Genomic DNA, 144,179 nt, shown 5'->3' on the forward strand with positions numbered 1-144,179 from the left:
TAGTAGATGGATTTGCTAATCTCTCTCAGACTTGCCAAAATGAAGTCATTAAGAATGAAGAGAAAAGTCAAAAGAGTGGACTGCAAACTCAAATAGCTGCATAAAGGAATAAGTGGACTAGGTATAAAGCAACAGGGAATGGTGGGGACTGGGGCAAACCAGAAAGCACAGGCTCTGTGTAAAAGGGGCATATGTACTTAGGCTCAGCTAGTTCTTGCCATGCAGCAATGAAAGCACTCCCCCCAACCCATCTTTAGAGTTTTTAGGAGAAGCTCAAATCCTTGATTTTACAATGTTAGCACCTAATTGAATTTTTTAAAAATATTGAGCAGGCCTAAAAAATTACATTTGTGGGCTAGATTCTAATGGTCTTCACCCTCTGGTCTAAGAATATCACAAGTGGAGGGGACAATAGGGAAGTAACTGAATATCACCTCTGCACTCCACCCTCCCGTTCCCTTTTTCCTTCCCCCTTACGCCATGTTGCCTTCACTGTGCAGTATTCTATACCAGCCAGTTTGGACACCAGCCTTGTGGGAATTGAGTTTAGAACTTAAGGAGAGACAAAGAAGGTCAAGGCTTGAGAAGGCATGTGGACTGGACCCAGATCATACAGGCTTGAGAACTGTCTAGAGAACAGAAACTAAGCTGAGCCATGAATTGACGATGGGCCTACCAGCTTCACCTGCAGTGGTCTGGCCTTGGAACCACGCCAGCCTTTCCTGGCATCATTTGGAGGTGAGCAGTCTCAGATCAGGATGGCTCCCAGGAGTCCACATTCTGGACAGAAACAGCCTCCCACGGTGTCTTTGGTTGGCGTTATGGGCTGAATTATTGAAATCCTAACCCCTAGTACTTCAAAATGTGACTGTATTTGGAGATGGAGCCTTGAAAGAGGTAGTTAAGGTAAAATAAGGTCATATGCATGGGCCCTAATCCAATGACTCATGTCCTTATAAGAAGAGTTAGGACACAGACACACATGGGGGAAGACCATGTGAAGGCACTGGAAGATGACAGCCCTCTACAAGCCAAAGAGAGAGGACTTAGAGAGAACTAACCCTGCTGACACCTTGACCTTGAACTTCCTGCCTCTAGAACTGTGAAGAAATAAATTTCTGTTTAGTCATCCAGTCTGTTGTACTTTGCAAAGTACTCTAGTATACTAATACATTTGGGTTCTTTGGAAACTGAGGTACAGAGTTGGGTGTGAAGGTTTATGAGAATCATAAGGTGTGAGGAAATCCCACAAGGAAGTGGGGAAGGCAGGACTGCGAACAGTGAGGCGCTGGATTGCAATGAGGTGGAGTTCTGGAGCTGGGATGCCCTTCAGGACTTTTCCAAACTGAGGCAAAAGACCTGTTTTCCTACATCAGTCATTCTCAAGGTGAAGAGGAGTGTGATTTTTCTACCAGGGGAACATGTGACAATGTCTAGAGACATTTTTGGTTGTCACACTTGGAGTGGGGGAAAAGAATCTGGCATCTACTGGGTAGAGGCCAGGGATATGCTTAACATCCTACAGTGCAAAAGATAGCCCCCAACAAAGAACCATCTGGCCCAAATGTCAGTAGTGCTGAGATCGAGAAACCCTGCCTATCAACAAGCCGTTGGCCGTGGGCTGCTCTTGCAAGGGCACAACTGTGGGCAGATCCCTGCAGCTAAAGGCAATTACCAGTGAAGAGTGTAGCTGTGAGCTGTCAGAGCCTATGTTCTCAGCAAGTGGGGAATGGGTGTGTTTGCCATGAATAGAGGATCTAGGCAGAGCAGAGTCCACTATCTAGCCCCTCAGATTTCTCTTTCTAATAAAATAACCAACCATGTTCAGGGCACTGTCCTGTGGGCTTTTCATACATTATCTCATTTAAGCCTCAGGAGAAGCAAAGAGGTGGATTTTATTAACCCCATTTATAGCACACGAGTCTGAGACTCAGAGAAGGTTAATCATTCACCCATGGTTACTGAGGTAGTAAGTTACAAAACCAGAATTTGAATCCAGTACTGTCAGAATCCGAAATCTGGCTCTTTTGCAAACAGAAAAGACAACCTTTGCTGAAACGAGCAGCAAGCATACATAGGAGAAAAATGATACACCTCAAGCTTAACCTGGAACTAATATAAAGCCCAGCTTCAGACCAGCAAGAGGCCCTGAAATAATGTCTGATACCGTGAAAACAGCATGGGGGCCAGACCCTGAGCTCAGGATTCTTGGAGAGAAGCTTCCTGCCACATTTAATGTTAATAGGTTACCAGAAATAATCCTTCTCATAAGGAGGGCTTTTTTGGTCTCCTCAAGGAGGATCATAGAGCTTAGGACTTTGTATCATGACAACAGTAACTATGAAAAAGGAAAAAAAGCCACTTTCCAGTAGTTAACTGTATAAAAATAATTTTATTTACTACTGTAAATAACGTAGTGCAAAGAGTAGTTTGGACCCACCATATTGCATTACTGATTTATTTACTACCTTAGCAGCATACGGTATAGAGAAATTCTGTCTTCCTCTCCCTCTTTCCCATTCTCTCTCTCTCTTTCACACACACACACCTATACAGACTCAGGTAGGCATTAGGGGTGGGATGAGACTGAGCTAAAGGCTTATTTTCTGCATATTCCATTGCTGCCAGCCTATTCTAATGGGTAATTCATGGAGAAGACTGCACTTAAATACTAAGAATTTTCTAAATGTTATTTTATGGATTGCAATTGAAATGTAAAAGATAGCCAACAATGTTATGAAATGATTCGGAAGCACTACGACCCTAGAAAAATTCAAGGAGAAAAATGTAAACCAATTTACAAAGCCATGGCCTTCCTTGCATTTCCAGCCATAAGCTGTTTATTTCAAGGTGCTTTAAAACTGCTGGGTCTTGGAAGTCAAAGAGAAATCTGTCAATTAGGCTTTGAGGAGCAGGGCTGTGTCACACACAAGTACCAAAATATTATCTACCTTGTAGAGAAGCCACAATTTTCTCTACTCCAATAAAAGGGAATGAACAAAGGATTAAGACTCTTAAAAGACAGCTCAGTGTCTAAGAATCCGGATATGCCATGGGGCAAACTATGACTCCCAACACACACCATCACCAGGAACAAAAGTCTGCAATGACCCAGTTAATGTCCCCCCATACCCCTGTGATCAAGATGTTCCTTGGATTTGTTTGATAACCTTTGGTATAACCACTGTCTGCTCTGGGTTCTTCCTTGTAATTTGATTAAATAATAATAATAATACCCCAAGTGCAAAATTCGCATCCAGTTAACAAGAAATTTAAGGTCTTTATCAGGATAATGCCCTGGCCCCAGCTTTCCAATACCAGCTGCTGAAAGGATTCACTCTCATCTGAAGACGCCTGGAGTGCGCAGTTCACCCACGTGGCTCTGGGTTATTCATGACTGTGGGCTGGTCCTGGTCAGAGACATCAGCAGTTGGAGTCACAGCTGGATTTGCAGTGGAAGCGGTGGGGTCTAGGGAGGCCTGGGCTGCTATTGGAGGGGAACTGCCGTCTGCAAGACATATGCACACAACAGGTGCTGAACATTCAAAACAGTGCATGCAGGACACCTCACTACGCTTAGACTCTAGCAAACGAGGAGAGATGCTTCTAGACTAGTGGCCCTGACCCTAACTAGACAGGCAACTTTGGACCCATCATCTAGGTTTTTGGACTTGGATGTCCCTTTCTATAAAATGGCAGGTTGGAATGGATGTGCAAAGCTCTCTGATGGTTCTGACATCCTGTGACTTCAAGTTAGTGCATTTATGTCATAACTTCCAGGTAAATATTTTAATTCAAACAAAACTCCTCTTATCTATTTTATTGGGCTGGTTGGTCATATCTGTCTTTTCCCCAGGCATTGAAGTAATGCAAGCCATAAATTATACCAGTCAATTAGAAGTGTTATTCACATTCTTATTCCACTTGATGATGTGCGAAATTTGGTTTAAATTATTTAAGTAAATGTGCATACATTTTGAAAAACATTATTACTAGGTTTAATGGTTTAATTATTTATTAATCTATCTTTAGTAAGAAGGTTGCATCATCAGTAACTTTAGGAAAGCTTACAGTTTTATATTTTATACCAGTTTTCAAATGGGGGTGATTTTGCCTCCCAGGGGACCGTTGGGAATGTCTGGAGCCATTTTTGGTTGTCGCAACCCCAGGGCAGATAGTGCTACTGGCATCTAGTGGGTAGAGGCCAGGGAAGCTGGAAAGCATCCTACATGCACAGGATGGACCCCAATAACGAAGAATGACCCAGCTCCAAAAGTCAGTAGTGTGGAGTCTGACAAACCCTTCTGTATGCACTGAGACCGAGAAGTGTCCTGGTTAAGACTGTGGGCTCTGGAACCTGTCTGCTCTGTCTTTAAAGAGCTGGGTACTCTTGAACAAGTTACCGACCCTCCTTCTGCCTCCAAAAAAATTGAGAAAATAAAATTATCTATACCTCCTTGAGTTGTTATAAGTGCTAGATGAATGAATGCATATAAAGTGCTTCGAACAGTGTCTCGCACTTTATAAGTATTCAACAAATGTTAGCTATTACTACTAGTGACCTGGTTCACCATGGAAATGTGTTAAGATATATTAATTTCAGGTGCATGGCTTAAAAGACTGATAAAAGAAATGGTGCACTTGTTTCTGGAATGCCTACAATTCCCTTTCAGGCCCCTATAATCTATGAAAACTGTACAAACTGAAGTCAGAAAGACCAGAAGTAGAATAGCTCTGATGTTTACCAGCAAGGTGATCTTGGGCAAGTTCCTTAACTTCCCTGAACCACAGTTTTTCATCTGTATAATGGGTGTAGTAATTTGCAGGGTTGAGTGATGTATGGCTAGTTCAGTGGCCATAGATTGTGCAAACAACTGTTAGTTTGCCTTTAAGCAGTGATCTTAATTAAACTCAGTAATATTTTCAACTTTTACAATTTTCAGTGGGTGGGACCATCCTGAAATGTATGGACTTGAAGAAGATGCCACCCCATGCTGACAATCTGACTTCTAGATAAAAACCCTTTAAGCAGGCTGGTTAGTCCAGTGGTTAGAGAGTGGTGTTGTAAAACCAAGGTCAAGGGTTCTTATCCCTGTACCAGCCACCCACCAAAAACAAACAAACCCGTTAAGAGATACATCTCTAAGGGGCCCTTCTAGGAAGTTCAGAAATGGGGCCCAAAGCCTCTGGCTTTTCTGGATATATCCAGGAATTCTCCTTAGGGCCCCCTTCCAATCCTAAAGAAGATGTTGTAGATCCAGATTGTTTGGAAAGAAGAGGACAATGGAGTAGGGGGCAGTGTATTGTAGTATGATGTGACATTTCTAGGGTCATAAACCCATCACTCTGGTGGGTGCTCTAGTGACTAGAGGCCTACCAATGAGGTATGAAGATCATTTCGCTGCAGTCAGGAGACCTGTCTGGGTAAGTCTCATTTATCTGCCGCTAACTAACAGGTGACTTTGGGATAGATACTGAATGGCAGATGTGTCAGTTCTAAACTGCTTGAACCCTGTGGGCCTCAGTTTCATCCCCTGTGAATTGAGGGGCTTGGAGTACATAGTGTCTAAACCTCCTTGGACCTTAAGATTCATCTTTCTGATGATCGCTGAGGAAGTTAATGAAGTTCTAAGACATGTATTTTCAAGCTCAGGGAATGTTTAAATCACCGTGGTAACAAGAGAAATCAGCAATCAGTTTTCTGATTTAAAAAAGTGCCAGTGTGAAGGAATGCATAATTAGCATTGCTACCATTTAAATCTTCTGGTAAGAGTGTAATAAAAATGCTCGCTGTTTCTACAGTAAGTCTGTAATTATCCAGGTGAGAACTCTCCCCCTCCCACCAGGGGTCTACAATCACTGTACGAGCACCCCCACCCCACCCCCACCCCCTCCTCCCAGCCTGTCCTAATTTTAAAGTGGCCTCTCAGTCTCTGCTCACTTGGAATGTGTGCTAATTTTATTACTGGACTAGAATCAAGGTAACCAGGAAAATAAGCATGCTGTTTAAAAAATTACAGAGTATATTCCAGTGCCAAATAGAAGTGATTTGGGGATTACTGGCTGCCTGGGGGACTATTTTCTGTACATTAGTGAGAATAATCAAGAGCTGGCCCAAGTAGCAGCCCATGGGCCAAACACAGCACTGCCTGTTTTTATATGGCTCATGATCTAAGAATAGTTTTTACATTTTTATCTTTTTTTATGTTTTCTTGTTTATATTTTATTTTTTGCTTCTTGGTTTTTCCATTTTAAATGGCTGAACAAAAATCAAAGAACAGTATAATATATGAGATGCAAATTTTGCATCCGTAGTAAAGTCTTATTAGAAACTCAACCACAATGGCTGCTTTTGGGCTAAGACGGCAGAGTTGAGTAGTTGAAAGCTGAAAATATTTATTGTCTGTCCCTTTATAGAAAACGTTTGCTGACTCCTGCTGTGGACCATTGTAGGAAAAACATCTACTTGCCAAATGGCCGGATGGGAGCATAAAAGAAACAAGAATACGGGGGAATATACTGGGTTAATCCTGGCACGGTAGAATGTTTACAAAGATGGGGCACAAGGAGGAAGTCCCAGAAATTGTATGCTACAAATAAGACCTAGCATACTTTACCTGGGCCTCTGGATCTAGCAGAGCCCAGTGCAGGTAGAAGATTCATGTCTCTGAAGCATTTCTCATGAGTGGAGATGCTGGTAGGGCGCACAGGGTAATGAGACAGGACACGAGTATTAAACCTTTCCCCATTAAATCTCTCTGACATTAAGGCTACTGCCCTTTTCATCAGTACCACTTTGTGATGTTTTACTGTAATTTTAGTAGAAACCTCATTAACTAGAAATGGAGAAGACAGGAAAGAGTAGGGAAAGGTTTAATTAATCTTGTTCATCTCATCTTCCTCTTTTGAAAAGAATACCAAGCTAACCACTTAGCTGGAAGAGATGAGTTGGCTTAAACTAGGAATGTATTGAATAGGCTGCCATTGATTTAAAAGGTTACCTAGTTGTACCCAGGAGCTCGTTGTTCTGCAGATCTTGCTCTATGCTGTGTATTCTATTTAGACATACAGTTTGCACTAATCCTAGTAAGGCTGGAGTCTTTCTCTGAGATGGTTATTTCAATTTTCTCCTTTTATTCCTTCCCCTTACCTCCCTGCAGGCAGTCAGCCAGTCTCCATGCAGTTTTTGTGTCTGGGGAGGTTTGTGGCAGGGCAGAGTGGAGATGTCTCTAGACATACTTTATGTGGGGAATTTTTGTTTTTCAAAACCCTGATCCATTAAAGCAATTATGCTTGGTGTCTTTGACAGGGAGGGAAGAGGGAGAGTGCTTTTGAGATGCAACCAGGCAGGGAAAGGAGCTTTTTGGAGTCTGGGAAAGAGGCTGAGCCAGCCTGTGGGTTGTGCCCGCAGCAGGGGGGCACTTACCTGCCCCTTCGGTGAGCTGAGAAAGGAAGACTTGGGAGAGAAAAAGCTATGGTGCTTAGCTTTGGCAAAGATGATGGAGCTCCTAGGTGACCCAGAAGCTGCAAAACCCATGGACCTAAAGGGACAGCATAGGCCCAGGGTGATGTGTGTTCTGCTTTCAGACCAGTGACTATCCCAGTGACCCAAGGGCTTTCCAAGACCCAGGGACTGTTGTTCTTCCTCGGGAGGCGCTATCCTCAGGAAGGACTGAACTGCCTAGCAGAACGCGAGCTAGGTGAGCTGAAGGAAATGAAAGAGACATGTAATATTTTTTGTGCACTATCTTGATACTTTTGATAATTAGGCAATCTCTTCGTTTAGATGCTTTAAAAAAGAGTTTTATGTTTTAGAAAGAGTCTAACGGCATAGAAAAGCATGCTGGGCTCTGGTAATTATGTCTGTTACTTACTGAGGTAAATCAAGCTATTTAAGCGCTATCTGGTGTCAGCACGTTTTAATTGCAGGTAAAATGCCCTGGAGGACATCACTCCTTGGGATCTACCAGCTAACATTTGTAGAGTTCTAAGCATTTTACACTGTGTTATCTCATTTGGTTCTCTCAACTACAATAGGCGGTACATGTACTCCTAGTTCTGCTATTTTACAGAAGAGGAAACCAAGACACAGATAGGCTCCCTCCCTTGCCCAAGGTCACAGAGCTAGTGGCAGGGCCAGAATCTTAGTGGCCTGACTCCTGCACTGGTGCTGTTAGCTACTGTCCTGCACTGCTGGCCTCCTGAACACAGGACAATTTAATGTGGCAAACGCCATGCCATGCTGACTGTCTATCACAGAGCATATAAAAAGGGAGGAAAATGAAGGTAGTTGGAGCTGAATGAAAAATGGATGGATAGCTCAGTTGGAAGGCTTGACTATAAATCGTTAATTTAGAAAAAGAACTGACTGGAGAAGGATGCAAATCACAGAACGAGGAAGCTCCCTAACTTGCAGCAACAGTCCTCACCCAAAGCTGCTTACAGGGAAGGCTCCTAATTCTCCAGTCTATGTCCTATTTTACGCTGTTGGTCAGCATCCAGAGTTCATTACTGCTCTTGCTTCACAACGCCATGGCTACCTCAGGCACCTGCCCCTGCCTCTTCCCGGGGCAGGTCAGGGACTTTGCGCACCAGTTCATCCGGGAGACACCGGTGGCAGAAACGTTGGCCTCTGAGCAGCGCCCTCGAGCTGCTTCTCCCCTGGGCTTCTGTGCCTCTGTGACCCCACCCATCAGTCACCTGCTCCACTGTGCTGACTGACATCAGTGACTTCCAAATTACTGGCACATTTGCACTTACGATGAGGACTTTAAAAAACATGAAAGTAATTTACTACATATTTTAACACTTAGCATTAGTTCTAACAGGGCTGGTAGGTACCACTGTGGCAGCACAGTTTGGGTATGTGTGGAGACTTGTTTTTTTTACTTCTAGGCCTATCCTACTTTATGTCTGCATATGTATGCATGTATTCGTGTCTACATATGTATGTATGTCTGTGCATGTATACATGCATGCACGTCTAAATATGTATGCCTACATATATATGCATGTCTACGTATGCATGTGTCTGTGTATGTATGCATGTATGAATGTCTACATATGTATTATGTCTGTGTATATATGTATGTCTATGTACATATGTATGTGTATTATGTTTGTCTACGTATGAATGTACATATGTATGTCTATGTATGTCATTTGTAGTATGGTCTATGGCACAGCAGTGTAGGCATCACCTGGAAGCTTCTTAGAAATGCCAAATCCTTGACTCTACTCAGACCTACTGAATCAGAATCTGAATTTAATAAGATCCCTGAGTGACTGGTGTGCACATTACAGTTAAGAACCACTGGGCTAGAATTTACATATTGAAATTGATATTCTTTTATTACAATTAGTTTCTTTTTATTTCTCCTTTATATTGCAGTTAGGTCAATATATTGATTTAAAAAATATGTGTATAGGTAAGATTAATGATCATGAATTTCATTTCAAGGTACTAAAAAATGTATCACAAAGTATTTCTCAAGTGAGGGGGCAATGGGTTTAAGACAGATGACAACCACTGTTTAAAAGTATTGTGATTCTGAAAAGTTTGAAATTCTGCCTTACATTCATTCTTGGCCTTTATTTCCTTATTTGGGCAAGCTACTTCACCTCTCTGGCCTCAGTTTCCTCATCTTTAAAATGAAGGGCATAGAATTAAATTATTTTAAAAATCCTATCCAGACATAGCCTTCTCTAGGTGAGTCAAGAGGGAAGAAGGTGTGTGCTGGAAGAAACAAATGAAAAACGTGAAAAAAAAAATGTGTGAAAGAACCAAGGGGACATAGGAAAGGAAAAATACATCAAAGAACAGGAGGAACAGAGAGACAAGGATGTGGACGGACTAATAATGAAGACACGAAGACAGGAAACAGAGCCGACTTCTGATAAAAGCAATTCCACCCGCCCATGAATTTTCATGGCTACCAGCTGGCATAAAGTCATAAAGACAATTTTCAGCTCCTCTAACGGAGTTGCATTTGTAATAATCATAACAATATTTCTACAGAGTAAAAATGACAAAGATGATTTGAAATGAAAAACACTGGCAAGATGCAAAATAAATGTCTGTACCTGGCAACAGATTTAGGGATGGGACAGAATTTGCATGAGGGAAATTTATTAATCAGCTGAAACTATGGGGCGTCAAACCTGGAAAGGCTTTTGATGGTTCCTGGTTCATCTCCTCAGGTAAATCAGAGAGAAATGATTCTGGATTAGCCTCTTGCAACAGTGACTTCCCTCTCACCATGGAAAAGAAGGTGACACGTACTCTTTTCCTTTTTCACTATCTGCCGCCCAAATCACAGCTCCATGAATGCTCGAATGCCACATCCATTTGTAAATGTCTCTGTTGGCCTTTGTGTGTTATTGGATCCTTCTGAAGCCAACCAACATGGTGGAAACTATAATGTTTCACCAAGAGACATTTGTGGGTTTGAGCACCTACTAAGCATGAGTTATCATAAATGACGGGACTAAGACCTTCCTCTGACTCAGCTTACAGTCTAATAGGGGAGATAAACATAACAGCTAATATTTATTGAGAGGGTTCTGCATACCAGAGAAATGTAACAGCTAACACTTAAATATAGTTGTCATTTTGGTAAGTGTCCTATGTGCAATTTTTTCCACTTAACATTTTTTTTGATTTCATATCCCTTGGAAGTATCTACTATTATAACCTCATTTTATCCGCGAGAAATTGGGGAATCAGGAAGGTTAAATAACTCACCATAAGTTACGCAGCTAATGAGTAGCCAAGCCTGGATTCTAAGCCCAAATAGAAGTGACTGGGGTCCCTGTCTCCTCAACTACTGCCCTACGCTAGCTCAGAAAAATAATCATGATCAGTGGAAACCACATTAGACTAAATGCTCACTTTATGTTCCTCCTGGTTCCCCCCTCTGAGTCTAGGTGGCTGGGCATTTTTATTTATCATAAGTATTTGTTTATCCTCTCACACATCTGATTGCTTGACTGAAATGAATAGGAAGACTCCATGTTGGAGGGTGCTTTGGAGCTGAATTTTCAGGCACACAGCGGTAGAATTTTGACAGAGGATGTATTTTCAATGGGAGAAGACACTTTAGTTCAGTTTCTTACGCTTTTTTTAAAAAAATCATTACTTCAAAAAATATAATAATTTTTAGACCTCCTGCCAACCCGGGATTATGATATACCCCTGGAGTTCCCCTACCCTGTGAATGTCTGTCCTAACGAAAGGAAATAGCATGACTAAGGGCACGAGGAGGGAGAGTGTCATTTTTCTCATAGGCAAAAAGAACCCCTACTTTTTTACATTGCCTTGGCTTTTTATCAATCTTTACCTGAGACAGACTGGAAATGCTGCACAGTCCAGGCGATCAATACAGACAGGAGAAAGGTTCCCAGAAAGTAGATCTGCAAACATCCGAAGCACGTATCAGATAACTGACAAAGGGCGGGGACCACAAGGGCGGGCTGGGTGGGATGATACCTACCAGGGCTGAGTGCAGGACGGCGCCCCAGATAAGCCGCAGGTGGAGGTAAAGCCAGGCCAAGGAGCAGGGGCTGAAGGACTCCTCGTTACTGTGGCTCCAGCACCTGCAGACAAAGCCCAGGTGGCTAATTTTGGTGGCACTACACATGATGAGCATTTTCAGATCCTCAAATCTACACTCTGCTTTTGGACAAACTAGCACACTTGAGATGAGAGACATAGAAGGAAAGCCAGTTCTAAGTGGTTGGGGCCTGACCTGAAATTCTAAGATCCTAGCAGAAATCTCAGAAAAAGGTCAATTGTGTCCTTAATGAAAAGCCAACAGGTCAAGAATGACCCTGAAGCACTGGGCCTGCCAAACAATATTTCCGTCTGAGTGTCTGTCCGAAGTCCAGATGCAAGAATGACTCTCTATCTTTCAGAAAAGCATGGGCTAATCAGATGTGTTATTTTTTCCACTCTCATAGAAAACCTTGGTCAGCACTTGAACTTCAGGTCAAGCACATTCTATATCTTAAGCCTCAGATAATAGAAAGGAAAATACATTTGAGTCTGGCTGAGTGTTCTCAAACAGAAGCAAATCCTGGGCCATTTTTATAATAATTGACATTTTAAAATAAGAGTAAGGCTAAGAACTAAAACCAAACAAACAAAAAGGAAAACAAAACAAAACTAAATAAACAGAAATAAAATAAGGGTAAGGCTAACTTTAACCAGGAAGCAAACACCACCCACTTGGGTTTTCCCAGATTTCACAGTGGTTGACAGGCTGTGAACTCACCTTTCATACAGTTCCCGGAGAATGGAGATGTTATTAGAATGGATAGTTGGGTCAATTTCCAAGAAATCCAAAATATGATGTGGGATTATAGCACCTTCCTCAATTAGTAGGGCCAGGTTAAAAAATCCCTAAAAATAAGTCACAAACCAAGCTCATCACCTCTTAATAATAAAATTCAGACATACACCCTTCATCAGAATGTAAACTTTTACAACCTCTAAACATTTTTTTTTTCAGTCCCTAGAGCCAGATGGTTTTGTCATCTTCATTGATGAATTGTTTCCCTAAATACATGCATTTGAGAAATTTATTTGCAGAAGAACCAGGAGGCTTTCAGAGGAAGCTGTGTCCCATCTGCTCAGAAGCCAGTCAACCAGGAGATCTGTCCTTTCCTGCTCATTCTCTCAAAACAGAACTTGCTAGAAAACATGCCCTTGTTTCATCAACAAAATCAGAACACCGAGTCGAAGACAATGTCCATCACTTATACACTATGCCCTAGGTCGCCAACAGCCTTTCAGAAATCTGGCAAAATGTACAGAGTAATGCATGGACATTTCTCTCAGCTTTGCTAGGCCAGTGTGGAAAACCTTCTCTCATGATTCCTCTTGGCATAGATCTTCACTATGGTACATTTTCCTACCTCGTCTTCCTGAATCTTGTTCTTGACCCTCAGAGGTAGAACCTACCTTATTGTGCTTTGCAGGTCCAATAAAATAACACAGTTAAAGAGCCTGACTGTAGTGATGCTTCATAAAGGATGGATTCTACCATATTACCTGGAGGAAATACACCTTCCATCATGAGCTGAGCATGTGGCCAGACCAAGAAGCAAGACAAAAATGATGTACTTACCATTAGAGCTTTACACATTAAATGGCGTTGTTGCCATTCAAAGAATTCATGGTCATGTTTTAATGGCTTATATCCTCCCTCAGACCTTGCCTTTCAGTTGTCACTGACAACAATCTAAATGAAAATCACCATCCACCAGTTTGTAGACACCAGGATTCTCACAACCATCCTATGTAGCAATCCTGATCAAAACAACAAGAGCTAACATTTTCTGAGCACTTGCTATATGCAAGGCACTGTTTTCACTTGTTCCTCACAACAACAAATTGAGATAGGCACTATTATCTCCCGTTTTTACAGATGAGAAAACTAAGGCACAGAGGGGTTAAGGGACTTGCCCAAGGTCAAAAAGCTGGAAAGTGGCAGAGCTCGGATTCAAATGCAAGCAGACAGGGTCCAGAGTCTCACATCTTAACCTCCACCATGCTGCCAAATAACCTCTAAGTAGATTAAAGTGTTAAGTATCTTTAAGATGTGCACACACATGCACACACAAACAGCAGAAAATAGGCTACTTCTCTATTCTTTGAAAGGAAGATATCTTAAAACTTGAAGTATTAGAAGAAAAGAAAAAAAATGACTTTATAAATTAAAGTCTGATCGATAAACATAACAAAATTAAAATAAGTGGGAAAATAGATTAAGAGAATATTTGTATGCAGTGTAATAGCTTAAGGTTCATTACCTACAAGGCAAATATATAAAGAATTAATTATGATTTACTTAAATTAAAAATATATCAAAATTTAAATAAACAAACAGGCAAAGAATAAGAATAGAGAATTCACACAAAAGAAAATACAAAGAGTAAATTATAATCAAGCATATATAAAAGTGTCCATCCTCAGTGGTAATTAAATAAATGTCATTTAAGACAATAGGAAGTATCAACTTATAGTTATCCAATTAGCAGAATTAAATGATGAAAACATCCAGTGCTGATAGATTTCAGTCATCTTTTACTTAACCATTGCTCAGTGAGGTATTAATTGGAAAACCCATTCAGAAAGCAAATTAGCAATATACTACCATGTAGTCATAAAATCATTTAGACTGTTTGACTCAGTAGTGCTATCTCTCAGATGAGAAGCAAATTATTCAAATGAAGAGAAAAGATGGATATGTGAAAGTGTTCATTACAGCACTAGCTATAATTGCAACAAAATAGGAAACAACCTCCAAGTCTTCCCTGGTGGACCATAAATCCCATGAAAGCAAGAATATTGTCTATCTTTTCATCTTATGTCCCCACACTAAGCATTGTCTAAGACGTGGTAGGATTGGATAAATATGTGCTGAATCAATGAATCAGTTAGCAAATAAAAGAATAAGCATCCACCAATAAGGTAAAGCTTAAGAAATTACAGTCCATCAACTCATCAAAATATGGGCCAGCCATTAAGAGTAAAAAGGAGACTATGTAATAAGATGCTCATGGTCCTACAATTAGTGATTAGACACATTTTAACAGTGGCACGAGCACTGCAGATAACATTACAGATAACACATTCGCCTGTGGACAGGGGCTGCAGGGGAATGTGAAGACACGAAGAAGTAAAAGCCCCTGTCTTGCAATTCTCGGTGCATTCTTTGATTTTTTTTTCTTTTAAAATTATCCTTTATTGTTTTTGTATCATTGCCTTTCCAAAAACTAAAAATTGAAATTGAAAAAAAATTATCCAGGCCTAATTATAAACAACAACAGATATCATCTAAGGGACTTCGTTTCTTCAGCAAATCCCTCTAGCAGCAATTCCTGCTTCATTTTGGAAGAAACAGTAAGAGAACAGATCATGTGCTTTGAGTTTACTCAGTGTTGGGTTCAGAGCTTTACACCAAACCTCACAACATATGAGGTAGATGCCATCGACAGATAAGAAAATAGAGATTCAAATTTAGTGACTTGCTATGTACAAACAGCTGTGAAGTGAGAGACATGTGGAATTTTAACCCAGGTACATAACCACTTCGATGCAGTTCCTCCATTAAGAAAAAAAGAAAAAAAAAAAAAGACAGGCAGGGAAGAGTCTCCAACATTTTTCTGTGATCAGATTCTAAAGCTCAACGCCTGAAACCTGCTGCACAGGAGGGTAACAACTATCCCAACTTCCATCATGAAAACAACCCTGAGATCTCACAGAAGAATTCCAATTAGCAAATGCATAAGAAATGAGAAGAGTAGAGAATCATCATTCCAACACCACAGTAATAATTGTTGCAGGCAAGATCTATTAAAATTCACGGGCAAAACTAAGGAGAAACAAGATATTTGCAGAGTCTCAAACTATCTCCCCAAGATATCTACAAGTTAGAAAAGGAAAAATACTAATTTTTCAGTGGAGAAACCACATTAACCAAGTGATTAAGATTAACCTCACCAGTAATAAGATGTATTGTCATGCACTCCTGATACGATGCACTCATAAGGACATATCATTTCTGTGGATTTCTTGCCCCCAAATCCATAATCTCAACATATTCATGAAAAAAAGGAGACAGACCCATATGAAGGGACATTCTACAAAATACCCAACCAGTATTCTTCAAAAGTATCGAGGTCAGGAAGATAAGGAAAGACTGAGGAACTGTCACAGATTGCAGATTAGAAAGAAATATGACACCTAATGTGGGATCCTGAATTGATTCCTGAAATGGAAAAAGGATAGTAGTGGAAAAAAAATTGTGAAATCCAAATAAAGCCTGAAGTGTAGTTAATAATACTGTCCCAATAATCTTTTCTTCATCTGACAATGGCATGGTGGTTATGCAAGACACTCACATTAGGGGAAACCAAGTGAAGGGTATACAGGAACTCTCCCCACTCTTTTTTGCAACTTTTCTATAAATCTAAAATTATTTCAAAATAAGAAATTTCAAAGAAAGTCATTGACAGAAAAGTCACATCACTGAAGTACTGGCCCAGCTATATGAGCAGCAAACCACTTTCTATTGTGGCCACACTTCTAAATTCTTGAGCTTGTACCTGTTGGGTTAGTTTGATGGGATCTGGTAGAAACACCCTTAAGTCTGGAGTCAGAGACCCAAGTTTCATTTCTGGGCTACTTTGCTTCCTCCCTGATTATCTGGTCTTAAACAATTCATTGCTTTGTCATATCTTGTTATCTTCGACTACAAAATGGGTATAAAAATTCCCACCCCCATGGGATGGCTGTAAGAGTGATGTGGGGAACACAGTAGGTGCCCAATAGAAGTTCGCCATTATGGTTAGTGTCTGCACTGAGTTGTCATGAGGGATGTGTGAAAGTGGATGAACAACGACGTTGTAAACTGTGCAGCAAATATAGACAGAAAGGATTTTTAGGATCCTAGGCCTTGCAAGCTTACAATGGACAGCCCCAAGAGCCAGTTTGGGTTGTTGCTGCTGTAGTTGTTTACCTGGGAGTCTCCATCCAGTGCCGCTTGGGCATACATCTGCACAGACGACTCAAGATCTTGTGACTGGTTTTGGTGACCATAGTAGTAAAGGTCTCCCATTTTCAAATATGCTGCAGGACACAAAGCACAGATCCATTTGTCAAATGGTTTGCTCCCAGACTGCCATTTTAAATTATGGGCCCATTCACAGAACTGAGTTTTTCCTATTAGAATCTGAATACAAAACATCTTCATGTTTCCTTGGTGTGTCGGGAGGGGGAAGAAAAGGCTCTTGCCCCGACCACTCCCATTTCTAGACATATCTTGTTTGGCCAGGTAGCTCTCCTGAATAGCTATGTTTACGAGACTCTCATTCTGCAACCTCACAGGCCAACCAGCCAAGGTTGTTTTGGGCACTTTATTTCACATCCAAAATCTTGCTGCCCATATTTGGTATCTCTTGTGGCGTCTCTTCACTTTGTTTTAGCCATGTATTTTATTTTTCCTCTGACGAAAAACTTTTGTGTAAGAGTCAATGTGTTAGTCAACGTCCAATCAGAAAAACAGAATCGATCTTAGGTAGTTCAGAAGAGGAATTTTATCATGTGGAAGCGGCTACCAGGATGTTGGAAGAGCTGAAAGGCAAATGAGAAGCAATAGGCCACTCGGACATCAGCTCTAGGGAGGCTACTATCATCCTTAGGCTTGGGGCCACAGGGTGGCTGTGACGTTACCAGAGCCCCAGGCCCCCAAGGGAATTGAGACCAAAAGGGTGGAGTCACCAGGCAGGGGCTAGAACCATGGAAATGCAGCCACTGCCGCAGATGTGGCCCAAAGCAGACAGAGAAGATACTTGGGCTCTCGCCTCCTCCTACCCTGCCATCTTTGGCTAGGGCCTCCTATTGGCTGAAACTCATCAGAAGTCTGAGGGTAAAGGAGCCTGGGACCCAGAGGCCAGCCCCTACCATGCAGGGCAGAGCCAAACTGAGGGACCAGGGAATACATCTGAGGGCAAAAGACAAATGACCTGTCCAGGGAATCGCTCCATAACAACTTTCCCTTTTGAATTCTCATTAATTCGGAAGAAACAGTGGCACACAATGAGACAAGTGGCACGAGGCTGCGAGCAGAGTATAGCCACGATTGCAACAGCAGGGATTTTTTACTTTCCTTCCTAAGAGCTTAGAAATATCCCACGTCACATGAAGCCGTTAGGTGTTCCCTGTTACTAAAGATTAAAAGCCTCCAATGCTTCAATTTAGCACCCATTTTTCTGTACATACCAAATGAAGGAGCATCAATTTGGAAAACAGAGAAATTATAGTATCTCCAAACACAGTTAACACCCAAGAATCTCCTGGCCAGGTCCTAAGGGATAAAGGGAAGAAAAAATTAATTCATTAATATTTTGGCCAAGTGACTAATTTTGCCTTTGTAAAACCCAATTCATTAACCTTAACTTTAGAGCTTCTGCTCTGAGAAGAATACATTTACTTACTGGCCTCTCCTCACAGATGTGTGCTAAATTTGTCTGTGACACTTCAATTCCAGTTTCTGCTGCTAAAACATAATACAGCAAAGCTTCATGCCTAAAAATAGATGATTAATAATAAATTTCATATAGTGGCTCTTACTAATATTCACAGAGAGCTTTATATTCATACATAAGAGGGCACAAAATAAGCAGTTTTTTTAAAACCACAAAATCATGATTTTTTTTTTTTCCAAATACTGTTGTTAAAAATACTGCAGGCACTGATTTATTTTCTATCTTAAAGGCTGAACTCACAGATAAGTTGGGGAGCTAGTTGATACAACAGCTACCTCTACTGGCTGAATGCTATGTCGGGTGCTAGCTGGGGAGTTGTCTTATTAGCCTTGGGTCCTTGAATCCTTCCATCCTCACTTAGAGGAGATAAATGGTATTAAGAAAAACCCCTGTGCTTTAGAGTCCTCTGTTTTGTGAAAGGCTTTATAGGGCTTAGGATTCTGAACAAGCTTAATTAAAGCTGAGCTTTTGTTGTGCATTAGAAGTTTGGCAAAGGAGAGGCAGTTTACAAGGGGTTTGATACCAGTGGCAAAAATACATATGAAAAAATAAATGCTCAACACCACGAATGATTGAATAATTGCAAGACAATGAGCGATCACTTTTCATCTGTTGAAAGATTGGCATAAGATTCATATATGGAGTAATGACAAGGGCTTGGGGAAATGCACATACCCCTACAACCACTGCTAGTGGGAGCGCCAATTACCACAATGGTCTGCTGGACGGAAGTGGAAGTCTTAAGAATGCACATACCATTTGACCCTACAGTTCTCCTTTGTGGGGGTCTATTCTAAAGAAACAATCAGAGGTAAGTGCAAAGATTCCATTGCCACAGAGTTCATGGTAGAGCTGTTTATATGAACAACAACAACAAAGCTGAAAACAACGTAACTGTCTGAAAATCGGTGACTAGTTAAATTAACCCACGGTGCAGCCACTTTTAGATGTGGCCATTAAAAATGATGTTGTGGAAGAGTATTCAAAAACCTAGAAAGATGTTTATGCAAAATTTTCCATTCAGTGCAAAATAACATACCAGGGTATATAACAAATGCATATCCCATCTTTACAGAACAAAAATAAAACTGAACACACACATGCATGCACACGCACATGTAGATACATATACGCAGAGAACAAAAAACCCTAAAATTATCCACAAAAATGCTTTGAATACTTATCTCTGGGTGGTGAGAATGCAAGTGATTTTTATTTTCTCAGTTTTCTATGCATTACCCAGTTTATGTGTAAACATCTATTTTAACTCTAAGTAGTTGTTTTGAAAGCTTGTTTTTCGTTTGAAGTAGTTGACATTAATAAATCTTCCTTAACTTTATTTATTTTGGGCAGCTGGCTGGTACAGGGATCTCAATCTTAATTTTAGCTCCACCTAGAAACTGGTTTAGGGAAGGTTGGGTGGGAGAGAATAAGGGAGGCAGATCCTGAAATCATCTTTCCTAAACTGCTGAAAGCAGCTCTGGCAGACCATCGCTTGGAGACAGAGAGAGGTGACTGGGGATCAAATTAGGACAGTCAGACCTTCACTCAGACATGCTGCAGGTCACAGGCCACGTGGCTGCTGAGCAAGCCGATTCTCAGCCTCTGAGATGCCTAAGGCAGCTGACCAATTAGCCATGACTCATGCTAAAGAGAGGCAAGGTCTCGGCTAAGCAGCGTCCCCTGCAGAGGCAAGCAGGATAACAAGCCCAAGACTGCAGCTACAACAACCACACAAAAGATGCCTAGGAATTTTCTTATATAGTTTGCAAAAATCATGTTTGGTTACAAGAATCCTCAAAGCAGACCCCAAACAGAGGGCATGCAAGGGAGGACCAGCAGAAAGTCCCCATCATTCTGCAACAAGGTCCTGTTCCTAAGGTCCTATAATTTCAAGTTTCTTCAGAGACATTCAGGCTTGTACCAATGCACAAGTTTCCACCACAGATGGACAAGGGAAGGAGATGGTGTAGACCTGTCACGCAAGGTCAAATATCAGGCCAGCTCCCTCTGTTGCCATCACTGGCTAGGATGTGGCTCATGTTATTAAAGTGTAATAATATGAGTTTTTCTTGAATAGCAAAAAATCCAATAGGCTGGCTTTAGAATTGGGGGTGAAGGCATGGAGGCTGACAATCCCTGTAAGAATACACACTATGATCAACTTTATAAAGACAATATCTTGTCTCTAAAGTTACCTTGATGATGGGGTAGGGAAGGGAGGAAAAAGTTTTACAGGAAGACTTCTACTATCCGATTATCGTATAAACCAGGAGTAAATTTCATAGAATTCTGAAGCATTTGCAATGAGGAAGCTCTGAAATCCATCAAAAAGAGATGTCTAAAAAAGTACCTGATGCCAATAGAGACACTGAACAGAAATCCACCTCTGCCTCCCACCCTGCAGAAGCAATCACCAGATGCCTGTGCACTCTGGGACCACCAGCACCCATTATCATATATTGAAGAGGGAGCTATAGGTGGGGTTAGACACCCAAGATCAGAATTTCTCAGCTTATTTAAACTTTTGAGACACAACGCCTCTGTAGAAACCCTACTCACATTCAGCCTCCCAGCGCTTTGCTCTTACTTAACTGTGTTTCAAGAGAAACTGTCTGAAGGTATTAATTATAGATATTGCTACACTTACAAGTATATTCAGAGAACAAACATTTAGTCAGCACTGGCTATTTGCAGAAAGCCCAAAGACAAGCTACGAAAGTACTGTCCTTCCATAAATTTCCTCAAGGTTTAGGAAGTCGACCAGAGCTCCAACCTTTATTTCCAGTGACTAAATTAACACTGTCCCCCAGACAGTCATTTTGACAGGGATGGGAGGTGGGTGCAGGAAGGAGGGGACTTAGAGAAAAGAAAGAGTTTTAGGGGCACATTTGCTACCCTCCCCTTTCAGACCCAGCACATACATTTCTAGAAATTTTATAATGATACATCTTAATATTTAATCTTTTGGCTGCTTGCTGTGAATTGTGAATTTGAGTACCTCTGAGCAGTTTTTCAAACAATTATTTTATTTTCTCTGTACTATTTTTCTGCAATGCCTGAAGCAGCTCAGCCTGGAAGGATGAAAAATAACCCAGGGTCTCAGTAGAATTCAGGACCCCTGCTCTATTTCAGAAAGGTGAATTTCTTTCAACTGGAACTTGCATGCCTACTTGTCTTGCCTCAAGCCCACTATAATCCAGGTAACCTCCTGGGTTAAGTATTTTGGGTATATTTAAGACAAAGGACAATAAAACACGTAGCTTGCAAATAAAACACATGTAGGGACAAGCGGGAGAGAAATGAAACATCACAGCCGGCCTTTCCGTTGCTAACTTCTCCTGGTGTCCTAGGACTGCCTCGGGCGTGACAACGTTATCTTCTGTATTACGCTGATACAGCAAAAAACCCTTTTCTCAATCACGCTACTGTTTTAAACTATCCCATATAAATCTTGGAACAACACAGAAAAGCAAAACCTCATCACATTGACACATGTAATTTGAAAATAACGTCCGGAATAAATTCACTCACACAAAAATGAAAAAGGGATGGACTGAGGACATTGATGGATGATTTAGTTCTATCACAGCAAAATAGATGGTACCAAAAAAAGTCACATGGTGGTACGAGAAGGCCAACACACATATATTTCCTACTTAACCCCTCAGAGGGGTTTGGAGACTGGGCGAGCAGGAATAGACAAAAGCACTTTGCCCCAAATATATTGTGGCAAAGATTTTCCCATGTAATGGATGTTAGATGTTCCTTCTTGTTTAAGAAGATGTCTCTTCCTGGATAAGAAGTCTCTAATCCAGACGGAGATTTATCTTTAACAATGCTTAGCATCAGTATGGGGACTGGCAAGGATGTGGAGAAATAGAAATTCATACATGGGAGGCAGGAGAGTAAATGGGTAAAACCATTTTGGAAAACAATTGGCAGTGTCGTGTAAGGTTGAACATGTGCATATCCTGTGACCTAGAGACCTCACTCCTAAGTTCATATTTGAGAGCAACTCTTCCTGTGTGTGCCAAGAGATACACAAAAAATGTTAATGGCTACATTGTACTTAAAAAAAAAAGAAGGGAAACAACCCAAATATGCATTAACTTGAGAACAGGCAAATAAATTGTGATATATTATAGCACCGAATATGAAAAATCATGTGTCCAAATGTATGAACTTTAGAAACATAATGTTAAGTAAAAAAGCAGCTGAAGAATTATATATAATATGATTTTAAGAACATAAAGGTCAGAAATAAGCCAAACTAAATCCATTGCTTAGGAGTATATTTATATAGAGAGAAACTATTAAGAAAGCAAGGGACGGACAACAAGATTCAGGATAATGGTTACTTCTGGGTACTGGGGTTGGGGGTGAGATTTAATCTGGGAGGGACACGCAGGAGGCTTCAGCAGTACTGGCAATGTTCATTTTCTTAAGTAGGGTGGTAGGTTTACATTTTATTATTATTATTATTATTATGCTTTGGAACTTACATAGATATCACATTATTTCATGTGTGTCAATGACTGCATAATAAAAGATGAGAAACCCCACTCAACTGGTTCATGCCTCATGCCACATCTCCGGGTCAAATGCTCACTTCCTTAGACCTAGATTCAGAACTAGTTCCCCTTTCAGGCTCTCCCTTCTCTTCACCATTATTCACAGAAAACAGGCTCTGTCACGTCACTTTCCTCTCCAAAACTGTCAATGGCTTCTCACTACTTCAAAAATTAAATCAGAAGTGTATAACCTGCCATTCAAAATTCTATAAAGTAGCATTTCTTTGGTTTCATTATATAATACTCTCAAGTCTTACTCTCATGGCAAAGTGGATGGCTTAGAATTTTCTAGACTCACCCAGAATTTTCTTATCTTTGCTTTTGTTCTTGCAATTCCCTTTATCATAAATGCTGTTCCCTGTGTAGCTAAGTGAAAAGTCCATTCATCCTTCAAGGCTATATCATCCCAGCCTCCATCATGAAGGCTGTCCCAAGCCTCCCACCCCAGATCGCACCTTTTCTTCCTCAGAATCCCGAATGTTCTTTATATACTGCTCATGGCCCTTTAGTTAGGGTTGTTCTATTTGCTTTAGTTCATTTGTTTAGTAGATTCTGAGCACTTCCTAGGTGCCCCCATGTATGGGGCACTGGGGTACAAGTCACAGTGCAATCCATAAGTAAAGAGCAATCATGATCCAAGGAAGGATAAAAGGGAATAAAGAGATAGGCAGGATTCCAGGTCAGAGGGAACAGCCAGCGCAAAGGCTTAGAGGTCAGACAAAATATGGGCCATGTGAGAATCTACATGTGGAAGAGGAGAGGCTGCAAACTTCCCCAGTCCCTACTTGTGACATCCCCTGAAGCTTATGGCAAGGCAGCCTGAATGAAGTGTATTCAGTAAAATCTGCTAAATTGAATTAAAACTCACAATCAGTAGAGGACACACTTAAATTCTCCTTCTCCCCACCCTAAATCCCATGCTGTGGCTGAATGTATTCTAAAAAAGAGAGCAAGCCACAAATATCTTAATTCATCTAGCCCTTCACAGCAAAATTTTAAGTGTGCTAGCTGAAGTGCTTTGTGATGGTAAATTCAAAAATAGACAAGAAGTCTCAGCTATTAACAAACACTCTTTAAGGGGAAAGCCATGTGAGACATCCTGGGGATGTGTGTGGGGCGGTGCTGTTTACAGGCTTGCTTTCCCTTTGGAAAAACTCCATACATAAACACTTTGATATATGAACATTAATTCACCCTAAGAAGCTATGGGGAACAGAGGGTGAGAGGTTGAGAGGGAAAAAAGTAGAGAATGAGTTAAAGTCAAATTTGGGAATTTTATGAACTGAAGTTCACTTGGGAAACAAGATAAAACATCACAAAAATTGTAAGGTATATTTACAATTGGGAAATAGTAATTTCTCTAAAACAAAAATTTACGGTGGTGCAAAGTGAGGCCACAGATAATAAACTTTCACAGGATGATAATAATAAACATTTGTATTTGGTGCTTTTTTACTGGGCTCATATCCCTGCATTTTCTAATTTAAGATTCTTGCTCACTGAGATGCTAGCTGTTGATTTGGCTGAGGGTGCAGCTATGACCCAATAGAGAAAATGGCGTTCTTTTGTACTTATATTTTAATTTTTAATCAAGGTTCAGATCAGAGTGTGATTGATGGTAGGACTAGTCTAATGTCTTTGAGGCAGGGGACCAAGGGAATATATGCTGATTTGCATATCCTTTTTAGTTATTACCAAAATACCCAGATCATTTAGGCAATAAACCAGCCTAGAAAAATGTGGCCCAAGGGAAAACAAAGATGGGATGCTAGAACTGACAGAAGAAAGCAAAAAAAAGAAGTGAAGTAGAGTTTAGAGAGGTGATTTTTATTTGCAAAATCAATGAATAACAGCAAACGGATGTTTGTAAGTCTTCATATGTGATGTCTCACCCCATATAGGACAGGATGAGATTTGCCAGCTCCATCAGAAAGATAGGAAGGGAAGTATCTACTTAGTTGTGACACTGGACATTGGTGAGTGACTTCCAGCAATCCCAGGTTCCCGGCCATGGCAGATGCAGTAAAATATCTATGGAAGGAGGTAGCGTGAGACTTAAACACACTGATCTCCCTTCTTCCCATGAATGAGGTAGAAATGCTAGACTTCCTGTGGCCTGGAAGTGAAAGGCAGAGGGTCTCACCTAAGTTTTCCTGTGCTGTCTCCAGACTCTAAAACCAAGAGGAAGAAGCTTGAAGGAAAGAGAAGTCAATGTATTTGTGTGTCTCTCAACTTGATGAATGTGGACACTCCCCCTAGAGCACTAATTTTTGTGTATAATTAAACATGGAAATGCTATGTTTTCTAATCAACAGCCAATCAGTCTGTGATACTCTGGATATCATTACTGAGAGGCTGTGATTTCTGTGCAAATTGCTTTTCAGTTGCATTTTAAGACTATACCTCTTAAGACTATACTGACAGATGGAAAGTTAAGGGCTGAGAAAATCCTCTCTAACATGGGTGCCAAGCTTACCATGAACCCTCCAGGTAGGCATTGAGGCCTTTGCGAATGACATGGCCTAAGTAGCCATTTTTCTCAGCTACGTGCTTTGCCCATCTGGAAAGAAAAGGGAAGAGAAAATATGCAAACCATGGCAAATTAAATAATCACTTTTTTCTTCATATGATCTCAATAAATCCCACTTGGGGAATATTTTGCTTGTTAGAATTTTTATAGAGCAACAAACGAGAACTGAATGTTAAGAAGGTAAAAAAATATGCATTTTTGAGAGCTTTTCATTCAGGGCCCTTTCTTATGAATGACTAGGAGTTGTCGTTTATGGAAAGAAAAACATGTAAAGTACATAATGAAAAATATCAACAACTATGGAAAAATATAATCTTCACCAAGAGTTCTAGTGCTCTCTCCATTATGTTAATGATATATTATAAAGTTTCCATATTTGGTTTCTGTCCCCTTATTTATCCTGGAGGGGTTTATTTATAATGAACTAGTCTGTAATCTGTAGACTTATAATCACTTAAAGAATAGTATAAGAATGTATGATTAACAAACTAATGGAAGAGGGAAATAGAATATTTAAAAATACTTGATTGATACAAAGGAAGAGCAAGAGAAGGGAAAAAAAAGACAAAAAAACTAGATGGGACAAATAGGAAATAGTAAAATGGCAAATTTAAAATCAAATATGTCCATAATTATATTAAATATAAATAGATTAAATATACCAATTAAAAAGTAAAATTGTCACACTGAATAAAAAAATATAAAAATCCAATTATATGCTGCTTACAAGAGACATTAAATTTTCAATACATTAAAATTACAGAGAAAGATTAAAATTAAAAGGTTGAAAATAAATATAACATACAAAGATATAACCCTAATACTAAAACTTTGTGTCACTATATGAACATCAGAAAAAATAGACTTTAAGGCAAGGACCAGCAACAGAGGTAGAGGACATTGTAAAATGATAAAGAGGTCAACCGGAAATGCAAAACAATTCTAAATCTGTATGAACCAATATCATAGATTTAAGATACATAACGCAAAACTGACAGAAGTAAAAGAAGAGATGGATAAGTCTACACACATGAGAGATTTTAACACACTTCTTTCAATGACTGATACAAAAAGCAGGAAAAAAAGTCAGAAAGGATATAGATCTGAAAATTATAATTAATGAAATTGATATAATTGATATATATATAGACACTGTATCCAATGAGTTCAGAAAACACACTCTTTTGGAGAGACCATAAAACATATACCAAAATTGACCACATACTGGTCATAAAGCAAGCCTCAATAAATTTCAAAGGATTGAAATCATTCAGAATATGCCTCTGATCACCCTGAAATTAAGCCAGAAATCAATAACAAAAGCATAACAAGAAAATCCATGAAACATGAATATTCACATCAAATATCAATTGTTATCAATAAATAGCAATGATAAAAAACTTCGAGTCAGTCAAAGTCAAGTTTTATCACTGAGTTCAGGTCTGGTTGGATTTGATACCAAATGTCTTATGAAAAATGACACTGTACAGAGCCGGGCTATAGGTGTGAGGGTGTCCTAAAGCAGCTTTTTTTCTATAAAGGGCAAGATAGTAAATATTTCAAGTTTTGTGGGCCACATATGGTCTCTGTTGCATATTTTTCTTGTTTGTTTTACAAGTCTTTGAAAATGTAAAGAGGATTCTTAGCTCTCAGAGCCATACAGAACAGATACCAGGCCATATTTCACCAGTGGGCCATTGTTTGCCAACCCCTGTAAAACACTTTCAGATATGTAAGACATCAAAAATGTGCCTCCTGTTAACCATTCTTTAGAAAGCTACTGTACGGTGTGCTCTACCAAAACGTAGGTGCAGACCAAGAAAGAGGAAGAAAGGGGTCCAACAAAGAGAAGCAAAAAAGACAAAGATGGAAGGAAAAGGAACCAACACAATGATGACAAAGTGAATAGGACGACAGCACTGCCCTGAACAAAGACTCCAGAAGAAATGTCACCAAGAAGATTAAATTAATAGAATACCTGATGGTCTATTACCTGAACATACTGACAGAAGATTTAGACAGGTGGAGGAGAATTTGGAGAACAAGTATATAGAAAATGATAAGAACACAGAGAGCTAAGCAAACAAATAATAACAACAAAAACATTGTGTGAGAAAAGAAAAGTAATCATAGTACACTATATGGCTCAGCTGTGAACAGCTTTTACATGGTCCTAATAATGTAAACCCTGAGACTGATTTAACCAAAGTGATACATGTACTGGGAGGATGAGGGAGGGCAGGAAGTGCAGATGTGTGGGGTCATGGGAGGTGGCTGAGTAAAAGAAAACTGTATCTTCATCTTTCACAGTGTGACATCATCAGACAATGCCTAAAATGAAAATACCAAGAAATAGTGGTATAAGCATGTTATTTAGAGACAGAGGCAAAAGAGAAATAAAAGATTGGAAGTGACTTATTCTAGGGAGCAGGAAATAAAGTGGAAAGTGGGATGGGTAGGCAGGGATTTCCTAATTTTCCTTGTAACATTATTTTTTTAATTAAAAAATTAAAAATCTTTGCCTCATCAAATTATTTGGCTCTTTAAACTACAGGTACATATAACCAATAAAAATAAAAATGCAATTTAAAAAATGCAAAAAGAAGAAAAAGAAAAAGGAATGCCATTTTCTCAGGCATGGTGAATAAAGAACAATTCTTTTCATATGCAACATTTGACAGATTCTTACACAACAGCTTTCTCAGGGTCTCTGGGGAATGTCTCCAGGTTGCCTGTAATGTAGTAGAGAGAACACCACAAGGTTCCTTCTATGTGTCCTCCTTGTGCAGCCTTATGGAAATATTCACCCGCTAAAGTCTGTAAGGAGAGATGAACAAAATGTCACTCTCATTAGTGAAGAGTCCTCCTGGCAGGGCTGGTTTCGTGGGAGCCAAGGTGGTGAGGTACTTTAAGCCTGATATTATTACAGGCTTAAAATTTTGGTACCTTTAAGAAAACCATGTCAAGCAGTAGTTCCAGGGAGACAGCCAGTCACAGAAACTGGCCTCTGGGATGTCTGAGCTCCCTGCAGCTGCTCTGTTGATTATGTTTACCCAATAAATAAGACCACATGTAACTTCGAATACCATTGCCATCTCATTTGATCCTCACATGACCCCTACAAGCTAAATAGAAGACTATATCAGAAGTCACACCAGGTGAAAATTCAGGCATTTGCTTTCCTAACCTTGCTTAATACCTTTCTTCAAACTCATGTGCAAAAACTGCATTTCCAGTAGAAAGGTGAGAATTAGTTTATGACAATAAAAAATCCATGCTTGCAAATGTGTGGGAGGGTTACTAGACATTTGCAATGTCACATACAGGAGCCTATGTCATCAGTGAGAGGTAGAGGGAAAAAAAGTAAAACAAACACTTAGGTGGGTATACTTTCTACCGATTACTATTATTTTTCTGAGGCAGTGAATTATTGTTTTTAACGGCACTGGCTTTGGAGTCAGACAGGCTTGGGTTCAAATCCCAGCTCTACTCCTTACTAGCTGTGTGGCCCTGGGCATGCTAATTAACCACTCTAAACCTCATTTTCTTCAACTAAAAAAACTGGCTTCTGATAGAACCCAGCATGAATGATTGTTGTGAGGATTATATGAGATAACATCCTCTCCAGGTTTAGGATGGTATCTCACAAAGAATAATCTTCCAAGTCTCCCCCCTCCCCAAATCTGCTGTGACCACAGTCTTGCCCATCTCCATAAATGCCACCTCCATTCTTCCATCTCGGTAGATGCCAGACACCCTGGAGTCCTCCCTGACTCCTCTCCACCTCTCACACCCCACATCCAATCCATCAGCAAATCCCATTGCCTCCACCTTCAAAATATATATAGAATCCAATCACATCTCGGTCCCTGCACGGATATTCCCTGGTTTTGTCCACTGTCCTCTCTCACTTGGATTCAATGCATTAACCGCCTGCTCCCACCTCATCTCCCTTCAGGTAGTCTCTACTAGGGTCCAGCAGGAGCCTTTTAAAATACAGCCCTTCACTGCCCCATTTAAGACTGTCCAGTGAGTACCCCGTTCCCTCCTAGCAAAATCTGAATCTCATAATGAGCTGGGCGGCTCCCTCCCTGGTCTTATCACGCCCCCTCCCCATCCCTCTCGCTTCCTGCTCCTGCTACTCTGACCCCTCTGCGGTTCCTCTAGCATGCCAAGCCTGCTTTACCTTCAGGGCCTTTGCCCTGGCTGTCTCCTCCTTCTGGAATGTTCTTCTCCCAGTTATCTGCAAGATTCCTTCTGGAGTAAGTACAGTGTCACCTTATCAGAACGCCTTCCCTGGTCTTTCTTGTTAAATAGCATCCCCAATTTCCTCCCTCCCTGTCTTCCTCATCTGACTTTATTTCTTCCCATAACACTTATCTCCACCTGCCCTTATATTATATATTTATTCATTTATCATCTTTCTCCACCACCAGAATGTAATCTTCACAAGAGCAGGGACTGTTTTTTTCTGCTGATCTATCCCCAGTGACCAGAAAAGCACCTGGCATAGAGTGGGTGTTTAATAAATTTTGACTGTAATGGTGTTTGGGTTATTATTGCCATCGTCAATATTTTTATTAAGAGAGTGGGATTCCATTTCACACTGGGGTCCAGGTCCTAACTCACTAAGTGTATGACTCTAAGTTACTTAACTTCTCAGAGCCTCAGTCTCTTACTCTGTAAAATGGACATAATCATAGTGGTTATTTCAGAGGACAGATAGGATCACATGAGACTGCATATGTGAAGTGCTCTGCACAGACACGAAAGACTGCCATTGTTGTTATTATTGTTAGATCTGGCCTCACACTAGGCAACCCTATCTGGACTCAGCTCTCTTTGCTTCTAGTAAGATCAGGCTCGGCACCATCTCACTCATTCCTACCTTGCATCATCGCCCCTCCCCCCACCTGACCCAATTCAGCCTCCTCCTCCATGAAGTCTTCCCACCGCATGGGCCTTCATTTTTTCCCTTTTCTAAAACTGTCTGGGTCATGCCATTTAGCATACACTTGGCACTTGGCTAAATGCTATCCTTTGATCTTCACTATTTTGTCTTCCTAACTGGACCCCCGAGCTCCTTGAGGACAGGGTCTGTGTCTCAGGTTGTGGCTTTAGCCCCCACAGCACCTGGTCCAGGCTGGGCCCACAGCACACCTTCCACAAACACTCTCTGATCGAGTGATGGGCCAGCTGCAGAGCTGGTCTGAAGTCTTACTCACTTGATTCCTTCCAGGAACTCCAGGGAAAATGCCATCCAAATACAGGACTCCAAGATTATACGATGCATCTGGGTTCCCCATTTCCTCTGCTTTTAACCAGTACTTTGCTGCTTTCGTGTAATTTTTCTTGAATTTGTGATAATACCATCCCAGGCCATTGACTGCCTGATGCAATCCCTGAAATTTCAGAACAAGAAAGAAATTAATTTTTTTTTTTTTTCCCTAATGAAATCTAAAGAGATCTAGAAGCAATTGTAGAAGCATTCCACCTGAGTCTGAGCAAAACCTTTCCTTTCTCTTTTTTGGGGCAGATGGCACTAAAGAAAAGCTAAGTGCTAGGAAACAGGAGCCTGCCTCAGAGTCTTCCCAGGTGGAGTTCACCTGGCTGCTGCTGGGATTTCTGCTTTCTGGCTCAACAGTGACGCTGGCCCCCAAATCATCACTTGGCTCCTGTGGGCTCTTATGCAATGCCCTTGTCTGCAAAAGGCCTCTTATCACCCTGCAGTATTATCAGTGCCTTTGAAATTCATGAGTGCTCACTGCAGCAGGAGGCTTAAAGCCTGCCCTGGCTGGGACAGTTCCTAGGTGACTCGCCTAACCATCTGTTGATTCCTCTGCCCACACCGACAAACCCTCCGAGGGAAGCAGCCATGACATCCTGCATGCAAAGCACAGGTGCTTTGTGACTGCTTGGCATCCCTAGTTCTAACAGGGGGGTCAGAGTCTGGGAGGAGCTGAAGCAGAAGGGAGGGCTGGAAAAGGGAGGAGGGTTTCAGAACCATGTCTAAACCTGGAACTGGCACCGGAGAAGGGCCCATTCATGTCAATCTAGCCTCAAGCCTTCTTGTTCTTGCTGAATTCATTCTAGCAGGTACTGTCATTTGGTTTGCCCAGATGCCTTCACTCGCTTCCAAGTGACAGCCTCCAGCCTGGTTGCTGAAAGCTTAGGAGCCCTGCAGGAGTGCAGCTTGTCCTGACAGAGGCTCCTGCCCAGCCGTGAGACACCTTTGTGCATACCTGTGCACACAGTGCTCTCATTCCTGTCTTCCTGCCAGACCCACAAGACCATGAGCAAACAGGGGAAAAGGGAGTATTAGGGGCAAACAGTGCCCTCACATCTGTAGACTTGTTAAGTCAAAGTGTGGAACCAAATTTCTTTAGCCTCCTCTTTCACCACAGAAGAATGGGTGTCCCTGAACAGATGCCGAGATTCCAGCCTGCAGCCTTTTCAGTCTGCAGTGGCCCCTAAAAGGCTACACCTCCTAGTCTTTATGTTGTCATCTGGAGGCCAGGAAGACTCAGAGAAAGAAACTAGCAAAGTCCATTAGAATAGAAGCTCCGTGAAGGCTGGATCTTGGTTTTTATCCCAGGTACAGAGCAGGCACTCAGTAAATATTTAACAAGTGAATGAAAGCCACTCTTGGAATACTGATGTTGAACAAAGTGAAATCCAAATCCTGCACCCTCAGGATCTAGAGTAGGGCTCACATCCACAGGTCCTCAAGATATTTGACTTTAGAGTGCTACTTGGGGAAGCGTCAGTGCTGCACATCCAGTCATGGACATGTTGTTCTAGAGCCTAGTACAATGTAAGCTCCCAGTGAGTATTGCAGAATGCATTTTGGTGAAGCAATAGACCAGGTCATACTATACAGTGGCAAGAACCAGCTTTGGAAAAAGTCTACGGAAGGTACAAATCAAAATGGCTTTTGCTAGTGCTTGCCTCCAGAGGCCACAACCTCATTCACATGCACCTGTCATCACTCAAAACATTTTCAGAACTCTTCCTTTAGGGCTTGCATTGGGACCTAGTACAGGAGCCCTACAAGGTATTCTATCTTGCTGCTTAATTCTCATAGTTTGTTCTGGATGTTTACCCAGCTCAATCGAACAGATATGCCTCCATCTGACTTTTAGCTAGTCCTAAAAATCAGATTATATGGAACCTTCAGCCCAGTGGCTGACAAAGAGTAGGGGCTATTGGGACCCCGAAAGCGATACCCCAAAGTGAAAGCCTCAGAAGCAGCTTTGAAAGCAAAGTTTTCCTCTGACCTTCTCCTGCCTTCCTGTCTCTCAGCCTCATTCTCCCCTGAGACAAGCCATAGAATCTGGAATCCCTCTTCCCCAAGGCAGGTCATAGATACACTCTAATCTTCCCTCCTGCCTTTTTGACTTGGAGCTGGCCATAAAGAATTTCCCTGATCTACCTTGTCTGATTGCAGTCAGATGACCCCCATTCCAGAAAGGTTTCTGCCCCATGCCCTGGAGGAAGGAATGCTACACAGAGAGGTCAAGAATCTGAACAGACAGGCCTTGATGGATTTCCCCACTCAGTCTATTAGCATTAGGTCATATCTTTCTTGTCTAATCACATTTCTACACAGCTGTTCTTGCCTCACAGAACCTAAGCATAAAAGTGGCCAGTTTTCCTTATATCTCTGGGTCTTCATTCTGAAGGCTCCCACATCACATAAAACTATGATATAATAAAAGATGTTATGCCTTTTCCTCATAATAATCTGTGTTTATCAGTTGATTTTCAGAGAATCTTCAGGAGGTTGAAGGGGATGTCTTCCCTTGGCTCCTACAGGCTTTAATAAGTCCTCGCTGAGTGAATGAATGAGAATCAAACAACACTTTTAACAACATGACTACTTCAGGCCATAAAACTGCATTTCCTCAATACTTACCTAGGCTTTGCTAAAAATGCATTCAAAATAAAGCACATTAGACATCAGTTCACCACCAGGATGGCCAAAGAGATGCAAATTTCACACCTGTGGGGAAACCCCCTCACTGCCCCACCTTAGGGTGCTCTGGAACCAAAGACCTCAATGACCTCCGTTAAGCTGTGTTTCTACTTCTGCCCTATCAGTTGCATTGGGGTCAGGAGCTGGGGCTCACATAATCAGGTGCCCTCTTCCTGGGTTACATGCCCTCTTGACAACACAGAGACAATGAGCAAAAATCAGCACGGTTACTTTACAAGTCTTCATCAATAAGGCGAATATTGGCAGCCTTGGGAATGGAGGAACTCAAGACCCAAAAGGGCTATGAAGTGCCCTGTCAAGGTGGGGAATTACAGTGGCTTCTACAAATCTGTTTATTTGCACATCTGTGTGCATGCATGCGTGTGCATGTGTGAGTGTACATGTGTTGGGCATGTGCATGTGTGTACACGTGTGTGCATGCCCCCCAGCAAAATATTATAATCTCCACTCCAGTGCTGCATAAAAACTAGCTGATTTGAAGATACCACTGAAACATAAATAGTGACGAGAGCAAAATAATCCCTAAATCTAGCAATAAACTTGATAAACAGCCCCTTAGCAAAGCACAAGAAGCAAATGGGAATTGGACATGACAGGGTTAACCTTCAAAGAAACTAGGTTTTCGGTTTTCCTGATTCAATGGCATTTCTACCCATTCAATTTCAAGGAGCCCTGCTGCTTGTTATCAGGGCAGCTCCTGATTATAATTTTAGCCTTCAAACAAAATCAGCCCAAATTCTATTGACTGGAAGGTGAAATTAGCTTTTGAATTTTGCTGTCCCCATTGTGGCAAATTTCTGTATGTATTGTAACTCAGAAATGACTAATCACTGCAAGGCCAGGTGACCCCTCCCCATCCCATTTCCACCTTGGGGCTTTGTAGGAAGAGGCTGTCCATTTCCTCTTCTAGACTTGGGAGCGTGGGTGTAAGAGGTGAAATTGTTTGCTCTGACAATATGCATGCGTTACCTTGGAAGCCGCTTTCTTCATTAGCTCTAAGGCAAGCCGTCTGTTCTTTTTTACTCCTTGACCCTAAACATTGATAAACAGCAATGATTATGAAGAAAATAAACCCAACATGCACTCAAAGGCATCACACAGATACACCAACACTCGATAGCAAATACTTACAAATAAAACCCTAACCTTAATTTAAACCCAATCTTAACAATTTCTGTATGCAGTGTTTTTCCGTTATCATCATCATCATTATTATCGCTTGTGTTTGTGGGAGCAGAGGTGACAGACCTCAACCTCCCAGCTTTACAGAGATCACTGTGTGAATCACATTCCCATCAATCCACAGGTAATGTTGGGGGCCGTGAATCAGGTTAAATGAGCTTGCTCATCCTGGATGCTTTCCTCTGGGGATTATCTCATTTGCCAGCCAGATAAAGCACTTTATCTGTGCTGGACAGTCAAGAGGTAGGCTGTCGTTTGCAGCCATCTCCCATCTTGGCTGGAGTCCCCAGGGTGGAACATTGTGGCTTCAGAATAAGCTCGAGAACTAGCTGTGAAGGAGATAGGTCTCTGTGGAATCAGTTGCCTCAGATGAAACTAACAGAAACTAACAAGTTTCTTCCAGCAAAATCAAGATTTTCCAGAAGAGGCAGTGTGTCCACCACAGAAACGGGCTTTGGGGTTCTTGTAAAAGAAGAGGAACTCTGTGGACCACACTGAGGTGTGCGGAGAACCATGTGAGGAAATAGTGGGTCCGAGGCTGGGACAGAAGGTCTGATAGTGACGATGCCAGGCATGGGGAGCCTGTTGAAAACGGCTGCTGCTTCCAAACTCACTTGGAATTACTGACAGCCCTCATCCACCATGGGCCTCATGGGGTCCTCCTGGACTCAGACACAGCGGTTGACAGGATGACATGTGATATGAATGTGAGAGGGCTCTGCAAATTTGCAATGAACACAGGTATTAACTCTATTTAAATGCTTAGCTCTACAGTGAATGGAGATAGCACTAGCAAACATTCTTGTGTTAACATGGGCCAAGCTCTGTCCTATCCTATCTAATCCTTGCGATAACCCCACCCAAGTTGCTGTGTTATTCCCATCTAAGAAACTTGCTCAGAGTCACATGTGAGAAGTGGAGGCAGGATTTGAAACCACAATCCACGCTTATTTTCTCCTGTATGTTTCAGTTCATAACCTCCTTGAAGGATACAGGAAACACACAGGATATGCTTGATTCTATATTTTTCAGGACTCAAAATAAAATTGTGAATCCAACAAAAGATTAAATTACATCCTACAAGTTTCTACTTTAACTTACCTATTTGATAAAACCACTGAACTGAAGCAAAAGTGGAAGATAAAATATTTTTCAGAAGTGCACTGTGACTTCATTTAATTAGAGAGGAAGAAAGGAGAGAAAAGGACATAGAAGGATACTTGGGATAACTGCATGGAAAAATAAACAACCTTTTTGAACTTCTGGAAGAGCATCAAGAGAGACCAGAATCACAGAATGTTAGAACCTGGTCGAATTCAAAGTTTATCTTCTCTAACTTTTTGTTTTGAAGAAATAAAACCGGGGCCCAGAAAGGCTTACTTATCTATAGCCCCCAGTTAGAACTGCAACTACAATCCAGATATTCTGATTTCTAGGATAGGGATATTTCCAGTATACTTGCTATTTAATCAGAAGTGCAATGATTTCTTGCACAAAGACTGTGCAACTATACACAAATCTGAGTAATACTGGAAGATGTTAAATGAGATAAATGAATGTCCTGGTACATAGTAAGTGCTCAGTAACTATCCACTGGATGAAGTGATGGAGGACAGCTGTTGCAGTCAAAGTCAAAGCTGCATCCTCATGTGGATGCAAGATGGGGTGCACCTGACTGCCTTGGACAAACCACACCATTGTGCTGGTGCCATCCTCGCCTACAATAAGCCAGGTGTCCACACACAGCAAAATTGCTCAGTGCTGTTCTCTACATTTGGAAAGCCCATTTCCTGCATGAGATTCTTTCACATGGAATACACTTGAAGAGATCTCCTAGCTACAGGTAAATCTTTCCTGAGATGCTGCTAAAGAGCTTCCTGCATTGCACCAAGAGATAACTTAGCTGCAATGCAGGAAAGCCCAAAATAGAAACAAAAACCTTTAAGGTTTGGGAATTCGGACCCTAAGGAAACATTACGTAACCTCCAGAGTCTTTTTTTTATGTATTTGCCTCTGTCTGATGGGTACCTTCATCTTCTCCACCCTTTGGACAGTGACCCACCCCAACTCTGTGGACAGGTTCTGCTGCTCTGTTCTATCTGTCCTCTGTCTTCCCCTCCAGTGTAGGAGCCCCTGAGGTCAGGAACGTGGCTCAGGCATCTGTGCATCCCTCCAACTCAAACATTCATTCTGCAGCCCCGAGTGAACGCTTATTGAATAAATACATGAATGCACTAGTATATGGCTAAGATTCAATTTCTATGTTGATTCGACGACTGGAAAGAGAAGATCCAGGCTCTCAATTTGGAAACCATAACAATCAATAGGTTTTCACACTCTGATAGGATTTAGAGGGTTAGAAATGTAGCAAAAGTCATGGTTGTTAATCAGTGAGTGGCCACAGCTGTGGTTCTGGAGATAGGGCTGGCCACATGAGTACAAGTCCCCGTTTAAAGACACTGAGTATTTGGGAGCAGCTGTTTTCTTTGGGAGTGGACATAGGGTCCGAGTGTTTCCTTATCAAAGCCAGAGCTTTTTACTTTTCCAAGAATCATGAATTTATATCTCTGTGTATGGGGATGAAGACCACAGACTGTAAAGCCAGACTGCCTGGATCCCAGTCCCACATCTGAGATGAACCAGCTGGGTGACATTGGGCAAGTTATAAAGCCTTTCTGTGCTTCTGTTTCTATATATAAATGGCAATTTACCTTGTAAGCTGTTGGTGAGAATTAAATATTTTAATACATGTAAAATAGATAACAAGCACTCAATCAGCATGAACTATTATTATCTCGTAGAAGACACACAGCAGTTTACAGTTCTCAAAGCCCATGGGTTACGCTGTCTCATCAAATCTGTGGTCACTCCATCATCCCATGAGAGCAGATGATGCCACGGACATACATGATGGTTACAGAGGTGGGACTTTAATGCCTGTCCTCTGTCTCCTAGGCTCTTCCCACCCCTCCCCCCCATTATCTCATTGTCTTAAAACCAAGTCTTTGCTTTCATCAGCAGGACTGCTGGGATCCAGCCCAAATACATGCTTTGTTTAAGCTGTAACTCAATGAGAACTATGCTTGGTGGCAAACTTGCGGCAACTGTGGGGGCTGGTGGCCGTGTACCAATCCACAAAATATGAGTGTCTCCTCCAGAATGTTACTGTTCTTGCAAAAGCAAAGAGAGCCTAGATGCCAAACATAAGACTAATGATTAAAAATGAGACCAGGGAACTGCTTCTGACTCTGTCTTTTTAGCCAATGTCCCCTTCCATCAAGATTGACGTAAACATACACTAAGTTTATTCAGTTACAGACGCCCTGTTTGCCTGCAGACCCACGGGAAACTGCTCAGGAAGTCTGATAAGAATTGCACAACTGCAGCACGGATTCAGTGACTCTCACCTTGAATAACACAATGGCATAGTCATATATTAACGCGGGGTCCTCGGTCTCCAGGGCACCCTTGGCATACCATTCGATTGCAGCCTCGGGATTCTTGGCCACGCCTTGCTGCCCCCAGAATAGCATCTGGGCCAACCGTTGCTTAAAGACAATAACAATTTAAAGCAATGACTTTCCTGTGTAATGCTTAATATAAGACTTTAAAAGGTGGGAGGACAAACCTAGTTTATAACGTTTTATATCGAGAACCAAGAATTAGCTAGACACACTTTATCTCCCAACTGGGGGCCAGAGTCCTAAAGGTGGATTTGTATAAATAGGAGTCCTTAATACAAGTGGAAAATGGTGTGTGTGTGTGTGTGTATCTACTGCACCCAGGGCCAGAGCTGGAGACAACCTGGAGGAACTTGGTCAATGATCACAACTCTCTCCTGTCCTCATATGCCTGCTCCTCTGGGAGGTATTGCCCATATTTTTGGCCCAGTGATTGGCGAGGAGGTCTCTGCACATCCGTATCACTCAGGGCATCCCTCTATAGCACTTATCTCTTATCATGTCATGTGTGTGCATGGCTGGCTCCACCAGCAGACTTGAGACTGGGAGCTCACAGGAGAAAAAAGGAACCTCAAGATGCAATCTGTCTTTGCCCTCGTCCCCTTGGCCCCCACCCAGCAGAGCTCAGCATAAGCTCACAGAAGCTGCTTAACAAAGACTTGCTGGATGGAGGAAGGAAGATGGGCCCATCCTTAGGAAAGTTAACGCAAGCTCTAGAGCCCCCAGGAAATGGCTCTGGCAGTGGTGTTTCCAGAGCAACACACTGGAATTCCTGCCTGCAGTGGAAAGACTGCAGGCTAGAACGGGTACCAAGAATGGAGCCAGGCGCCACACGTGTTCACATTCTGGCCCCAGGTGGGGCCCTTATTGTCTTTCCTTCTTTCCGGTTCTCTTGTCTCCTTCTCTTCCCTGCCCCCCCAAATACTCATAACTCATAGCAAAATATCTCCTGCAATGTTGGAAAGATCTCTACAGACAGGTGGGAGAACTGTTACAAAAGAGTTTCTGAACCATTTGCTTTGTAAATGCCTTTGGTTTTTTTTCTTTCCCTTTCCCATCCCTGGTCATCTGCCTCCTTAGCAGACCCAGAGGCTCCTCATGACACCATTGTGCTTGCTGGGAGCACTAAGCAAAAGCTAAATCCATCCTTTGGGAAGTAGGTTTCCTCTGGTGCAATTAGCCTTAGCAAGCTCCCATCAAGGGCTCTTCTTCATAGTGAAATCAAAGTCAGGAATCAGACAGAGGATGTTTCCCCAGCCTCTGCCCTTTCTCATGCCTCTTAAAAGTCTATCCAAAAGACAAGGGATGATCAAGAGACAAGGTTGGTCCTAGCACTCTGTGATGATTTTCTATTGGCCTCCTAGCTGAATGCATGGCTTCTTCTCAAGGCCCATCTAATCTCTCCTGCACCTCATGATGCTTCTTGCTTTTCTATTGAATGCACCAAAATATCTGATGGTAGTCTTTAGAGCTGCTCATAAATATTGTGGCACTCTCCTTCTGGATGGGTGGCAGCACTATGCTCTGGCCTACTTGAAGTCACAAGGGGCCATGTGACTCTCTTTGGCCAGGGAAATGTGAGCAGTGACTTGTGCCGCTCCTGAGCCAAAGTGCGAAGAGCCAGCCTGTGACGTGCCACGGCTGTGCCTCTGTCAGGTGGGGCTCCTAGGGGACTGTGTGAGCAGAGTCCCTGCCTACCCCCATGGGAGATGTAGAGTGAGCAGAAAATACACCAGTGGGGTCTGAAGCCAGAGGGAGGTTTGGGATGTTTTGTTACTGCAGCATAGCTTGGCCCATCCTGGCTGACAGAACCTTCAAGGTCAGCCACCGCACTGTACCTGAGCTGCTGCATTGCCACGGGTCGCTTCGTGCTTCAACCACATGAAGACGTCTCCATCTTCTTTGGTTTGTACCTTGAGGATTTCATCATCTTTTAGTCGAATTGTTTCAACATATGCCTAGGAAAGAAGGAAATATCCAAATGATAGGGACACACAAAAGACGTGACATTATTCTTAAATTAGCAACTGCTCAAGCAAAAAGAATCTGAATAATTGAAATATGAAGTGGGCCTGCAATAACAGAAGATAAAATTCACTTAAAATAAATGTACCACATCTCGCATATCTAAACGGGTGTCTGTTCCCATCAAAGTGTTTGCCTTGGAAGGCCAAAATTATTTCCATTTCTACTTCTACTGCTCAACCTTTTCTGAAGTCCACTTTGTGCCACTGATTTTAGAGCCAGATTACACACATACAGCAGCAAAAACGGTGAATCAATATTTTCTAAGTATAACCTTATTTTTTATCCTAGAGTCTTACTGGCCTGCATGAAAACCCCCTTTTATTTTGAAGGCTCAGCTCCAAATACCTTTTGGCTATTTCCAAAAATTAAATCTACTCTGGGAAGAAGAGGATGACTTAACTCTGAGGATGCGAGAAAGAATGTGCTAGAGGCACTAACAATGAACCCAAAGGGAAAGTTCACAAAATGTTTTGAATTTGCACACAGCCTCCCAGGTATCTGACTCCTTTGAAGAAATGATTCATTGTGATGTATAAATTTGGGCTGTTTATTAAAAATCGGGTCCTGTTGTTTCGCAGTCGCCCCTTAGAAATATGAAGTCTATCTAACAGTGCCATGAGGGAGTTAGGAGAGGGTGTTCCATCCCCAGCACAGCCACAGGCAGATGGTGAAAAAATTGGATCTGGACTAATTTGGGAAAGAAGCCTCAGAGAACAAGGAGTCAGGCCTGATTTCCCTTCTGACCCTCTTTGTTAGACAGTTAAGAAAAGTACTTAGAGTCATAAATTCTGTAGCTGTGTCAATCCAGGGGTCCTTTTCAAAAGCCTAGGGGGCTGAGACTTGGAGACTGTGCTAGGCTCAGAACCTAGCAGGTTTCCATTCCTGCTGGATGTGCAACCTTGGGAGGCCACCGAGCTAAGAGCAACAATTAGAATAATAATCGCCACTATCTTTTACTGAAACCAACTATATGTCAGATGTTTAACAAATGTTTTTCATTTAATCCTCACAACAAGGCCGTGACCCAGGTCACTGCCCCGATTTATAGGCAAAGAAACTGAGGCTCAGAAGGTGAAATCATGAACTCAGGTAACATTGTAGAGCTGGCCCTGGAAGCCAGGCTGGCTTGACTCCAAAGAGAGCTCTTCCCGCTCCCACGTGATGTCGCCCTCTAGCAAGAAGACCCTGGAATCCAGTCTGGGCACAAGCTACTCCATCTGGTGTACACTTTGCCAAGTGCATGGTCACCATGTACAGATGGCACCCATGAGCGGGCACTTCAGCTCAAACCCCCGGAGACGCTCTGTCTTTTGTAAAGAGCCTGGAATTGGGCTGATGAGGAATTTGTAAGTGGAGAGTTTTCGTTCGTCTGGGGAGTTGGGGTATTTTGACTTTTGGTTGTTTTTCTTCTCCTTGTTTTATTTCCTCCTCCTGCTCCTTGTCATGGGATTTGAATGAAAGACATAACACATGAAGACACAGTCCCCACCCTGCAGAGATTTACCCTCTTTGGTCTTTCTGCCCCTCTCTGGCAGTGATAATAGAGCACAATAACCATCATGCACAGAGTGCCAGGCACTGTTCTAATTGCTCATCAAATCTCTGTAACCTAATAAGACAGTCACCATCAATGTCCCCATTTCACATATGTAAAAACAGGCCCCGAGAGGTTAAGTCACTTGCTCAAGGTCACAGATGTAGTTGTTCAAACTCAGGAGTCAAATCCAGATGGGCTGATGTGGGGCCCCCACCCCTCACCCAGCCTTGCCCTCCTGCCAAGGACACTTGCATCTGGGAGGAAGCTAATGGTGGACTGTCTCACCATCTCCCCTTACACGTAATGAGCTCTAACAGTTGGAGAAGGGTCCTGGCATGTTTCCAAAGGACCTGTGCATAGCTGTGAAGAAGGGACACATTTGTCTTCTGTATTCCTGTCTGCTGCCCTGGCTGCCTCCCACTCCCCTGGGAGCTGCCACTGAGCCTTGCAGCAGGGTGGGGCCAGTAAGAGCACAACCTCTCATATCAGACTGAGGAAACTTGAGTTCTAACTCACCACTAACTACCCCTGGGCCTTGGCTCAGTGACTTCACTTCTCTGAGACTCAGTTTCTGCCTCCATGAAATGGAGCCTAGCATAGCACCTGCTATATCAAAAGCACTCAACCTTTTAGCCATTACTTTTTACAGTGCAAAGAGTTAGAAAGACCTAAGTTCCAATCTAGGCTCCACTACTCACTTGCTGTGTGACTTTGGGCAAGTTCTTTAGCTTCACCAAATCTCAGTGGCACATCTGTAAAATGAGAGTGACACTCATGCTGACCTCAGGGTTGCATGAGAATTAAATGAGATTGTTTACGAGAGAGTTTAGCGAGTGCCTGGCACTCGGCACTCATCACTTCTTAGGGCCTCCATTCATTCTAATGTGTAAAAGGCTGACAGCAGTTTAGAACGATAGCCCTCCTACTGGTATTTGCAGGCTTGTACAGCTCAAAGCCTTATATGGTGGGGATAAAGATCTACCTAAGAGAATTCTATGCTTTAGAAAATGGAAGGAATAGAATTTGGGGAGCTAGTGCTGGGGCTGAAACACTCTGGAGCGCTCATGGTCCGTGCTGGGCTCTCTTCAGCTCAGGGCATGTGGATGAACTCCTTCATGCTATAACCACCTGGGAGGCGCAGACCATCACGGTGCTCATCTTGCAGGAGAGAAACTGAGACAGAGGAGAGCATATTATCCAACATTTCACGCCCAGTGAAGAGCAGCCTGGAAGCTGAACCCAAGCAAATCTGGCCCCGGAGCCGCACCACACTACCCAGGCCGGGGGCGGGTTGCTCCACCACAGTTCTGGGGTCACCACAGCAGCACTGGGCACTGTGCCGGAGCCACATGTCTGGGGCCTTCTGTAAAAGCTGATCACCTGCAAAGACATCTGAAGAAGCAAAGACCCTTAAGGGGAACAGCTTTCGGTTGTTCACTCATTCAGACTTTGTTTTTGTGACCAAAAAATGATGCTTCGGATGGAAAAGCAGCCAAGCCAGGGAGAAGTGGTTGCCTGGAGGAGTGACAGCCATAGCGGGGTGGGGGAGGGCGTGCGGGGCCAGTGGACGTTGGCAGGAACCAAGAGTCCTGCACTGACCAGTTCTGGGATCATCCATGGTTTCTGTGGGGGTGAGAGGGGGGTCTTTTGTCGTTGCTTTATAAAACCAGCATCTCTAAAAGTTCCTATCTTATGCTGCAGGGTCAAAACCTGCTGAGCAGGTCACAGGAGGCCCAATGTCTGGAGACTCTGCCATCCTCTGACCACCAGGGACCAAGCCCCAGAGAAGGTCCACACCGTCCCAGAGGTGCTGACGCTCCTGTGCTCTGCCCCTTTCCCTGTGGTCAGCCTGCAGCCTACAAAGGGCAGCGTTCATACCGGATCCGCTGTGTGCCATTGATCACAGAGGGCAGAGAAGGGGTTGGGCACAGAGAAAGGAAGGGAGGAAGGGAGAGAAAGGAGAGAGAGAGAAAGGAAGAGAAGAAAGAAAGAGGAACAGAGAGAAAGAAAGAAGGGGAGGGAGCGAGTGGAACAGAGAGAGTGAGTGAGAGAGGAGAAGGAGGAAAAGAGAAAGAACAGAAGAGAAGGAAGAAAGAGGAAGAGAGGACAGAAGAGAGAAAAGGGGGAGGAGGGAGGAGAGGAGGGAGAGAAGGGGAGGAGGGAGAGGAGGGAGAGGAGGGAGAAGAGGGAGAGGAGGGAGAAGAGGGAGAGGAGGGAGAGGAGGGGAGGAGTGAGAGGAGGGAGAGGAGGGAAAGGAAGGAGGGGAGGAGAGGAGGGAGAGGAGGGAGAAGAGGGAGAGGAGGGGAGGAGGGAGAGGAGAGAGAGGAAGGGAGGAGAGAGAGGAGGGGAGGAGGGAGAGGAGGGGAGGAGAAAGAAGAGGGAGAGGAGGGAGAGGAGGGAGAGGAGGGGAGGAGGGAGAGGAGGGAGAGGAGGGAGAGGAGGGGAGGAGAGAGAGGAGGGAGAGGAGGGGAGGAGGGAGAGGAGGGGAGGAGAAAGAAGAGGGAGAGGAGGGAGAGAGGGGAGGAGGGAGAGGAGGGAGAGGAGGGAGAGGAGGGGAGGAGAGAGAGGAGGGAAGGAGGGGAGGAGGGAGAGGAGGGAGTGGAGGGAGAGGAGGGGAGGAGGGAGAGGAGGAGAGGAGGGAGAGGAGGGGAGGGGGGAGAGGAGGGGAGGAGGGAGAGGAGGGGAGGAGGGAGAGGAGGGGAGGAAGGAGAGGAGGGGAGGAGGGAGAGGAGGGGAGGAGGGGAGGGGGGAGAGGAGGGGAGGGGGGAGAGGAGGGGAGGAGGGAGAGGAGGGGAGGAGGGGAGGGGGGAGAGGAGGGGAGGGGGGAGAGGAGGGGAGGAGGGAGAGGAGGGGAGGAAGGAGAGAGAAAGGGAAGGAAAGAAAGAGGGGGAGGGAGAGAAAGAAGGGGACCAAGAAAGGAGACAATGAAAGAAGAGGTCAGGATGGAAAAAATCCTGTATTTTTGCAGCTGTGGAGTGAACATTCTCAGAAGCCTCAGGTTTTCCAGAAGCATCTGTCTTCCCTGGAGCTGTGAACTGTCACGGTTCAGCCAGCCCCCCTGGGAACTGAGGAGCAGGCCTGGCAAGAGCACGGGGCATTTCCATAGCCTGCATTCAAACCACTGTCCTCCACCAGCTTCCTTCAGGGCCTGGCGGGACCGCTAAGAGGAACCTGCCTCTCAGAGAGGTTTAGCACCAGCTATAATGTTTGACTCGCAACGGGAGTGTGTTTTCTTGGTTGAAATTTGACATTTCAGGGATCTTACAGTAAGAATGGGGAAACATCAGCTGTAAGAGTGGAGAGACAGGGAAGCAAGGTTCCCCAAGTGTAGGAAGTCCCCTGTAAAGGTGGCGCTGAGTGCAGGGAGGCAGAGTTTGAGACCGAGTGCTCTGGGGACCTGCTGTCAACCACAAAACACTGCTCGTCTGAAAGCACCAGCATCAACTAGACATCGCGGTCATTTGTGTCCTCTCTGGACAAACTCTGCACTCTCATGCCATTCATCCCTCCACGGGTAAACACTGAGTCCCAACTACAGGTCAAGCACGCTGCTGCGCACTGGGGTCACCGAGGTGAAGAGCCAAGGTCCCTGCTTCAGAGAGCTCACAGTCTCCTGGGGGAGCAGCTTTGTAACCCTGTGCACAACGTCCATCATAGGAGCAATGACAGAGATGTGCCCTGGGGCTACAGTGGCACAGCAACGGGGAGATCCAATGAGGCTTCTGAGGAGTAGGTGATGTCTGAGCAAGCGTTAAAGTAGGAGGAATCTGTGGGAAATGGGGTGTGGAGAAAGCAGACAGGCCGACGAGCCCAAGTCTAGGAGGCATAAATGGCACGCACGGTGTGGCCAAAGGTTTGTGTTGTCGGAGCTGGCAGGCCAAGCAGGAATTGTTACGAGTTGCGGTTGGGAGGTGGAGAGAAACCAGATCAAGGAACACCTCATATGCCCCATGACAGCTGGACTTAGTTCTTCTGGGTCAATACTTCCCAGCCTTGGCCGCACATTACGATCATCTGAGGAGCTTTTAAAATATACATAGGCTGGTTAGCTCAGTGAGTGCTGATAACACCAGGGTCTAGGGTTCAGTCCCTGTACTGGCCAGTCTCAAAAAAAAAAAATATATATATAGAGAGAGAGAGAGAGAGACACACACACACACACACACACACACACACACACACGCACACACGCACACATGCATATACGCATATCATATGCCTGGGCCCCACCCCATGTCGCTTCGATAAGACTCCCTGGGGTGGAGCCTGTGCAGAGGTGTTCTTTAGGACCCAGGTGATTCTGACGCTCAGGTAGGTTGAGAAGGTCTTCTGTTGTCTACTGTTGACAACACACTTGGAGTGAGAAGAGGATGGGAAGAGACAAGACTGGTGACAGAAAGACCAGTGAGGAAGCGTATTAGTTTGTGAGGGCTGCCACAGACCAGAAGGCTCGAGCAACAGAAATTTATTGTATCACAGCTCTGGAGGCTGGAAGTCCAAGATCAAGGTGTTGGCAGGTTTGGTCTCTCCAGAGGCCTCTCTCCTTGGCTTGCAGATGGCCGTCTTCATAACCACCCTGTACTTACACGGTCGTCCCTCTGTATTGTCTGTGTCCTAACCTCCTCTTCCTAAAAGGACACCAGTCCTATTGGATTAGGCCCCACTCTGATGGCTTCGTTTTAACTTAATCACCTCTTTAAAGCCCTTATTTCTAAGTATGATCACAATCGGAGGTACTGGGGATTGGCACTTCAACATACAAATTTTGAGGGGACACAATTCAGCCCTAACAGGAGGCTCCTGCAGCGGCTCAGGGGAGAGAGGAAGGAGGACAAATTTAGGTGGTGGCAGCAGGGAGGGACACAGGGAGGAGAGAGAAATTGGCATGTGAAGCTGTTGGGGGCGGTTAACAGACAGGACAACGGGGGGAATCCCAGATGATGCCCCAGCGTCTAGCAGGGACGGCAGTGTCATGGGCTTTGGTGCTTGCAGGGAGTGGGGAGCAGATGTTGGGTTTCCCTTGTGGTATGTGTAGATGGGAGTTTGTAAGAAAAGTCTCAGCCGAGTTAAGAGTCTGAGTGTCATTGGCAGCGGAGGGCAGCTGGAAGCCGGGGTGAGGATGGGATCCCTGCCCCTCTTCCAGAAGGTGTAGAGAGAGATCAGAAGGCTGGGGCCCAACCTTAAGGAGCAGCAGCTTCTCAAGAGTGGGAGGAATGGGAGGAACTCATTTGCGATGAAGCCACAAGAACATACAGAAACACTACCCGTCTCCCTTCTGCTCAACCCCAAGCAGAGTCCCACTAAATCATGAAGAAGTGATGCGGAGCAAGATTGCTCATGAAGAAGGTGAAACAATGTGAACCACGAGCTACATAAAAGAGAAAATGAAACAAGGATCAAGGAAGGAGTTATCCACGGGTCCCCGGTTTGTTAATTAGAGGTCTGGCTTTCTATATCTCCTCATTTGCTACATTATGCTGGTGAATTAACAGACCTCTCCACAAAAGGACATTTAAATCAACGTAGGAGACCTGCTTAAATTCTCAAGAAGCCATTAATTACACGTTCTTAAGAAAACGAGCACTGACACAGCTCCTGTAACTGTGTAATTCCTATCTGTGATTCTTAATTGTACGACTTTTCAGCTGCAAGACGGATCTTTTCTATCCACCTCCTCTGGTTCTGACCAATTAAACATTTCCTTTCATAATCATAACATTTCGTATGCCAATTCTTCAAAAGAAAAGGAGCTTGTTAGCAACATACCATTTCCCGTTGCCAATTTATGCTGAATTAGAATTCTTAAAAGTATAATACTCATATATACATATAGGACACTATTAACATATTCAGGCTTAGTAGAAAGACAACAGCAGTATTATTTTGTACCTTGAATTTTGTACAATTGGTTTTATTTTGAACAGTTCTTTTTTAAAAAAACTTTATCAAACAGTAAGTTGATCCCTGTCAAACTGTAGTCAAGTGTTGCACGTAGCTTCTATGCACTGAGAGAATACATGTACAAATGATAAGAGTGTATAACTTTATTCAAAAGGAATCATTATTTTCTAAAGGAATTAGAATATCTACAGACAGGTTTTTGGTGCTTTACAGATTGACTCATGAGTCATTTATTTCATAACCATACAGTGGCCACCGTAGATTTTTTTCCAGAAACCGTCTATTCCCAAACATCAGAGCTTAAGTTTTCTGCACTGTGGGTTTCTGAGCACAATCCAGGAGTAGAGCTGGGGACCAGTGGTCTGGTTCCTAGTTGGCTGCTCAGCCTGTGATTTAACAGTCCTGACCTAGCCAGGCCTGTGTCTCAGGCCTGCTCCCCAAGCAGGGGAAAATTAAGTTTATGGTACAGACCAAGGCTAGATCCAGCTGTGGAGCTATACATTGTCTGTGGCCGCACAAATGTAGCTGCCCCATTCATGTATATACTGCCTATGGCAGAGTTGAGTAGTTGCAACAGGAGCTGTGTAGGCAAAGCCTAACATATTCACTACCTGACCCTTTAACAGGAAATAATGGCTGACTGCCAGTATAGACTATTTGCACTTCTCAACCCAACCACCTTAAATGCTATGACCATGAAAACATCTTAAATTGTACCTGGAGAAAGAGAATATATAAAATTATATTCTAAGAAGCCATTCACCTCATTGTCTACTCCCTCTTGATGTAGATCTGCATCCTCAAGAGGCAGCTTTCCTTTTATTCCTGCACTATCACCTCTACTTAGAGCCTTCTATTCCCTGTCCTCAGAGAAGTCTGGAAACACCACCAGCTGGTCTGATGTAACAGGTGATGGTTTTTTGGCAGATATGAGCCACTGGTTTCTTTGCCCAATGAGTCAGTAAGATTTGGGAGCCTGTTGTCAGTCACCCAAGAGCACTGAGCTAGCCCGGGGTGGGGACAAACATTTCTCAAGCTCCCAGCAGCAGGAACACAGCTGAGTATGGAGCTTGCTTCTGTGCATCGTAGACCCTGCTTGCTCATTACATATTGATAGGACCTCAGAGCTAACTGCCTCCTCTCAATTTGACACAATCTGTCCTAGCATCTCAGACCCCTCCATTTTGCATGATATTGAAAGAAAAATAAGATGCCTATGTCTCTGAAATACATTTTTTCCATAATCAAAATCTATTTAGGGCCAAATCTGCCCTTCACATACCAGTCCTCCCACTCATGAGAATCTTTTCATGCCTAGATGTAGGACTGTACCTCCGTCAGCCTGAGAACACAGTCTCCTGATTGTGAGTTGGAGAGTGCAAGAAAGCTTTTCTCTCCATTCGATTATGTTCACCCTCTGAAGGCCACCAGATAAACCGGCCACAGGTACAGACACTTTATAAGATTGCTCAGGAAGCCCTGGTAAACAGGGTCATAACCATTTCCACCCATTCTCTCTCATACCTGATCTCCTTGCAGTGTGTGCTGGTCAAGGGGTGTCTTTGTGGCAATGTTGCTGTAGTAGGCGTACGACAGTTCCCAGTCCAGAGGGTAGTTGTCAACACCCTGGTAGTGTTTGTAACCCAGATTCATCGAAGACAGCCTCTCACTGCCCTGGCCTCCAACCAAACTATACAACATGCCCTGTTAGGAAGAAATTGACAAAGTGTTCACACGATTGTAGCTAGGGTCATCAAATCCCAACACTGAAAGCTCACCCAGCCCAATCCCTATATGTAATCCTAGCCGTTTCAGAAATATGTTAACTTGCCTTTTTAAAAAAAACAAATCTTTAGAAAAGAAGCCAACCTACCTTTCTAATTGTTTATAAGCTCCCAGCTGTCTGTCCTTCCTAATATCTAATAGCTTAAAATGCCCTGACCTTTGTTGTCTTCTCATTGAGAATGGGAGTATTCCCTGACTTTTCTCAAAGCATCTTTTTGTGTATCAGATAAGTGTTCTAAGGATCCCTGTCCTGCTTCATTTACATCATCTATGACTAGATGATCTAAATACTGGGCCCACATCCCAATCTCACACTTTCAGAATGTTAGTGCTGGAAGGGTCTTTACAGAGTGTCTGTTCTAACGACCTCATTTCATATTTGAGGAAATAGAGGCCCAGAAAGATGAAGTCATTTGTCTATGGTCAACCAGCCACTTTGTGGCAGAGACAGAGCTAGAATTTTCTACGTGATTCTACCTTTGAGGGGACTGCTTCAGGGACTCAGGAAAACATGCCATCAATCAGGAGCTTTTACAAACAGGACATCACAAACCAGTCACTGACAAGGAACACGGAGCCACTGGGGCAGGACTGAACAGCCTGAGTCTCCCCAAACCAAGGATAAATAATCACTTGTGCACCTCTGGAAACTAAAAGTGACCAGGTAACATTTGGTAGTACTTATTGTAACCGTTAATTTTATGTGTCAACTTGACCGTGCCATGAGATTAAACATTATTTCTGGTGCACGTATGATTGCGTTTCCAGAAAAGATTAGCATTCTAACTGGTGAACTGAGTAGCGCTATGGCCCTCCCCAATGTGGGTGGGCACTAGCCAATCCCTTGAGGGCCTGAATAGGACAAAAAGCAGAGGAAGAAGGAATTTTGTCCCTTTTTGCTTCCTGCCCGCCTGCTTGAGCTGGGACACGGGTCTTTTCCTCGCCCTGGACTGGGATTTACACCATCAGCTCCCCTTCTTCTCAGGCATTCAGATGTGGACTGAAATTATACCTCCTGCTTTCCTAGGCCTTCAGCTTGCAGATGGCAGATTATGGGACTTCTCAGCCTCCATAATTGTGTGAGCCAATTCTTCATAATTCTCTTCCCATGTATATAATCCTGTTTCTCTGGAGAACCCTGATTAATACACTTATGAAATGTGATTCTCAATGTTAGGCAAGTTGCATAATACATTTGGATTCAAATCCAAAAATAAAACTGTCTGGGATGGCATTTATTTTGATGGTAGACGGCTGGAAGCAACAATACTTTGCTTAGAGGTCCAAATGACTTCACTTAGCTAAAAGGTAATACAGGATAATGGTCTCACAGCCAGAGTACTTTTAAAAATTGGGTAGGCACCTGTTCTTGAAGGACTGGGATTCTGGCAAGCCCTGCCCAAACTGTTCCTTAGGTGGTATACCAATCACACCCCTAAGGCTGTGTCCAGAAATGAATAAAGTGTCATGCCCTTTTTCACTCACTGACAGCAGGGGATCCTGTTTTTCACACAGGCCCAGCAGATTTTTTCTTGAATGTAAAGATTTTTAAAGGACTCCAAGGAACTGCAACTTGTCCAGGTTTACCAGGGCCATGAAAGCATTATTCTGCAAATACAACGCAGGTGACTGATGTTCCTGGAACCCATGAAATACTCTACCTGCAGCTGATCCCGAGGCACATTTAATCCAGTTTCATAAAAGACTGCGAGGTAGTAGGATGCTTTATGGTATCCACAGCAGCTGGAATCCATCAGGAAGGGGACGACAGAGCTAATTTGGTGAAGACCATCAATGCTGGAAAGTCTCTTTACAGCCTTCTCAAATATCCTCCCACCGATTTCTAATACAGATTCATTTTGGTTTCTTGGCACTGTAAATAACACAAATCAGAACACACAAAATTAATTACCATGGGATCGACACGGCATTAGAAAGAAGAGAGAAAAGCCAATTAAATCACCTGAGTTATTGATATGGTTGGTCCTACAGTGCCTTGAAATAAACCACCTTCCAGGGAGGTAAATTAAACCCTTTGGAGATGCCACGGTGTCATTCTGTAAATAGATTTTTCTTTGGCACTAAATGACAGCCTCATATCCTGGGAAAATGATGTGTCTTATATAGCGGAGGGAGTGTCTCAGACAGTAATTTACTCAGTGTAACTCACCACCAAATTGGGACCACTGAAACTTCCAGAGAGGCTTTTTCCCCTCTAAGACTCTCTGAAGAACAATGTATCTCAGAAATAGTTCCTAGGTGCTGTTCTAAAAAGTAAGGCAAAAGAACCTTAATTTGAAATGTTTTCTTATCTTTTGCCTCCAGTTTTTCTCGTGTGTCTCTAAACACAATAAAAAGAATGAGACAACTTTTATTGAGGGTTTACAACATGCTAAATACTGTCTTATGCTGTCTTGTGCAAATAGTGTCTTATGCAAATTATGTCATTTAATTGGTACAGTTTTACAAGGTAGATACCATTATGAGCATCTCCATTTTTCACATGAGAAAACTGAGGCCTGGAGAACTAAATCACATGTGGAAAGTTACAAAGGCTGGCAAGAGGCTGAGCCCAGCTTTGAGCCCCCGTTTGCAAGTCACTAAAGCCAGAGTTCGCTCACCTGCTGCACGTACCTCGGCAAACTGGCAACCAGTTGTCTTAATAAGTACCTTACCACCATGGATAGAGACTTGCTGACAAACAGCTTTAAGTTATATGATGCTTTCTTTTACATAATCCTCCCATAAATCTGTAAGCTGATCAACATTTAAGCCCAAACGAGCAAGTTTTATAACCCTATCATGTAACTATTAGAGTCTTCTAAAGTCTATCTTCATTTTTTACCTCTCTTGCTTATTAATTCAGCCAATGAATGTGTACTTGCTATTTCATGCAAGGCCCTATTCTAGATGCTGTGTTGCAAAATACCATACAGGATTGCACAGATCTTAAGTTCAGACTTAAATGTAAATAATGTCAATTTAAATGTTAAGTTAAATGTCATTTTAAGACTAAAATCCTTACCTGCCTAAAAACCCCTATGTCCAACATTTTTCTTTTATTTTATTCATTCCATCCAAAATAAAAATGTTATTTAAAAAAAAAAAACAAAAACACAAAAAATCTTTCAATAGGCAACAAGAGACTCAATCTTATCAGCACTCCATTAAGGAATGAACAAAGAAAATTTTCCAGGGTGGGAAGGTTTGGGATTGGGTTTACTTAAGGGCCATTTCCTTGCAGACATCCATGCTAAAAAACAGAGGTTGAGATCAGAAAGATCCATGGATGAACCTGTGAAAGCTGACACGTTACTTATGAACTGGTACTGGTCCCTCTGGGTACAGGAGTGGGCTGGGTGTCCCTGAGAGGCGGACACCGTGCTGGCACCTGCAGACCCCTGAGCTGTGAGGTAGGTGCCCGCCCATCACCTGCTCTCATTCTTGTCTATTGGCTCCTGGGCCCCTCTCCCACCAGCTGGGCCTGCTTTTGCTCCCTGGTCCCAAGCACCTAGCACAGTAGGTGCTGGAAAAAATCACCTTACTACACAAGTGAAAGTTTGCTCCTTTTTCCGCATTTTCTTTTATTCCCTAAAGAAATAGCTGCTTTTTGAAAAAACAAAAAATGCAAATTTGTATAAAATAAAAACAGAAGTCCCCCCTTCCCTATCTTTCTTTAATAGTGAAGATAAAATCTGTTAAAAGCTTGGTATGTGTGCTTTGAGACTTTTCCTTTGCATATTCATACACACATCTATTTACATATATACATACATGTTTTCTTCCTCAAAATGGCATATTATGCTACTATAGATTCTGACTCTCAATGGTCTTTTAAAATCAATTACATATTATGAATAGCTCTCTGTGACTTTCAGAAGCTCATTCTTTCTACACTTCAATAGTATTGCATTCTATAGCCGTAATGCTTTCCCAACCAGTTCTCTATTTTTAGAATCTTAGGTTGTTTTCAGTGGTTTTGCTGTTGCCAACAACATGGCAATGAACATCCTTGAACAAATCCCCCTGCTCATCTGTTGGTATATATCTGAATGATAACACCCATTTCCACCAGGAGTCTGGAGATCTCATTTTGAATTTTCCCTTCGTATAGTTGAGAAAAGAATTCCATACTACCCAACCATTAGCCACGATAAGTACCTTCTCTACTGGATTCAGTATGTACTGTAGCCCTCAGACAGAGTTGCAAATAAATTCTACTGCAACTTATTCATATATTTACTTTTAAATATGTGCTCATCTCAGATGCCCCTCTGTGAACTTCCCCAGCAAAACAACATTAACATTTTGTTAACAATTCATTCCTGCCTCACTTGCTCTGCCAAATGCCTAAGATGATAAGTTCTACCTGGGTACCCACGGACCCGAGCTATGTAGGCTCAGAGAAGGGAAGAGGCTCCAGACCAAATGAAACATTTGCTCTGTGGACCCTTGGCATGGAATCCCAGAAATCATTAGCTGGAGCGCCCAGGTAGCTGGGATTGCCAGAGAATAAGGAGCAGCAGGGGATTCCTTCACAAAGCTCAAGTCCTTAGCACAAGAAACTTTGCAGACTGAAATGAAGGCAGGTTGAAAGGGCTTCATTACTTCATGTTAAAATTCTTAATCCCCCCCGAAAGATTACCAGTCAGTATTTTCTCTGCAAAAGAATCTAAATAACTTTCTGCACTAGTGAATATAATAAAAAAAATAATTCTAAGATGAAACTGCTCATCTCTTAGGTTTTTTAAAGTTTGAATTCCAAATGTTGCCCAACTCTTTGGTGATACTGTGAAACTGGCAATTTTAAAGTCAATTTAATGAAACTGTTAATTTCACCCATCTGGTTTAGCATATGCATTTTTTCTAGTTGATCTGTAACTAAAAACATGCCTTGTTTATGGAGATTAATAGTGTAATGAAGAAAACAACAAAATAAAAGAAGCAGCCATTTTCCTATTTTCTTTCTGCACTGGAAGCTAAGGAACAAAAGCTACAGCCACCATTAATTAGCCTTTACTATTTCCCAAGTCCCACAGCATGGTTGATTTTGCTCTTTTTTCATTTTTACAATAATACCATAAGGTCACCATTTGTGTGCTCATTGTTAGAAGAGGCAAAAAGCAGAATATGAGAAGGTAGCCACTTGCCAAAGGCCCCAGAGCTGCAACCACGTCTGACTGAGAATTCAGAAGGAGAAAAGCACGCTCCTTCCTTGTGAGCAGGAGGAAGACAACACGGGAAAGTCATTTTTTGTTTCAAGCTTCCAAAAGGTGTAATGCATCCAAAGTAGAAGTTTGAAAGGGGGAAAAAGTAAAAGGAGAAAATATCATTTAATCATTAAAAGGAATGATCTTCACCAAGTTTACTAGTTTAAAGAAACACAACATGTTCCTTATTTGCATTCTGGTCTGCTGAGCCCCACTGAGCTCCCGAGGCTTAAGGAGACGGCTTATTTCTCTCTCAAAAGTAAACTATTTGTACCTTTCTGTACTGTGTCAATTTCCTGATTTTATATATATCATTTCCCTTCCTTCCCTCCCTCCTTCCTCCATCTCTCTCCCTTCTTTCAGGATTATTATTCTCTGGGCAGGAAAATCACAGCCCATTCGGTTTTCTTTTTCGTGCGTCTGTGTATTTTTTAAAAACTATAAAGTAATGCTTTAAAAAAATAATAAAGATGATGGTTCTTCAATGAACAACAGTGAAAACAGCTCTTAAAAGGAAATAGTATCCTGGTGTTATTTTGTAACACAATTGCATTTCTACCATTTCCATGCTCTGCGTTTTAGGGTCTCCAAATAAACACTGCAATTGTTGGCAAAAATGAGGTTAAAAACCGACTGCAGTGACGCTAGTGCAGCAACCCCTGGGCATACTGTACGGGGACACCTCTTCCCTACACTCCAAAGCCTGGGGCAAGAGGCAGGCAGTGACCTGAAGGAACCACACAGATGGTGTCAGCCCTGGGAAGTGAGCCTGGGCAGACGCTGGACTTCCTCTAGCCACGGGCACCAGCTCCATGGGCTCAGAGGTGCACAGTGCAGGATGAGCAAGGAAGGCACATGCTGGCCAGCTCACCTGTCCCTCCCTACCTCTGTGTCACCTGTTCAGAGCTCTAGACCCTGCCTGCCTGTACCTGAGCCTTCACGTCCTTCCTCACTGTTACCGCTCTGGCCTCGAGCCCAGCCTGCCATTGACATTCCTGCAGCCTCTCACCAGCCGCGTCCCTGTCACCTCTCTTCTCTGGAGGCCAGAACCCCATGCAAAGGGCTTTTGGATTCAAACGGTTCACTTTTGACAAGGAAGTTGCAATAGGAGAGTAAAAGGAAGAAATAGCCAGTAGAACTCTTAAATAATGAAAATACACGCATACTAAAACACCCCTGTAATAGCATAAGAAAAAGCCCAAATGCTAATAGGGCAATTTCTATCCTCTGACAAGAGCCATTTTCCTGGAGAATTGGAGGTTCCCCAGGAATAGAGGTTGACCAACCAGAATGGCCCCCCTGAAATCCTGAATGTGGACTCTCGTGTTGGATGCCACCCAGAACTTGGATGAGGTGGACTTAGGAACAGAGTAGAACAGGACAAGTCCCACACCAAGCAAGGAAATCAGAATGCAAGCGGTGGCTCTGGAACGCCGGGAGGCAGGCAGGTATTCAGCTACATCAACGTGCACAGCAGCTGGGCGTCCGAGGAACCCTGCCACCTTCAATTCAAAGGTGTGTCCTGTTACACATCAGAATGGGAAACACCGGTGGGAACAGCTGCATTTTATATCAGGTTAGCACATCAGCTGTCGGCATTTAATAAGTCTCCCTCCTGTGCAACTCCTGGCACCTGGCAGAGAGTTCTGTGTGGACCCTTTCATGGTGGTCACCCCAGGGCCTAGCACAGGGCTGGGAGGTACCCAATACCTGGGTTGCAGATTGGGTTTTACACCTGGACACCTGTATATGTCAGCAACTAGATTACAGATAATACGAAAGCAAGAACCATGAGGGCTACATCTCTGGAATTCTTTTGTAAATGAGTGTGCATAAACCTGAGGAAGACTCTGGTCTTCTTTTGTTGACAATGGAGAGCAGGTAAACAGGGTCCTGGTTAACCCGGGAAACAGAACAACATTTAAGGAGACAGATCAGCAGCTCCTGAGAGTGAACAGGCTAAGAAAGAGTGGGAGGAAGGAGAAAAATGTAGAAAGAAGGAGACTAAGCCCGCAGAGCTCAATCAGTCTGGAATGGAGCCAAGGCTTGGCCAGTGCAGACCTTGAACTTGTGTCTCTTGAAAGTCAAATTCCTCATTCCTTCAGTGATTCACTGACCCAGGGAAGACGTTTGGGTGCTTATGATGAGATCACTTATTCATGTGGAGTACACTCAGTTACTCAACAAATACTCATCAAGGAGAGGTTCTTCCAAGAAAACCTAGATACTGTTCCTGTCTTTGAGGACTTCGAAGCTCTAGTGGAATCAGACAGGAAAATCAACCACCCTAATGCAGGGAGAATTTACTGGAAAGGGGATACTTACATGATGGCAAGGGAAGCACAGGAGGAGTGACAGTGCCTGGGGAGACAGGAGAGATGTCGTGAGGAGGCAGCACTTGAGTTGGGACATAAGGGCTGTGTGCCAGGCAGGCAAGCAGAGGCGCATGGTGGGTGAGGTCTGAAGCAGAGTACGGAGCACAAAGGTGCTGTGCAGGTTCATGTGGAAAAGGGATAGATTCAAGAAGCAGCTAACACATGCCCAGCACTGCAGCGGCGCTGTTGCGAACTCAAAGTGTGAGGCGGACGCCTTCACTTCTCCCACCACCTCTGCAGGCTCACAAGTGAGTGAGTGATGGAGACAGCAGAGGATCAAACAGCTGTAACTCAAGGCGCCCGTAAGATGAGCTCTGTTCAGGTGAGCCTGTCCCTTGCATCCACGAAGCTCGTTCACAGACCTTATGTCACTTTATAAAAGCTTTACATTCTTAATTCCTACTAAATCAGACTTTCCACAGTATAGAAATTACTGCATAAAAATAAATTACACCTCACACCCATGAGGGTGGCTACTAACAAAAAACCAGAAAGTAACACATGTTGGATGTAGAGAAATTGGAAAGCTTGGGCGCTGTTTCTGGGAATATACAACGTTGCAGCTGCTGTGGAAAACAATATGGCAGTTCCTCAAAACATGAGACGTCGAATGACCATATGATCCAGCAAATCCGCTCCTGGATATATATCCAGAACTATCGGGAGCAGGGTTCTGAAGAGGTATTTATACACCTGTATTCACAGCAGCATTATTATTTGCAATAGCCAAGAGGTGGAAGAAACCCAAGTGTCCATCAACAGATGCACAGATAAACAAATGTAGTACATACACACAGTGGAATATTATGCAGCCCTAAAAAGGTAAGAAATTCTGTCGCATGCTGCTACATGGACGAAGCTTGAGGATATCATGTGCAGTGAAACAAATCAGTCACAAAAAGACAAAGACTGTATGATTCCACTTATGCGAAGTATCTAAGGCGGTCAAGCTCGCAGACACAGAGTAGAATGGTGGATTCCAGGTCTGGGGGAGGGGAAATGTGGAGTCGTTGCTTAAGTATAGAGTTTCAGTTTTGCAAGATGAAAAATTTCCTGAGGATCTGCTGCACAATGAGGCGACGATACTCCACACTATGAACTATAAACACTTAAAAATGGTTAAGATGACATTTTGTTATGTGCATTTTACCATAAATAAAAATTAAAAAAAAATAAAAATTAGTCTTTAAAGAGTAAAGGTGTAAATATTTGACGATTCTCTTTTGTAGCAGAAAAATACAGCACATCCGGGAAGAGCCCAAGGTGGTGAGCTCTGTGGACCTCACTGGACAGGAAGGTAGAGGCCACTGTGCACACACGACCTGATCCTTGTCAGTGAGGCTGAAGCCTCCCCGCTCGCCACCCCCTGCAGTGTTCTCAGCTCTCCTCTGAAGTGTGTTGTTGGCTTAGCTGGGGAGCCCATGATCTGTCTACAATCGCATGGTGTTGGGGGCAAGAAACACTCTCAAGTCTGAAATGTGTGTATGTAGCAGACTGGAAGTGGAGTGTCACCATGTATAGGAAGAGATGCCACCAAAGAAAAAGATGATTCTCTCATAAAAAACAGAAATTACAGACCGGCATCTAATGCCATCTTACTTGTTAAAAATTCCAAGAAAAATCATTCCACAAATTCATTTCCCTTGGGGGAACTATGGGAGCTGACGTTTTTCACTACATGTAGCCTGAATACGTCTCATTCAAAACACAGCCCCAGTTTGTTCTATCCCGGCTCACAGGGGCACTCAGGCAGTACTTGCTGGGTGAATGAGTGAATGAAATTCCTCATTGTCGTTATCACACCTTTGCAGTTTCTAGGCAAGAATTCCAAGCATCAAACATCTGATACTTGAGTCTGTTCTCATAGTGTTTCTCAGTATGAAAAATATAATATGATGAGGATGTTCTAATAAAGTCTATTAATCAACAGGACAGGAGAGGTCAGGGCAGCAGCAGAAAAGAGAGAGTCAACACACGTCGTGTTATCCAGAGTTGTCCAAAGCAGGCCGGAGCCAGCAGGACACCAGGGGCAGGACGAACTTGGACGGAAGGGTAATTGGGGAACCAGAAACAGATAGAGAATCACGCCAGCCTTACTACTATTCTTATAAGAGACCAGAGTACAGATATGTATGTTAAAAATGTAAACTTAGTTTTTTACCCTCAATTGACCAAATCAAATTTTCTGCATTTTTCTCAGCCTTATCAGGAAACTGGATACAATGTATGACAGCAATCTCTCTCCCAGTGTAGCTGGAAGATGCTATTACAGCCCCAAGCAAGGGCACTGTGCCAGGCAGAGATGTGAATTTGAATGAGTGAATGCCCTACCTCTGCAGAAGGCTCTCCAATCCTTCCAATGTAACCTAGAAAAACAGTCACTGAAGGCAGAACGGGGGCTTAGCGTTGGTTCTACAGACTCACCAGCCTTTCCATTTCCCCTTTCCCCATTCCTAGGCCCCCAGGGACAGACAGGCAGAGGAGGAATGCAGGTGGCTGTGTGCGCAGGGTGGCAGGGACACGTGGCAGGCACAGGCCCTCAGAGTATGCTCCTTGGCGCTGTTCTAATTCGGCACCAGATGTGCCTGACTGGCAGGTTTGGCATGAAGAAAAGGTCCTAAAGTGGCAAATCCATCTTTGGGGCTTCCTCTCCCAGCACTGATGGGGTCCCCGGAAGCCAAACAGAGGCAACCCGAGCTTGCTCACTGTGCTGGAATCTAGCAGCTCTATAGCACTGATGCCCAGGAAATCTTAAGGTTCCAAAGCACATGATTTGGTTTTTTAATTAGATTCCATTTCCAGGCCTCTATAGAGAATAAAACAACTCTAAATTCTTATAAAAAAAACTTTTGAGCTATAAAAATAACATAAAAACATTCTTATTGAGAGTATTTACTTTAAAAAGAATGTTTTGTGAAAATGATTCACTCCTGTTCCCAATCAGCAAAACTATGTTTAAATATGATCAGAAATCTCATAAAAACCATTTTGATCTGGATATGATCTTAGCCTCTTTAGCCTAAACTACCCAACAAGCATCTCCCTCTCCTGTTCACCTGTCTTGAAGGGATGGCTTCACTAACTCCCAGATGACCGCCGAAAACCTGGAATTATCTCTGCCCAGTAAAAATAGCAATAACACTGACACAGCAGTGGTTCTCAACTGGGGCCATATGGCAATGTCTGGAGACATTCTGGGGGAGGAGAGTTATGGGGGTGGCGTGGGGAGGTGCTACTGGTATCTAGTGAGTAGAGGCCAGAAATGCAGCTAAACACCCTACAATGCACAAAGAATTCTCCAGTTCAAAATGACAGTAGTGTAGAGGTTGAGAAACCCCACATGCCTAGGGCTTTACTGTGTGCTGATACTGCTGCAAGTATCTTATCTATATATATCAATTCATTGAGTCCAATACTCAGAGATACTATTATCATCTCCATTTTGCAGATGAGAATATGGAGGCTCAGAGAAATTAAGGAGCTTGCAAAAGATCACACAGCTAGTGAGCGTTAAGTTAAAATTGGAACCAGGCCACTTCCAGAGGCTATGCTGTCACAGGACATGCCACAGCCTCCTGGCTCCTTGTCCTCCTTGCCCACATTCAAGCAGTCCTGGAGCCCTTCTGAAGGCCTCTTCAGATCCTTCAGCTCTGTCCCCATCACTCTGTCCTACCCAGGTCTGCATACTCCCCTCCCAGGACCATGGCAATGTACTCCCTGCTTCCGGCTTCACACTCCTCCAGTTCACCTGCTCCCACCCACTGCTGCCAGAGTGACCACCAAAACCCAGATCTGATCATGCCTCTACCGCATGCCTGAAATCCTTCAACAAGTCCCTACCACCTACAAGGCAAAACCAAAACCTTTCAGGAAGTTGTCTGCACTGTAACGGGAATCATTACTCTCCAGGGCTTCTCTTGCCTCTCCAACCCTTCGCACGCCATTCCACATGTTGTGCTGTTCCTGCCTCTCTGCCTCTCCTCTGCCTGTGTTACCCACCCCCACCTCACTTATCTGGCAAATACCCACTCACCCTTCAAGAATCAGTCCCAGTGTCACCTCCTCCAGGAAGCCTTCCCAGAACACCCTGGCCCTCCAGGTAGAACTGACCATTCCCTTCTTTGTGCCTCCACCACTCACTTCCACAGCCTTTATGAAAATGCACTACTATTTTTCTTTGCTTTCAAGTCTGTCCCTCAAGGACAGGGACCTTGTGTTATTTCGCTTATCTCTGAGGTCTAGTCAAGTATCTGAGTAGTCATTCAGTAAATATGGGATGAATGAAAGATGAAATATCCATATGACTTGAATTCTTCCAGGACAGCGTTGGGGGATGGGGGTCACTATCTGCAAAGAAAATCTGTGCTGCTGGACACTGCCATTCTTCGAAAGTTCTTATGTGAAGCGGAAGTCAGTTTCTGCCTTGCTTCACCTCTATGCCTGGGAATACTGCAGTTGCCCCTCACCACTAAGACAGTCAATCATCACCCCCATTAGGACCCTCTTAACCAGGCTGAACATCTCCAGCTTCTTCTCTTCCTACAGGCATGGTTTCAAGATCCCTCATGGCCCTGCAGTATGTATTTCATTTCTAAGCAAACCCAAATTGCAATGGGCATACGGAGAGGCTGGCAGCATTTTGGAAGTATATGCACATTCCTGAGATGATGCTTCAAGAGTACTGCAAATCACGGGTCTCAAGTTCAAATGCCTAAGGGTACAGGCAGTTCAGTTCCATGAATAAAGTAGGCAGGAGGTGAGGAAAACAGGTGCACAGAGTGCACAGGATCACTGCCAGGTAGAAATGGTGGCCCATGGTTGACAGATCTTTGGATTTTTTTTAAGAAAAGCAAGAAATCTGAATTTTTATACAAGCTTTTACATAATGGTAACTAATTTAAAACAATATATGTACAACAAGGTATTTTCCAAACCAACTGCCTATGGGGGCCAGTTCTGGCTGCAGGCTGTTCATTTGTGGCCTTGGCTTTAAATAAAGAATTGCTTGAGCAATCCCTAAATTTAAATTTTTGTGTTTAATGTTGGAAATATGCACAGATATATTGAGGGTTGTGGACATGCAAGGGCAGGATTTAAATCTGAAATTAAGCTAGAACACAAGGGTTAAAATAACTTTGAGGCATAAATCACCAAAGGGGGTGAGTGAAACAGAGAAACAGGGATCCTTTCTAACCACTCCCAAAGGAAGGCAAAGCCTGAATTACCAGTCCACAAATCCATGTCCAGCAATGCCTGGAACAAGCTGGCGTGTTTGTCTCTCAGCTCCTTCTCCCAGGGGAAGGCTCTGCATGTCAAGGGTCTCCCATACCTGCGCTTGAGGTCCAGGTAGGAGTTGTGGAGGTCACCTGCACAGAAGGGTAAGCACAAGACATCACACCCCTCAGGACAGGGAAGGACTCACCTCTCTAAAGCCTTTCTTCCTAACAGGAACTAGAAACAAAACATCAGACTTGATGTTACTGGATGTCGGTTTGAGTCCTTTAGGGATTTGAAATCGGCTATGATGCCTTTGCCTCCAGGTCACAAATTCAAAGCCAAGTCCAAGGGAAATGTGCCAAAGTTGCTGATGGCTGTTGAATAATTCTACAGAATGGGCAGCTGGTCCCTGGGAGGCCAGTATCTAAGCCATTTTGTAGGCACATGAATTGAAGCACAAAGCACAAAGATCTCCAGGGAGGCAGGCAGTCGAAAACGTTAGAAAAATCTTCCTAATGCCACCAAACAGATCAGCACGTGAGGCTGGCCTTCCAACTCCAGGGATCGCTCCTGATATTACGTAAGTTACCAAAATCAGTTTCTCTCCTGTTGAGATATCACTCTTCTGATATGTCTTCCCCCTCTTCTGACAGCATCATATTTTCTGGATGATTCAGCAGCGAGAGTAGCAGCTGGGGACCAGCATAGCCTATTCTTCAACTGAATTGCAAAAGCAGCGTCTTTCCACACTCACCTATTGCCATCTCTCATCCCTACCTGGGACCGTTTTACGTGAACCCTATGAGACTGGGCTATATTTGAAATACATGCATCCCTCCAGGTCCTGGCATGGGAAGTTCCGCTCTGGGGATGAGGAGACATATGGGCAGGACTGAAATACTTGATTCACTTTTGCTGATGGCAAAGGCCCCGCAGGAATTTTGCTTCCAGAATGAGCATATGTGACTAACTGTAGTGCCACCATATCAAACAAGAAGATCGGTAGCACAGAGAAATTTGTAAGTGCAAGGTCCAAGCTGGAACACTGGAAGAGCAGACAGGACCAAGTTCTGTAACTGATAAACACCCTGTATGAGTAAAAGGATGTCCTTGCAAATATGAGCACACAGTCTATTTGAAATTCATCCCTTCTGTTGAAAATTACTGATCTCTTCCAGAATGAGTCAACATCAAGGATTTAAAAAATAAAACCGAGCCCCAAACAACAAAATCATTGCTCAACATTTCTGAAAGCTAATATTAGATATTAATGGTCCAAGACCAAAGTGCATCGATGGGGAAACATTTCTAATGATTAATTTATTTTCCAATTCATTTTTATTTTCTTAGGCGGGCCTTACGGATGGGAATGATGCCAGGACAGGCTCAAAACACTTGCTTTCGTTTGTGTTCTTAAACTCGATTACATATGGTTGAAGCTATGACATGTGCTGGTTCTTCTTTGCTGTCCCCGGTCTTTCTGGAATCCAGGTGGGACGTACACTTTCACTTGCATCCATCTGTGGAGGGCTCACAGTCACATTTGTCCCTTCTGGTATCTGAGCCAAGTCCTGTGTGTTCTATTTTAATCCCATTAGGGAGAAGCCAAATGTGTTAATACAAATGCACAGAGCTTAAAAGAGCTCTCCTGAAGCTCCATACTTACACACTTCTTGTCTCTCATCCCCGGGCTGTATCGTGGATCTGTATACAGATATTATCTCTTGAACCTCAGCACACCTTTTATAATATACCTTGATCTGGTCAGCAAGTTGATTCTCAAGGAGGGGATTAAAAATCTACAAGAAGGCAAGAAAATTTTTTAAAAGCCCAATTGTCATCAAATACCACTGATATTTATGAGGATGTGCTCTGGGTGACTTCATTTTACCGTTGCTACACCAGGTGGCTTGTCTGCACACACATTGTCCACTCTGGATTTGCAAACCCAGGTTGGTGGTATAAATTTAAAGACACACCAGCTCTGGCCACTCTCCTCTAGCTCCTTTGTATGGCATCTTCTCTGTAGTTTCTTAAAGTCAGGATTTCCCAGAGACCAAGCCTCTACCCCTCTTCTTTTCCCTGCTGCATGCTCTCACTAGGAAATCACACTCGTCTCTGTCTTCAGTTCCCACCAAGTGACGCCCAAGTCTACCGATGCTGTGCCTGCTGCCTGGGAGCCTTTGTCCCATTTCCTTCTGCGTGGCAGGCTCCTACTCAACCTGCAAGAGCCCATGCAAAGCCACAGCTGCAGGGCAGGCTTCCTACCAGCCCACCCACCCCCCTTGTGGGCAGATGCACATGCTCCCACCTCAGCATCCTCAAACACTGTGCTCACATCTGAATTAAAGCATGTAGTGCATTCGTCTATCACTTCCCTGTTTAAGATCCAGAAAGGGAACTCTTCAGGAACAGGGGACGTATTTTAAATCACGGTGTTTCAAAGTGTAGGTGAGAGCCCAGTAGAAGGTCATGAAATTATTTCAGTGGATTTTAACCAGCACAGTTTGGTGGTGTTTTTTTGTTTTTATAAAGTAGAACACAAAATATCAGACTGCATTAAACATAGTAAGGGTATGTAATCTTAGCAAAATTTTTGCTTCAGTTTGTGTTTGAATATATATATGCATATATATATGTTCTGTTCATGATATTAAATAGCTTTCTTATTATGGACTATCTTCAAAAAAAAAAAATGTTAAAGCTACCATCTTAATCCATCTTGCTCACCTCAGCTCCTGGCCCAGAGCCTGGCACATGGTAGGTACTCAGTGAGTACTGGTTGCGCAAATGAATAAACAAATTTCATTTTTTTCCTTTGCATAGAGGTCTCTCAATAGGGGCACTAGGACATCACCCCCGGGTGGTAAGCCTCCCTATTTTTCTTCATTATAACTTTGCCTAGTGACTCCTGCTTTTCCCAGAACAAACCCCACGGGATCAAGGGAACGAATGTTCCTCCTTCAGGTGTCAGGTGGGGCTCCTGATCTCCTTACCACAGCCGAGGAAACAACTGCTGGGGAGCCTCCCTCACGAGAAAAGCCCCTTCTCTCCCTACCGGCCCAGCTGGAGTTGGCCTGGAGAGCTGGACAATTCCATTTGTGGGTGGGTTTTGGATGTGAGAGCCACTGTGCAGTAGATTCAGCTCCGAATACAAAGCCCTCTTCGATCTGTACAACCGCAGCCAACCCACCCCAGCGTGAGCCGAGGGCCTGTGCTCCGGGAGAGAGCAGCCATCGGAAGCAAGGCTTTAATTTGCTACAGCATCTCCTCTTCTGATACTTTAAATAATAGCAAATAAAAGAAGCTTTACCAAATAACTAAGATTCTCTCTTTTCATTAGCTTAATCACTGGATAGGCAACAGCCTGATAAAAATCTACTCTATAATTAAGCTAGTAGTTATTAAAACAGAGGAAGCAAATGGTTTCCATTTTATGAGTACTAAATGAGCCAAACGCTCACAGAAATCTATTACCGCATTTGCTGGGGGAAAAGCCTCAATATTAATTATATTTGATGATAGAGCTGCTGCGTGGCCCGGGTTGGGTAAATCTTTTGTTTGCACTGGGTTCACCATCCCTGAGCCTCGCACCCATCTCTTGTGAGCACTACAAACTTCTCCTTGATCCCCTGGACTCACCTGCTCAGGGTGCAGACTACGGAGCCGATAGTACTTCAGGGGTCCAAAAAACCCTTCAATGCCAGCCACATACCTGCTTCCTCCAATAATGAAGTACCCAGCTGTGTCATTATAATGGAAATCCTCCTGGAAGCTAGAGAAGAACACGAAGGATTTAGAGAGCTCTGGCCGGAACCGGGTTATTTAAGAAAAGACTCTTTCATTGACCCTCTTCGACTGAACCCACATTTCCAGAAGCCCTTCCACTCTGGGATTTAGCAGGTGAGACCACTGTGCAATCAGCCTAGAATCCCAGTTCTGCTATTTACCTGCTGTGTAACCGTGGCCTTGTCATTTAACCTCTCTGAGCCTATTTTCTCATCTGTAAAATGATAGTTCCTCACTTACTGGATACTTAAGAGGATTGAGTGAAATGTAATTACATCTTTACATGTGTCTAGCATGAGTGTTCAGCCCACAGTAAATACTTGATATGTGCTGACTATTGATACAGGTGATATTGTTCAGAATCAGTGGAATTATTTGGAATTGTTGGTTGTAATTGGAAATCTTTTGCTTTAAAAGAAAAAAAAAACTTATTGAATGAATAGAAGGTGGCTGTGGGGGAAAACTAAAAACGCAGACTATTAGATAAGGACTGAGTTAAAATTTAGTTAGGTGGAGGAAGCCACATCAAGGTCAAATTGCTAGGCCAAAGACAAGAGGTCAGCACAGGTGATGTGTTAGAAGCCCACGTTGTCCTGAAGGTCTTGAGGCAGCAAGAAAGAAATGGAGGAGAAAATGAGTTGGTGTGTATAAAATGCACAAAGGTGTTCCTTGCAGCATTGTTTATATTCACTAAAGACTGGAAAACCCCAAGTGTCTGTCAGGGAGGACTGGCCCATTCATCAGATGGGCCCTGGATGTAGTAAGCTTTTTTACCATGTGGCTTAAAAAGGAACAGAGGGACCTGCAGAGATCTCCAAAACATATTGTTAAGTGAAAAATTAAAACTGCACAACACAGAGGATACCTTTTATCTAAGAATGAGGAAAATGGATTTTTTTGTATTTGCATAAAGAAATTCTGGAGGTAAATACAAGAAACAAATAAAAGTATTTTCCCATCGGGTAGGGGGTAGGGGGTGGGGTATATGGGGAAAGAGCTGGAAGCAAGACATTTAACTGTTTTTTTATTTTTTTAAGTCATGTGCATTTATTACCTACTTAAAAATTAATATAGGAATGGGTGGACAAGGTGTGATCAGAGCATATGTGAGCAGTGAGGGGGGGTTAAGACAGGTATCAAGTGAGAAGCCAGGCAAAGAGGAAAGAGCCAGGGAGCACAGAGGGCAGATGGAGGCACAAGGAAGAAAACAAAATGCCAAGCAGGCTGCTGGGAGCCCAGGGAGCCGAGAGAGCACACAGCGAGGGAGATGTGGACGGGGACACAGCAGGCTACCCACAATTGGGTCAGGAAAGCCAGGCAACCCAGGGTTATTCCAGGACAGGGGATGGACTGCCTTTGAGCAAAGAGCCCAAGCCCTAGCAGGTGCGCTTCGCTGGAGAGGAAGCACAAAAGAGTCACACTCTGACAACATCCACTCACAGCCGCAAGAGTGAACCTTAGAAATTAGCTTTATACAAACTCAACCCAAATGGAAAAGAAGTGTTTCATCTCCTGGGAGTTTCCTTTTCAGAATCTCAGCCTTGAAGGGCTGTAAGATGATGTTCTCTTCCCTTTTTTTTTTTTTCAGGAGAGACCACAGAGTTATTATCTCTAAGAGCTGTGAATTGACTCTGTTTATCAAGACCTTGGAAAGGCTTCAGCATTCCAAAAACCCTCCCGAGACAGGACCTGGCACTCAATGCACAGTAAGCAATGCCTCTGCAGTAGAAGCTCTGAACTGACCTCCACTTACTAACTCACCTGCTTACCTGACGGTCCCCACTGCTCTGCCAGACCTACTAACTGATGCCTATGACATGCCTATGCTCGCCAACCGGGGGCTACTCTCTGAAGCCTCAGTCTTACCTTTTTAAAAATGGAAATAGCAGTAGTACCTACCTATGTGGTTGTTGTGAGGATTAAATGAACTAATGTATAAACAAAGGATTTAGAACAGTGTCAGGCACCTAGCAGGAACCATAACTGTCAGATATGTTATTATTACCCTAGCTGACCACTGGACTCTCGCTTCCACCTTTAGAGTTGCATATTTAGTAGGAGTAAGATGTGTTTATTCTCAAACCAGTTAATGCCAATTGTATGATCACTGTAACCACAAATGTACTTAAATTTGTAATCCAATAAAATATGAGTGGGGGAGAATTGGTCTTTCCATAAAAACTAAGTTGATTATTTTGGGTAGATTCAGTAAAGAGTGAGTACTAAAAAAATTGTTGTGGAATTAAGACAAGGTTGGGAAAATAAATTGAAGAAATTTAGAAGGATTTTGGGGTCTGATTGTTTCACAAGTGTCTTTGTTTTCTTTTCATTTGGAAGAAAGAGAAATTGGATGTTGTTTATGCAAGAAAGACCACAGGGAACTTCCATCCGCAGATCCATACTCAAAGGAAAGGCCCTATCTAAAAGACTTGCAAATGAATGTACACTTACATATACTGTATTTTTAAATTAAAATAAAAAGCTTAAGCTAAGTACAGTCATCCCTCAGTATCTGTGGGGGATTGATTCCAAAGCCTCCCCTGGATACCAAAATCCAAGGACGCTCAAGTCCGTCTAAAGCGATGTAGTATTTGCATATAACCTATGCACATCCTCTTGTATGCTTTAAATCATCTCTAGATTACTTACGATACTTAATACAATGTAAATGCTATGTAAGTAGTTGTCATACTGTATTGTTTAGGGAATAATGACAAGAAAAAAAGTCCGTACATGTTCAATACAGGTGCAATATTTTTTTCCAAATATTTTCAATCCACAGTTGGTTGAATTGACAGATGCAGAACCCACAGATATAGAGAGCTGACTAGATCATTTTCATGGATCTTTGCTTTAACTGAGTTTTTCAACTAATAATAAATTACTTGGTCCCTATGGCAATGGATTGTAATTTTTATTTTTATTTTATTTTATTATTATTTTTAATATATATATTTTTTACTGGTTATGAATATTCATGTGATACAAAGCTGATCATTATCACTTGGGCCCAAGATGTGAAGGCCAGATTCATGCTGGCAGCATACCCATTACTACAAATAGCATTTGTACTCCATGTCCCCCTCCCAATTAGCCCCAACCTCCCTTCCCCTCCTCTTTTCCCACCCACTCCACTTTGTAGCCCAAATAATTTTCTCTCCCTCTGCAAGTCCAGCACACCACTGTGGTCTTTCTTTCCTTCCTTCTTTCTCTCTTAGCTCCCACTTATAGTGAGCACATTTGGTATTTATCCCTTTGTGCTTTACTTATTTCACTCAACATAAGTTTCTCCAGGCTCATCCATGTTGTTGCAAATGGGAGAATTTCATTCTTTTTTTATGGCTCAGTATTATTCCATGCTGTATATATACCACATTTTCCTTATCCAATCATCCATTGATGGGCATTTAGGTTGGTTCCATGTCTTTGCTATTGTAAGCAGAGCTGCAATGAACATGGGAGTGCAGGTATCCCTTCAATGTGATGATTTCCATTCTTCTGAGTATATACACAGAAGTGGGATTGTCAGATTGTATGGAAGAGCTATCTTTTCTCAAACAACTGTTTGAGAAACCTCCATACTGTTTTCCATAGTGGTTGTACTAATTTACAGTCCCACCAACACTGCAGGAGTGTTCCCTTCTCTCCACACCCTAACCAGCATTTGTTATTCACTGTCTTTTTGATTATAGCGAGTCTAACTGGGGTGAGGTAGTATCTTGATGTAGTTTTAATTTGCATTTTTAAATTGTCATTGTTATCAACCAACAGGAGATCTGTCCAGCTTGGTAAGCCACAATGGTGGGCCTGCATTTTTCACCTCTAAAATTCTTAGTGTCTGCACAAAGATTGCAAGAGATTCTTTGTACTATGTACTGTTTGATGGTCATCCATTTTGGTGACATAAAAGCTGAGCTAGACTCTTCCAAAGCCCAAACCGATCCCTTTTGAAAATCTCAGACACACTGGCAAACTATCCTTACTCTTATCCGGACATAGAAGAGTGCCCTGGTTTATTACTGCAGAGACCAGTAGCCAGAATCACCAGCATTGTCAAATAGACCTCACTAAGAATTAGGAAAGAGCTCTGGCTTGAGGTTTCTTTGGTAGGGGAACTTAGAATCTCCAATTAGGTGCTCTCCCCTCCCCCATTACAGAAATTCTCATCTTAAATGTCACTTCTGCAGGACCTGGTCTAAATTCTAACCCCTTGTTATCCTCTCAAGCTACCCTATCCATTTCCTTCCTAGCATCTGCCACAATTTATGATTTTAAATTTATTTATGAATTTATTTGCTTAATATCTGTCTCCCCCACTAGATTTTTTAGGTCCGTGATGGCAAGGACTAAATTCTTTTTGTTCATCATCTTATTCCCATAGTCTATCATATGGCATGTGATAGACGCTCAATAAATACATGGTGGATGAATGAATGAATGAATGAATGAATGAATGAATGGAGTTAACACTATAGAAGCCTGAAGTTGTTAGCTGTCACTGAGTATTACTGACATCCTCCCATTCATGCAAAGCACTGTGCTCCTGGCCACGTAATTCCTGATCTTCCTATACCACGTTTGTGGGATAACAGCCATCGTTATGTTTACATTACAAGAACAAATAAAAAGGAGAGTTAAGAGTCTTTCCTCTTAACCAGTAACTGTAAATATTTGATGTTTAATTCACTGGCTAGGCCCACTCTGAAAATGAGGTTCCTGGCAGGGATGAGATCCCAAATACCTAACCACAGGAGCCCCAAGTGGGTTCTGGACACCCCCTGCTGGGCCTGGCTTTAATTCTAGTGGTTCTGCTGATGGAGAAGGTCCCAGGAGTACAGAAAGGGCAGCCCAAGTGGTGGTGAGGGGCACTCTCAGCTCTGGCACTGCCACTATTACTAGGTAAGGAATTGTTTCAATGCTTTAACATGTAAAATTGGCATGTGCCAAAAATCAGTCATGATCCCTTGAATCCTATATAATCATATTGATCTTGTCTTTACTTAAAATTTTATTCATCATGGATTCTTAGCATTCATTTTGATTTTTTAAAATATCATATTAGAATGTTATTTATCATGATTGCTGTTGAGTTGAATTGTGTCCTCCCCAAATACATATGTTGAAGTCTGGACCCCCAGTAGCTCAGATGGTGACCTTATTTGGAAATAGGGTCATTGCAGGCGCAATTAGTTAAAATGAGGTCTTATCGGAATACTGTGGGCTTCTAATCCAATATGACTTATAAAAGGAGAAATTTGGACATAGACACATATGTGAAGACTGGAGTTCTGCTGCCATAAACTAAGTAGCCCCCAGAAGCTAAGAGAGAGGCCTGGAACAGATCCTGCCTGGCACCTTCAGAGGGAGCACAGCCCTGCTGATACCATGATCTCAGACCTCTAGCCTCCAAAACTGAGAAGATACATTTCTTTAAGCCACTCAAGTTTTGGTGCTTGGTTCCAGCAGCCCTAGCAAACTAATACAATCACTGAGCTTTATGGTACCCCCTTACATTTTATGTTCAAGGCATGTCCCTCACTTCTCTCACTCTGGTCCTGGCCCTAGATCATACTATGATGTCTCTGTCTACAAGTCACTCATGTCGACCTCTAGATTTCTGGGATTTAAGAGGAAAGGAAGCCCTTACATAGAAAATGAAAAGGAGCCTATGAAATTCAATTAGTTGTCAAAAATGTCCTGGGGTGGGGGGTGGGTGTCAGGGAGAAAGGGGAAGCTATTCTTTTAGACTTCATGTCCTGAAACAAAAACTCTTAATTTCTGGAGCTCACTTCATAGAACATGATGCTAGAAGAGATTTCCAAAGGAGCTATACAGATTATCTGTTTCTCCAAAGAGAACTCTCAGGCTTTTCTATTCTTGAACTTTTCAGAGAAGATCTCACAGCCACCTGTTATAGAACAAAACTCCTATCTGTTGAATTCTTTCTGGCTGATCCAAATCCACCTTGGTGCACTTTAACCCTTTTGCTCTGTTTTCAGGCCTCAGTCTCTATGCTTCAGGATAGCTATCAAGTCACTCCCGATCTTCTCTTTGCAGGCTAAGTAATAACACTTCTTTAGCCTTTATATAAAACTCCAATCTTTTAATCCAGCCATGAAAAAGAATTGTTCTATGTGTTCAGAGCCTTAAAAAAATCAGTTTGACTTACATGTAAACAGGGAGGATTTAAAAAAATCTAGAGTGCATGCTCCTCTATTCCTGTCTCTGCCCCACTTTGGTTTCCTTTTTTAATAATCAGTTTCCAAAAAAAATTGGGTTGTGTGGGACTCTGCGTACCTCGAGCCTGTTTGCAGAGGCAGCATCCTTCCTGCAGTAGTAAAATAAATGATTGAAGACTGGAGGAATAACCCCTTTCAACCTCCCCAGCCAACGTGCCCAGCAGTCCTGATACTTTTTTTTAAGTTATACATACAAAACTGGTAATTTCTGTTTCTGATCTTTATGCTTCTTCTTAAACATTCAATTATATATATGTTATCAAACCCACTATTATATGAGGAAGAAGAAAATTAAAAAATTATGAAACATAAGGCAAGGGACCCAGCTCTCAGTTTCTGTAACTCTTGTAGAGTTATGGTTATATGAGGATGAAAAGTTACACCAATATCAATAGTCGCACACATTTCAAATCTATATTATCAACATAAATATGAAGACTGTCTGCTTTTATGTTTGATACTAGGCCAAAGTTACCAACCATTCTCAGTAAGCAACATTAATACTTTGATTTATTTTTCAGAATCCTTCACAGAAGATAATTTTCAAAGAAAATGAATTATGAAGTGCCATGAAAGGAAGAATTTACAATGAGATCTGGAAAGAGGACTAGTTTCCCTTGCTCAGAAAAAAGGTTGTGGGGGAATTGGAGAGAGTTTGAGCATGGCATAAAAAAAAAGTAGGACGACTAGCTACAGGGCAGAGAAGAGGCCACGCTTGGAAACGGTGCATGAGGAGGTGCAGAAGAACCTTAGGATTAAAGGCTGAAGTATGAACATTCCTTAACCCTTATCTGGCAAAATTTTGAATAAAAAGAAAAATCGCACTTACCTAATGGTCTGATTATGGTAGCTTTTCAAATCCTGTCCAATGCTGGTGGTTACTACTATCTATGTTAGGAGAAATATACAAGGATCGGTTATGTCTCAACACCCCACATTAGAAATACAGTCTTTGGTATAAATTACTCATAAAACGTGCTAGACAGTCTTTCATCCGATAAGTTTCTGTAAAAATAAAATTAACGGTTTACTAGCCCTGTGCATATTTAAGACTTAGTAAATTTAACTTCCCCAAATGACTTGATGTGGTTAAAATATCTACAATACAGTTTCTGCCAGTGGGTTTCGGATACCTCCAAACTCCAAGCCAAAGGTTCATTTGATGTATTTGTGCTTAAAATCTTTTGCATAGAACGGCAGAGAAACATGTACGACACACTACAAGGAGGTTTTGAAATTTCACTCTGATTCCAGGAGAGCCTCAGGGGGACAAACAAGATTGGTGCTGTATGTTCTTCACGCACTACTGTTCCCACCCTGAACACTGAGAATAGTCACTCTCGTTTCAATGGGGACAAAATTTTGTCATGAACGTTGTCAGCTGTCTCACATGGGCTCTCCTCATGTCTTGGACTGCAGGATAAGCCCCTGGACTTAAGGGGCCACTTTTATGCCCCCACTACCACCTAGAACAGAGCAAGTGTATAGGAATCTTGTGCTGGCTTACATAGATTCTCAAAGGCTACAGCACTGTATCTATAAAAGATAAACTACTGATTAAAAACCAATCCAATTCATACAACAGGTTGGTTCAGAAAAGAAAATGACTCAAACCAGTTGTTTCCTTAAATGAGCCATTTACTTTAAATCACTTGTCAATTTAGTCAAAGGAATGAGTATTGTTGCTCCACCATGAAGGTAGATTTGGGGTGGGAAAGCATTAGGTGTTGCTTGGGACCCACGTATATTACAGGGAGACCAGATAGGACAGAAAGAAGGAAGGACAGATGGGCAAAAGTCTATATGCACCAAAAAAAAAAAAAAATCTTTTTCTTTCAACCTGTGTAGACTTCCTAATTCTACTCTCCTGCTTTACTGCACCACATACTCTGCCATTAAATTCAGCTCTTTAATTAAAGGACTACTTTTACTCTTCTTCTGCTCCAAAATCTTCCGTGATACCCTATCACCGTTCAAGTTGATGTCAAATTCCCTGATATTCAAGATTCTCCACATTCTTTCCCTAAAGACATATTTTTTTCTTTTATTAGCTTTCTACAGTCTGCAAATTTCTACTTTAGTCAAACTGGTTTATTTATTAGTTCCCAGTAATGTGCTGAAATGCCCCCTCCTCTCTTCTCTATCTAAATTCTGCCCAACCATAGAAAACTTCTCCGTGAAACCTCCCCCGAGCATGCCAGCATGAAATGCTGTCTTCCTTCTAGGAATCAAAATGAATCATCTGGCATTTAAGCTCACTTTATGACATCCCTTCACCTGTTCAATGCTACTTCCATAAACAGTCTATAAGCAACTAGAGCCTAGTGCCTTGCATACAGCAGGTGCAAAATAAGGTCTGTGAATTGGCTCTGATGATTTCATACCTGTCTCAGTGACACACAGCACTGAGCTGACCTTGGTAGCAGCAACCCCGCTATAATGCCATAATCCTCACATAGATGGGAAGCTAAAACATGGACTGCAACTATGTCACCTAACGTTTTTAAAGAAACAAATAATACACAAAGAATCCCATCTAACATTTTACACAGTCTTCTCAGGAAAGCAGCAAGGACTGACATGATTTCTTCTCTCTTCAGAAAAAGGAAATGTGATAAACCTAAACACCAAGGGAACACTGTGTATCATCTAATGCACAAGACCAACAACACATCTCTTCCAGTTTTCTTAGAGGAAAATCACAAATCAATAAGAAAAGCTGATGAGAAAATAAAGTAACCAGAAAAAGGTAGCAACTGGCATTGTGTCTATCAAGAGATGGAACTGTCTTCAATTATAACAACAGATTTGCCGTAATCCATAAAATCTGTGTTATGAAAGTTTGAAACAGTTATGTGCAGTGTTTTATGGTCCAAAGTAGATAAAGACCCTCCATTCCATCAGCATTTTCATTTATGTTTGTTGGTTATTATGAGTCTGTTTAATGCCGAACATAAGCAATTGTTTCAACTGCCAAAAACAGTCAAGCCATTTCTTGGCTGAACTAACCAATAAATTTCCTTTTAAAAAAGTTGTAGATCTGATAGCACTATACAAACATGGCCAATGCTGTTTTCACATTTATCTTCACAAAGTCTATCTCCCTGGGGTAAATGGACTAAATTGCTCAGATAACTGTTGCCATAGAGCCAGCTATATTATTTACCCATTCCCAATAAGTTGAAGGAAGCACTTTAAAAGTTAATTAAATGGGATAGAATTCTGACAATTTAAACTTCCATCTATAAAAGTTTGATTTAGCAAGTGTATCACTGTAATGAGTCTATCATTTACCACGAATTTGCTTTTGCAGATTTTGTTGCGCCCTGGCTTCACAGCAATGCTTAACTTTTAGTGAAAGTGCTGGTAGGGTTCATGACGGAGTCTGCAGTTACCTGGCCTCCATTGAAACAGATATCCAGCCGAAACCATTCCTTCAAAGGTACGATGAATTTAGTTTTTATGGCAAGGTCTTCTCCTTTCACAAGGTGCATTTGAATATGCAAATGGCCTAAAAGGGAAATGATAGCTCATGGAAATGATAAAAAATACCTAAGAGTGAATGAAGTAGCTACACCTTTTCAACAATGGTCCTTAAGAAGCTACAAGAGTAAATCAGTTTCCTTTTTCCTTTAAACAAAAAGCAAAACTGAAAAATGCATTCCTTCGTAAATAAGACTTTTGTTTTAAGCTTTCATAAAAACAGTTTAATTTGAAGCCTACATTTGGAAACTATCGCTCTTGCTGAGCTGCCACGGTGACAATATCTTTCCGATTCTAAACAGATGTACCTGTCAATAGAGCATAAGAAAATGACAATATCATTTTAAAAGTTCTGTTTCATACTTACCCTCTTCAGTAAGAAATACAGAAGGCGTGCCATACATCTCATTAGAATCAACAAAGTATAGAATCCCACAGAGATTGCTCTTGCAATAATGGAGTAAATAAAGCCACAAGGAAACAGTAAACCTATAAGAGTGAGGGGGAAAAAATTCTGCAGGTTGATATTATCCAAGAACAGGTAATTATAGGTAACAATGGCCAAATAAATTGCTTTCTTTCCAGTGAAGGGATAAATCTCCCTTCATATTCATCATGGGAGATCAGCTTACAAAGCCTGATTTTTGAGACAAAGGAGGTAGTTTTAGTAACTGCAAAATACAGGAGTTAAGCTTCATTGTACAAAGCTAGCAGACATTCTACCTTGCACCAAAACTGTTTCTGTGCCTCCTAGAGAATCTCACATGCCTACCATTTGAATTCTTGATTAAAGCTTATAAAGTCAGGCACAGAATAAAAATCTGGATGTTAACGAGAGGTGATTTGATAAGAAGGTATTTTAATTTCTATGATTTTAAAAAAACCATAATTAGGGCTTTTCAAGCAATTTCATGTCTTTCAAAGATAAAAGCCCTAAGGGAGAAAAATGTAATAATCTGCAAATGGCATCACTATGTGATAATTGGAACACATATATATTATTTTAATGCTTGCGTTAGGCTGTTCGGTATCACAGTTCTGGCTGACCAATACGGAACAACTAATATAAATTATTTCATTCCTGACCTGGAGCTATTTTAGTTGGAAAAAATATTGTACACCTGTGATTTGTGAAGTGAGGATAAAATAACAGTAGCCAACTTAAGCTGGACACATTTAGCCAAGATATGTGATCCATCAATTGTTCAGAAAATATTTGCTGAACACCACCTGCTTGATACAATACATTTTACTAGTGACCAGTAGTTCAAAGATGAGGAGCTAGGACTAACTGCACTTTGCACATGAAACATGGGTCAAGCTCAAAACAAATGCATCAAGTTCTCTCCATTTACCCCAGTAACCTATTTCCAGTTTGGGTTAAAGTGACAGTGGCCCCAGGTTCTTCGGGGATACATCCAAACAAGTCCTTTAGAATATTCTGGGCTTTATAATCTGGCCTCGTAATCATTGGTATGATATGCAAACAGATGGTGCCACACAGCTCCCTCCTGACCCACCCAGCTGAGCAAGCCCATGAAGATAAGTTATTACAAGGGAGCTTAGCAAGAACATAAGCTCAGTAAAGTGACTCAAGATCTTTCTACAGCCAGCAGCATGGGAAGAATTAAATCACTCTGCTAAATCCATCCGGTCTGAGGTGAATCAGAAAGCATTTTCAGCATCTTCAATTCAGCAGAAGGAAAATATATATATCTCAGTTTTGCTGAAATCAGTGGAGGAGATCAGGAGTTGTGAGATTTCATACAGCTCATCCCATCTTTCAGGGCAGGAGAGGCACAGCCAAGGCTACGATCTGTGCTGGCTTTGGCTAGCTACACCTGAAACCTTGAAGGCTGCAGGCTTCATCACCTTGCTGCCTACTCATGTCATCCTTGGATGGACATTTAAGAGCAAAGGCCAACAGAGAACTGCTAAGTGTGAGAATAATTCAAGACTACTTTGACATTTTCAGGTGCACAAATTCTGCCTAAGCATTGTAGGTCTCAATATTTTTACAAAGCACCTTACAAAAGTGTGTCCTTCTAAGGAGTTCTTCCGCTAGCCTGCTCTGGCCCTCAGAGGCAACGAGCACCACCCAACCAGCCCCTGTCCACCACTCATCCTTACACTGGGTAATCCATCCGCTGGTGTCGGGTGGCCTCCAGCTCTCGGTTCTGAAATCGCGGCAACTTCTTTACAATGCCTGTGTTTTCTCCACTGGAGGCATAGAGAAAGCCAAGGAGGGCAAGCACGTCTGCAAACAGCAAAACAACTGCCTCTCAATGATCTCTGGGAAATCATTCCTTCCCAAATCAAATTCTTCCTGGAACCCTCTGCCCAGCTCCAATCAAACATTTAAATAGTCTATAAATATTAGCTAACATCTATTGAACACTGAATATACATCAGGCATTTTACAGAGACTATCTCAATTAATATTCATAGCAACCTTATGAAGCAGATGCTTCTATCAGTCCCATTTTACAGAAGAAGAGCCCAAGGTTAAATTCACAAAGTTAGTAAGTGGTAGTGCCAAATTTCAGGTTTCAAACTCAGGCTTCTGTGTTCTGAACCATTTTTACACACTGTCCTCCTAATGCTAAGGAAAACAGTTTGAGTTTGTATTATAATAGTTAGTCGACACTGCCATAGCACTCACTATGGTCCAGACACTGCTGTAAACATTTTACATATTAGTTAATTTAATTTATTACATATCAGTTAATTTAATTCTCATTAATATGCCCAGTCTACAGATAAGGAAATAAAGGCAAAGTTGCCAAAACAGTAATTGACATTTAGTGTATTCCAGGTAACATGCCAAGCACAATTCAGGGATAACCACTTAATTTCACAACAAACTATGAAGTAGGTACTTTTATTATCTCCACTTAGATGAAAAACTGGGACTTAGATAGGGTTGAAAAATAAGAGGTAGAGCTGGAATTCAAATACAAGCAATTTGGTTTCAGAATCCATGCCCTTAAAACTGCACCATTGTTTTTTCTTTTGTCCAGACTTTCCACACAAACTCAACACATTACCCTACACAGAAAGGAGTCTTCCACTGTATTTCACAAATGTGGAAGACTTCTTTTCTGTCACTCTAGAAAACACAGGGATGTCCCTAACAAACCTTAAACGGAGAACTGAGTTATTTCATCTTTATTTAATATCTACTGCTTTAAACAAAGCTAAGTATGAATTTTCCATATTCCCCCTTGTCAAAGAATTCACTTAACTCAACCTATGAAAAAGGATAGTTTTCTCTTTCTTAAAATGCTCCTTGGTTTAAACATTCATGACCAAATGGTGGAAACAGCCCATTTTCCTGGGCTTCTTGGAGATAGGAGAACTGACTTCTGTGCAAGTCACCAAATACTAATATTGGCACAAATTACGGGGCCTCTCAGCCTAGGACACTGGACATCCCTGGTCTCATCTCCCAAAGGGAAAATAAAAGGTTTTTTATATAGAGAGGTACCTCTGGTTCATTATAATTTGGAAGTCATCAGAGCAGTTTTTAAAATCTCAGGCCCTTATGAATATTATTTAATGGGATTAAATCAGCCAATTTTCCCCCAATGTCCACAAATCTACCTACTTTCTTATAGGTGGGGATGAATTTCGAAACCCAACAGGGTGGACTTACCAATTTGAGCTCAATTTGGGTGCTTTGGACTTGGTCTGTTATGGGACTCCAGAGGGGATTAGAAATGGAATTACTGCAAAGGTGTCTTTAGAATCTGGGGGAAAAATTCTTCAAAGAGGTTGACATCAGCTCCACCTTGGTTTGGCTTCCACCATTTGAACGGAGCATGAGAGACCAGATGGCCATGTCAGACTCCCAGGATGCCTTCTGCTAGTGACTGCTGTGGAGTTATCCAGTATGTAGTACAAACATTTATCAAAACAAACAGAACTTGATTCTCCCCAACCCAAGTCCTGTGAAAAGTCTTCATAAAGAAGGTTTCCGAAGAGAAAAGTCTCCCTTCTCTAAGTACCGAAGTAACACAGGTCAAACGGAGAACTTGAAGGTCTAAAACAATTTTACAAAAACATATACCTTTTGCACTCAACAAAACCGAAGTAATGTAGTTTTCTTGTAAAATCAGTAGCTTCAGTAGTTCCGTAATTTGGAGATCTATGGTAGTTTTCTCTCAGTATAATACTGTCTTCCCATTATAATTAGAAATAGTTAACAAGAATGAATTTGGAGGAGAAAAGAACTTTAGAATTCCTCCAGCCCAGGATAACATACTGGCTTATTGTCTAGACACTGACTGTGGCTAGCTGGAGTGCTAGAATGGATTAGTGATGTCTGTCACAGCACTGGAATGGGGGGTAATAGTATCAGCACCATACACCATTAAAGGATTTAAAGGTAGAAAAAGCTAGATCCAAAGAGGTTTAGTGGCTTGCACAATTCCTTCTAGAATGTAAGTTCCATGAGAGCAGGGACCTTCCTTCATTCGCTCTTCCATCCCCAGGGCCCAGAACAGGGCCTAGTACCTGATAGCAACTCCATAAATATTTGGTGAGTGAATGAATAAATATAGGTATGGCCAAGTCAGAATTTGAACCTGTCGCCCTTTCTCCCAGCACTTTCCACAGTTCTATAATGTGCAGCATGCTGCCTAAGCCAAATAATGGCCTCTCTTCTTTCCAATCCTTCCCCCAAGTCCATTTCTTTGGCTTATCTTGTGGGAGGAGGTGAGGTTGGTGGTGGGGGAGGAGGGAGGAAAGCATCATTAAGACATAAACATAAAATACCAGGAAAACAGTTTGTGTTGGAACCCTCCTCCTCACCCCCGACTGTTTTGTTTGTTTTATTTCCTCAAATTTCAGAGCAGGAAGAGGCATTAAGGATTATATGGTACAAACTCCTTCATTTGGAGAGAAGAAAAATGTTACTATCTTGTTGAAGATTGTATAGTTAATAAGAAGCCCAGCTATGAGTGAAATCTGGTCTCCCCGCTACAAACCAATTCTATGGCTTTTTATTAACCACACAAGTGGTTAATAAATCTCACAAATTTTCCCAGAGAGAACTGCAGCTGATGTCCAGCTAGCATGCCCCTGTGTGGCTATGCTGGTTGCTATAACACTGAAATATTTCTATATTGGTTAGATCATTGATCCTGCCTTGACCCTCCAAGGCCCCACTTCAGGTTAAAGGTGGGCTCTGCAGGGACCTCCAGCACCACCCTACTTTGGCACTAAGGCCAGAGCCCTGAGAGGCTGACCGGAACCCTCACCCCTTCCCGGTTGCTAAATATTTTGCATCTCATCCCTGGGTAGGGTGAGGTTGGGGAGATCATATACCCCATTCTCTAGTTCAGCTGAGTGATCAGAGCCCTGACGCTGACATCTTTCTCTGGGAAGGGTCCCGTTTCCACGTAACGAAGCCCTACTCAGGATGCGCTTCAAACACACCACAATGATGTGCTGAGATCCTCAGCCCACATGCGAAGAAGCTAGAGATAGTCTCAACGCAAGGAATTACTATGACTAAAAGTCTGCAGGCAGAGCCTGGCGGGGAAGGAGGTAAGATTCTTCAACCTGCACCAGTAAAGCTGGAGCACAGGTAACTTGGTAATGCTTTCCTGACACAGGACATTTAAAAAGCATCGGTGACCAGGTGTTTTGTTTTCTTTAAAACCAAAGCCTGAGAATAAAAACTCTATTTTCTAACAGATATAAGTTGGGTCAGAACATTCCCCCAAAAAGATACTAGGTGATTAAGTGGGTTACTAAGGAAGTCTGTGGAATATTCATTACCAGGAGTCTTAAGAATAAAATAAATGTCACTCCTAGCAATTTACTCTCCAAACACAGTTACACCTGTGCACAAAGATACATGTATACTATAGATTGGATGTCCCTCAACCTCACTGAAGCTTAAATTCCCACTGTAACTGTTGAGGGTGGGAAATCCTATCATGGTAATTGAGAGGTGGGGCCTTGAAGAGCTGATTAGATTGTAGGACCATGAGGTAGTGAATGGATTAATAATGGTGGTCGGGGTGCAGTTCTGAGGGCTTTAAAATGAGAGTGAATGAGGAACTAATGTTCTCTCTCCTCTGCTATGTGAGACCCCTGGTTCACTGTCACCACCACCAAGGCCTTCACCAAATGTATTCCCTGGACTTAGGACTTCCCAGCCTCCAAAAGTAAGCAATAAATTTCATTTTCTTTATTAATCACCCAGTTCCAGGTATTTTGTTATAAGCAACAGAAATGGACTAATACAATGTACAAGTATGTTCAGTGAAGCCTTGTTGTTAAAAGCTAAAGACTAGAAATGGCCTGCATGGCCATCAGCAGAAGACAGGTTAAATAAATTATGTACTGTCAGGCAACGAAATGCTAAAGTGCTGTAGAAAAAAATAAGGTCATGCCACATGTACTGATACAGAAAAATCTCCACTGCATTGCTAATGAGTGCAGGACAGGGTTTCTGGTGTCCTCTCATTTGTGCATGAAGAGAAGGGGCTACAACTTAATGCTTCTGTGTGCAGAGAACATTTCTGGAAGGAGACCCAGGAAACTGTTGTTACTGAGTTTGCTTCTGGGAAAAAGACCAGAAGATTGGGGTGGGCAGGATTCTTGATTCTTTCTTCTAAACCTTTTTACACTATTTAAATCTTTTACCGGGTACATGTACTACTTTTCTGGCTAAAAAAGAAAAGAACAAAAGCTCTGAGCATTTCCATGCAGGCAAGAGGAAGAAACAGACGCGTTCCAAGACCTCCCCACCCTCGGCCTCCCCAGCGCAGCCCAACTGGCATTAAAGAGGCAAAGTCCAGTGGGTGAAGAAAACAGGATGATTCACATCGGTAAAAATTCAACTTTAAAAAAAGTATCCCTTCTAATTTAGAACCTGGGTTAGGACTGTATTAGCATATTTCAGAGAGGCGGCATAACAAAGTTGAAAGATTCAGGAAGTTTGGACTCCAGTGAAACAATCTCCCTGAATCTCGGTTTTCCCCCTTCATTAAAGAGAGGATGAGAATAAATACTGTCTTTCCCACGGGACTATTATGAGGATTAAATGAGACAATGTGCAAGAAAAAAATGTTTTGAAAATCATAAAGGGCAATGCAGATGCTCGGCATTAATTAGTGTTATTACTGAAAAATTCAAACTACCATGATTAACTGGGGAAAAAACGGAACTAGGTCTGTTTTTGTAAAAATGCCAGATATATAGCTTATAATTACAAAAAGTACCATCATGTCATTGACTTGATAGTCCTGCTGCATAAACTGTTTTTTCACAAAGGCAAGTTAACTCCAGCACCAACACTTAACTTTCAATCATTTTGTTATAAGAGAAGTTTGTTATAAGAAATCATACTTCTGATCCATTGGATCTGAGGATAAAAATGAATTCTTAGTGGAAGGAAAAGAAAATGGAAAAGAAGGAAATTGCCGTGTTCCCCCAGAGTTTCTCATCTAAGAGGGAAGAGCAGAAAAATGTTCATAAAGGTAGACACTAGGGCAGAAGGTTTAATACCCCATGGCATGGCTTTTAACAACCTTCGAAGTGTGGTCCTAGCCTGCATTTCCAGTTTTATTTCCTAAACTGCCCATCTCACACCTGAGATTCTACCTTGGTGAACTAATGCATAGCACATGTGCTGCTAGTCCACATTTCCACTCCATGGCAGACAGTCATCAATAGACAGGACACCCTTTTCACTAGGTGCAGACTCAGCCTCAGAATCCCTCTCAACACTATTTTCTAAGGGGCAACCCCCAATCAACCCAAATTGGAGTGCAACATGCAACCTATTTTGCTATCCATCACATCAAGAGATGCAGGCTCATTGCCACTCCATCACCGGGCTGCATTTTCTCCTGTGTGTGCCATGACTCATGTTTTCCTTCTGCCTGGATACCCTTCCCTCCATCCCCTTTCTGAAAACTCTACTCATCCTTCAAGTCTCTGTTCAAATGTCACCTTCTCTGTGAAGAAGCCTAGCAAAGCATCTAACACAAGGAGATTGCTCGGGAAGTTTTTCAATCAATGAATGACTTTCAATAAATCAATCTCTTCATGACATCATCTGGCAGTATAGCTTAATGGTTAAGTGCGGGGTTTGAGAACCAAACTACCCAGGTTCAAATACCAGCTCCCTCATTGATAGCTGTGTGAACTTAGACAAGTTACCCAACCTCTCTGAGTCAGTTTCTTCCTTGGTATATGTGACAGTAGAGTATTGGGCAGATAAAATTAGACACCCACGTAAAGGATTTAGCACAGTGCCCGGCACATAGTGAGTGCTCAGTAACGGAAAGTAGCTGTAGTTATTGGTCACTGTATTTACCTCTCACCTAACTGCCTTAAAGAGAAGGGTTGTGTCTTCATCTCTGAGCCTCCAGACTTAGCAAAGATATCAGTACATGGTAGGAGCTCAGTGAATCTTCATTTAATGGAATTGCATGATACACCTCATACAAGAGGAACCAACAGAGGGCTCTGGGAGACCAGTGGTTAGCAAGTTAATTTCTGATGACGGAAATCAAAACAAACACACAAACTTCAGGTTGGAGGCTGGGGGAGGTTGGAAATTTGAGACAGCTATTGAAATATGGGTATGATTTTGCCAAGAAGATATGGAAGGTGGCCATAGGGGGAGGTGTTGGTTCTCGGGGTTGGGGTCGGGGTGGGGGCATCAGGGACCGTAGCTATTCTAGGTGAAAGGAACTGCATTAGCAAAAGCGTAGGGGTGGGGAGTACCAGACAAAATACAAAGGCGAAGCTGAGCTCAGGTGCGGTTGCAAAGGAGAGTCACTGAACAGAAGCCTCCAGGCCTAACCAGCGCAGTCCAAATGGGCTCTACCTAGGAAGCTGAGGAGCGTGTGCAGAGGCCCTGGGTAGGCACACAGCCACCCTCCCCTTGCATGCTCCCTACCCTGGCAGCACAGCTGTGTGAGGGCATCAGTGAGTGGTCACGGTGCGATCTTCACACATAAGCATAAGAGAGAAAAATTCCCTCCCCCTTGGCTAACAGCATCTATTCACTCAGTCGAAGAGTCACTGCATGCCTGCTGGATATGGGTGCTGTGCTAGGCACTGGAACAAAAACAACAAGGACCTGGCTTCGTGGAGCTTGAGTTCTAATGCAGGAGACAGTCACAGGTAAATAAGCAAGTCATATATTTAATTACCATGTCCAGTGGGCGATAAGACTATGAAGGAAAATAAAGGTGGGCAATTACGGGTGGCAGGGGGTGGACTGCTGTGTTAGATAAGGGGGTCGGGGAAGCCATCTCTGGTGAAATGGCATTTGTACAGAGGTATGAATGAGGTCAGGGAGCAAGCCACACAGTGATCCAGTAGAAGAGCATTTTAGGTGGAATGAACAGTCACCCAAACGTCCCAAAGTGGGAATGAACTTGGTATGTACAAGGAGAAGCAAGCGACCTGTGCGGCTGGAACAGGTGGGCAAGGGGTTCATGGTAGGAGAGGAGGGCAGCAAGAGGCCAGGGACAGATCCTACAGGCCAGGGCAAGGGGCATGGGTTGATCCTAACTGCACTGGGAGAAACAGGGGGGTTTAAGCAGGGAGTGCTGTGAGCAGCTTGCACCAGCTGCTGTGTGGAAGGCAAGGGCAGAGCTGAGAGGCCACTTGCAGGTGGTGGCAGGAGTCCAGACAGGAGGCTGGAGGCTTGGACCAGGATGACAGTAGCACACATGGTGAGAAGGGTGAGAAGTGACTGACTGTGTGATATATATAGTCTGAAGGTGGAAGCAACAGCACCAACTGACTCTCACAATAGAGTGTGACAGGAAGAGAAGCCCAGGTGGGACCCCAAGTCTGGGCCTGAATGTGGTTGATTCCTTTCTTTCAGTGAGTTCACTGAGGAGTAAGGCACACATGTGACTTGTGTGGGACAACAGATAACACCCAGTCTCCTCCCCCAAGGAAATGAATGACAATAAGTGGAGCCACAGGTGTGGTCTACCCATGGTCACCTATGCCCCACATACCCAGAATGCAGCAGGGACAGGTACACCAGGAGGGCACGTGGCCAAGCCTTGACACACAGGCATTCTGAAAAGCTGCCGATTTCTGAGCTGGGTTAGGTTTACCCATCAGGGCCGGACAAAAGTGTGCTGCACAGCCACCAAAAATCAGACTGGTGGCCTGGCCTGGGCCCTGGCAAAGGAGCTTTGCTGCCGAGGGGTGTATAGGGGAGTCGGGAGCCCAAGCTAAGCCAAGGGTGGTGGGTGCTCCCACCACACTCCTAGAACATCCAAGAATGGGGACTTTGACTCTGTCTCTATAAATGGAAAAGAAAATGAAAGCAAGTCGGGGGTGCTTCGGTTCAGAGGCAGGGCCATCGCAGGACACCAAGCACATGACACAGAACACATGCCTGAAATCCCACACCAGTGCTGGCTGCAGACTGTGACGGGGACCAGATGACCAGAAGTGACAGGTGCCCCCACCCCTCAGCTCTGTGCCTCACCAATGCCCCCTTGTTGTCCTGGCTTGACTTGTTCATCAAGAGCCAAACAAAGAAGCCCCTGCCCAGAACAAGCCAGAGGCTGGGCCCCCTTCCATCCCCACAGCCGATATCCAGGACAAGGTCATGGACACTTTCCAGAGGGCTGCTGCAGACACTCCTGTGCTGTGTCGTTTAACAACAGGGAGGGGGTATGCTACCCTTCTTTGGTAAACAAATCACAGCCACGTGAACAGAGCTGGTTTTCAGGGTGCACAGAGCTCCCTCTTCCTTTTTGGTGACTTTCACTCTTAGAAAAGGTTTTCATCTGCCTTACGGTCTTATTAGATTAGTTCTCACACCAAAAGTCATGCTCTGAAGAAAGTGGGAAGAAAAATCCCCCTGTGCTATACCTGAGCCTTGTGCATGTGGGAAGGAGCAACAAAGAAAGAAAAGACATTTCACAGTGTAAGGGCACGTTCAGGTGCACGAAGAGCCGAGGCATTCGTAAATGATTTCATTTGGAAATTTCCAGCTTGCAATTCAGTCATTCTTCAATGAGAAATATATGATTTGCCAAACATGAAATGGAATCATTAAGGCCTGATGAAGTCAGAGGCAAAGCAAGACGCGGCTGTGTATGCCCCCTGCCTCCTTCTCCTTAACAAACTAGGTGGCCCCACGGAAGGCATTCCAGACAGATGCTAGTGTGGGGCTCTGCCTGGAAGAGAGGGGCGCACTGATCATCAAAGTGCACGCAGCTCCACTTATTTCGGACATTTAATTACGCACCCTCCCTACCCCAACACACACACACAAAGGGAGCTGGCCTCCTTCCTCTAGATATCTCTGTATGTAAAGCACCGTGCAAACCCAGAATACGCCAGACACAGAACAGGGCTATTAAAACAAAATGTAGGATAAAGTTGTATAGAATTATACACAGCACACATCTGAGTGCATGTGAAAGTTGGTGAAACCTGAATAAGGTGTGCAGTCTAGTGAACCATATTAGATCAACGCACGTTCCCGGGTTTTGATATTGTTCTATAGCTATCAAAGACACCGGGGAAGGCCGAGAAGGGGGTGCGTGGGACTCTCGTACCATTTTTGCAGCTTTCTGTGACTCTATAATCATTTCAAAGTAGTTTTCAAGATGTCAAATGTGGATTAATCTACTCATGGAGTAATGGGTTAATGGTTTAATGGATTACTGGGGAGAGGACCTGGCGGCTTTATAAGGAGAGGAGGAAAGCACGTGGACACACTCTTCCCCCTCCTCACCACGTGGTACCCTGTGTTGTCACCTTGGGACACTGTAGAGAGTCCCCACCAAGGGGAAGGCCCCCTTCCATTTGGAAGATGTGCCCCCTGGACCTTCAACTTGCCAGACTCCAAAACTGTAAGAAATAAATTATGTTACTTTGTAAATTACCCAGTTTCAGGTATTCTGTTATCAGCAACCGAAAACAGATTAACACAGTTCTCAAGTATTAGGGTGAATCAGAGTCATGGGGAATGAATTCAAAATGCTGATTCCAGGTTCCTGTCCCTCCACAGATCCTGACTGAGCAGGTAAGTGTGGGGCCAAGGAATCTGCATTTTCAGCAAGAGCACTGGGTGATTCCATCACAGGTATTCTTAGGGCCACACTTTAGGAAACACTGCCAGACTCCAGGTGGGTGCCTGGGAGCACTCTCGGCTTGGCTCCCCATTGCAGGGTGGGGAGAAGAGCTGGCAGGTGCTCAGCATCCACAGGGCGAGGTGCTGCTCATGCCCATAGGGAGAACTTCAGGCCCCCACTTCTACGTGTGTGCCAGAGACCTCCAACCCCCGTGCTTAAGGGAGGCTGCAGAAGGCACGAAGGCCTCCTATATTGGTCCTGCAGAGGCTGTGACCATGTGACATTCAGGATAAACTGCAGAGTTGGGACTCTATCATCACAGCTACTTTTTACTGAGTGCTAATGATGTGCTAAGCAACTGGCTCCCATTTAATCCTTGCAACACCGCTCAGAGAGAATTATTTACTATCCTCATTTGACAGATAAGAATACTGAGGCTCAGAGAGTTCCAAGGTTCCCTAGGTAGAAAGCGGCAAAGCAGGAGCTGATCCCAGAAGGAATGATTATTCTATAAAACAACCTCCCTTTCTGACACAAAGCTTCCTTCAGGTTCTCTTCTCCTCTAGGATAAAACATTCTGCTTAAAAGTCACCAAAACTTCAGGGATTTGGGGGGAAAGGGAAATGGGAAGAAGACTTTCCCAATCCTGTTTCAGTGGCATTAATGCTCATTTCCAATTTAAAGCAGATCTAAACCTCTCCAAGTGTCCATTCCACAGGCTCGTTGTCCCTCCCTCCTATCACCTTCAGTCCTCCTTTCTCCTGATCATTCTCTCTTTCCCTTTTTACTTTTCTCTTTCTGTCTCTAATGTCCAAGATCACAGACTCAGTGCCTCTTTCCGTTTTCCACGTCTCCCCCACTGCTAATGTAAGAATTTGCTCCTGCCTTCCTATTATGATGCAGGCTGTTTGGAGAAAGAGAATTCAGTTTCTAGTAAGGCAACGACCTACCATTCTCCAGAGGACACTGTGGAATCTTGTTTGCCCGAAGGTTCCAAATGTAATCCATATTCCACTCAAGGCACACTTGATGATCTTTGAAAGGGCGTTCAAAAGGCGGGACTGTCTTCAGCAGAGTGTAATTCCTTGCTACGGCATGTAGCAAGTTTTCCTCCCATTTAACATTCAAGTCTCCACCACTATATTTGTGAGTAATCCAGGCGCGTAGTATCACCACAGATACTGAGATGGAGTGTCTGATGAAATAATCATCTCTGTAAACCATAATGCTTGGAAATTTCACATGTACTATTTGTGTCCTGCTGGTGTGAAGATGTTTCTCGTTCTTCCACCTCTTTTTGTATACGGGAATGCTACTTCTGAACTCAGATGAAACAACTGCTTCCAGACTGACAATACAAGGCTGAGAGCATAAATACTCAACCAAGACTTCAGAAACGTTGCGAACATTTCCTTCAAAGACAGTAAAATAAATAAAGTCTTTGTAAGCCACACTCTGCTCAGCTTTGGGTATCACCGACGTAGTCAAGGAAGTCTGCCTACCCAGAGATGGCACAAAATTCTGAAAAGGAGGGGGAAAAAAAAGAGTAAGAGACACAGAATATTTAAAAATTATCATAATAACAGGTATATGAATCATTATTTTCCTGGGATAAAAAATAATATCCATCTACATAAAGCAATGAATGTGGAAAATAAAAGATGTCAAAACCACTATTGAATGATTGGAGAAAAACCAACCCAACACACACAAATAAAGATTAGGTCACATAAAAGTCTCTCCCCAGACTCAGCAGCATCTGCTGATCAAAATGTGACTTTCAAAGCTATGTAGCAATAATTCCAGAGTTGGTTTCCAAATGGAGGAGCTAGTTCACAACAAATCCAGTAGCAGTAGAACCTGCCTCAGAATGAAAAAGAGACAACCCGGCTTCAGACATTTTCAAGCAATTGTCCTGACTTCAAATGGTGGTCAGACACCGCCAAATCAAAGGATGGGAGAAAAGTTCAAAGTGCACCCACAAGGAAACATAACAGGGCTGCCAACCTGGCCCCTGTTTTTCCTGTGAGTTCGGAGCCAGGACAAGTCTGCATGACGGATGGACCAGCAGGAGGTTTCTATTGCTCCAAAGCACATGCAGGCAAACTTGGACCATGGCCTGTGATGTCTGATCCTTTCACCATGGATGATGCTACATGTGCCAAGATTGATTTTAGCTGCATGTCTACTTATTTGGTTCTTTAAATGACCAAGCCCTTTCAATGTGGATGTTTCTTCTGAAAGCTTGGTCTTGAAATCAAGGCGATGTTTTGAGCCTGAGATACTGATATATGGGTGTTAAGAGCTCTTCTGAATATAACTTTGTGATTTAGGAATCTAAAATACAATAGCAAAAATACACTCTATACCCATTAGGGTGGCTATTATCCAAAAAGAAAAAATATATGTATCAAATGTGGGTGAGGATGTGGAGAAACTGGAACCCTTGTGGATTGTTAATGAAGCAGCTATGGAAAACGGTATGGCAGTTCCTCAAAAAAATTAAATATAGAATTTACTAATGATCTGATCCAGCAATTCCACTTGTGGGTATGTACCCAAAAGAGTTGAAAGCAAGAACTTGAAGAAATATTTATACACTTGTGTTCATAGCAGCATTATTTGAAATAGCTAAAAGCAGCCCAAGTGTCCATCAATGAATGAATGGATAAACAAAATGTAGTATGTACATACAATGGAATATTATTCAGCCCTAAAAAAGAGAATGAAATTCTGATATATGCTGTGACATGGATAAACTTGAATACATTATGCTAAGTGAAACAAGCTAGACACAAAAGAACAAATACTGTAGGATCCACTTACATGAGGTACCTAGAGTAGTCAAGTTCACAGAGACAGAAGGTAGAAGAGAGTCTACCGGGGTCTGCGGGGAGGGGAGAATGGGCAGTTAGTGTTTAATGGGTCCAGAATTTCAGTTTGGGAAGATGAAAAAGTGCTGGAGATGGAAAGTGCGGGAGATGGTTGCACAACAGTGTGCATTTACCGAACACTACTGAACCGTACATTTAAAAATGATTAAGATGGTAAATTTTATTTTATGAATATTTTTATCACAGTTTTAAAGAGAAAGGTCATTTTGATCTCCTCTAAGGAAAGAAGAAATAGGGACTCCTTTTGTCACTTCTTTCTTAGAGCTGTAAAAGAGGCAAAGCTGGATAAGATAGGAAGTCTAGTGTTAGAGAATCATGTCTATAAGTAACAGTGATATAAGATGGAATGTGGTCAGTGCTCCAATCAAATTATATACAAGCCCAAGGGAGCCCACACCAGGAGAAAGTAATTCTGAGCGGGGGGTCTAGGGCAAGCTTTTGGAAGAAACGGTACTTCAGTCAGACTTTGGGGGGTGAAGAGAAGTTCTTCAGGAAGACAGGAAAGGCACCGGGAGGGTGTGAGCTACATAAGCAGGGCAGGAAGGTAGGAAGACGCGGGTGTATTCAGGGCGAAGGGAGCAGCTTGGTTTGGCCAAAGAATAAAACGGAGGAAGACACACAAATGGGCATGGGGACATGACATTAGGAAGAAAGGCAGGGTTCTGGCCCTGCATAGCATTGAATCCCAGCCCGCGGAACTTTCATTCTGCTCAGAGCAAAGAATCAATGAAAGTTTCTGTAAACAGGGGTGATGTTTCCCTTTTAAAGCAACTGACAGTCGACTAGAAACAAGGCTAACAAAACGGGCAAATGACGTCATTCATCGATAAATTCTCACTCACAGTAAGAGAAATACAAATTGAAACTACACTGAGATACCATTTTTAACCTATTAGATTTACAGAGATCAAAAAGTTGGATAACACTTTACACTGGCCGGACTGCAGAAAAGCATGCCCTCTTCTGTATTGCTGGTGGCAGTAACCTCCATGAGGCCAATCAGGCAGTCTCTACCAAAAGTGTAAATGCACGAACCCTCCGGCCCAATAATTCCACTTCTAGGATTTTATTCTACAAATATGGTGGAAAAAGTTCATGGAAACCGTCGGATTATCTCTCAATTCTATTTTTCCACAAACTTTTTGAAGTACCCTTGTATACTCAAATTTGTGCAAAACGATTTATGTATAGATTTTCACTGTAGTATCGTTTGCAATAGCAGAAGACGGGAAGCTTAAATGTCCATCAAGAGGGGGCTGATTAAATAAATTATAGTACATCCACCTGCAGAGTACTATAAAGCTATTGAAAAAAAGATCTTCATACACAGATAATGGAATGGTCTCTAAAGGGCTTTTTGTTTGTTTGTTTGCTTGTTTTTAAAGCAGGTTCAAAAATATCAAATAGGTTAATGTATTTTTCCTTTCCTTTTTTTTTTTTTTTAAACTTGAATACACATAGCCTTGGTTGCTCACATGGATAAGGATGGGGTGACCAGGAGACGGGCTAAGAGAGAGAGATGCACTGTAAATTCTTCCTTATCTTTTGAATTTTGTACCACGTGAATATTTTTTTAAAAAGCAAGGGAAGCAACCATCCTAAAAGGTGAAAGTGGAAAATGTGGCTTCTGCAAATGGCAGGGGGGAACAGGAGAAGGGCTAGTCATTCCTTCTGATCCGTCTTGGGAAAACTGTGAGAAGAAATGTGTAAAGAGGGGGTACAGTCCAAGCTGTCCACCCCCGCAGGGAGAGGTGTAATTATTTTCTGTTCTCATGTATTCTGCCTAATTACAGGCGGGAAACAAATATAAAAATAATCTTATAATAGAAGTAGAGAACATTAGAGCAGACGAGCCCTCAGTTATGAGCCGACCCACTCCTTCATTTTCTGGACAAGGAAATGACAGCCTAGAGGTGATGTTCTCTGACACTGCTCTGCTGGTGGGTTAGCAGAGGCCAGCCCAGAAGTCCGCTCTTTTTCTTCACTCCCACCTGCTCCCACATTTCCTACCCCAGGACACATAACAGCAGGACTGAAGAGTCACCAGTGCACGGCTGCCTGGGAACTCCAGGGTGAATTCTGCTTCTTTATGAACAGAGATGCGCCCAGCATTTGTCCACAAGTTGGGGTTTATTCATTTGGCCAGATGTGCCAGAATGCCACCCCCATCCTCAAGATGCCAATCAAGCTGCTAAGCCCACAACACAGTTTACCCAAAGCCAGCGATTGCTGGCACTGATGGAAGCTGGAGCAGAGAGTGGCCAATGGGTGGCCAGGGCGCCTTATTCCAAAGCAATGCCCCAATGCTGCCCTGACTAAGTTCCACAGGAAGCAGACGTTTGTTGATTGAGAGAGAAGACAGGCAACGCAGAGTCTAGGACATGCCATGGCATATTAAATAACACAGTGTGTTCTTTTGCAAAGAATGACTTAAAACCTCTTCCTCATTCTTTTAACATACACCTTAAAAACTTACCTAGATCCAGTTAGCCTGCTTCAATTTTTTTTCTATCACGTTTTTAATGCCAATGCTACAAATTTTTAATCAGAATGCTGGGGAAAGGCCGTTTGATTTGACTAGATTTCATTGCAAAGTGCACTTCATAATAATCATGTTCATTATTTTTCATCTTATTGCTAAAAATGCACCAGTCCACATTTCTGCATTAATAAGCACAGTACACTGAGCATGGTTTCAGTTTTGCTTGATGATCCAAGTTCATAACATTGGGGAGGAAGAAGGTACACACCCACCTCCCGTGTACCTCTCCAGGGCCTTCCCTCCAAATTCTGTTTCAAAGAAAATCTCTGTATACTCATATGAAGATTATTTTATTTCCACCCACTTCAGAGTCTCAAGAACGGTAAATGTAACCCAAAGGAATATGGGTGGCAGACATCTGCTATCCAACCTGGTAGTCACAAGTCATGTCAAGCATTTGTAACGTGGCTGGGCCTAACTGAGATGGGCTGTAAGTAGAAAATTTACACTGAATTCAAAGCCTTAATATTTTGGGCCGACCCCGTGGCTCACTCGGGAGAGTGTGGCGCTGGGAGCGCAGCGGGGCTCCGGCCGCAGGTTCGGATCCTATATAGGGATAGCCGGTGCGCTCACTGGCTGAGTGTGGTGTGGGCGACACCAAGCCAAGGGTTGCGATCCCCTTACCGGTCACAAAAAAGACCAAAAAAAAAAAAAAAAGCCTTAATATTTTTAAAAAGGCTGTGAAATATCTCAGTAATAATTTTTATATTGATGGCACGTTGAAATAACATTTGGATACATCGAGTTAAATAAAACACATTATTAAAATTAATTACATCTGTTATTTCCTTTTTTCACATGGATACCAGAAAATATAAAACTGCTTACGTGGCTCACATTTTCTATGGGACGGTGCTATTCTAGATTTGAAGTCGGCAGGCTTTTTCTGTAAACGATGGCCAAATGGTAAATATTTTAGGGTTTGCCGGCCACTCTGAGTCTATCACAACTATTCAACGCAGCCACAGGGACAACACGTAACCAAATGAGCGCAGCTATGGTCCAATAAAACTTTGTTTATGCAAGCAGGTGGCTGGATTAGCCCATGGGCCATAGTTTGCCCACCACCATTGCAGATTACCAAGCTTTTACTCTAGGTAGAGTTAGATATATCTTGTAAGGAGTTCTCATATAGGAGAATTGGGATGAATAACCCAACTAGGCAAAATTTCACATATATGTAGTTGATGAGCCTTGACTCCACATTTTTCTAAGGTTCCCTGGTGGTGGTTGTTGACATCTTGCTATTATTTCTTTCTGAAAAGATCAAAGTCTGATAAGTACTTGGAGCTAGGCTGGGCAAAGAGATATATGTCATGGACTGAGATGGATTATTTGAGAAGTGGGGGACAGATGAGTGACAGCTCACATACAAGAGAAAAGTGACTTCAGGGACAGGGCAATGTTTTGTTAATATAAAGGGGGGGGTTGTGGCCCCCAAGAGGGCCTCAAAATCACTCCATTGACTTGCCTGGAGCATGGTCTAAAACACTCAAGAAAATGTGTCCGTGGCACCTATGCCATGATGGAAGCTGGCATCTCATGGGCTGGAGCAGACCCAGCGGGCAGCTGCTACACCATGAGTTGTGGCTACCTCTATTATGTACAAAACCAACACCGATTAGCAACACATCACACTCTAAATATTGATTAAACTGAAGCTGATTTCCTGGCTCAAGTCATGTGTGTGGTTATAAGCTGTTTCCTGCCAGGAAAATAAGGCAATTAACTTGAAGAGTTTCAGCTACAGACATGACACGTGTCCAGCCTTCATAGGTATTTCCACATGCCAGGTTGCATTAACATAAAGTCAAAAACTACCCACACGTTCTTTTGTCTAGAAATTATGAGGCCAGAGCCCAGGTCATTGTTCTGTCTCCAGCTTCTAAGATACAGCTGGCCATACAGTAGGAATTTAGTAAGAGTTTCCAGCTGAAACACAGTTGTAGGCATGAGTATTCCTGCCTCGTGCCTCAGTGGCCCATCCTGTCTCACTGCTCCACAGCCTGAGGGGCACCTGCATGTATACCACAAGACACAAGTACTCTTGTGAAGAGGGCGCCCACCCCTTCTCCCCTTTCTGTCTGGTCTCATAAGTCCTTCCAAAGGACCCTTACCCTCTGGCCTTTCATTGGGCCCCTGAGTGTCACAGCTGAGCTGGGACTATGAGGTCACGGAAGGTAACACTTTGGCACTCACCTTACCCATTTGGAGTGAACTTCTCTCTGCTATTTTGTCCCTCCAGATCTTCCAGACAACTACCCTACACTCTAGAATGTTTCTATTTCTCCACACCAAAAATACAAATTAAATTTTGAAAATTTCCCAGCTCTCAACCCTCTGTTGGATTCCTGTTCATTTGGCAAGTTCATCCACGTTAATGTGATAATGAAAAAATCCTGAGGTAAAGTCATGGATCTGCACTTCTATGCCAGCTTTGTAGAGATAATGCCTTAAAAGCACAGCCCAAATGCACTGCAGCTGTAAGCAAGATATTTAGGGGGTAAAGGGGCATTTCTGTGCCCCTCAAATTACGCCATTTAGGCAGCCACATAGATGTTCCGCCTCGGAAGCCATTATCTGCTCTGCATACAAAGCTGGGCTCTGAAAGATGCCTGGGCCCTCAAAGATCTGTTTATGCCAGAAGTAAGTTCTCATCAAAGTCAATTTGACAATGGCACGTACAGTCACAAAACAGATTCCTTTGCTTTTGTGTAATTGTGTGTTTATTGTCAACTTTTTTAAAAAACAAAGAAATGAGCCAGTTAATGTATGTTCATGATAGAAGACCCAAAAGTAGAGACCTAAATGCATTGAATTTAGCATGGGAATCAAGAAACAGATGAATTTATGTATCTTGTGAATGGAAAAAAATAACTATCAATATTGCTTAAACTTCTTTTAGGATGACTACATTTGATTCCTTTAAACAAAATCAATAAGAAGCGACTCTATTCAAATAACCCTCCCTTGTTCCAAAAAGCTGAGAAAACTTGGCTCTTTTCTCTATATGGTCCACTTGGTGTTTAAGGAAGAGACAGAAAAATTGGAAAATCTTAAATCATTCATGCCTCCTTGTGGAAAGCTCGTTCACACTTATACGTGTATGTGGATAGGTCTGATATGCAAACAATAATTGAATGTCTGTTTTTCTCATTCTGTCCCATCAGTTACTAAGAAAAACTTGGCTCATGAGCACTTTCTCTCCACGCTGGCCAGATCAAACTTTCCATAGGTCAAAAAGGTAATTATATGGGCCTAAAAGGCCTATTTTTTCAGTTTCTCTGACTAGATAAAAGCAAAAATTCTGTTTATGTCAACAGAGTGTGCAATTAAGCAGAATGGGCAATGACATCGATATGGACTTCAGCATCAAGGTATGCCCCGGGAAACATTTCCCAGCCGAGAATTGCTTCTTCTCAAACCTAAGAGCTGGCCTGAGGAACACCATCACGATAATGATCAATATTCCTAGTTGTGTAAGACACCCCCCCCCATACTATTTAATATGCTGCTTCTTTCTAACTCAAATTATACAAGGTTAACGAAGGTTGGTTTGGCTTTATTTCATTGAGTACCTACTGTATGCTGGGAATTGGGATAAGTGCATTAAATCTTTTTTTTCACTCACTTTTAACCTCATTCTCTCACACAGAACTTCATAAAATGTCTCACTTCTAACCTAACCTTCACAAAATCTCCCAGAAACACCCAGCATGATGTCCTCAACTCACCCACTTGCCTTTACACCTGTCACCACTTTCTGGGTACAGGTGAGAGAATCTCAGGATTTACTCCCGTCCCATTTTGAAAGGGCAGGGGGTGGAGATGCCTAACATGCCATCATGCCAGTATGCCTCGAATCTGGGGAGGACAGATATTATCTGACCCACAGACACATACACGGGACTGAGCCACCTTCTCAGCACGATTCCTCGGGTGAGAACGGGAGACGACTGAGAGCCTGGCTGAAGCAGAACGTCGCCAGCCATCCCTCCCACGGCGCATCCTGCTCCTCGGTTCCCTTCTCAGGGGAACGAGATGGGCCAATAAACAAGTAACTGACTTCACTTTAGGCTATTTACGGGCTCCTCGAGTCTATCCATCTTCTCGGCGAATTGCCTGGTTCTTTATTTCTTCTTTTCTGCCTTTCCTCTGGCTCCTAAGCTTTTGCCAACATCCAGCCAGAAGAAATAGAAGGCAGGAAACAAACAGCACGGCCTGGGAGCTCTAGGAGCTCTGGTCGGGATGAACGTGGGAGCCAGTGGCTGACGTGAAGTGTGGAGGTTATCTCTGTATTTCAAATGTCTGTCATCACCCTTCCCCAGGCTGAGTGACTGAGGGTCTCTTTACCTTGTTTTGCTGTTCCTCTGTCCTGCAGGGCACACATGGTAAGGGATGAATGAATATTCCTACACGGATAAGCGATGGGATGTGGCCACTTACGCAGTCCTAAACAGGACTCTAGCACAGCTACTGCTGATCCCCACATACATCTGTGCTGCTGATGTCCTCTCATTTCTGTCCTCTGGTTGTCTAACAAGCGCAAATGTCCACTCTGAATATACCAGCTCTACAGCTGACATCAATATTGGCCATCATGAGATTTATTTTCTCATTTAAGAAAAAATTGTACCTTCGAGACCAGAGTTCCAAATGCACAGAATTGCCTTCTCAAAATGCCCTTGCCACAGATGGGGCTGGGGGCAGCCTCAGGCGGGTTCCAGCCAAGTTTGGAGGAAGGTAAGCCTTAACGGTGTAAGAAAATGGCGGGGGGGGTGGTTGGCAGAAGTACCGTGTGGGACACACTTCTCAGCACCAGTGACCTTAGTGGAGGCAATTGCATTACTCTGATTTTGAGGCCCTCACCCTCCCTGAGGAAGCTCTCTGCAGTTGGACCTTTGGTGACCTCAGAATTTTCTGGATGGAACCAGGGATCATCTTTTCAGAAATTTGCTTGGCATCGTTCTGTGACATCTTTCAGGCCTCATCACAATTATTCATGCTTTGGCAGTATCCTAGCTACAGTCACAGTCCTCCTCTGGAGCTCAGACTGAAGATTGCTCTGTCCCAGTGGATGGAGAAGGCAGGCACCCATCACTCAGGACCCTGACTCCAGGAGGCACACTCCCCATGAGGCTTAAAGGGCCTCTCTTCAGAAAGCCACTCTCAGCCTCCAGCCCTCGTGAACAGGCAAATAGGTGTGGATGAAACAAAACAGGAACTGGTCCACAAATTATGGACAATTTGGCTTTGGGATGCATTCCAAGGTACACTCACTATACACTTGGACACATATCCATACAAACTCAAATGCTAACCCCCGCCAGCTGTCTCTGGACTATATAAAGACCCAATCCTTTACTTCTCTATTACCGATGGCAAATATTTTCTGATTTTAAGTTTTCTTTTTTTCTCTTTAACATCCTGCTTCTATTTTGCGGCCTGCACTTCCTGCTTTGTATATTTTAGGTTACTTTAAACATGACCTCACTTCCTGGCCAATTGCACAGTTGCTGCTAATTGCTAGAGCTTTGCTAATGGCCTGGACTTCCATGCATGAAGGAAATAAGTTACAAGCAGCAAAATCCAGAAGGCAATAAGCTAGCATGGGTTAGAGCTGGGGCTCTGGAAGTAGACAGACTAGGGTTTCAATCTCAGACTACCTGTGTGGCCTAGGGCAATCTACTTAACCTTTCTGAGCCTCATTATCTTATCTGAATAGAGATCATAACAGCTCCTACCTCACAGGGTTGTTGTTAAGATTAATATTGGATAATGCCTACATACGACTTAGCACAATGCAAGCTATTATTATTACCACTTAGGCTTCCAAATCATGGAATAATAGCTTTCTTCCTCCAGTGCCTACATATTCCTGAGATCCTGCCTAGCTATTCTGCTGTACTTCTATCCTCCACCTGCCCACGTCTACCCTCCAGACCAATCATTTCCTCCAGGAAGCATTCCTTGATTGAGCAAGATGCACATAATGATGTATTTGCATTTTTTCTCTGTTGTTTCAGGTTTTGCATCTGTTTCATATAGATGTTTACATTTTCCCCAATCCACACAACAAGGTGCTCCAAGATCAGGAAGCCTCACCTTTCAGTAATATCTCTGGTAGCATATACCGCTAGAGAAAAATCTCAGCAAATAGCTAGACCTTCAGAACAAAATGGGGAGACCACCTTCTAAATGGGGCTTTTGCTTCCTTAGATTTGCAAAACCTCATTCAGTTGCGAAATGGCTCTCCAATTCTTTCCTTTGCAGTGGCCTATCAGAAGCCCATCTGAAGCAAGCACACACAGACAGGAAGCACTGACATTTCCCATTCCATGTTGTTCCAAATCCTTTCCTTCCCTGTCTGCCAAACATTCATCCATGCTCTAATTATTTTCCACATTACAGTATTTTCTATAATCTCTCTCTCTGGAGCCCTCTCTCACCACTTCACTCTCTCCCTCCATCCATCCAGGGCATCATTTTTCACTATCTATGATCTGTTCCCTTAAATCCCCCTGGTCCATATAGAACTTCTACACTGGCTCCATCATCTGTCTCTGCTCCCACAAACCACTTAGGCCTTTAGGCTTTGCTCTTACTACTCTGATTTCTTTAACTGTCAAGAAGTGGTCCCTCCTTGCCAGGTCTTGAGATTTCCATATGGAACGTTCCAGAGCACCTGTACATTAATTTTCATGCTCTACTCCCTCATTTCTGCTTCTCTGGGTAACCAGCAGCGCCTGGTGTACAGGGATCATCTGTTTAAACTGAAACCCTGTCATTTGTTATGTCAGTTTTATTTATGAGCCTATGTGCTGTAACCCAGTGGCATAAATATTAAATAATAATATCTTAGGCAAAAATAATAATAATAATTCACGTTTGCAGACAACTTCTTACAAAAATATGAAGTAAAACCAACTACAAAATCTGGCATTGGCTAATTTTGAAATATGAGTAAAAGCATAGATTGCTCAACAGGTACATGTAGAAGCAGAATTACAATTTGCATTTTTTTCACTCTCTTGCTTCAAGAAATAAAACATCAAAGAAGTAAAGAGTGTTAAAGGAAACTTGGGCTGGGAGGCAAAAGTCTCCAGAATCAAATTCTAATTCCTGCCATTATCTCCTAAGCAGTTTTTAGCTTCTAAGAAGAAAAACTCTGAATAATGACAATGCCATATAAATGAAAAGAATTTTGGACAATGACACTGCTCAATTTTTTTTTTTCTAGCATTCTGTGAATTTCCTATTACATCAGTTTCATGATTCAGCATTTTCCATTTCATTTATTTACAGTAATATATGTCGAGATAACCTAAGGTTTCCGCAGGATCCTGGAACCGTAAGGTAGGCTGGACAGGAAGGGTGTCGCCTTCTGCAAATTTACTATTGTTTAGAATTCAAAACAAGAGAAAGCAAGTCATCAAAGGAATTGAGAAATACTTTCCCACCTTGTGCCGAGGGTCTAAATTACTCTGGTATTTAAAATGAGTTGGTTTTGAAAAATAGGTTACTGCCATTTAGTTGATGACTGAAACAGCAGCCAAGAAGTGTGCAAATTGCAAACTGACACGTATGAGCCGAACACATTGTCTGAAATGACAATGTTCAACAGACGCAGCTAAAGTCACCACTCCGGCCGTGAGCGTGTTACAAAGAACCAGATTTCTTTCTGGCGTCCGCAACTTGGCTGGAGGGAGTGACCAAGGAGGAGTTGAGAGCGCTGGAAATGCGAGGTGCGTTGACAGAAAACCGCCCGGGCCGCGAGGACCCGGAGGAAACTAGAAAGAGGGTCGAGGCGGGTGGCGGGCGGGGAGATGGAGACGAAGTTGGGCACGGGCAGGAAAGGAGCTGCGAGAAGGCTGAGAGGGAAGCCCCGGAGAGCTGGGGAGGGGGCTGGAGAGCAGTGCGCGGCGGGGCAGGGGGCGAACGCCGGGAAGCCAGGTTCCAGGTGGAGCGGGGGACAGGAAGGGGGATCCGGGAGAGCCTGACCCGGGTCTAGACCCAATCTGGGAGACAGAGGAAAGGACACGAGCTCTCGAGAGAGCAGCGCGGCAAGTCCGGTGCACGCGCCCCTCTCTGCGCCCCGGGTCCCCATCCCAGGTGCCGGGAGCGCCCGGAGTGCAGCGGCGGGGAAGAGCGAAAACTAGCAGCGTCGTCCCCGCCCGGCGCGGCAGGGTCCCTGACCACCCCGACCCGCGTCCCCGGGGCCCGCGCGGAGGGAAGGACCCGAACGGGGTCCGGCGCTCACCAGGTAGCAGAGCAGGAGCAGCGCCCAGGCAGGGCGGCCGCCGAGGCGCGGGGGGACGCGGCCGCTCGGGGGGGCCATCGCTGCGGCCCGGGGACCGACCGCGGGCGGCGGGGAGTGCTGCTGCTGCTGCCGCGGCCACCCGAGCCCCGCGCCGCGCCGCTGCATGGCGAGGCCGCCCGGATCCGGGCCGGAACAGGTCACCTGGTGCAGGGACCGGCCCCCGCCCGAGGCGCCACCTTCCCGCCCGCCCCCGGCCGGGCCGGCCGCCGCGCGCGGGGCCACCTGCCGCCACCGCCGGACCAGCCGCCGCCGCCGCCGCCACGGCCGCTCCCGCCGTCACCGCCCCCGCAGCCCCAGCCGAGTGCCGGCTCCTCCCCGCCTCCCAGTCCCCGTCCCCTCCCTCCGCTCTGCCTCCCTGCCCAGCCCGCCTCCCGGCCGCTCCCTGCGGCCCCCGGGCTGCCAGCCCTCCGGACAGCGGGCGCCCACGCCGGTGGGGACCGACCCCGGGCCCGCCCCCGGCCGCCAGCGCCCCCCCCAGCCCGGCTCGCTCGGCTCCCGGCCCGCCCCCCTGTCCCTTTCGCTCCTCGCCTCCCCGCCCCCTGCCCGCACCCCTGCTCTCCGCGGTCCCCTCCTCTCCGGCCGTCTCCCCCTCTTCTCCCACTCTCACCTCTCTCTGCCTCACCCCCTTTCCCCCCACTTTCTCCCCTGTCTCCTCCTCCTCTTCCTCCCTCGCGCCTTCTCTGTCCCACCCACCCCCTTTGCCGACCGCGCAGCCCAGTTCCCGCCCGTGCAATGGGTTTTTGTTTGGTTGCTTTTTTGGCCGGGGCGCCATTCCCGCAGGGCGCAGGGCGAGCGTGCCCCCTGGAGTTGCGCCACGCAGCGGCCCGGCTTCCAGTCCTTAAGGGTGGATTTTGACCTCTGCCAACCTCCACCTGTCCACCTGCAGCGCTGGGGCCACCTCCCGGCTGGCTGCGCCCCACCCTGCCTGCTGTTTCGTGGCACGTTCTGGATGTTTCCCGAGGGTTTTGTGCGGTGCCGCCGCCGCCGCTGCCGCTGCGCTCTTTGTTTTAATTGTCCAGAGTACTGGCACCCGGAGCGGGTTTGTGTTTGATTTGCATCCCTGTGCTCTGGCTTCCACTCTGGGCCGAAAAGAAAATGCATTAATTAGGTCAATACAATCGCACTCAAGCCCCAAATAAAAGGGGTCAGGCCCTTGAAGTGCGCAGCTTTTTTAAAAATCAGGACACATCCTCTGCCTTGGGGACGCAGGTCGGGACTGGCTGCTCGCCGACCCCGGTTGTGCGGCCAGGAGGAGAGGGGCTGCCCTGCGGCGGGGCCACCAGCTCACCGCCCGCCCTGGAACTCAGGCAAGCGCGTGGCGGGGTCTGGCGGCTCGGACGACGGCTTGGCCCGGCGACTCCTGCTCTCAAACAGTTAAGCCACCTTCGAAAGTTCGCAAAAGCTTCCCTTTGGCACTGGTGGATTTGTGAGGATTGGAACTAATAATAGACTGGGAGTCTGAGAGGACACAGCCCTTTCCCTGTGGAGGTGCCACCACTGTAGGTCGAGTCACCAACGGCGTCAGGGAGAGACTGATGTGAAGATGGGGTGCCCAGGGCTGGTGAGACCCGCGTAGAAATGACCTGAGCCTGGACATGCCCTCAGCCCTCTCACGACAGGATGAGCACACTGGGGATGCCAGCTCCTCAGCAGACTCACTCCTTGCTTATTTCAGGTCTCCTAAGAGCTGTGGCCCTGTGTGAGGCCACTGGCCCCCAGTCACACATCCGAGGTAATACCTTGTACCGGTGGTTCTCAAACCTCAGCCACATTGAATCACCCGGTGGGATTAAAACACAGATTGCTGGACTCCACCCCTAGAATGTCTGATTCAGGAGGTCCTGGGTGGGGCGGAGAATCTGCCTTTCTAACAAACTCCCGGGTGATGCTGACGCTGCCGGTCTGGAGACCCCCTTCCAGAACCACTGGCTTATAGGAAAAGGTCACTCCTGCTCCTCTCTCAGCCAGCTGCCACCACATTAAAGCATTTGGGGCGTTTGAGAGATTTCGCTCCTATATCCTGTCCCACTTCCACAGAAACAAAGCACTCAAAATTCTCCTGTGTGTTGTGGAAAACGATTTATTCTATCATGTGTCCAAAGAAACAGAAGATTTGGTGGCCTTGTCCCAGATCCTGTCTATATATTTTTTCCATCAGGTGAAAATACAGACTGCACTTTTAATGTGTGTGGAAGTAAAATTGTTGGCCAGTTCAGGAGAAGGGGCTTCCACAGGCATCACCGTATTTCTAGGGTGTCCACCTGTCTTCCCGGGCCTTCCTCTGGAATTTCTCTCCTTCCTCATTGCACCCAGACTCTGTTAATCTGCAGGGAACTGAATGGTTCCCTCAGGTTGTTTGTAATCAGGATTCATGGAATCAGAGTTTTCAAAGCTTTGTGAGCTTTAAAGGTTTGAATTTACCTAAGTGTAGTCCATGTAGAGTTGCCTCGCAGGGGGCTGGGCTATTTTTAACCTGGTATATCCAATGGCTCAGTTGTTCATCTTCTATTGCCTCCTGCTGTGTATTGGACACCACCTGAGGCCCCAGGAATCCAGAGAGACCATCTATTTTTGCGAAAAGCAGCAGGCAGGCAGAAACACGATTTAGTCCTGTAAAAAGCACATTGGAGTTGCTCTGTCGCCCAGGGCAGGGAGTGGTGGGATTGACTGATTAATCCTGTATTGGACAGGAGCAGAGAGAAGGTCAGGCTTTCTTTTCACAGTGGAGTGTGACATTTTGATCCAGAGGACAGAATCAGTTATTACCCTTGCCTCCTCTCTAGTGGTTTGTGTCAGTCATTGGAAGGGTGGGGTCTGATTTCAAAAGAAGACCCTTTATTTAAAAATAAATATATTTTTCCCATTGTCCTGTCTTAGAACTTGAAGTTCCACCATCACAATTCATCAGTTTGAGTTAAGTTTTAATATTCCACTAAAATTCAAAAGTCCCCAGGGAGACTGTATTAATTTGGTGGCCTCCCTCATTACTGCCTTAGCATGAGCTAGTTTATCATGTCCCCTCTAAGAAGATAATGAGAGAAGAATACCTGTACGCCTCAGTCCAGGAAAGGATGAAGGCATCAGACTCTTGAGAGAGGTTAGTGAACTGAGCTGATCAAAGTCTGGTAGGAGGAGCAGCCAGAGGCCACAGGGGGAAGGGACTGGAGAGAAAAGGTGTCACCACCATAGGTGGAGCCACCTGGGCACTGCATGGCATCCTAGGTCATTTTCTCTCAGACTCTGAAATGGCTTTTAAGATCAGTCCAATATCAGGAGTCAATGCAGTTAGCCAACTATTCACTTGCCAAGTAAAAACAAACAAACAAACAAGTATACACAGTATCTTCCATCAACACCATTTTATTTAAAAGACAAGGCATTTTTTTACCATTATAAAATTAGAAAGGACCTAACATCATAATAAAAGACAGTCCTTTAAACTGAATATAATTTGCTTGTGAAGAACCAACTCATCTTTATGTGTCTCATTTTGCTGTGGATCAATAGAAATTTACCTTTGAACTGGCACTGTCCATGCGGGCACTTGGAAGCCACATTTCTAGGAACTAAGGAGTCTAGGGTAAAGAGATCTGCTCCTGCAGAGACAAATGACCTCTGGGTTACAGGCAATGGGTGGGGAAGGCTACATGGGACTAAAGAGTGTTCCTTCTACCCGCTTCCCTCCTGCATAAATTGCTGGGGCCCAGGAACATGCCACCAGCTCTAGGGAGCCTTCCCTCATGACCTCAGGTCAAAACGGAATCGGTCAGTTAGTTTTTTCTGCCCTCATCGAGCATTGCCTGTAACCCTAAGTGGCCACTGGCAAATTCTGCCTTAATATTGTGGGTAGTTGATTGGTCAGCCTGTTCCCTTCAAGTAAACTATAAGCTCCTTGAAAGCAGAGGTTGTTTCTGAACTGTCTCTCTATACCCACCCCATGCCTTGTACATAAAAAGTTCTTAGACATAATCCTTGAATAAAATTGAATCAGACATCTTCCTTTCTCATTTTTTCCTTCCCCATCCACCCTTCCCTGTCTTCCTCCCTCCCTCCCCTCCTTCTTTTCTTTCTGTATTCATTGCTGTCTCCCCAGTTTCTTCCTATTAGAACGTACCTATTTCCACACTCAGAGATCTCTGGAATCCTGCAGTCTTCTCCCCCTTCCAGGTCCCCTCTTCCTCCCTGTAATATCAGTTGTTCAGAATGAAGATGAATGAACGAACATGTGCCTTTTACATCGAAATAGGAGAGAGGAAAACAAAAATAGAAGAGCAGAAAGCAAAAATAGAAGAAAAGATTGCTGTCGGGCTACACACTCCCCATCCCAATAGGGAAACCATGGTCTTCTTTTTCTGCCAAGGATTACCTCTGGGATCTAGCTAAATCCTGCATGCTGTTTTTTATGTTCAATATTTCCATTTTTCTCATGATGTCAAGGCTTTACTCTCCCTAAATCCATTTCCTACCTCTGTTCTTCCTTGTTTTGCATCCCCCGTATTTACCAATTACCTCTTCTCCCTTCCTTAGAACATTCCACCAGATACCATCCTCGTCTCCTCGTTGTCAGACCCCATCTTTTGAGCCTCACATCTCTGACTCTGCGGACCCCCTTCTTGTGGGCCACAGAGCCCAGGCTTTGAGAAGTTGTAGTAAAGGAGAGGATGGAAGTGTTTGTGCAACCTGAGAGCTTTTCCACGTATTTTTATGGCAATGCTGAAGGTCTCGGAATCGCTCGGTCTGTAGCTCTGGCATGTTTCAAAATGAGCTCTATTTCTGGGCCTGTCAGATGAGATGCCGGTTGCTCCTAGTTATTTTTGGCTCTTTGCCCTTCTGAATAGGTGCATATTCTGCTCAATTCTTCCCCCCACCCTGAGCTGGGGAAAAGCAGGCAGCTTCCCTTAGCAAAGCCTCCCCCATGTCAGGAGCACTTGTCCCCTAAAGCAGCAGCTAAGATGTAAGCTCTCTGGTTTTCCTGCAAGGTGTTTGTGCAATGGGCAGCAAAGAAATCTGTTCTCTGGCTCTCTTGGACCACTGATGAAGAGCTTTGTGAGCTGAACCACCCCAGGCAGGTGCAGCCAAGGTGCCCAGAGCCTTCTCACTTGTGCATAGGTCTGCATCCTGCCCTGCCGGGCATAGTTGCAAAAACTTCTGCCACCCTTGGGGGGACTTGGAATGGGAGAGGGGAATTTCAGGCTCAGTGAGCGCAGAAATGCTTGTATACTGAGGGTCTGAGCAAGGAACGTACATGGGATGCAGAAAGTCAAGGGCATGTGTCCGTAAGTGGAAAGATATCTTTGGGTGAGCATGTTGAGAAGATGTGTGTGAAAAAATAGTGGAGTGGAGAGAAGGTGGCTGTGAACATGCCACTTGGTGTGGAGACCAAGAGGAGAAAGTGACTGGGCATCAGGGAGAGAAGATCAGGATAAATAATTGAAAAGAGAGTGAGTGTATGTGAGAGCTTTGGGGAAAGGCAGGGTGTGTCTACAAGTCCTGACAATATTTTATAACTACATCCTGCAGCTGAAATTGTGACACTCAGGCAGGCATTAACATTGACTTAGGGCTTTTAGTCTATCCGGTAATGTGCAATATCAAGCAAAGTGAAATGTCATGATCAGCTGGGATGCTTAGCAAGGCCCATATAAAACCAATAAATGCTTGGAGAAGGGGAGGCTAGCCCAGGGTCCTCTTCAGAGCTACTTATCTGTACTTTTCATCAAGAGATTTGTTTTTAAAGTTCTTATCAAGTATAACTTTGATGCATTAATTCATTTAATCCTCATGACAATTTCACTTTCAGCAGCCTCGTTTTACAGATGAAGAAACTGAGTCATATGAAAGCTCCCATGTCCACTGCCAGGAGGTGGCAGAGCCAATTTGGATTTGCTCAAGGACTAGCACTCACACCACTACAGCAAGTTCCTGATGTGAGGGGGTGATGGAGAGGCAGCCAGGGGGTGCCCAGCATGTGGGGGGTCACGCCCAGATGTTAGACTTAGGTCTCTGCTGATGCTTCCACAGGTGCTTGAAAACATTTTGCCATGTCAGACACACCTGTCCAGGGTCTCACCTGCCACTTCCTAGCTGTGTTTCCTCGGGCAGGTCATGAATCCTTTTTGAACCTCAGTCTCAATATCTATAAAAATGGGGTTAAAGTTGCTAATCTGCCAGGTAAGTTAGCACAGTGAGGGTGTGTGGTAAACTGTCAAGCCCTAGGAAAGGGAAAATCCTTGTTTTTGTCTTATTCATACTTGCCAGCTTCCAAAAAGGCTCACAAAGAAGGACATAGTTCTTATAAGATCACATAAAATGGAGAAAGATTTATAAATGCCAGTGGTAGCATGTCCCCAAAGATGACCCCACCCATGAGCCACATCCTTCATTATAACCCTAGGGGATATTCCCTCCTACTTCCCCTGGGGGAAGCCAGCCACCTTGTGTGAAGTACAACCACCAACGTGCTGTGAGAAAGCCCGAGCTAGCCACCTGGAGGGAGAGAGATGCTCAGCCAGCCTCGGCCCTCCCTGCCAGCCCAGGTTCCAGACAGACGCGTGAATGAGCAAACCATCCCAAACGTCCAGCCCAGCCTGCTGAGCCTACAGATGACTCCATCCCTAGCCATCATCCTAAAACTGCATGAAAGTCCCCAAGTAAGAACTGCCCAGCTGGGTCCTGTTAACTCATTGAACCATGAAGGATAAAAATAAGTTGTTGTTGTGAGTCACTAAGTTTGAGGGTAGTTTGTTCACAGCGACAGGTAACTGCAGTAGTGCTCTGGGCTAACATTAGTACTTTAACTGAGCAGCGTAGTTAGCTCTGAGCTTCCTAGCATTCAAAGAAAAAAGGGGAGCAGGATGGATTATATGCACATATTATCTTGAGGTACTGTACTTTACCTGAATGAAGAGTTCGTTTGACTGTCTCCTTGCAGTCAAATCGGAATAAAAATTAAACTATCTTCCTTACATGAGAATCTCTCCTATCTTTACCAAAATTACAGTTGTACAAATTGTATAATCTGCCTTGCTAGAGCAAACCAGAGAACTGCAGTTATCACCAAGAAGAAAAACTCCCTTGTATCTGGCCCAAATCTTTCAGACTATGGCTCAAACCCATTTTCTCCTGTTTGCCTCTCAGTGCATCCTCTGCCTCCTGCCTTATTCCCATCCCAAATTGTCACACACGGGCTCAGTGACTCTAGGGTCCTAAGCAGGCAGAATTAATGATTAAAATAGAAATGCTGAAAATAGTTGAAACTGAAGCAGATTGGATGATTTATTCAAACCTTCAGGAAAAATTACTATTCAACCCAGGATTGAAATTTAGACCTGTGGTTCCTAATCAACTAGAATGCAACTCTTCCCAGGGCTAACCCCCAAAAAGAATTTTTTAAAAATACTTAGAATATATACATGTGAGCTTTAGAAGACTCACCTGGGGGGTCAGGAACCATGTCTAACTGTCCTCTGAATAGTGCAGTGCTTATGTGTTACCGGTGCTTATTAAAGCTTTTCTTCGTTAAGTGACTTTCCTAGTGCATGATAATAACAGACATAAAGATGAGTGTGAATCTGTGATTTCCATTCTTCCCATGTGGCCTTGGTGAATGGGCATTGCTCCCCTGCTGGTCCTATTCTGGGAAGTCTAGGCTGTAACTTGGGTTATTTAAGGTCACCTCACTCACCTGGGACCCCAGCTAGGCACAAGCAACCCTTTGAAGGGAATGAAATTTGTCTTTTGTGCCTTGACCTCATTTTCTGTACTCTTTCCCCCTCATGAGTCTTCATACCCCTAAATTGGGCTTCAAAGGCCCTGTGCTGAAACTCTGTGGGTAGCCCAGTGGCTGGGAGAAAGCACCAGACTCAAAGACTCAAAGCCCGCTGAGTTCCTTATCCTATATTTGCATAAACACTTTCTAATCATCAAGACATTTCACATCTGTGTTTCACTTCATTTTCTCAACAATTCTGTAAAGTAGGCTGTTATGGGTTGAATTGTGTCCCTCAAGTTACATTAGAGTCCTAACCCCTGGTACTTGCAAATGTGACCTTATTTGGAAATAATGTATATGCGAGTGTCATCAAGTTGATAAAGTTACAGGGTGGGCCCTAATCCAATATGACTGGTGTCCTTATAAGAAGATGGAAATTTGGACACAGACACGCACAGAGAGATGACAGTATGGAGACACAGAGGAAAGATGGCCATGGGAAGATGGAGGCAGAGACTGGTGTCATCCTGCCACAAGCCAAGGCATGCCCAGGCTACCAGAACCTGGAAGAGGCTTCACCGGGAGCACAGCTTTGCCAGTGCCTTGGTTTTGGACTTTTACCTTCCAGAACTGTGAGACAATAAATTTCTGTTGTTTCAAGTCTGTGGTAATTTGTTTTAGCAGCCTAGAAAACTAATACATAGATAGGTGTTATTTTTCCACGCTTTTTTGATCCAACGTTCTTGGGTACCTGCTGTGTACCAGGCTCTGTGCTGACCTTTGGAACCCAAATGCAAGGCTAGGGGTTGATACAAAGCAAGTCAAAGTTCCTGAACCTTCTGAATTTCCATGCCCATTGAGTTGTGTCTCAGACTCCCCTTTCCCCCATGTCCTCACACCCAGGCACCCCCATTCCACCCACCCACCCATCATCACTATCTGGTTTGTGCCGATTCCCACAGCTGTCTTAGAAATATAGAATGCTGGGGCTGGCCCATGGCTCACTCGGGAGAGAGCAGTGCTGATAACACCAAGGCCACGGGTTCAGATCCTATATAGGGATGGCCGGTTCGCTCACTGGCTGAACGTGGTGCTTACAACACAAAGCCGAGGGTTAAGATTCCCTTACCGGTCAACTTTTAAAAAATAAATAAATAAAAGAAATATAGAATGCTAGATTTTTATGTGTGCAAGCTGAGGTTCAGAGGGGTCGTGTTACTCTTAGAAAGGCAGCATCGGACTCAAACACAGCTTCTTATTCCCTGGTTCTGATTAATTCATGTTATGAATAAATTCAACAAACAACAAATATTTGTCGAATGAATACTAAATTATTAATGACTGGTAAGAAACAATGTGTTATTCCTCCTGGAGGTATTTGGATGTGAAACAAGGCCTTAGCTCGGAGAAGTGAAATTCTAATAGTGGAATGTGGCACTAGGAGTGGGCAAAGGAGGGCAAGGAGATTTGGGAGCAAGAGAAGGGTCTTGAGCTGGCTTTTTATCTCCTATCCCTAAAGCAACTTCCATGTCTGCTCAGTACAGGAGTGGATACCTTGGAGAATTCTAGAAGTGGGCTGAGGAGGAACTTGCTCCTCTCTGTGTTGTGAAAGGCTGTGCAGGCTGTGACCAATGCTCTCCGGATGCAGAAGGAAGCACTGGCCTCATTAGACGCATGTACCACGAATGCTGTTTTAAACTCCGATAGTGCTGAACAATTCAGAAATAGATCCATTATAGGTCTGTTTTAGCCCCAGGGCTTTAACACAGGTCACTAGAAAATCCAAGATTGCACAGTAATTCAAACTCTTAAGAGAAAAAGAAAAAAACTCTCTTCCGCACTTTCCTCTTCCATTCCCTCCCCTTGGCATAACAGGGAGCACCTCTTCATCTCTGTAGTGCTTTGGAATAAATAGCTCTTACGTTGAACTTGAAATCTAAATTTTTCTTCAGCTATTAATTGATAAGAGCAGCTCATTTTACCTCTCATGCTCTGAAGTAAGATTACAGTGTAAATAAACTGGGTCAGGTTTAGCAGGAGGGATGTGAACTGTTCTCCAATTCCTCTTAATCTCTGGTAAAGGAATAGCTAGGATTTGGACATCAGCATTCAATAAGCAATTATGCCACCGCTTCATACTCGATCTAAATTAGTCCACTGTTCCCTCAAAGAGAGTCCAGGGGACCTCCAAACCATGCTCTTCTGTTGCAATCTTCATGTATTGTTCTAGCTGGTGAGGGGAGAGTCGAGGTTGTGGGAGGGCTTTGATTTGATTTATATTAATGTTTAGACTATTGGGGATCTCTTGTTTTACTTGAAACAGATCAGAGAAAAGGGGTCAGTAAACAAGGGGTTCCTCGACTACGGATAACCATGCCATGATCAGCATTTCATAAGCTTCGATTCTCTTTTTCGCAGCACATTAGAACCATTATCTAATTATTAATCTCACCCTAGAGTTCTGAGGAGCTTATGATGCCTGTTGAAGTTAATGAAAGCTTTTTTCCTATAGATCTGGCGCTAAATCATCGTGATTGATGGAGTGCCACACCAGGGTAGGCACGGATGGAACTGACAGAAGGGAAAAAGAATTAAACAGAAGGAAATTAAGAAGAGGAAGAAGAAGGAGGCGCCGGAAAGGAGGGGCGAGAAACCAAAACTAGATTGTAACTTCAAAACACCTCATTAGAAAAATGGGGCAGTTAGGGAAGAACTCACCAAGTAATCTGCTTAAACTTTAATTAATTATTCATTTATATATATTTATGTGGCACACTGTCTCTAGGGAATCCCTTGTGCTCTGCAAACATATTAAATAATTAACTCTCAAATCTGAGTGAACTGGAGAAACTGCTCCATAACTGGCGGAGCAGATTGGTGAGTGACAAGCAGCCATCCCACCTGGGGAGGCAATGCCATGTGCCTCTCACCGGCGGCCACATGGCAAATAACCTCTTCCGGGGGCTAATGCTGTAAGGATCTGTCTGAGCCTCTTGCCAGAATCAGCATCTCTGTTTATGTACATAGACGATGATGATAGATAGATAGGCAGACACATTAATAGGTATGAATTACTATGGAAATCAAATATATTTTGAGGAAGGGTATTATTAGAAGGTCAAATGGAAACACTTAAAAAAAATACTGTCTTCAAGACAAAAATAAAAGTTAGGAAGCATTTCAAATCAAGGATATCGATTATGGCATTAAATAAAATGAAATCGCAAAGGCTAAACGCCAAATGATGAGCAATAACATTTACTAAGTTGTGTTTTAATGTATTTTGAGTTCCTAAAACCGTATCCTCAACGTCCTGTTGACAGGACACCATTATTTAAAAAATACCTTTAACACAAATGGTTTAAACTTCTCTCTGGAAAGTATTAATGTATCTGCCAAATCAGTGGGGAACAAAAACAAAACAAAATTTAGAAAACTTAAAAAAAACCCAAAAAACAAGAAATGAAAGTGGCAGCTGCTCAGATGCAGCGAGCATGGGTTTGGAGTGAGTAGGGCGGCCACATACTTGACAGAAGGTTCATGCCCTCATGGCTAAGTCCTCCTGGTCAATTACAAGAACAGACTCTGTTCACCACATCCTAAATAAAGTGGAATCCATGTATGTAGGAGGACAGACACAGTCCTTAGAGAGATCATGGTAATTAAAACCATAACGTACATTTGTCGAATATACATCACTCGGAGATGCATCACCCGGCAACTAATGCTGAGATTTGGCCGCCTAACCAGTGTAGGAGAAAGATGTTGACTAACAAGGAGAGAGGTTTTCTTTCCTTTTCAGAATGAAATATGACCTTACCCCAAGCCTGCTATCAGGAAATTAAAATAAAAAGAGGGAAGGGTGGTGAGTTGGAAGGGAAGAAACTTTTTTTAAAAAGCAAACAAAAGCTCTCTGTTGATTTTCAACTCCACCTTGGAATCCTGTTTTCAATTTTTATTTTATTTTACCTTTTTTTAAAGGCAATTTTTCTTCCTTTTTTCTTTTTTTTTTTTTAAGAGAAACAACTTGGTGTGTGGGATAGATTAGTTCCAGCTCAGGCTCCATCAATTATCAATCAGAGGCCTTTGAGCCAGTCTCTTGACCCTTCTGAGCCAGCCTTAGCCATTGAAAATGATGACAGCAACCTTCAGGATTGTTCTAAGGATTATAGGAAACGGTGGCCAAGGAAGAGCTCTGCAAACTATACAAGTGCACAGGGTTATTGGTATCATTTGGGGGCAGGGATGAAAGTCTTGTTTGGAGTACACACTTTTGAGGGTCAGGATTGAAAATCTCACGGGTCTTTTTCCTTCCACCCTGTTCCATTAGGCAGACATCTGATGTTGCTGCCACTGGAATATTCCAAAATCACACTCCAGTTTATTTTATTATTTGCTTTACCCTTTAGACTAACCTAAGTTTAGCTGGCTAATTTTAACATTAGTTAGGGATCAGTCTTCAGCTTTAACATAAACTGACCAACATTTTTCTGCCTAATCCTCCTACTTTGAGGAGCACAGAATGAAAAAAACAAACAAAGAAACTAGCTCTCTCCAAATTCTTCTAGGGACTAGATAAATTCTCCAGCTAAGTTTTCTAACTCCGTTCCTATTTTTAGTAGATGCTATGAATGTTTGTTTTTGTGTTTGTGAATGTTTGTGTCCCCCCAAAATTCCTATGTTGAAACCTAATCATCGGTGTGAGTGTATTAGGAGGTGGGGCCTTTGGGAGGTGGTTACATCATAAAGGTGGATTAGCGCCCTCATAAAAGAGGCCCCAGAGAGCTGCCTTGTCTCTTCCACCATGTGAGGACACAGTGAGTGGGTGCCATCTGTAAGCCAGAAAGTGGGCCCTCACCACTGAATCTGCTAGAGCCTTGATCTTGGACTTCCCAGTCTCCAGAACTGAGAAGTACATTTCTCTTATTTGTAAGCTACCCAGTCTGTGATATTTTGTTATAGCAGCCCATGCTGACCAAGACAGTAGACATAGCTTATACCTTCTAATAATCTAAAATGTCAAAACTTTCTCCAAATCATGTAAACCACAATATTATCAATATTTTAGGTAGTGTTTTATTATTATTCACATTATGAATCTATTGAAAGATATTTGCTGTATCTATTAAAATATATATTGTATATCTCTATATCTATCTATCCATCTTTCTAATGGGTTCAAATTCATCTATATCTAATCTCAACTCACCAGATTAAAATTTGTGGTGGTTGACAGTACTTTCATGACACTTCTAAATCCTCAATTATATAAAAGGCACATCTGCCTACCTACCTAACCAGTTTAACAAAAAGAAATAGGCAAAATACCGGGAAAGACCTGGCAGCATCAAGTGGAAAAGTAATATTCCTCAAACGGTAATACCAGGTCCCTCAATTGCAATCTCATTAAACCTCACAGCACTCTGGTGAGGGATTCAGCCACTGCTTTTAGTTTTATTTTCAGAAAAAGGACAGTGGAGATCCAAGGAGATTTAGCCATTTTTCAAGGTCACACACATACAGCATAGTAAAAAGCACAAAGATGACCATCTTCAGTCCGCACAGTTGTAGCAGCCCCAGCTGGACGACGATTTCTGTCCAAGGAGAGGACTCCAGGCGTCCGACCCCTGTCAGAGAGCTCCATTCTCCTGGGACATTTTACAAAGCCTTTCCAATTCCTCCAGACTACAGTTAAGCATCCAAATGATCCTATTACAGCTTTTAATACCATCCCATCTCCCACCAAAACTGAAGTGGGAGAAATATTTAAAGTCTCAAGAGCACAGGAACAAACAGCCCGTTTCCTTTTTTATTCCTCTGCAAATGAAGAAACAGCAAAGCTTTTTTTGCATTTCAAACGTTAAATTTAAAAGTTAATTTGTGGAAATCCTAAGCTCAACTTTCCTCAATGAATAGAATGAGATCTGCCTCTCGGTTGGCTGTTTGGAAGAAGGCTAGAGTGGAGTCATTTTCATATTCATGTTATGTGTCTAAATAGTTTGAAAAGTAAAATTGATTTTAGGTTGAAAAACTTCTAACCACATTCTATGGAAAATTTTTTGTTTTAAACAATCCTCAGATTGTTAGCAATACTTGTTTTTATTTCACAAAATCCTCCACACCAGATGTATTGATTATGGATCTTCTGTTACAGTGGTTTGAAAATGGGGGCAATTTTGCCCCTCCCCCACCCAGGAGATGTTTGGCAATGCCTGGAGATATTTTTGGTTGTCGCAACTGGTGATGGGGGTGATGTGGTATTGGCCTACAATGCACGGGACAGACCCCAGAACAAAGGAGGATCTGGCCCCAAATATCAATAGTGCTGAAGTTGAGAAACACTTCTCTATGACAATCATAGTTAACGTTCAGGAAACAGTTTCCTTCCCTCTTCCTGCTCTGTTCCCCCACTTCTACCCCTTTAAGGTTTATTTCTGTTTTAGCATGCTATGTGTTAAGAGAGCTTGAACCAAAAATATTTTTTCAGATATTTTAAATCTCCAAATGTTGAGTACCTGGAGTATGAAAATGTACTACAATGTGTTTTACTATTAGTGTTATAAATGGAGTCAAGAGCGTTTATATTTTGAATTTGTCTATATTTAATTTCAGTTGTAAATTGAAGCTTCAGCACACAAAGGCCACACATTACCTTTCGGGAGACAGATTATGCCAGTTGGTTGGGTGCCTTGTGTTCTATTAAAGTTGAAAGCAGGCTTCCCTATCAGACCGTAAACGGCTAAACACATTCAGATCTTCAAACAGCAAGCACAGGTTTCCAGCTCCAAAGGCTCATTGTGTGCAGAGAAGAGAGCGGATCCAGACCACTGGAGCGTGTCCCTTTGCCACCCCTGAACCTCCTTCCTATTATCTATCAGGCCTGGAAGACCAGTCTGCACGACAGCGAACAGCTGCCAGGGGACACCTGTAATCGAGTCAAGATGCCAACCAGGGACTGAGTAGAGGCAAGAACAAGAAGTTCTAAAATCCTCCTCCCTGCATGCTTCCGAGTCCCTTGACCAAAATGCGAAATTGGATCCTTCCCTGTCCTCCACTTGTTCTCCCACATTTGTCAACTTTCCTCTTAGGATAAGGACAAAGCTCCATTTGCGCCCACAGTATCCTTCCCACATGCTTTGTCCTCTCCACTCCTGCCACACTGACCTCCATGCTAGTCCTCTTGTATGTCATCCTCTCCCACCACAGGGCTTTTGCACGAGCTGTTCTCATTTCCTTGCACTCCCTCTACCCACTTCATTTAGTTAACTCACTTGCTCGTTTAACAGATCATCACTTCCTCAGTTGTCACTTCCTCAAGGACACTCTCCAGACCTCCCTAAGTCAAATCCTTCTAATACACATTTCTATTCCACCTAGTTCTCCCTTTGGAACACTCTCACTGATATAGTTTTCACAATTATTTGTGTACTTAATTAAATAGTGTCTGGCTAATACACATCATTGTGTCCTAAGCACTGAGCATAGCTCTTGGCATATAGTAGGTGCCGGACAAGTATTCGTTGCCTGACCATTTTAAATAAAAAATGAAAAAATGAATAAAAGAACAAATGAATGAATGAATGAATGAAATTATCCTAAGATCTAAAATCAGGAGCAAAGTTATAGGTATGAAGTTGTGTGTGTGTGTGTGTTGTGCTCAAATTCAGGTAACCATCTGGATTGTCAGAAGCTGATATTTAGATTATTGAAAGGAGCAGAAGAGAAACCCTGCCTAAGAAGGATGGAACTGAGAAAAAATTGTATACCTTACTCAGAGAGAGTCATTCAGTTAGAGAACAACTCCCACACTCTGCTCTAAGATAAAGCCAACGTCCAGATTCTCTCTGCACAGTTGGCTCCCCTAGAATTCCCTGTTCTTTCTCCTGTTTCTGCTGCTTCCTAAACATGAAATATCCACAGCTGTGTCATTTCTTTACATTATTTTCCTGGTGAGGTTAACCTTTCTTCTTGAGTTGTATGTTGTGCAGTACCCAAGAGGCCAACACTACGGTTTGAGATATTTAAATATGACTTTGAGAAATGAGTCTGTCATAGATATAAAAGCCTACAGTCACCATGATGAACATGACTGCAATGTTTAAAGTCCCTAAATAAAGAGATGCAGCACTTTCTGCATATTCATTGCTGAAATGAATATTATAGATGCCTGTTTGGGTAAGCGTTCAAATAAAGTAGTAGAAGAGTATGTGGATTTACTTCTCTTTATAGATGTAAACAACTCCACTTGACCAAAGGAAGAATTGTTTCCTCTAGTAGAAAGAGTACTATATACAAGGAAAGCAGTTCTGTGTTTAGTCCCTGAGCCAAGCTTTATTTTTATATTATTGTGTCATTTTATGCCCAGTCCCCCAGTGCCTTGTCAGTGACAGCCACTCATTAAATCATTTAAACTATCATATAAAAATAAGATGGATTTTAAGCTACACTGAGCCGGTCAGTCAGTTAGCGAATACTGATTGCTCCCCATGGGGTCCCAAGTATTCTTTCAGGGGATGGAGATACATATTAAAGAAGTACACGGTCCGTTTCCTTGAAAGGACTTAGAGACTAATCAAAACGACGAATAGATGAACCTATAATCAAAATAAGATTATTCAGATAAATACTGATTTTGCAGAAGGCATTGAAGTTCAGCCTTCAGGCTTACCAATATGGTGGCAGGTGCTACACTGGACAGAGGAGGGAAGCTCATCTATGAATATGAAACAGTTTGGAGAAAGAATAGAAAGCCAGGAAGCTGAAGAACCTCCAGGATATCAGCTTGGTTGATATACAGCCAAGATCCTCCAACGTGGGACAGGTGAAACCACAGTATAAATGTGGTGCATCTTCCATAAGTATCATTTCCCCTTTTTGGCAAAAAAAAATATATATATATAATACATATATAATATATATATTATATTATATATATAAATATATAAAATATAATAAAATATAATATAATATATATGTATGTATGTATATGTATATATATAAGTTTTCAACATGGAAAAGAACATGACTGTCTCATGGAGAATTTTTAAAATCCTGAAAATATGGAGCAACAATAACTCTTGTAGACTGGAGGAGGAAGTATAGATTGGTTCAACCACTCTGCTTTCTTCATGTTTTTTTAAAATTCCTTTTTTTCTCTTTTTTATTTTATGTTTGGTTCAACCACTCTGGAAAAATGTGCGGTAGTAAGACTAAGTTGAAATATGCCAAGCCCATCATCTAGCAATTTACTTCTAGGTGTATACAGTCCTGAATTCATGCTCATGTACTCCAACAGATGTTTAAAAGAATGTTGATGTCAGTATTATTCATAACAACTGACAACTGGATATGACCTCAATGCCCATCAACAACGATATATATAAGTAAATTTTGGTGTACTCACATAATGGAATACTATATAGCATTGAAAATGAACAACCTGGAACTACACATAAAAGCACAGATGAATTTCACAAACATGTTGCATGAAAGAAACCATACACAAAGGAATTCATAGTGTTTGATTTTATTTACATAAAATTCAAAAACAGGCAAAGCCAAACAGTAGTATCAGCACTTTCCTTTGGGGAGAAGATAGTGAGGGGTCAAGGGGGGCTTCTGGGGCATTTGTCTACCTGGTAGTCATATGTTTTGTGATAATTCGTTAAGCTATATGTTTATTTTTTGTGTACTTTTTGATCATATTTCAATGATCAAAACTTTTTCTTTAAAGCTTGTGACCCTCTGAAAATAAAAACTCTAGAATTCAAAGAAACATACTGCTTGTGAGCGGGACTGCCTCCCACTTCAGCTGCGCCAGATTTGCTGAAGTGTGTGCTCCTCCTCTGTGGTTAAGTTCAAGAGCCATTGGCATGGGTGGTGGTCGTGAGGTCAGGCAAGGGCGGGGATAATTATCATTTAGGGCCTGGGAGCCGGAAGGCAAGTGGGAGTTGACCAGGCTCTCTCTCTCTTTTTTTTTTTTAATATGTTTGTTACAAATTTATAAGTTATGTTGAGTGGGTACTCTTCTTTGCTGATTTTACACTCATTTCTTATAAACATACGCAACTAAGAAGGAAAGTCAAGGCAGTTCATAAAACTTAAGAAATTTGTGAAAACAACATTTTTTGTCAAATACTTAGTAGGCTCTCTTTCTTAGCCTAGCAAATCCATCAGAGACACTATTCCCTGAGCATCATGCCAAATGTAAGCATTAAAGCAGCCGTAGCCTGAAGAGGATGGAAACAGGTTAATCAGAGGTAGAAGCAGGAATTAAAATTAAGGAGAAACGCCAGAGGGCAGAGCCAGTTAAAGGGTACCAAATGGCAGACATAACTCGTGAGGCAGTGAAGAGAAAGTGACGGGAGATGTGTCACTGAGGAGTCCAGAAGCAGGTAGGAATTAGAAAGATGGGTTGAAAGCTCTCCCCACACCACCATGTACAGCATCAAGACTCCGACGGTAAGAGAATTCTGAATTTTTCTGAATTTGAACCTGGGGTGGTGAAGAAGATGTCTTTGTCAAGGTAGAAGGATAGGACACACTGCATCTAGCAGTTTGTTAGCTTGATTTATAACTTCTAAATATTTGGACGTATGGCAGGCTGGCCTCCATTGGTACTCTTGCCCCAGGGTTCAAGAATATTAGGAGCGGACTGGCTAGAACCCCACATTCTTCATTTAGAAGAGACTGTTTCTCTGGTGGGAAGCACATTTTGGCCACTGTTCTGGTTTCTCAAGATTTTTTTGGAACCCTAATTCTGATATATCAATGCCAGTGACTTGATATTCAATGCCAGTGACTAACTGTCCCCCATGCCCCAGCTCTGGGCAAACACTTATCACATTGATAAGCATGGCTTCTGGTTCTTTCATGCCAATAAAAATGCTGAACAGGATGGGAGTGAGTCTGAAGTCTTGTGGGAGCATATTGGAGATCTTCCTGAACTGACATCAGCCCAGTAGTGGGTACACTTTGGGAGCAGTTGTTTGATCGACAACACAGCCACCTAATCAGCTCTGTCCCACTTGACCAAAGGAAGAATTGTTTCCTCTAGTATAAAGAGTAATATGCACCCAGCACTTTACCAACTCCACTGCACTAAATATACATGGAGCCCATGCGGGCTGCGGACCTCATACTTGAGGGCACCTGCAGAGAAGGGATGGGGTTGCATGACCAGACTTGCCTGGTTTCCAGTGCTCACGGTCTGTCTGTCTCCTTTGTGCCTGATTCTCCACCCTGAGCTCCACTACTGGCTTGATGAGAGCAGTTGAACTTGGCCATTTGATAAAAGCACAGGTGAGCAGTACAAAAGGTAATGAGGCAAACCTTCAAGGTTATCTCCAAAGTTTCTGGTCTGATGGGAAAGATGGCAATGTCTTCAGTGAACAGGCATCAGCAAATTTTTTCTGTAAAACACCAGATCGTAAATATCTCAGGTGTTGCACATCAGTCTCTGTTGCAGCTGCTCCATTCTGCTGCGAAATCAGCCATGGTACAATGATCAGCCATAGACAATACTGAATTAAATGGACATGGCTATGTTCCAATAAAACTTTATTTACAAAAATAGGTGGAGAGCCAAATTTGACATGCCAGCCATAGTTTGCAGATCCCCGTTCTAAGGTATAATCACTTCCTGAGCAAAGAACTTTAGGAAATGGATTAATTTTCTGAGTCAGTGAGAAAAACAATGACAATACCATATATCATATTTAAGGTTCACATTAAGCAGCTCTCCTCTGCAGCTTGGAGGCCATCAGAAGAATCCTCATAAAACACCAACCTCCTCACACCTTTCCCAGCCTGAGAACCCTCTGGGCTCACATTCACACTGGGTCTTCCCAGCCACCCCTGCCTTTTTTGCCAGCCTCATCCCTTATCACTGTCACATACCCCATGCCATCCAGCCATACAAAGCTATTCTCTGTTCCCCTATTAGCTGTGGAGAAGCATGCCCCCAAACCTTTCCCTGTGCTGTTTCCCTGCTGCTTTCAAACTCTTATTCATCCTTTGAGAGACTGTTCAGATGTCTCTGATTTGAACCAGGCACCCCTAGGTTGGGTTAATTTCCCCTCTTACCTGTTCCCATAGCACTTTCTACAGAACCATATTTCATCAATGCAGCTTCAGAGTGACCCCTTCTAATTTATCTCCAGTGGTTTAACTATATCTTATATAGAATTTTTTAATCCCTTTGCTCCTTCCTCACTGGGTCATGAACTCTTTTCAGACACAGGCTACGCCTTGTTAATCTTCATTTACCCCAGGGTTGGCACTGAATCTGGCACAGAAAGGATGCTAAGCATATGTTTGCACAATTGTTTAACTCATTGCAGAATCTGATATGTTACTGGGGCCACTGGGGTTCCATGGAGCAATTCGCAGTTTAGATTGTCTGCTATTTTTATAAGACACTTTCAGTGGCTTAATAAGAGACTCTTCCTGACAAAGCACTTGAGAACTATTCATAAATGACAGAAGGATATTAAAACCAAATCAGCTTCAGAGGTAAATATACAAATCTCTCTACCACCTATGTTGTATGCTTCCTTCGAATCGAATCACGAAAGATAAATTGTTTTAGTTTATGCAGCTCCTGTGTATTTTGCACATGCATTTTCTTTTAAAGCTATCTCATGAAAATCTCATCTCATGTAAGATATGACCATGTTCCATCTTTTTTTTTTTAATGGATTTCCTTGATCTTGCCAATTGGATCTCCAGTTCTGTTTAGAACACTGAAGGGGTAATTTATTCAGTGGAAACCTAGTGGCCTCAAAGTGTGGCTGCAGTTTCGCAAAGTGCCTCCTGCAAGATCCCTCATAGAATCACATCTAGGCAAGAAGAGGGCTCTTGAAATGACATATGTCCCCAGGCCTACTTCTACATTGTTTATCCAGGGAAAAGGATAAAGTGGTGTTTGAGACAGACACACGTTGTTAGTTGAATCCTGCCACATCATCAGGTTTTACACCAGCACCCACTTTCCAGACACAGCTCTTCCTACAAATGAGTGACTAGGACAATAGGACATTATGTCCTGGAGTGGGGGTGGGGGCAGCTGTGTAGCTGTTCAATGCCCACAGACTCACCCAAGAAGGGGAGTGGGGGCCTACTCCCCGTCCCCCCTGCCATTAGTCCTAGCTTCAGACCTGCCTGGGGTTGGGGGGTTAGGGACATGGGGATCACCTTTTCATGATTTGCAGAGTCACCTCATAGACAGGAGCAGCCCCCAGGAAACCCAATGCATATATTCTAAAGACTTGACGCGCCATAACCTTGATGAATTCTCACTTTCTTTACAACTTCAGACGGCCTCATATTTTTCTCCTTATTTGCCCTAAGAATTCTTGCGGAAATATTAGGCCTGTAAGAATCCTCTCTGCTGGTGAGGTTGACTCTGTCCCGCCCTGGTTGGGCAGCAGCTTCACTGTCTCTTTCCCTTTATCTCAGTCCCTCCCCACCAGCCTGGCCTGCTCACAGGCAAACTCCTCAAGGCGAGGGAGGCTGCAAGAAGAGACAGAGGAAAAGAAGTGGTGGAAATTAGTTCCTTTTAGGCTTGTCTGATTTTTCCTCCAGGGCCTGGCATTGGCACGGCATAAATAGATAATCCAAGATTTTTACTTGCCCAGGTAGCAATGATATAGTCAGAAGCTGCTTCTTCCTTTGTTTTTTTGAAACTTTGCTGGGAGGAAATTGTCCTTGTGTTCTCAATTATACTGAGCATTCTTCCTCTGCTTTTACATGGAAATATCCATGCTCTTTAAGTCAACAGTGTCTGAAGCTAATCAGATAATTAGGTGTAAGTTAATATACACATGGGGATTTTAAATACATATCCTTTATGATCGTGTGTGTGCGTGCGCGCGCGCGCACGTGTGTGACAAGAGATATATAATGGCATTCAATGGTTATTCAAAAATAACCTTATTTCCTTCTCTGGGATCCACTGAGCCCAGGAACGTGGCCCCTTTCCACCCCAGACCTTCAAAGATGAGAAAGTGCTGTGTCCCCACCCCCACTCTGAGGAGGTGAACAGAGGGAAAAATTTCTTCCTTGGGTGTATTAATTCCAATTCCCCCAGGCTTCAGCCCCATTGCAATGACTCCCAACGCTACACTTTGCTCCTGAGCCCAGACCCTTTCATCCGTCCTTCTGGACATCTTTATCCCCAGGCCTCTCCAGCTCAAGCTGAATGTCCCCTCTGCCCCACCTCAGCCCAGCAGAACTCCTCCTCCTCCTCCAGCATTTCCTGCTGCAAATATTCCCAGTCATCCAAGCGAGAAATCTGCTGCCCTTACTCAGGAATTCTCTTCTGCCAGGGAAACAAGACTTACACCTTTTGTGCCCATGGTCCTAGCTCAGGCTCAGGATACAGACACATCGGCTCAGACAGGGGAGCCTCGCTCAGTGGGGATGCCTCCTCCTGCTGCTGGCCTCCACCTCCGGGCAGGTTTGTCCGCTCCATGCCCTCTCCTCTCTCCCTAGTTTGGCCCTTGGTCTCTTTCCTGGACCTGAGCAAACACTGGGTGGAGGTGCAGTTCAGAGCCCTGGGCCCCAGGACCAGACAGCCTGTGTTCAAACCCTGCCTCCAACCCATCTTAGTGCTGTGACCTGAGTCGCATCACTTAATCCTCTGTGCCTCAGTTTCCTTATCCTTCAATAAGAACAATGCTTCATGGGCATTTGGAAAGAACAAGGGTTGGCAAACTTTTCCTATAAAGAGGCCAGAAAGTAAATATTTCCTGTTTTGTGGTTCAAGAAGCAAAACTGCGGTTACTATACAGACATATAGAACTAGAGAGAAAATAAATATCTATGACATTTTAGTTGACAAAATTCAAAATATATTGATAATCGGAATCATAGAAGCAGAAAACAGAATGGTAGTTGCTAGGGGCTGGGGTTTGGGGGAAATGGGGAGATGTCAAAAGGTACAAGCTTTCACTTGTAAGGTGAGTAAGTTCTGGGAAATTAACGTACAGCATGGTGACCATAGTTAATAATACTGTATTTTTTGTTTGCAATTTGCTAAGACAGTAGATTTTAAGTGTCCTCAATCCCTCACCCCACACACAATAATAACTATATGAAGTGATGAATGTGTTAATTAACTTGATTGTGATAATCATCACACAATGTATATGTACATGAAATCATCACGTTGTACACCTTGAGTATATACAATTTTTATTTGTCAGTTGTACTTCAATAAAGCTGGAAAAAATAATAATTGAGGACAAGTTTTGTAATGAGAACAATTGAATTCTTTTTGGGGGGAGGATAACATTTTGCTTAATTAGGGTTTATAGTCAGTGTTCACCAAACTTTCCAAATGCTCTAACTTAAAATGTTTACACTACAAATGTTCTTAACTTTACAAATGTTCGTCTGTAAAATGTTCCTGTGTATGAATCATTCTTAGCTCACCAACCATACAACAACAAGCAGGGGACTGGATTTGGTCCCCAGGCTATGGTTTTCCCATTCCAGGGAAGGAGTAAAAGAGATAGTGCCAAGTGCTTACCACGCCACAAGTATTCGAAGGGCCTTGGTTATATTTTGCATCCCACCCGCCTTCCCCCGTGGCTTTAGCCATGTGAATTCTTGGATTTCCTTAAGCTGCCTCAGACCTCTGAGCCCTTTCCAGGCTGTGTCTTCCAGCCTCCACCTCCTTAGGAAGCCTTTCCCACCCTTCTCCTTCCATGTCTTTCCAGCCCTGGGGGGTTTGACTACTTCCTCCTCAATGTCCTGCTCAGCACGATCCTTTACAGACCCCACCTCATTGCTCCTCCAGTATTTGCTTGTTTATTCTTCTCTCCCTTTAAACTATAAGTAGAATCCACACCTTACTACTCCTGATGTCTCCAGCTCAGTGCCTGATCGTACTATGTGCTCAATAAATACTGGCTGAATAAGTGAATGAACCTACACTGGAATGGAAGACTCAGCAGAAACCGTCCTTGATGGCTCCAGTTCCCAGGGAGCTCTTCTTTCTCTGAGTATCTATCTGGCCCTTATCAACTTTCTCATAGGAGACACAATGGCTAAGTGCCTTGACTCTGGGTACAAATCCCAGCTCCATCATTTCCCAGCCTCGTGGCTTTTACATGTTATTTAACTTCTCTGAGTCTCCATCTCCTCGTTGGTAAAAAGGGGATGATGATGGTTTCCTCTTCATATGATCTTTGCAGATTAGATGAGATTAAAGCATTTAGCACAGTGAATACTCTAAAAATGTCTGTTGCTTTGTTCACATCTATTGAACAATGACCATGCTGTAAGTCTTTTACTAGTTTGTTTGTTCCTTACAACTATGCTATGAGATAGGTACTATTGTTATCCCCATCTTACAGATGAGAAAACTGAGGCACAGAGAGGTTGTATATCTTGCCTAAGGTCACGCAGTCAGTGTGGCAGAGCCAGAATTCAAACTCAGACTGCCTGGCCCCAAAGCTGTGATGCTAACCCCTGTTGGTAGGTATCTTACCCTGGGTGGAGATGTGCCTCCTCGACAAGGTTTCAGGTTCTCCGAGGGTCAGGAATGTGCTGGAGACTCTTCGTACCCTTGCTCGCTGCCAGCACAGCACCCTGCACATGGTGATGCTCAGTATACATCTGCTAATCCATTTAGTCCTCCCTCCTCCACCCTGATCCACAGGAGGCGTCCCAAGAGTGTTCTAGACCCATTTCCTCCTGTCCAAGCCTGACCATTCAAGAGAACCTTTGTGTCTTAGAGAAGGGGGCAGGAAGGGAAGCAGAAAAGGAGGGAAGAGTAAGAAAGGAGTGCAGGTGGGACACCGGGGGAGAATTTTGCCTGCTCAGAAGGTGGCAGGGGAATCAGAGTCGGCCTTGATGAACTCCTGTTCCTCACTGCCCTGGGATCACCAACCCCACCCACCAGCAGTGAGCAGCTCTGAGAACACTGACCAATGCAGGCCGACTCTCCTGATTGTCTGTAACGTGATTGTCCCTCTTAATCAAAATGATGTCATCCTCTGATTCCAGAAAGTGAAGGATAGCAAAATTACTGATGCCTCGAGTGGGCTCCTAATGGCCGCGAGCCACCCAGGGGCTGCAGGCTGCAGTGCCAGCGCCTCTCAATGATGAGCACGGGGATTTCTTTGCTAACAAGTGTGCCATGAGTCTTAATTACCCGGAACCAAGGCCTCACCTTGCTGCATGTCTCTTGGGAGCTCCCCATGAAGTCAGGGGGAGCTTTGCCTGCAGCGCAGCCCCAGCCCCGGGAAAACTTGCCTGCAAATGTTTGCAAATTACCTTGAGTGCCTCTGAGGGAAACAGGAGAGAATTATTTTTAGAACGTTGGCATAGCCCTGTCCTTGCCTTGCCTGTCACACACCTCAATGCTACTCAAATCCCACTCCCTCTACCTCTGATTAATTCTGATTTGCAGGCCTCTTTCTTCATGGCTGATGGATACACCTCTTAGGTCGTGCCCTCAGCCAAACCGCCGGAAATGTCCTGTTGCTCTCTCCCCTTTCTTAGTAGTGCTCTGTAGAAAGCCTAATGCATTTTCCATTAGAGCAACTGATTTGTCCTTTCCTTTCCAGCAATGGAAAGCAATCTCCCCCATGTGGAAGATGTCAAGAGCCCCCTAAACTGCTCTTCCTTCCCTCCTGGTGCCCCTGACTGGGCTCCTGCTCCCATCCCCCACCGCTGCTGAGAGTGTGGCCTGCTAACAGCTCACAGCTGCTCTCTTCTCCTGAGACTTGCCCTGAGAGAAAAGCACTACTCACCTGGAAATGCCTGGGAGGTTTGCCTTCCCTCTGGGGACAGCCCACAGTCAAGTCGGCCTGACAAGGGACCACAAAGGCTGGCCCTCTAGCCTGAAGGGGGCAGTGTGTGGTACTGTGCTCGCTCCGAGCCCCCAGGGGAACAGGCTGAGGCTAGATCCTATCTTACCCTGCTCTATTTGTGTTTCCCTCACACCCTTACAGATTTCACTTGGGGGCACACCCCCCAGAAACTGCTTGCCCAGAAAGCCCAGTTTCAGGCTCAGCATCTTGGCAGCCCAGCCTCAGCCGCCTCTCTAAGCCATCCTTCCTCCTGCAAGCAGAACCATCTTTTAAAACCGCAGCCTGATCATGTCAGTTCCTCTCTTAAAGCTTTCAATGCCTCCCATTGTGCAAACTCTGTAGCCTGGGTCTTAATCCCACAGTACCTGGCAATGCCTCCACCTCCAGCCTCACCTCTCATCACCCCTGCTGCCTCACCTGAGAGCTCGCTTCCTCCAGGGATGCCCCCCAGACTGCCTACCTCGGGCCCTCTGTGCTGACCCCTACCATAGAGTCCGTAGTGTTGAACTGCTGGCTTGCTCATCTTTCTCCACCACCACCCTCCACCCCCAGACTGCAAACTCCTCTGCCATTCCTAGAACCTACCACGCATCTGGCATGTAGGAGACCTTCAATAATTATTTGTGGATTGACGAACTTGAACTGATGAATGATGAAACTAGATACTTCATGAATGTTTAATAATAAGAGCCAAATTCCAACCTCAAGTTGTATTATATCAATATTTGCCTCCTTATGGCTTATCTGAAGTTCTTCAAAATAGAAGAATTCGCTGGAAATATACTACGATAACCAAATGATTTTAACACTTACGTATCTGCAGGTTGGTTAGTGTGCCTAGTACAATCGATGTACAAATGGGCTTGATGTTTCAGATATTTATTTCTTTTGAACCTTTAGCTTGGCAATCAAAGCTTTCCTGACCCCACAGATCAACCTCTGACTAGTAGCAGTCCTCTGCTGAGTTTCAAATCCCCTTGCCTCCCTCCTGCATGCTCCCCACAGAAACAAAACATACAAATAAGCAAACAAAAAAAAACCCAACTGTGCAATTCCAAGTGCCAGAACAGCTCTGCTCATCTGAGGAAGAAACCCTTGAACATCAATGAACCGTGCTTAAAATCTGCCATCTCACTGCTGACTTTTCAGAAAAGCATCACCCTGCAAAGAAGTTGCTCTTGAATGCAAACCTCATGATTGCCAGAATTATCTAATGTTCTGACTTGCCTAGTTGTCACTTCAGAATTAGGTATATTAGCCAGTAGAGGTGCATTAATTCTTGGCGTGACCACAGACTGAAACATAAATGGCATTAACAAATTACCAGTGATGCATATGCAAATGGAGCAAGGACAAATATTAAAACAGCCCTATCTCGCTTTGCCGCTACCTTGTCTTGTCCAAAATTCATAGAAATATTAATCCTCTTGGAATGCTTAGTAATGCATATGGGGTAATGTTCTTGAGGAAGCTAATAATTATCTCTTGTTAGCAAGATCAACTTACTGCAGTCTTTCACTGCAGGGACAGAAAAATATTGTGACTTCTTATGCTAAGCGAAACACGGTGGCAGGATAAATTAGGACATTGAAACTAACAATAATAAAGACACACAACTATAGTTCCCCTCTACACATAATTGATAAAATTAACAGAAAATAGGCACAGTGGTAATAGAAGAATGCATTCTGAATGGTTGATTGAGATTCAAAGGGACAGACTCTCTTCCATTGCTTATGCTGTTATAGCTAATATTTATTAGGCACCCACCGTGCATGTCACAATTCTTATCAGGGACAAGGATAATAATAAATTACTACCTGTCAACCATGTGCACAGTAACTTCATTAAGTGGCTAGGCAACACTCTTATTAAGTCTTTGAGATCTATTAAAAGTTTCATTTTGAAACAATAAACCAAGAGGAACAAATTAGTGAATTGTGGATCTTGGTACTAACCCGAAGACTCAGCCTTGGAGAATAAAAAATTTCTTAGGAAAAAAAATTAATTTCTGCCAAGGAAAATCTAAGAACATAAGTTAGCAGGCCCTACCAGATGCCTCTGGATGTGCTGTAACAGAAATGAGGCAAATATCTAATTTCACAGGAAAAAAAATTTATAGGCTAGACTTTGAATCAGGCAGATTCCCTGTCAGGTTCCCAATCAAATGATGTAATAAACAGCAATGTCCTCACACGTCCAAGAACCCCTCTGGTCTCTGGATCTGATCAGTATCATGTTTATCACCTCCACTGATGTACCCAGACATAACTCACCCAGTGTTCACTAGATTAGTTTGCTTAGTGGACGTGGTAGACTGTTTGCAAAGCTGGCCTTACTAAAACGTCATGTCAGTGTATGAACATCTCTTTGCAATGTGAGTTTGCACTGCCTTCCATCAAGTGGTGGAATCTATTCCTCCTGGCCTTGAATCTAGGAAGGCTTTGCAACTTGCTCTGACAAAAAGGATACAATGGAAGTGATATTTTGGCAGCTTCCAAGACTGGTCATAAGAGAACTTGCAGCTTCCACTCTCACCTTTTTAGAACACAGGGCCACCAGGTGAGGAAGCCTGGCTAATCATCTTGCAGGTGAGAACTTGCATAGACAGAGAAGCCCAGCCAACAGCCAGCACCAGCTGCCAGAATGTGGGCCCTTCCTAAACCACCTAGTCTCAGGCACACTGCCAGGTAACAATAGCTGCATTAGTGACTCCAGAAGTAACCAAGTAGGAGAATCACCTAGCTGAGCCCAGCATAAGTTGCTGACTTTCAGAACTGTGAACAAATACAATAGTTATAATTTTAAGCCACTCAATTTTGGAACAGTTTGTTACACAGCCATAGGTAACTAGACAATGAACAATGTGGTAGGTACTTTAGAATTCTGCACAGTACTTTAAAAGAGTGATGCTACTCTAACTCCTATAGAAAACCAGCCTCTAGCAAAGTGTTAACTTATGAAGCGAAGAAATTTCTTCTTGTTTCTTCCTTATCATCTCTAAAACAATTCACACTGAGATTGAACTGTTTAACCTTCCTTTGCTAAGGGACTAATAAAAATGGAAGGCTCAGAAATGCTTACTCAGTGGTTGACTGATAGTTTGTTTACAGTGAGGGGGGTTGAAAGACAGCCCAAGTGAGGCATCGCCAGCCCTGCCACCACTGCAGCACCATTGCCAACACCCTGGGGCCCAAGGGAGGGAGGGCCTCTGGTGACTGGGACCATTGGATGATGTATTAGTCAGGGTTCTCCAGAGAAACAGAAACAACAGGGTGTATATACAGTATATAATCTGTAGGGTATACCAGCAGGCTGGAGACCCAGGGAAGAGTTTCAGTTTGACTTCAAAGCGAGTCAGTTTGCAAAATTCTCTCTTTTTTCATGCAGGTCAACTGATTGGATGAAACCTACCCACATTATGGATGGTCATCTGCTTTACTCAAAATCTACTGATTTACACGTTAATCTCATATAAAAAATACCTCCACAGAAACACCTAGAATAATGTTTGACCAAATTTCTTGGTACTGTGGCTTTAAGTTGACATATAAAATGAACTATCACAGATGGTGCTGTGAATTAAATTGTGTCTCCCCCCATAAAAATAGGCTGAAGTCTTAGCCCCCAGTACATCTGAATGTGACCTTATTTGGAGATAGGGTCTTTACAGAGGCAATCAAGTTCAAACAAGGTTATTAAGATGGCTTCTAATCCAATATAATTGGTATTCTTATAAAAAGGGGAAATTTGGATACAGAGACACACACAGAGGGAAGAAGATGTGAAGACACACAGGGAGAAGATGGCCATGTGACTGGAGTGAAGTGTCGACAAGCCAAGGAATGCCACAGATGGCCAGCAAATGCCAGAAGCTGGAAGAGGCATGGCAGGATCCTCCCCCAGAGCCGTAAGAGACAACATGGCCCTGCTGACACCTTGATTTTGGACATCCAGTCTCTGGAACTGTGAGACAGTAGATTTCTGTTTTAAACCATCCTGTTTTGGGTCCTTTGTTACCACAGCACTAGGAAACCAATACAGACAGATATTGTTTCCAGGACTGAGAGGGGCGCACTGTCACCTGTACCTTTGGAGGGAGGACAGGAAGCTGAGTAAAACCTCAGATGGGTCTTCCCTCCTGGAGCTCCCATAATCACACGGACCTTTGACATGCCCTGGGAGGCAGGTCTGAAGGGAGTTTGGAAAGCCTCTATTTCCTCTCAAAGAAGCAAGGATGTTCCCTAGATTTCTGGGCCACCCACTAGGGTGGGAGTATGGGGGTTCTTGGCTATAAGTTTGGGGTGTAGGGGCCGCAGCCCAGGCATCCATGGAAGGGATTTAGCAATGTCCAGTGCATGGCTACTGGTCCTGCATCCCATTACGACAGCTCACTCTATGGTGGAGAGCCCATAAGAGCAATCCAGCAGAAGTCACACTGAGCTTCCAAAATGGGCAACAGCACATGCCCTGGAGCCAGACAAACCTGGATCAGTCCTGGCTCTGCCAGTCACCAGTTAATAAGAATGGCTATCTTTTTATTGAATGCTAAGCACTTCAGGCACATGATCTCATTAACTCATGCTAATAGCTCATTTTATAGATGACAGACTGAAGCTCACACAGGTTATCTGACCTCCTTAAAGTCACACAGTCAGCCAGGATTCTAGTCCGGGCAGTCTGACCACGAAGCTCTGATGCCTAAATTCTTAATCACCATACTCAATTTTTTTTTTTTTTTTTTTAAAGATGACCGGTAAGGGGATCTTAACCCTTGACTTGGTGTTGTCAGCACCACGCTCTCCCAGTGAGCAAACCAGCCATCCCTATATGGGATCCGAACCCGTGGCCTTGGTGTTATCAGCACCGCACTCTCCCGAGTGAGCCACAGGCTGGCCCCCTTAATCACCATACTCAATAAAAGCATACCAGGTACACTGTGGCCTGGATTAACCCCCTGTGTTTAATCAAGCCAACTGGCAGGCCAGAAGCACATAGTCTGTTAGATATTAAAGGTACCAAGAAAAGCAAGACTGAGGTCTTGCCCTCGAGGTGTTAACGGTCTAGTTGACAGGAAGACACCCACTCGGGGACAATTATGACTGGCATGGCCCCCGTTTTTGAGAGTATGGAAAGTTTAAGTTTATCCGCAAGGAAAGCTTTAGCTACTGGGGACTTCACCATTTTTAATGAGTTGGCATTTTGCCCTCCAAACACATCAGCAGGGAAATGCATTTTATTAGAAGAGTTCTGTTGGCATAGCGAGAGAGCTGAAAAGTAAAGGAAGTCGGGCCGTCGCTTAAAATGCTAGGCAGCAGGTCCAAATTGTGACTAATCACTACCCTAGGCAAATCACTGATTAATTCAGACCTTTTTTCCCCCTCACCTTGTGTGTTCTGCATCTGAGCTACCTACCTGAAAGAACGGGTAAGGGTGAGGGCTGGTTAGACAAGAGTTCTGTCACAGTCGGCCGCCAAAGGCCATATGTGTGCCTTCACCACGTTATTAAAACAGCACATCAAGAAATGGCTTCAACATTAAACACAAAAGAGAAATCATGAGACCTGTATCCTGGAAAAAGAATAGCCTTGGATTGTAAAGAAAGGGAACACCCTGGTATTAGCTGCCCGCTGCCTTTGGGCACTTTCCTGTCCAAAGAAAACAGTGGGCCAGCCACTGGCGTGCATTCACACAAGAAGAGTCACCAGCAGAGACAAAGAAAAGAAGAGGATGTCTCTCTCCACAAAACCCATTTCAGAGTGTCAGAAGAAGCATCTGCTCTATGATAATATTGGGGGACCTGATCACACCACTCAGCATTGGACAGATCATCTAGGCAACAAGTTAACAGAGTAACCATTATTCTTTGAGAAGGAGAGAAGAAATCTAGGGCAATTGGGGGGGAGGGGGAGGGAGAGGGATGGGGAGAGGTTGGACAAGGGGCATAAAGAATAATTACGATTTGGAACAATATATATGCTAGTAATATTGATTTAATCAACATATCTCAATGTTCAACCCCCAAAATATGTATAATCGATTTTGATTCAATAAATAAAATCAATTTAATAAAATAAAATAAAAAAGAAAGAAAACAGTGGGGCCTCGTAGCCACCAGGGCCAGAGTGTGTTCAGAGGGGAGAGTTGTCATATAGGGTGGGTCCTAGTGTCAGGCATGCTGGGACCTGGCAGCTACAGACAGTGGTCAGAAAGAGGGTGGGGAGCTGTAGCTAAGAGGATCCCATCTGCCAGGCGTGATGGGTGGGGAGGGTGGACTCCAGCTGCAGAGGCTTGCCCCAAGGGGGGTAGCTGCACTCTTAGGTGAGTGAGATTCAAATAAGCATAAGTTTCAGGAGGCAGAACCCTGGATGACCATGTTAGTTTCCTAGGGCTGCAATAACACAGTACCAAAAACTAGGTTGCACGAAACACTATAAATGTGTTATCTTACAGTTCTGGAGGTTAAAAGTCTGCAATCACGGTGTCGGCAGGGTTGATTTCTTCTAAGGGCTCTTAGAGAGGATTTGTTCCATGCCTCTCTCTTCTGTGCTGATGAAGGCTAGCAATCCTTGGTGTTCGTTGGTTTGCAGATAGATGTATTGCTCTAATCTCTGCCTCTGTTTTCATACGGCATTCAAATGGTGTGCCTTTGTGTCTAAAGTTCCCTCTTCTTATAAGGACACTGGTAATATTGGATATGGGCACGCCTTAAGACCTCATCTTAACTTTATTACATCTGTATAGACCCTATTTCCAAATAAGGTTACATTCACAGATTAGGGCTTCAACATATCTTTTTAGGGAGACACAATTCAACGCATATCAATGACCATAATGGGGTCATTAGACACCACAGGACTGAAAGCAGCTGAAGGATGGGCACTATTTTATTCATTGCATATCCCCAGTGCCTAGCACCATGCCTGGCAAATAGCTAATGCCCAGTAAGTGCTGAATGAATGATTAAGCAATAATCTCATCCAAATCTATATGATGTGAGTGATATGGCCAAAAATTTGAGTGCAAAATCCTGGCTCCACTACTTCCTACCCGGGTGATCTTTGGCAAGTGTTTTAGTAACTCTGAGCCTTAATTGCCCCATCTATAAAATGGGTATAACATAACATGCTGGTTGATGGTGAGCAGCCAAGAAAACAGGATATATAAAATGCCCAGCACAGAGTAGGTGTTCAGTAAATAGGACATATTATTTTAAAGGAAATTCCAAACTTAACCCTACATGCTACCCTCTATCTTACATTTCTTTATACCACATTCATTTCATCATATCAATTTTTTACAATTTCAAAATGCATTAATATATATTAGACTAAGCTAACTATTGATTAGAAATGCTTTTAGTTCACAGTAACACAATCTCCATTCATACACTATTCAAAAAAATCAGGGTGGAGGGCATATATTAACGCAAACATAATGCCTTACTGTACTGGCTTCAGGCGGGGCTTGATCCAGAGTCCAGACAATGCTACCCAGGTTTGCCCTCTGTCTCTTGAACAGGCCCTCATCATGAGGCTACCAGCAGTATCAGACTGAAATCTCACTAGACTAACAACCTCAGGGGAAAGAGGTGGCCTTTTCTGATCGCAGCACCAGAAAAAATCCAGGGAAGATATTGATTTGCTTGACTTGGATCACGTGCCTACCCTGGAACCCGTCACTATAACCGAGAGCATAGAATATGTGGATTGGCCACTTCTGGGTCACATGAATGGGAAAGGGCAGAATCAGGCTCATGAGAAATGGCTTCTTTACAGAAAAGAAGAGCTTTATTTCAGAAAGGAGTCCTGGAGAGATTTATGCTTCTGACCCTTGAAACTGCCCACAGAATAGAAGATAAAGGAGGCTAAAAATAATCAGGTTTCTGGAAAAGTATTCAATGTAATTTTTGAAAAAATAAAAACAGAATCCATAGCCTATGTATACTCACTTGCTACTTCAATGGAAGAATGTCTCAATGCCTGTGTGATCCTTATAGCTGCATCAATTACTGCTAGGAATGGGGCGGGATTGTGGGAGTCACATGGACTGAGGGGGCCTATCAATGTATTAGCTGGTAACACTGGGATGTCCGTGCAAGGGAGACTGGAACATGGCCAAGTGAAGTAACTCCTTATGGATATACCTAGGTTCCACCAGGTATAAGTGAGATAACCTGGGGGTGAGATAGAGTTCAGAGGCAGGGATGTGGGTATGTCCAGGGGCCCCTATGCTGAGAAGGAGAACTCTATCCAAACCCACTTAGCTTCACCTCACAGTGGCTTTTTCTTTTTTACTTGTTAATTTTATACTCCGAATTTATGAAAAATACCTCATAACTCAGGTTTAATTTCCCTGGGGAGATACCTTTGAAATAACTACCAAATCTTTTCCCACTCTTTTTGCTATTCTAAGCAAATGGGAAATATTTTGCCCTGAGGAACAGTAGTCTGGTCGTTCATGCAATAATCATTTTGATGCTATTTGCCTGTTTTTTAAAAAACTTGCCAACAGTGTTTGCATCCAGCCCTCCCCATTACATATTTCTACTTTTTTTTTTTTTTTCCGTAAGACAGATGACATGTCCATGTTGAGAGTTGTGTGGGGAATTCAACTTAACTTCATGGCTGGGAGTAGATGTGAATGACTCACTGAGCAAATTGGCTGGCATTTGTATAGTGCTTGACAATTTATCTGGCACTCTCATTTCATCATCATACAACCACAAGAAGCATTATTCCCGTTTTATAAACAAGGACACTGAGTCTCAGAGAGATGAACACTTGCTAAGGTGCCACAGTAGACTTGAACCCAAATAATCTGACCCAAACAAAAACAGTTGACATTTACTGTTCTAAACAGTTTGTATACAGTGTCCCATTTAATCTTCTCCAAAAACCTATGAGCTAGCTCATGATTATTATCATCCCCATCGTACAGATGAAATTGAGGTATAGAGGGTTAAATAAATTGATAAGATTCAAGCCCAGATCTGTTTTCCTGCAAAGCTGCATCTAACAGCAGAACTTTTCCTTTGGCCTCACTTGGCTTTGAAAGCTTCAGATCCATTGAGGATGAGAAGTGAGGGCTGGACTATTGGCCGCTGAATGGAGAGCGGTCATATCTGTCCCACCACTCTGGCTGGGAAGCCTTCGCCTGCCAAGCCAGGTCTGTGGATGAGCTATTTCCCGGTTTTGGTCGTTCAGAAGTGCTGAGGCAGCCTGGATGGAAGCCCAAGTGCTGAGATGAAGGCACCCAATTGACAAAATGTCAGGGTGAGCTATTGCCTGCTGGTCTCACCCACTGAAAACTTGGGGAGACCCCTATGTTCACAAAAGCGTTGCAGACAGGAAGAAATGTCTGGTAAACAGAGAGTTCTCAGCATGTCCAATTATCCATTGCAGCCCATAATCATGATCACGGCACATGCATCCCTCCCACATGGGGCGTGAACTGATGTGGATAAGGGGGCAGGCAGCTGGTACACAGCCGATCCTTCACCAGCAACGAAGGGCAGCCCTGGCATCTCTCACCATATCTAAGCACCCTCCTCCAACCTCCTCTAAATGACAAATTGACGCTTACAAGTTAATCAAAATCCTGACCGTGAATGAGGGAAAAAAAATACTCCATTAATTAAAATCTCAAAAGATGCCCATGGTAACAGTCCACAGATGCTTTTTTCCTATGCTAATCCTATGGGAAGACCAGACATCAGTGATCAGTTTAAGAATCACACGTACTATGATTAGGCCTGAGAGCATGTAGATGTGACAATAAGAATAAGGAAGATTTTTAGTCATCCTGAAACCCCAAGCTTTGAAGGTAATTAAATAATTAGTGAGAAGCAGGGCTTTCCCTTTCTTCCCAATAGAGATTACATTCCCAGGTATCTTCCCCATGTAATATTGCCTCTGAGATGCCTAAATGACATAAGAAATTAGTACTTCCAATCATTCAGCAAAGTTTTATTGAGCACCTGCTATGTGCCAAGTACTCTGGAAGGTGCTGGAGACACAGCAGGGAGGTAGACAAAGTTCCTGCACTCATGGTGCTTACCTTTTAGAGTGAGGAACAGCAGTTAACCAGTACATAGGTAGATTGAAGGTGTTGGAATAAAAAAGCAAAAGAATGAACAGAGAATGAAGAGGGGGTGAGGAGTCCTTGAGACCATGTGGTCAGGGACAGCCTTATGAGGTGGTGCCACTTGAACTGATACTTAAATAACAAGTGAAGTCAGGCCAAGAGCACAGAACGTCGCAGGCAGAGGAAACCACAAATGCGAAAGCCCACAGGCTGGACCATACTCGACGTCCCAGAACAAGCGGGAAACCTGTGTGGTGGGAACTATTAGTGTGGGAGAATGGAGCAAGACGAGGTGGAAGAGGCAGCAGGAACAAACCACCCAGAACCTTCTAGGATGTAGTAAAATGTTTGGACACTGTTCTAAGTGATTGGGAAGCCTTGGGGGTGTTTTAGCAAGGGGTCATACAATTGGACTTCAGTTTCTAAACATTTGCCCTGGCTGCAATGCAGAGAATGGTTATGGGGGTGGGTGACAGGGAAGAGAGGGAACAAAAATATTCAGTAGGACCCTCAGTCCATAGAAGGTAATATCACCTTGATATAGTCCCAGTGACATTTTCTTTCTTTTATTTTTTTTAAAGATGACTGGTAAGGGGATCTTAACCCTTGACTTGGTGTTGTCGGCACCATGCTCAGCCAGTGAGCTAACCGGCCATCCCTATATAGGACACGAACCCGTGGCCTTGGTGTTACCAGCACCGCACTCTCCTGAGTGAGCCACGGGCCGGCCCGACATTTTCTATTGACCTTAAATACACAAGTAATTGGTATTTTCAGAATGGATTTGTGTTAGTCTGGGTTCTTCAGAGGGATACAATCAATAGAATAGAATGGATAGATGGATGGATAGATAGATAGATAGATGGATGGATAAATAAGAGGGGATTTATTAGGAAAATCAACTCAGTCTATTATGGAGGATGAGAAATTCCATTATATGCCATCTGCAAGCTGGAGACCCAGGGAAGCCAGTAGCATGGCTCACTCAGTCCAAGTCGAAAGCCTCAGAACCAGGGAAGCTGATGGTTTGACTCTCAGTCCCAGACTGAAGGCCTCAGTATCTGGGAGGCTGCTGGTGCAAGTCCTAGAGTCCAAAGGCCAGAGAACCTGGAGTTCTGATTCCAATGGCAAGAGAAGGGGGTGTCCCAGATCCAGAAGAGAGAGAGAAAATTTGCTTTTCCTCTGCCTTTTTGTTCCATCTGGGCCCTTAGCCAATTGGATGGTGCCCACCCACACTGGATAAGGGCGGATCTTCCTTACTCAGCCCATTGATTCAAATGCCAATTTCTTCTGGAAACACCCTCACAGACATACCCAGAAATAATGCTTTACCAGCTATCTGGATATTCCTTAATCCAGTCAAGCTGACATCTAAAACTAACCATCACAGAATTTCTCTATTGTTTGGCAGAGTTCCATCATTTCAGACTTTCTAGGGTCTTAAGGCTGTATTTTTAATATGCTGATGTACCATTTTACCCTCTGAGGGGCTAAGGAATGAACCTGGAGCAAGGAGAAATTGACTGTAAAGAGTTAAGAATGTTAGCTACCAGGCTGACCTGGGAGACACACTTTCCTAACTCCCAAAGTGCATAGGGGGCTGCATAATTGTGTCCTTGAAGTACTGAAGACACGCTTGCTCTGTCATGTCCAAGCACGTGGCCATCATTTGCAGGTGATGTCCTTCAGGAACGATGTGGTTGTGGGCGAGGAATGGCCAGTCCTATGAGTATGGCTGCTACAAGGGAAAGAGGCTATAAAAACCTGTGCTTACTTTTTTTTGCGCTGATCGTTCACACTCACATTGAGTAACTGAGGCTGTTTTATGGACTTTTGGCCTCATCAGTGCCCTCAGGTTCATAAAAGGACAGAGGCATAAGTAGATGTTTAATGTAAAACATATCGAAATTTTATATGCCATCTCCTTGGACATGAGGTTTCCACTTATCTTAGGTTTAAGTGTCTCCTTCTGCACAGAGAGGGGCCTTGTACACATAGATTGATATTCCCAGGATAAAAGCAAAATCTTCTAAAATTAGGATCTCACCGAGCAGGGAGACAGGTGGTGCTTGTTCTTGATCGTGAGTAAATCTAGATTTACTTCTAGCTGGAAGGAAGTAGGTCAGAAATTAAGAGTTGTAGGTCCGAAATTCAGAGTTGTAGGTCCGTGACCCGAGCAGTTATGCCACAGTATGAACCATAAACCTCCATCGCTTATCATGGCAGATAGGAAATTGGAATTCTGGAGGAAAATTTTGCATCTGGCACTCAGACTCAATAAATACTCCCACTCCTTGCTGAGCTCCTAAACACTCTGCACTTTGTCTAGCAGGCTGCCCAAGGATGCTCAGCACTGAAACTCTGCACAATGTGCAGACAGGAGCCACCTGGAGCAACTGCTAACGACTCTGTGCCACGACTCACTTTCTGCACTGCCTTCTTTCTTCTTCCCCTCTCTTCTTCTGCCCAGTGGTGCCTCAGTAACACCAGCACAGACTGACCGGAGCCCATTTCCTTGGGGTCTGCTAGGGACTGAATGTTTGTGTCCCCCCACATTTGTATGTTGAAGCACGATCCCCAGTGTGATGGTATTTGTAGATGGCACTTTTGGGAAGTAATTAGGGTTAGATGAGGTTATGAGGGTGGAGCCCTCATGATTGAATTAGTGCCCGAATAAAAAGAGACACAAGGGAGCTCTCTCACTCTCTTCCCACCGTGTGAGGAAACAACAGGAAAACAGCTATTTATAAACAGGAAGTGGGCTCTCACCAGACAGGGGATCTGCCTGAACCTTGATCTTGGACTTTCCAGCCTTCGAAAGGGTGAGAAATAAATGTCTATTGTTTAAGCCACCCAGTCTATGGTAATTTGTTATAGCAGCCTGAAGTGACTAAGCCAGTGCCAAGATGGTGAGATGGCAGCAGAAGAGAGAGAATAAGAATGGAGACTTTTACATGAGTTCAAATACTGGTTCTGTCATTTACAAGCCACGTGGCTTCAGGCAAAGCTGAGTCTCTCTGTGCCTCAGTTCCCAACTTGTACAGAGGAAATAATGTCTATCCTGTCAGGGTAGAGATTAGATAAGATCTTGTGTTCAATTAGATGAGCTCAAACACATAACAGAGGAACTGAATAAATTGTTGCTGTTATCATAGTTATTGCATTGAAAGCATTGGGTTAAACAAGATGTAATCACTCATCAGTGGCTTAAAATTTAGTATGTGAGATAAAGAGACACAAATAACTGTAATATTGGACAAAAGGTGACAAATACTATGATCACTGTATTTAAAAAGCACCATGAAAGCTGCTGTAGATTAAAGAGAGCTGCAAAGTCCTTGTCCCTGCTTCCATCGAGAGCTTAGTTCCCCAGCCCTTGAGAGTGGTCTGGCCCTGAGGCCTGGATGACTATAGAATGTAGCTGGAACGATTCTAGTGACTTCCAAAGTTAAACCATCAGCAACCTGCAGCTTCCTCCTGATTCTTGTGGGGTGCTCCCTCTTGGCACCAAGGCACCATGCTGGGAGATGTCACCTATTGGGGCTCCTGCAGACACACCAGCTGGCATCTACTGTCAGCCACAGGAGTGAGCTGACTTGGATAGTCCAGCTCAGTCAAGCCCCCCGATGACTTCAGCTGTCCCAATACCCAGCCACACTGTGATACAGAAGAATGCCCGGCCAACCCACAGAATTGTGAGAGATAATAAATTATTGTTTTAATTTTTAAGCGCTAAATTTTGGGTAATTAGTATGCAGCCATTGATGATTCAAACAGGAGTTTAGGAAAGAAGAGATCATTTCAAGTCAAGTGATCGTGGAAGGGTTCCTAGAAGAAGTGGGATTTGAGAATGTTCTTGGAGGGAAGGACCGTGACAAGAGGCTCTGGTGACAAAGTCATTCCAAAGAGAGGGAGAAGTTAGAGCAGAAACCCAGAGGCAGGCGGTAGTCAGCACTTGGCAAACAGATCACGGCTGCAAGAAATGGACTAAAAGGAGGAAAGCAAAGCTTTGATGGCTTTGGGGACAGGCTCTTTTTGTTGCCGGGAAAGAAAACTAATCCTTGCTCTCCTGAGTAAAGGGGCTTTATGGGAGATGATAGGACTTTATGGGTTAGGGAGGCAGGAACCTGTGGGAAGAATAGAAATCCCAGAAAGACACCAGAGTTGGAAGGTTGCTCAGGATGCCCCAGTGGCTCCCTATCACAGGCCCAGTAAAACCCTAAGTCCTTCACATGGGTACGAGGCCCATGTACTCTTGGTGCTCTTGCCCAACTAACTCACTGACCCAATTTCCTCTCACTCTCTCCTTCACACAGTCTTTTCTGGCCACATGGAACTCCTTGCTATACTTTAAAGAGAAAGTACATCCCAGGCTCAGCACTTTTGCACTCCTAGGCCCCTCCGCCTGGATCGTTATTCTTCCAAGTCTTCCCACGGTTCCCCAGTTCATTTCATTCAGGTCTCTGTCACCTCCTCCAAAATGGTTGCCCCCTCGCCTCCCCCCATCTTCTTGCCTGCTCTACTTTCCTCTTTCCTTCCCAGCACTTTTTCTTCTATCACTGCCTGAAAAATAAAATCTATTTAGCATTTGTCTCCCAAAAGAATGTGAGCTTTGTGAGTGAGAGGACTTTGTCTAATGCTTAGAACAGTGCTTGGCTTAAAGTGGGTGCTCAAGAAAAATGGTAGAAAACAATGAATGAATAAATGAACTCCAGGCAGTCCTAGGGTTTAAGGCTTCTTGTACTTCCTGGCAGGAGGAATTTGTGGATCTTCACCTTAATGCTTCCCCATCGTTCTCTGCTTCCTGCTATTCCCAGGCAATTCCCTCCCCATCTACTCAGTGAGCTTTTCTCCCACAGCTTCTGCTGACTCACAGCCACGGCTTACTCACAGCTCCCCTCGGGCTGCTACCGCCTCTCTGTGCACCTGTCCAACTTCTCCTCCCTTGGCCAACCTCCTGATTCTCCCTGATTTCAGTTGAAATTCCGGAGACAGAGGATCTGACTGGGTCAGCCTATTCTCCATTTAGGCAGTGGTTTTGACCTTGGACTGTGTTCTGGGACAGACATCCACACTGATCCAATCAGCCATGGCCATGGGCACAGAGAGTGGATATTTTATTTCATTCAGCAGAAACTCCTGACTGCAGCAGGCACCTGCCTTTAGTGAGCTGTTGGCCACAGCCTGAGGGCCACACTGGGGAACTTATACTTTAGGGAGACACTGAAGTCTTCAGAGCAGGGCAGAGAAGGACCAGCTCTATGTTTTCAGAAGAGAACTTCAGCTGCCCTTTGAATGAGATGGTTTGGTGATGGAAGAGGATGGTGCATACAAGACTGGTTAGGAAGCCATGGCTGGAGAGCTGAGGAGGCTTCAAACCAAGCCATGGTCAGAGTCAGAGAGGAGGGAGCAGGAGCAAGTGGTCCTTGAACCCATAGGTGTCCACGAGGTGCGTGATGCTGGATTTCAGCTGAAGAAAACCTGGGTCTCGTCAACTTAAATAACAAACTTAAAAGGTTTTCTAAAAGAAAACAGTACTTATTTGGGAACAGGGCATTGCAATGGGAATATGCATGCCATAGTAAACTATGTGCATATCAGGGAGGTAAAGGAGGACAAAGGGTTTTTTAAAGGAAAAGTGATGGAGGATTACATAATTGTTATGGGATAATTATCCTTGACTACAAGGATAAATAACAAGGGTGACACCAGTCCAAGGTTGGACAGACGGTTGCTGGGCAGATGTCCTCGTCAAAGTATTTTTTGTGTAAGGTTGCAATGGCCTTTGTGCAAGGTTGTGGTTTTACGGAGTCCTTCATGATAGTTCTTGTTATCAGGCATTCGTACTTGTGAATCCTTCCCTTTATGGTCTTCCCTAGCTCTATTTGTCATAGTTTTTTGTTTGTTTTTTGCTTTTTGGCAGCTGGCTGGTAAAAGGATAGGGTTTTTATTTTGTTTTGTTTTATAACGCAAGTGACTCCATTTTGATTCTGAAAACTTTCACAATCTACACACTCTTCATGTCATAAAGAGATGAGTTAAAACTGTGGGTGCAGAGCCTGGCAAGAGATAAACCAAGACAGACATTTGGGGAAATCTCTAACATGGAAAGGGCAGACCAAAGAAGAAAAACTTGACAAATGACCTGGATAGGAAATATTTATACAGACGGGCAGAGACTCAGAGAGTCATAGCACCCCACAAACACAGGAAGTATCTCCCCTACTTATTCTCTTATTCTCTACAAAACAGGCCCAGAGAATCCTGCATGAGATCCCACCCTGTTCCAAATTCTAAGCTTCCAGTCTGTTTTCCCACAGAAAGTAAACAATATTTCTTGGGAATACACAATATTCTAAAAATACATGTGCTGGCCTGCAGTGCCACAATTAGTGGAGCTGCTGTCCCAGGAAACCCTCCTCACCATTTTGCTTAGATCAGAAAGAGGATTAACTTTGATGTCTGTCTGAACCCCATGCGAGACACCACTGGCGGTCTGCTCCCTGCGAGCATTCAATCTTCACATCCAAGGGAAAGAGAAAGTGCCGAATAGAAGCCCAAACTAATTTGTTTCCCTCAGTGATTGAGATGGAAATATGCACCCTAGGATTTCTGACATATTTGACTTGCATCCCATCGCCCTACATCCTTCTAGCTGTCTCTCCCTTTGCATAAATATTTTCACCAGACCCAAACTTCCTTTGGCCTTTCCAAACATTAGCACAGCTATGAAGCCCAAGCTCTTCATCTACAGCATGTGTTGGAGGTAACTGAGTTAATTTCTCTGTCTATTAGGGCTCCTGGTGGCATGCAACTGAAACTTATTCTGTCTAACTCAAGCCCAAAGAGAGTTTACTGGAAGCTAGAATGGGGTGGCCTGCAGAATATGATGAACGTGAGAATCAGACAAGCAACAACTGGGGAACAACTAGGAAAGCTCCAGAATTATGGGCAAGAGGGAGATATATAATAATCTCATCAGAACATTAGCAGTGGACGAAATCCACTGCAACGATGCCGTCTGTCTTTGTGTCACTGTCCTCATGATTCTTATTTCTGGAAGAAAGAACAATTGGATCAGGTTGGATCATATCCACACCCAGGAAACACAAGCTCACTGACTTTGCAAGACAATGTAGACTGGTGGTTAAGAGCAGTCTCTGGAATCAAACGGCCTGGGTATGAATCCACATGACCTTGGGCAAGTCATTCTTGTTGTGCCTCATCTTCCCCCTCTGAACATGGGGATACCTATCCACAGGCATTGGTGAGTACTAAATGAGTAGACCTATGATAGTGACTGCACAGGACAAGTGTTTACAAGTCTTGATATTAGTAATGATTAGATATGCACAGGGCCTCT

At 43.5% G+C, this 144,179-nt stretch overlaps 1 protein-coding gene across 2 annotated transcripts; it reads right to left on the reverse strand.

The window, feature by feature from the left end:
* Positions 1 to 2,372: 2,372 nt before the first annotated feature.
* On the reverse strand, positions 2,373 to 101,350 carry SEL1L3 (SEL1L family member 3). 2 transcript variants are annotated; one of them, XM_063107780.1, is made up of 24 exons: positions 101,138 to 101,350; positions 88,392 to 88,962; positions 77,489 to 77,615; positions 75,726 to 75,847; positions 75,271 to 75,386; positions 72,705 to 72,763; positions 65,490 to 65,622; positions 63,514 to 63,646; positions 61,856 to 61,996; positions 50,707 to 50,918; positions 48,785 to 48,964; positions 39,633 to 39,752; positions 37,741 to 37,881; positions 34,121 to 34,183; positions 30,381 to 30,557; positions 27,845 to 27,972; positions 25,102 to 25,185; positions 18,001 to 18,091; positions 17,786 to 17,870; positions 16,524 to 16,633; positions 12,273 to 12,400; positions 11,493 to 11,595; positions 11,340 to 11,412; positions 2,373 to 3,508 (listed from the first exon to the last, which is right to left on the reverse strand). In XM_063107780.1, the coding sequence occupies exons 1-24, from the start codon at positions 101,300 to 101,302 to the stop codon at positions 3,369 to 3,371; spliced, it is 3,402 nt and encodes a 1,133-aa protein (XP_062963850.1). In that variant the 5' UTR covers positions 101,303 to 101,350; the 3' UTR covers positions 2,373 to 3,368. The 2 variants fall into 2 exon arrangements, with proteins under 2 accessions (XP_062963850.1, XP_062963851.1); XM_063107781.1 differs by lacking the exon at positions 25,102 to 25,185.
* Positions 101,351 to 144,179: the final 42,829 nt, after the last annotated feature.

Source organism: Cynocephalus volans, chromosome 9, assembly GCF_027409185.1.
Source record: "Cynocephalus volans isolate mCynVol1 chromosome 9, mCynVol1.pri, whole genome shotgun sequence".
NCBI classification, from domain to species: Eukaryota; Metazoa; Chordata; class Mammalia; order Dermoptera; family Cynocephalidae; genus Cynocephalus; species Cynocephalus volans.

Excerpts from the sequence above, each read along its gene's own strand:
- SEL1L3 (XM_063107780.1), bottom strand. The coding sequence starts at position 101,302 with ATGCAGCGGCGCGGCGCGGGGCTCGGGTGGCCGCGGCAGCAGCAGCAG. Across the intron at positions 39,753-48,784 it reads ACACACTGCAAGGAGATCAG|GCATATGTTGAAACAATTCG; the intron begins GTATGAGAGAGA and ends CTTCTTTCCTAG. Across the intron at positions 27,973-30,380 it reads GAGTTCCTGGAAGGAATCAA|ACTTTAGCGGGTGAATATTT; the intron begins GTGAGTAAGACT and ends CTCTCCTTACAG.